The sequence below is a fragment of the Coptis chinensis genome, chromosome 7 (genome assembly GCF_015680905.1).
Source record: "Coptis chinensis isolate HL-2020 chromosome 7, ASM1568090v1, whole genome shotgun sequence".
Lineage (NCBI taxonomy): Eukaryota > Viridiplantae > Streptophyta > Magnoliopsida > Ranunculales > Ranunculaceae > Coptis > Coptis chinensis.
This window is the reverse complement of record NC_141462.1, coordinates 79,269,258-79,413,436: the sequence shown is the minus strand read 5'-3', so window position 1 is coordinate 79,413,436 and position 144,179 is coordinate 79,269,258. Positions and strand designations below refer to the sequence as shown.

Here is a 144,179-nt window from a genome sequence, read left to right as displayed (position 1 = left end):
CTAAGTAATTAACTAATCTAGATCTATCTTTTTCTAACCCTAAACTCCATTAACATTAGCTTCCTAACCTAACTATCTACAACAAAGAGTCAAGATTTTGTTTTTATACTTTCAGATCCAAAAATCGTGCATGGGCTTGGAGCCATGTTTTGGGCCGGAAAATCGGGCCCAAAACCCAATTTCTTTAGTCCAAAATGGGCTCTTCAGCTGCAGTTGGCTTCAATAGATGTTTTGTCTACTTCTGCTTCTCTGATTGGTTCAAGGCTTGGACCATTGGAAAGCTCTTTCCGAGCTGGTCGTTTTGACATAAGATACTCCCAATTCCGAGGTCTGAGTCCAAAGATACGGCCTTCAGAAGTTCTGTTGACTTGTCTTGTTAATTTACGCCCGTGTTGACTTTTCAGCTTTTGACCGGGCTTTACAAAGGCTTTGTCTCCTTGAATCTTGGCCTTTATTCACAGAACTCCTTAGCAACTGACCTTTGCTCCTTTATCTCGCTAAAGTGGCATATTTATGCACATAATGGAGTTTGAAGCCTGAAATGCATAAAAACACGTAATCAGTATTAACTCTTAATTATTACTCACATAATTGGTCTAAAAGTATGATGGTTAAGGGGTTAAAACTACAGTTTTGAGCTCTTATCAGTTGTGGGGAAAAAGATGGTTGTTTGTTTGTTTGATCTAAAAGAAAGGAGAGTAAAACGAAATATATAAGGTAAGGTCACATGTGATAAGGTCACGTGTGATAGTTAGATTTTAGTACACTCTCCAATTGACGACACATTTTATCAGATTTTTGTTCACTCTCCAAGTGACAACACATTCTATCCAAATGTACCATTGTGATCAACACGTACCCTCAATAATGTGTATGTATGGTCCACCATCAATAATTTCAATGTATGGAATGAAGGAAAGGTGCAGAGGCATGGATTTTTGTTACAGACGGGATGTTACATTCTATCTCGGTTTAAATTGCCAGACGGGATGTTACATTCTGTCTCGGTCTACACCATATAATATTCCTGTCAAAACCAAACCTGAAAAAATGAGTGAAATTCCTGAAAAAAATCCTGTCATAACCAAGACATAGGAAATGAGTGAAATGCAACTTATAATTCCTGAAATAATTTCTGTCATAACCAAGCCTAAAAAATGAGTGAAATGCAACTTATAATTCCTGAAAAAAAATTATACATTATACTTTGGAAACCTACTAACTTATAATTCATGATTTTTTTTTGCCATAACCTCATTTGTTTTATTGACATATTCATATCCAAAACCTGCGAATATACTTTGGAAATAATAAATAAGACAAACAACAATCCTGAAAAACACCCAAGTCTAACACAGAAACTCTGTAAAAAAACTAACTTATTATTCCTGAATTTTTTTTGCCATAACCTCATTTGTTTTATTGACATATTTATATCCAAAATTCATTAATATAAACCTGCTAATAAAGAAGTCGTTATAAACAATAATCCCAAATGCCATATTACAAGTACTGGCGCACAATTATTACAAACTAGAAGAAAATATCTACTGAGACCTCTTCCCCCTACGAGAAGGCTCAGTCGAAGATCTCTCCCTCTTACGTCATTGTCGCCTCTCTGGTTGAGGTTGAGCTTGAGGTGTGGCACTTCCACCATTTTCCAACTCTTGCACACGTCTCTGAAGCTGCAAAGTTCGATTTTGCTCTTGTTGTAAGTGCTCAAAACTTTGACGAGAGGACTCCATGAACGACGCACGCATGGCATAACTGAGAGAGCTATAGTTAAGGAGCTTCGACCTTACTTCCTCCTGTTTAACAAAACAAATGCATGTTACATGATAAGAGCCCAAAACTGTAGTTTTAACCCCTTAACCATCATACTTTTAGACCAATTATGTGAGTAATAATTAAGAGTTAATACTGATTACGTGTTTTTATGCATTTCAGGCTTCAAAGTCCATTATGTGCAGAAATGTGCCACTTTAGCGAGATAAAGGAGCAAAGGTCGGTTGCTAAGGAGTTCTGTGAATAAAGGCCAAGATTCAAGGAGACAAAGCCTTTGTAAAGCCCTGGCCAAAAAAGCTGAAAAGTCAACATGGGCGTAAAACAAATGACTTAAGTCATTGAAAACTTCCGAAGGCCGTATCTTTGAACTCAGACCTCGGAATTGGGTCTACCTTATGTCAAAACGACCGGATCGGAAAGAGCTTTCCAATGGTCTAAGCCTTGGCCTAATCAGAGGAGCAGAAATTGACAAAAAGTCTGTCGAAGCCAACTGCAGCTGAAGAGGCCTTTCTGGACTGAAAGAATTGGGTTTTGGGCCTGATTCTCTGGCCCAAAACATGGCTCCAATCCCATGCACGATTTTTGGATTTGAAAGTATAAAAACAAAAGCTTGACTCTTTGTTAATGGTAGATAGTTAGGTTAGAAAATAAATTAGGTTAGGATAAGAAAAGTAGCCATTAAACCTTAGATCCAGATCTAGTTTTACATTATTTAGTTTTATATTAATTAATTAGTTTATTTCTTGAGTATTGAATCATTGTTCTTATTGTTCTATTAGATTTATAAAGTTAATTACTTATTCCATAATGACATGTTCTTATTATTGTTCTTGTGTTGGGAATGGTAGTATAGAAATTTCACATCAAATCATTACTCTCACCATTGTTCCTTTTAGGTTTGATTAGTTGAATTCAATTTAAGTCTAGACAGTTAAGAGTGGAACGAATCCTTACTCATTATATTGCATGATTATGTTTTGAGAGTAAGAAGAATTGATTTAAACGTAAGAACTGTAGGATTACGTATTAGTGTTGTTAACATTAATATTTAGGATTCTATTATTCTTACGGTTATCAAATGGCGCCGCTGCCATCTTAATCTCGTTCAAGACAAGAATTCAATTGCTTGAATCCAAGGGGCAATCCCCCATTCTCTACCCACCCACCCTTTTAATTTTTCATTCTTATTTCTTGAATTTTCGAACTGTTTCAATCGCTTTTTAGGCATAGGGGCTGCGGATTCACACTGCGGTGAAGGTATTTCTAAATTTTCGAAAATTCTGAAAATTTTCAGACATAATATTTAATGTGTTGTTGATTTACTGGAATATTTTCAGATTTTTAAAAGTTGATTTACCTTATGAAAAAAATACGATCTTTACAGTGCTGCATTTCAGTTTTCACACCGTATGTTCTTGAAAAGCAGACGAGTAAGGTTACTTAGGGAGTTCTAAAAATTCTATAATTTTTACAGGAGTATCTATCCTAAGTCAGGAGTTTGTAGTAAACATTTTATGAGTTTTTGATTTGTTTTGGCCTCCTAAATAGTAGAGTGTTTCCAGTGTGTTTCTGCAGTGTTGCAAACACTTAATATCTAGAACACCAGCCAATAAGGAGAGGTTGTAGAACTCCAATTGCTCTAAAGTTTTTACAGGAACAAGTAGGATCTGTCAGGAGTCTCCAGTAAAAATTTGGAAATTTTTGGCTTTGTTTTGATGGGTTAACCATTCAGTTGTTTGTATTGTGTCCGAAAACTGTTTTGCAAACTTTGCAGGGCAGTAGAGGGACTTTCATAGCTCCAATTGATCTGAAATTTTACAGGCTATTTGATAGACGTCTTAGTAAATTACTCTAAAAATATCAAATTGTTTGGAGTATGATAAAAGGCCTAAAACTCGAAAACCCTGAGGCGCGACCAGCAAAAAACCGAGCGACCGGCTCAAACAACTGGACATCATCGAAAACTCGAGCCGACCCGCGCCCAAACCGAGCGCGACCCGTGCTCAAACACTGGACATCTGAAAAACCTGAGGCGCACCCGCTCCAAACCGAAAGTCGCGACCAGCTCCAACACGGACATCCGAAAACCCCGAGGGCGACAAGCGCTTCAGAGAGAGCGCGAGCTGCCGAAATTTGATTTTTGCGATTTCCACATTTTGTTTTTTTCATTTTTCAAGTTTTTCAATGTTCTAACTTGTTATATACACTGAACACGCGTGAACAAGACGCTATTTATAAGCGAAGCAAGGATGCAATCAGGTATTCCCTTCTTCCACTCCTCGTTTCTTTTTGTCGGAGGAGTTTTAATTCTAGTATAATCGAGGGCTTGTTTTTCGTGAGACAATAATACCACATGCCTATCTAAGAATTTCACACGCACCACCTGATATAATGGCTGAAGAAAGAGAGACTCCTCTCTCTGACTTCTACAATGCCTTGAGCGATAGCCCCAAATCTTGCATCGTTCTAGACCGATTGGGGATTTCGAATCCCCCCAAATATTTTTAATTTGTTACCCGTTTTTCATGGTTTAGACCATGAAAAACCTTATCAGGACATGCGTAAGATTGAACAAGTCCTAACAATATTCCACCATCCCACGGTTGGTGCGGAACAAATTAAACCGAGGGTATTCCCTTTCACCTTAGCCGATAAAGGCGTCTTGGTTAAGCGCCCAAACGCCAAACTCGTGGACTCATGGGCTCAACTTGTTCAAGTGTTCATGGAACAATTTTACCCACCACTAAAGACGGATGAAATGCTTCAAAAGATTCATTTCTTCCACCGAATCCTCATGAATCCTTTTCGGAGGCACGGAATCGTTTCTTTCGATCTTCTCATTGAATGCCCGTGATCATAATCTTGAAAAGACACTTCTTCGCGTGCCTTCTTCAATGGGCTTTTACATCGTCATAAGGAGGTTCTAGAAATCATGGTGGGGTAGTTTTCTTAGTAAAGGAGCCTTGGAGGCTTATAAATTCTTAGAAGATCAATCTAAGAAGAACAACAATTAGGGGGAGGTAACGATTCCTCCCGGCTCCTCTCTTTCTTCTCTTGAGGTTAAATATGATCCCGAAGCTTAAAACTCTTATCGATGCCCTCACTAAAAGGTAGATGCCATCTCGTTCAACAACAACCCACTCCGGTCATGAACATTAACTCTACACGTTGTAATGTCGGTTGTAGTCTTGAGCATTCCGACTTCTATTGTCCCCTTGTCTATGCACAACCACCACCACAACCACCACACTTTAAACCAGTTAACTAAACATCAAGGACAAGGAAACTTAGGTGACCGGAATAGAGGTTTAGTACCCATAACCCTTAACTATCAATATCAAGACATGAACGCCAACAAGCTTTTAATTCCAATACAATCATCTATGACAAAGTAGTAGTGACCTTGTTGGAGAAACAAAATCAAATTATGCAACAAAACTCCAACTTGATGAAAGATCAAAGATGATCAAAACTCTAATATGATGAAACAAACGATGCAAATGATGCGGATCTTTTGTGCCAAAAGGTTATTGACATGTCTTCTAACCAAAATAATAACCAAACCGGCGTGTTTCCAAGTCAAGCAGTGCCTAATCCTAAGTCAACAAACACCCTCTTTGAAATAAACAGTATTTACTGTCACACCCCAAATTTCCAGAAATTAAAAATAGGGAATTATCCACACCCTATTCCATCTTCTGAAAATCCAGAATGAAACAAAACCCTAATAACCCATTATCAACCACGATATTAAAATATGAGATCAAATTAAAACCAAACGAACAACTCTTAATGTACAAATTCAAGAATTTACTAAACCACTCTATTACATCTGTTTCAAATCAAGACTTTATACTTCATAAAACTTATACCAAGTAAGACTCCAAGAGTTTAATCCCAATCAAGCGTCTTCATCCACAGATTCCACCATCTATGTTCTCAAGAACACACCCACGTTGCAAAACAAAGCAAACATGGGTTGACAAATTGAATTTCTTTGGTATGAGTAGACTAACAACAAAATATATATAATAATCTTTCAAATTAATAAATATAACATTACCAACCATTTCAACTTGGAAGACAATATAGTTCCGTTTTCCAAAATGGCATGTAGTTTCTTCCCAAGTAAGATTTCAATCCCAACATACATTTCCAAGATAACTCACAACAGAAATACCACTTATTAAATATTGGTTTGATACACATTACCTTTAAGCCAGCACGTCGTCTCAGGGTAGGATATTTACGTCCCTGCATAAAAGATTAACAGATCCTACCCTCCTGCAAAAACAGAGTTAGACAGCACTATAAAAAGATTTATCTCAGCCAGTCAAATTTTCATTCATAATCAAATCTCATTTAAGACATTGAAGTCTAATTAATACAACATAGTTCATCCCGCATATTAAGAGAATACTACTTATCATACCACCTATATCAAGGGTAGTTATTCACATGACATCATTACATCATAAAGTTTCCAAGTGCATAACTATATATCTCAGACTATTACAAGTCATTAATGATTTCATAATAACATATCATTTTACAGTCATTCCACAATCACATAAAAAATCACAAGCATTCAATAATATTATTCTCAATCACACTTCACATCCATAACCTTACACAAACTACCTATATATTTCTTTGTAAGAAAGCATATACATAAATAGTCATAGGCAATAACTCATTCATTCGTAAAATCAATATTTCACTTTGCTTATTAATTATCTTGTTGACTCATTTGTAAACAGACTCAACCCAACCTTTAGTTCCTACTCCACGATTTGCACTCCACACATTTGCCAAATCACACATACACGTGTGTCTCTCTCCCACCGAGTATCACTATATCACAACCATCTCTGGGCTTTCCATACACATAATCACAGCCTCTTTGGCCATAAAATCTCAGGTCATTCATGGCACATTCAATGAATACCTTGGGTCATTCCCGCCACATTCAAGAAATACCCATCATAACACTAACGGGCCATTCATGGCACATTCAATGAATGCCCTGAGTCATTCCCGCCACATTCAAGGAATACCCAAACCTACATTCCTGTACATTCAAGGAATACAACCAACTCGCAAGGCGAATACCTTAGTTCCTCTCTAGGGCAGTCCAAACTATTGGGTCATTCATGGCACATTCAATGAATACCCGGGTCATTCATGGCACATTCAATGAATACTCATCTATCACATGACATCACAAGTCATAATATCTCATTACCAAATCCTGAGGCATGGAGAGTTCTAAAGATGTGGGCGACACATTAAAACATTATTATCACTTATAATTATACTAGCATTACTCATGTCAAAACATACCACACATGCAGAGAGTCATTTTCGTGCGTCAAGGCAAATCAAGCACTTAAATATCATTGAATGTAAACAAACTTATAATCAAACAAATACAATTTACATAACTACACTCATATACATAATATCGTAAACAAATAGTTTATTAGCCCAACTTCAAGCCCACACACACTAATGTCCAAAACAGATCCACATATACTAAAGTCTATATTCATATATAACTTCTATCTCACACATATATATTTATGTAGTCTCAAAACAACAGTAATTTCTAACACAATCACACAAACTAATATATATATTATAGATATAGTGTAGTGTAGTGTAGTGTAGTGGCTGCACTTTTGCTCAAAGCTGCCTACGTATCCAAATCTTTCAAGATTGGAATCAAGCCTTCGTAGTTCTTACCAGCCACATAGTCAATGCTATAATTTTCCTACATTCGTCCAAATGACATGTAACTTAATTATTTAGAAACTAGGGTATGTAGACATACTTTTTCATGTAGAACTCAAAGTCCCAACCTCAGCCCATCTAGAAGAAAACTTAAGTTGAAAACGGTAAAAATCCTAATTTTTCAGCAAACTAGATTTCTGACGGACTATCTTCCGAATGACACAACACTTTCCACAGGTGTCCAAATGTATCGAGGCTTTTTGCGTTGAAAAGCTAACACACAGAAATTACTTTCTTATATTTTACAAAAATACTCAATTTCATTCTAAATGTTCGATAACTAAGCTCGAACACAGTGCGCAGAAACTGATTTCTGACGCACTATTTTCTGCCAGTCAAACTTCCAAACACCATAATTAATTCCACGGGTCTCGGAATGCGATGAGGCCAATTGGAATAGAAATCAGACTTCCAAATCTTACTTTTTTATGTTTTATAAAAATTATAACTCTCACCCTAACTATTTTAAAACTGGACTTGAACACAGTGCGCAGAAACTGATTTCTGACGCACTGTTTTCTGTCAACCAAACTTCCAGACCTTATATCTATTACCACAGACCTCGGAATGCGATGAGGCCAATTGGGTTGGAAAGCAGACACATAAAACTTATTTTTTTATGTTTTGGCGAGAGTTTGAATCTGAACCTAACTATGTGAAAACGTGGTTCGAAAACAGGCATAGATCCGGATTTCTGCAGTCAGAAAATTCTAACGTGCTAACTTCCGAACACCGTAACCATATCCACAAACCTCGGAATGCAACGAGGTCGATTGGGTTGGAAAGCAGACTTCCAAACCTTATATTTTAATGTTTTCCTAAAATTCTATTTCAAACTATAACTAAATCAAAATTTAGTTCGAAATCAGACCAGCGACAACACTCGGTATTTAATCATGGAATAGAGAAAAATATATTCATGTATCTCAGTCAAACATTTCTACTTTTGAGCACATCTCATTCAATTGAATAGTAATTTATTTCACCTGTAGCTGTATCATGTGTAGAATTAAATAGTACCAAGTAGCCACATATCTAATATAATAAAAGAAAAAGTACATGAAGCTAATATCATATATATAAACAGTACCCACATGACTACATGACCACATAAAAACGGCAAAGGTCGCAACAATTTTTTGGTAGTGGCTGAATCGTTGTTTAGTGTTGGTTGTACAACTCTTTTATTTATAGTCTCGAACTCTCGGTTATTAACTTATTATCAGCGGATTTGTAATATCAGGAGAGGGTTTGAAAGTTCGCTTTGCTATAAAAAGTTATGATAGTACACCTCTAAGATTCTAATATTCTAAGTCAATGAATGACCAATAGTCCAACAGTTAGCATCTACACATGCATATACCCCACGAAACACATATTGTATGTAAAGAGAAACGAAACGCGATAGAAGTTCAGTAACACGGTATGATCGATCAAATTAACAATATTTGGTTTCATCTTAAGGTTCCAATAAATCAACGAACTAATTTACTAATAGAAAAATATATATTAATCAGTATCAAGGTTTTAAAGAAATACGGCTTAGAGTTTAGGCTACTCACCCGAGATTGCAAAAACATTAGTTAGAGTCTGGTAAAGAAAACCGGAAAGTGTTGACACACTGAAGCCGCCAATACCTCTTCTTTTTCCATTTTCTTTTCTCTTTGTTTTTAAACCTAGAACTCTCTCTCCCTTTTTTTTTTTAGCACGTCCCTTCTCTTTTTTTTTTTGCTTTTTCTTAAAAAAAAAAAACTCTCTCCAAAAACAAGAACGAGTGTTTGGTAAAACCAAAACACCCCCACCCCTTATTTCCAACAACTACTAATCCCACTTCCCACGTTTTTATGATTCTATCCTTATCTCTATCTCTATCTTTTCTTTTTATTATTATTTAATTTTATATATATTTAATAAAAATTGGGAATGAAAAATAGGGTTGTTATATTTACTGTAATGGTAATATAAACCAATGGGACCTACAGGCAGTCACTACCCTTCGTTTAGGGCGAGTAGTTGATAACCAAGTGACTATGCCTAAAGATTACCCAAAGTAAAACTAAAAATGATATCATACCAAATACTATAATAAACTGAAGACCCTACAACTGGTTTGTAGGGTTACCAGCTTAAACCACAACCAAAAGGGAAAACATTACAAGACCCAATAATAGAAAGTGAAGACCCTACACTGTAGAGGTTCCAATATGGACACCTAGATGGAAAACGGCTAGAGATAAAGCAAAGACTAATAATACTTTTATCCCTCTCGCTAAAAATAGCGATAAAACACAATATCCCCAAAAAACTAGTTGTGTTTAAAAAGGACGAGAATTTTGATGAGATTAGGGAAGTGTTTAAAAATTTGACTATAAACCTACCTTTTCTAGAAGCTATAAAAAGTCTACTCGACACGCTTAAGTTTCTAAAAGAGTTGTGCACCAAGAAGAGGAAAATCAACATACCCCACTAAGTATTCTTAACTTAACAATATCCTCTTTTATCGAACATAACGGAATTGTTAAGTACAAGGACCCCGGGTCGCCCCTATCAGTATAATGCACCTTAGGTGATACCTTCATAACAACCGCTTTTATTAGACACGGGGCTAGTGTTAACTTACTCCCTTTTTATTTATATAAACAACTAGGTCTAACAAAACTTCAACCAACCAAAATGACTTTGCAGGTTAATAGATCGTTCTATTAAGTATCCCAAGGGTGTAGTTGAAAATATTCTCGTTAAAGTTCGGGATTTTTACTATCCGGCCGACTTTGTTATTCTTGACACAGAAGTTGCTCATGATTCCATTCCCATCATCTTAGGGTGTCCTTTCTTGGCAACCACCAATGCCCAAATCAATTGTCGGGATGGCTCAATGACTCTTTCTTTTGGAAATCTTTCGTCAGAAATTAACATGTTTAGACAAAACAGGGACAACTAGGTTTGCTGTAGAAAGGGAAGTGAAGTCTATTGAGAGTTTTGTACCTCACATTAGTGGCGGCTAACACTTTAGTCCCCACACTAGTAGATACCCTCTTATGGAAGAAGACAAGGATCACAATTTCTACTCCCTAGACGTAGATAACATCAAGGAGGATTTCCTTCGACTCTTTTTGCAACCCTTCTTTTGTCCTCATGAAGTTCTCTCCTATTGACATCCATTTATCTCTTGACGCCATGACGGAAGAAGAATTTTTCGCCCTCTATCATCCCGATTGATTCTTCTTACCCACCTATTGAAGAATGTCTTGCATATCTCAAGGCCTCGATGATATAGACCTAAGAACACTAGTTGAACACCATTCACCCACCTCACATCCTCATGTCACTCATTCACCTTCCATCACTTAATGTTCCTCGCCCTCTACCTTTTCAAAGAACCATTGAGTTTGTACTTGACCTTGGCATTTCTCCCATGCTTCATAACTATCTAAAACTAACTGGTGGTGAAGAAGTAACACCCAAGGACCAAGACTGACACTTTTTCATTTTTTCCATTTTTTTCCTTCTCAAAATTATCCACATCCTACGTATCTTCCATAACCATCAATTTTCTCACGTTCCTTTACTTGGCATCCCCTTCGTAGGAGGACAAAGAAGAAACTGTATGCTCGATTAGGTTTTAGATCTATAAGGCTTTGCTCTCATTCCACTAAGCTACATTATAGGAAATCTTGGTGCTTAATTCTGTTTGATGGTGCATTCCATGTTAATTATTTGTGGAAATACCCACAACTTTTTCGATTGTTGATATATGGTAAACAACATTTTAATACATATATATTATATAATAAAGTCTCGAGTATCTGACTATAAAAGACTCATTTTATTCTTCGGTGTACTCCATTCCAATTTTATGTTATGGGAGTGCACCATTAAGGCAACCGGACCCTCCTTTTGGAGTGAGTGGTTGTAAGTGTCAGATTCTTAGTCTACGTTTCATGTGACTCACGATTTATCTCTTGCACTTTTTTCGTGGATTGAGTAGTGCTTCTCATGGAGTGAGTTTCATTTTTATTTCTTTTATCGTAATTTTGTTTTGTTTTTCTAAAAATCAAACATATAAAAACTAAATAAAATAAAAACATAAACATATATTAGTAAGTCTAGGGAATCGACTTTTAAAAGACCCAAGTTTTCGACACAATACCAACTTTCTGAGATAGGCCAAACAAAATTTTCAAACTAAAAAGAGTTTTCCAATTTTGTTTGGGGGTGGCGATTTTGGTATTCATTTCAAATCATGTTGCCACCCTAAGCCCTTTGTCATGTTTACTCCAAAGAGAGTTTGTGTTAGTTAGCACGCATACCGGTTTAATTGTGCTTCATATTATCATATCATCTTTACAATATTTACATTGTGTAATCATCATTTTTGCCACGTTTCTATGGTAAATTCTTTTCTTATCTCTTTACACTTTGAGGACAAAGCGTTCGATTGTTTGGGGTGGGATAGAAACATTTGCAAAAATTAGACACTTTTAGGATGTAAATTATGCAATTTTATTTATAAAATGTTAAAAATTATAAAAATTAGTTAGTTACATAATTTAATTGTGCTATTGAATTGTTTCATGAACCCCTTCTCCCAAATTGTTTGGGGGTGGTATAAAACATGATGTAAATGTTAAGCACATATTAGGTTGTATATTACGTATTATTTGTCTAAAAAAAATAATAAAAATAAAAATAAAAATAAAAAGTTTATGCTATACACTTAGGAATATTGGTATTGTTTCTTTTCTATATCTTAATAATCTAGAAGTCTCAATGCAGCTTTTGCATTAGAATAGTTTTTAGAAACTTAGGTTAATATGTAGGTAATAATCTTTGCATCTATCTATAAATATATTACATGAGTATCTATGATTGTTTGGCAAGAAATTTCGGAAATCTAGGCTAGAGTACTTATTCTACAAATCCTGTGAGAATATAGCCTAAAGCCTTATATGAGTGAAACATTTGAGAAATGACACAAGGGAGAAGTATATTCCGAATAGAAAAATCACACGTCCACTTGCTTCACCACTATACCATGTCCTAAGAGAGAATTTAGGCCCTTTTTGGATCGATATAGCTAGAAATTCTGACCTAAGTATATTTTCCGCTAAGTAGCCTAATCGAGCCTTTCATTAGCCCTTCCATAAACCACAATTCCTTTACCCTGTTACAAAAGCAAAACAAAATATTAAAAAAAAAAAAAAATCAACCTACCCATTTTAGAATAAGTCTGAGAATAGGATGAGTGAAGAAAAGAGAAGAGAAAAACCTGTGTAAACAGAAATTAGTTAGTTGCTTCAGAAAAGAAAAAGAAAAGAAGTTTCCATCCAAAGAAAAGAAAAGAAAAAGAAAAATAGAAATAAAATAAAAACTCCAAAAATAGAATAAAATGAGTCGAAAAGCCAAAAGAAAAAGGCTAAGGATGGAAACAAAGTGTAGAAGCAAAAGAACAAGGTTTTCTCTAGTTACGTAATATGAAGACCCTATTATCTCAGACTTGTCTTTTTGAATATCCGTTTCCTTCATTCTTAAACCATCTCCTAATCCCCGCAACACCTAATAAAGACCCCTAGCTCAATTAGGAATAGGTTAGTGGGATAGTAAGTGGCAGATGTGTTTGATCAACTTCGGCTTCCTTGTGTGTCATTGAGATTGTAAGGTAAAGTATGCCCACCGCATACTGCTTGGAGTAGCAAAATTTGAGTGGAAAAATCGAGTGATTTTTGTCTTGACTTTTATGTGAGAACCTACTTAAGGACCATTTATTCCAAATTTTGAAACGGACCATTCATGCATTTCATAGCATTACTCATTGTATATATATGTTTATTAGTAGATGATTGATTATTATGCATATATTAGCTTAGGTTTCGACATGATTATTCTCAGTATTCATTGCTAGTGAGATGTATAGATAATTGAGACATAAATAAGGAAACAATAGTTTTATTTCTTAGTCATTGTAGTATAGATGAAATTTGTGAGTACCTTCATGGAAAACTCTCACGAGGCTATAACTTCGTCCACTAGGGAATTCCTAGTAGTTTAAGGCCTTGTTGCATATGGTCAATGCAAATGACTCAAATAAACGAGTAGAGTAGATAGAACTCCATTTTGGTCACTTATTCTAATTTCTCATCTTTGCTTTGAAGACAAGCAAAATGCTGTTTGGGGGGTGGTTTGATAAGAGCCCAAAAACTGTAGTTTTAACCCTTTAACTATCATACTTTTAGACCAATTATGTGAGTAATAATTAAGAGTTAATCTCGACACGTGTTTTTATGCATTTCGGGCTTCAAAGTCTATTATGTGCAGAAATGTGCCACTTTAGCGAGATAAAGGAGCAAAGGTTGGTTGCTAAGGAGTTCTATGAATAAAGGCCAAGATTCAAGAGACAAAGCCTTTGTAAAGCCCGGTCAAAAGCTGAAAAGTCAACACGGGCAGAAATAGTGCACAAGTCAGCAAAACTTCTGAAGGCCGTATCTTTGGACTCAGACCTCGGAATTGGGAGTATCTTAGAATAGTTTTAGAAACTTAGGTTAATATGTAGGTAATAATCTTTGCATCTATCTATAAATATATTACATGAGTATCTATGATTGTTTGGCAGTAAGTTTCTAAAATCTAGGCTAGAGTACTTATTCTACAAATCCTGTGAGAATATAGCATAAAGCCTTATATGAGTGAAACATTTGAGAAATGACACAAGGGAGAAGTATATTCCGAATAGAGAAATCACACGTCCACTTGCTTGACCACTATACCATGTCCTAAGAGAGAATTTAGGCCCTTTTTGGATCAATATAGCTAGAAATTTTGACCTAAGTATATTTTTCCGCTAGTCGCCCCACTGAGCCTTTCATTAGCCCTTCCATAAGCCACAATTCCTTTACCCTGTTACAAAAACAAAACAAAATAAAAAAAATAAAAATAAAAATCAACCTACCCATTTTAGAATAAGTCTGAGAATAGGATGAGTGAAGAAAAGAGAAGAGAAAAACCTGTGTAAACAGAAATTAGTTAGTTGCTTCATAAAAGAAAAAGAAAAGAAGTTTCCATCCAAAGAAAAGAAAAATAGAAATAAAATAAAAACTCCAAAAAAAATAGAATAAAAGGAGTCAAAAGCCAAAGAAAAAGAAAAAATATATATATGGCTAAGGATGGAAACAAAGTGTAGAAGCAAAAGTAAATAACAAGGTTTTCTCTAGTTACATAATATGAAGACTCTATTATCTCAGACTTGTCCTTTTTGAATATTTATTTCCTTCTTTCTTAAACCATCTCCTAGTCCCCGCAACACCTAATAAAGACCTCTAGCTCAATTAGGAATAGGTTAGTGTGATAGTAAGTGGCAGATGTGTTTGATCGACTCCGACTTCTTTGTTGTCATTGAGATTGTAAGGTAAAGTGTGCCCACTGCACACTGGAGTAGCGAAACTTGAGTGGAAAAATCAAAGTGTTGTATCTTGACTATTATTGTGAGAACCTACTTAAGGACGCTATTCCGAGTTTTCAGAAACAGACCTGTTACTGCATTTCATAGCATTACTCATTGTATATATGTTTATTTGTAGATGATTGATTATTATGCATATATTAGCTTAGGTTTCGACATGATTATTCTGTATTCATTGCTAGTGAGATGTATAGATAATTGAGACATAAATAAGGAAACAATAGTTTTATTTCTTAGTCGTTGTAGTATAGATGAAATTTGTGAGTACCTTCACTGGAAAACTCTCACGAGGCTATAACTCGTCCACTAGGGAATTCCTAGTAGTTTAAAGCCTTGTTGCATATGGTCAATGCAATCGCACTCAGCGAAACGAGAGTAGATAGAACTCCATTTTTTGTCACTTATTCTAATTTCTCATCTTTGCTTTAGGACAAGCAAAATGTTGTTTGGGGGTGGTTTGATAAGAGCCCAAAACTGTAGTTTTAACCCCTTAACTATCATACTTTTAGACCAATTATGTGAGTAATAATTAAGAGTTAATACTGATTACGTGTTTTTATGCATTTCAGGCTTCAAAGTCCATTATGTGCAGAAATGTGCCACTTTAGCGAGATAAAGGAGCAAAGGTTAGTTGCTAAGGAGTTCTGTGAATAAAGGTCAAGATTCAAGGAGACAAAGCCTTTGTAAAGCCCAGTTAAAAGCTGAAAAGTCAACACGGGCAAAAACAGTGCACAAGTCAGCAGAACTTTCGAAGGCCGTATCTTTGGACTCAGACCTCGGAATTGGGTCTACCTTATGTCAAAACGACCGGCTCGGAAAGAGCTTTCCAATGGTCTAAGCCTTGGCCCAATTAGAGGAGCAAAAGTTGACGAAAAATCTGTCGAAGCCAACTGCAGCAGAAGAGGCCTTTCTGGACTGAAAGAATTGGGTTTTGGGCCTGATTCTCTGGCCCAAAACATGGCTCCAAGCCCATGCACGATTTTTGGATCTGAAAGTATAAAAACAAAAGCTTGACTCTTTGTTAATGGTAGATAGTTAGGTTAGAAAATAAATTAGGTTAGGATAAGAAAAGTAGCCATTAAACCTTAGATCCAGATCTAGTTTTACATTAATTAATTAGTTTATTTCTTGAGTATTGAATCATTGTTCTTATTGTTCTATTAGATTTATAAAGTTAATTACTTATTCCATAATGACATGTTCTTATTATTGTTCTTGTGTTGGTAATGGTAGTATAGAAATTTCACATCAAATCATTACTCACCATTGTTCCTTTTGGGTTTGATTAGATGAATTCAATTTAAGTCTAGACAGTTAAAAGTGGAACGAATCCTTACTTATTATATTGCATGATTATGTTTTGAGAGTAAAAAGAATTGATTTAAACGTAAGAACAGTAGGATTACGTATTAGTGTTGTTAACATTAATATTTAGGATTCTATTATTTTTACGGGTTATCATTACATGTTATAGTGAATAATAATAACAAATCATGAATAAATTTAAATCATACTAACCACGGCTAACTGCTCAAACTGTTCTGACAAATTTGTGACCAATGCGGCATTTGCTGGTGGAATATGTATGCTCATCTCTTGCCACTGAGAATTAATCATGCTCAAGTGCCAAAGGTTAGACTCATCAAATATCTGTGGAGTTCTTTGCGGCATCTCAATATCATGAAACACCCTGGGCTGTGACTATGGCAACTCCACTCTTTATAGGAAATGAATGTCAGGCTTCAATGCTTCGGAAGTAACCCCTTCAAAATTGGTGCCCCGGTATAACGCACCTAGCAAGAGACCTCGACCAACCCTCTTTCAATACAAGTCATAGTCTGCCGTAAAAATGAAAGATGCTGCGTCTGGCCAACCATTTGGGTTTGCTCTACAGTGTGCAAGAGTTGCAGAAAGAATATCAGAGGCTGTCATATCTATGGGTGGTGGGTAAGGTATAACAATCTCTCCAGATACTTGACGCCAACATATGTCCCCAAGGTACCATGCAGTTAATGACCCTACAAGTATCACTCGCCGCTGAGAAATAAACCTTGCTCTATGACACATATAGGATAGTCTACTGTACTCAGTGTTATCTGGAATATCTGGAATATCCACATAAGGGGTCTGAAATATGAAGGAAGAGGCCCAGGGTTGCCACTCAACTCGGGTAGCTCCTAAAAGCTCAATCTGTTGATGAGTGTTATGAATATTATGCAATAGATCCCCATACCCCCTCTGCCTACGATGAAACCCCCATGCTTGAATACGTGGAATCAAGTCATGAGTCTCAGTCTCTTCCAACCTCTTTAACACAGAATGCATTACACGAAAATATTCGTACCACCAATATTAAATCAATAGATAAAACACATGTTATATATATATATATAACATGTGTTTTATCGGTTTGTCTAGAGTGCCACTCTTATAGTGACACTCTTATCTCACTCTTCATTTGAGCCGTCGGATCTTGCCCTCAAGATCTGAAGATCTCATTTACTGATAAAACCGATATTTCAAAATTTCAGTGTATTTCAAAATAAAAAAAAACGAAAATAACAAAATAAACCGAAATTGGGTTCTCTCTCTCTACGGCTCTCTAGGCTTCTTCTTCTCATCATTTGGCAATTCGGTTTCTTCATTTGGCTTCTTCTTCTCGCCGATGTATCATTTGGCAATTCAACTATAGTGCACTTTTGGTTATGGTGCTTGCCTATTGGAACGTTTTAATTGACACTTGGATCGTCATTATACCATAAAAACTTGAATTTTGATTTAATTTAGGTTGCTATGATTATAATTATGATTGATACCCTCGTTTAAAGATGGCGACAATTTCGGTGAACTCTGTCAGAGTTCTGTGAACTCTGTCATATTCTTCATTCCGTATTCTGTCAGAGTTTTGAACTCTGTCAGAGTTCGGTGAACTATATCAGAGTTTTGAACTCTTTCAGAGTTCGGTGAACTCGTCGTATTCTTCATGCCGTGATTCTCGTCAGAGTTTTGAACTCTCGGCCGAGTTCGGTGAACTCTATCAGAGTTTTGAACTCTTTCAGAGTTCGATGAACTCTGTCATATTCTTCATGCCGTATTCTGTCGAGTTTTGAACTCTTTCAGAGTTCGGTGAACTCTGTCGTATTCTTCATGCCGTATTCTGTCAGAGTTCTTGAACTCTGTCAGAGTTTTGAACTCTTTCAGAGTTCGGTGAACTCTGTCGTATTCTTCATGCCGTGATTCGCCGGAGTTAGTTGAAGTAGCATATTCGGTGAACTCGCCGAAGTTTTGAACTCTTTCGAGTTCGGGTGAACTCGTCGTATTCTTCATGCCATATTCTCGCCGAAGTTTTGAACTCGCCGGAACTCTGTCGAGTTGATTGTGAAGTAGCATATTCGGTGAACTCGTCGAAGTTCATCGAGCATATTCGGTGAACTCGCCGAAGTTTTGAACTCGTGTCGTATTCTTCATGCCGATTCTACGTCATAGTTAGGTGAACTCTATCGAGTTTTGAACTCTTTCGAGTTATGAACTCGTTAGAGTTCGTGAACTCTGTCGAGTTCGTGAAGTAGCATATTCGTGAACTCGCCGAAGTTTTGAACTCGTTAGAGTTCGTGAACTCTATCGAAGTTTTGAACTCTGTCGAAGTTCGGTGAACTAGCATATTCGGTGAACTTTGTCAGAGTTTTGAACTCTGTCAGAGTTCGGTGAACTGACAGAGTTCGGTGAACTAGCATATTCAGTGAACTCTGTCAGAGTTTTGAACTCTGATAGAGTTCGGTGAAGTAGCATATTTGGTTAACTCTGTCAGAGTTTTGAACTCTGTCAGAGTTCGGTAAACTCTATCAGAGTTTTGAACTCTGTCAGAGTTCGGTGAACTCTGTCAGAGTTTTGATGTTTAAGTTATTTACATTGTTTATGTACATTGGGATTTTTGACTGTTTAAGTTATTTATATTTTTAATTTTTTGATTTATAGAAATGGAGCAGACATCAATCAATATCGAAGAAGACGTAGTTGGGTCTTCGCCTACTAAAGCCCCCGCTCAAGGCACGCAAAACATTAGGTGCTCCTTATATAGGAATGACTTTTACAAGTGTTGTTGAGGAGGCAAAGACTTATTACAAAGAGTATGGTCAACAAGAGGGATTTTGAAACTTGTGTTCGGACGACTTCCAAGCAACAAAATCAAGTGGATTTGGTTAGTGGTTGTTTTGGGTTTGCTCACGGAAGGGGTTAACAAGAGAGATGAAGTCCGATCAAGAAATACATCAACTATCCGTGTGGTTGCCAAGCTAGAATTCGTATTATTAAAAAAGAATGCATGAAGAGATATATGAGGTCGGCGTTGTTCATAATGACCATAGTCACGGTCCGGTGACCCCATCGAAGAGAATTTGCATGAAAACTAACAAACATATGCCCGGGGCGGGCGTGCTTGACCGAGATATTTAGTGATAACAGTTTTTTCCGTTGGGAAAGTGGCATCTGTTTTCCATGGAGAGGAAGTTGGGTTTACACAGAAAGATTGTTGGAACCATTATTATGGTTTGACCGGAAAAGATGCCTAAAGAAGGTGATGCAACCGCCGCGGTCGCAATATTTTATGCGTAAGAGAGTCGAGGATCCCGGTTCTACCACGCTATTGATTTAGATGAAAATGGGACTGCGGTGAACTTTTTTCGGGTTCATGGGAGGTCTCGATGCCGCGATGAATATTTCGGGATGTTGTGTCTTTTGATACCACATATCGCACCAATGCATATTCCATGCCTTTTGCCCCTTTTATCGGAGTCAACCATCATTATCGGTCGATTCAGTTTGGTTAGCGCATTGTTGCTTGATGAGACGTAAGATACATTCATATGGCTATTTAAGGCCCGGCTTGCAGCCATGGGTGGTCGTGGCGCCAACCGCAATCATCATCGACCGTGATAGAGCGATGATGAAAGAGCCATTGCCAAAGTGTTTCCTAATACTCGTCATCGTTAATCGTCTTTGGCATATTGCAGAAAATCGAAGAGAAGATGTCATTTACCAAATTTGAGACATTGGTAACCGAGTTGAAGAACACTATTTCTTTTCATATAGGATTGTTGATTTTGAGAGAGAAGATGGTGTACAATCATTGAGAAGTATGAGTTGTCTGAAAATCCTTGGTTGACAGAGATATATTCAATGCGGGAGAAATGGGTTCCTTGTTATCTCAGTGGCACCTTTTTTGCTGGTATGCACACGACTGGTCGAAGTGAATCGATGAATGCTCATTATGACCAGTTTGTCAATTCGGCGACACGCTTTATGCGGTTTGTACATGGTAATGAGAAGTCTTTGGCTTTGCTTGCTAGGAAAGAAAGAGATTCTGATTACCGCACCGAGCATAGTTCACGGATTGTGCCTAACGATGCTTTCATCCTTATGCATGCCGCGAAGGTCTATACGATCTCAATATTCAATAAATTTAAAGAGCAACTAGAAAAGGCAAAGATGGAGTACAAAATTGATGGGGAACAGATTGACAGGTATGGAACCGGAAGCTACATGGTGAAATGGAGAGACCCGCTGAAGAATTCTGTTTGGAGAGTGAGTTTCGATAGAGGAACCTTAGAGGGAGACTGCGAATGCAAGTACTTTCAGTTTATGGGTTTGCTTTGTGGTCATATCTTAAAGGTTTTTATGCGCTACGAGATTGAAGAGATTCCAAACCATTTTAGATTGACGCGGTGGATGCAAAAGTCTAACACTTATAGAGCGGAGTTTGATACTGGATTTGTGGTCGGGAATGTCTCAAATGAACCTTTGAGAGTGGCTCATTCTATCAAGGTTGCTTCTCAAGTGGAAACTTACGACGCGCCGATACTTTTGAGGGTTATTCATATTTTATTGAAAAGATTGGTGAAATGGTTATTGAAATTTCAAAGTTTAATGAGACTTCCTACAAAGGAGACGCAGAAGTTGCAGAGCCTCTAGTTGCAAAGCCTTCGATACCTTCGGTTAATACATAACAGGTTTTTTTTATTTGAATGTTTAATTTGATATAAATTTAGTGTTTAATTCGGTGTTTAATTTGATATAAATATTTATTTTAATTCGGTCTTTATTTCAGCTATTGATTTTGAATCCCAACATTTCTCAAACAAAAGGGAGGGGGAAGAAGAAAGCGGATAGATGGAAATCCCCCAAAGAGATAGCCCTAAACAATTCAGGAAGAAAGTGTCACAGATGTGGACAAATTGCTAACCATGACTCGAGAAATTGTCCGGAGAAAAATAATACGTAATCTGTCGATTGTAAGTATAGCTTTATTCAAAACTCTTTGATTCTAAATGTTCACTAGTTCTAATGATATTTTATCTGCGCGTCATGGACTTCATTGATGTCTGGACTTGTTAAGAGTGGTTTAGATATGGCAGCCTTGTTAGAGTTTTATCAAGTGTTGTTAAGTTGAACTGTGTCGAGGGTTGTGTTCTATTGCATCATTATGTCCATTGGATAGTATCTAATGTTGTCTGCTAGCTAGGCTCTAGATAGGAACCATCATAATGATAGACCGGTGCTTTTTTTGATAACTTCTTTCTCCCTTTTATTTTCAAAGTTCAATATTCTTTGGTTTAGGTTACATTTGGGGAGTTTAATTAGACCGAAGTTCTAATCTCATTGATGTTGTAGAAAAGAGAAGTATGGCTCAAGGAGAAATGGAGAATCGGAGGCAAAGCTTTGCTTTAGGTAAAAATATCGCCTACTCATCATTCGTTTCCAGCCCCTCGACTTTGCATCGGTCGATCTTGATCTTTTCATCATTCTCTACGGTTATGTTTCGATCGCTACAGTTCCACAAGATGCCACAAGATCATCGCCACCTTGACTATGCACCATTCAAGAAAAAGGCCAAAATTGAGTTATTAGCTATAACGGAGAAATTGTAGTGGAAAGAGCGAGAGAAGAAGCGAAGTGTTGAAAGAAGGTGGAGAAGTTGAAGAGAGCTGAAACTTGGAGTGAAAGGCTTGAACAAGCCAAAGCTAGGTGCAAAAGGCAGCTATACTTGTTGCTAATTCATTTCGATGTGCTTAAATGTTGTAATCTGAGAACAATAATATTTGGGATTGCATAAAGCATTTTGATGTGCTTATTATAAATGTTATTGTTGTTACACAAGCGTGCCCACTTGTAATTTTGTTAAAGTAAGTTGATATGATGTATTGATGCGGATACTATACCACCAAGATAATGCCAACGTTTGTCAACAACAAATTTACCTCAACTCATATGATCATCAATCAACATCAACACAAACAAACTAAAACCGATAAATTGCCAAAACATCAACATCAACGATATGGACTTAGTAATACGGCCATATCGTTTGGATTTGAACTTGGATAAAAAAAATGGCGGTAAGTCCTGTTTGGACTTAGTCCCCAAACGGTAAAACACCGTTTGGACTTAGTCCAAACGGCATGGCCACACCGTTTGGTACTAAGGCCAAACGGTATGGCCATGCCGCTTTGGGACTAAGTCCAAACAGAAACACCATTTTTTTCAAGTTCAAAGTCCAACGATATGGCCACACCATTTGGCCTTAGTCCCAACGGTGTGGCCATGCCGTTTGGGACAAAGTCCAAACAGAACCGCCATATTTTTGCAAGTTCAAAGTCAAAGCGGCATGGCCACACCGTTTGAGACTAAGGCCAACGGTGTGGCCATGCCGTTTGGACTTTGAACTGCAAAAAATTTTTGTCTATTTTGACTTTGTCCCAAAGATATATTAATATCACCGTTTGACTTAGTCCCAAACGGCATGGCCACACCGTTTGGGACTAAGTCCAAACGGTGTGGCCATGCCGTTTGGGACAAAGTCCAAACAGACCGCGTACCCATTTTTTTTTTGCAAGTTCAAAGTCCAAAGCATGACCACACCGTTTGGCCTTAGTCTCAAACGGTGTGGCCATGCCGCGTTTGGAACTAAGTCCAAACGGTGTGGCCATGCCGTTTGGAACTAAGTCCCAAACGGTATGCCGTTTGGGACAAAGTCCAAACAGACACGCCATTTTTTTTGCAAGTTCAAATCCAAACGATATGGCCACACCGTTTGGACTTAGTCCCAAACGGTGTGACCACACCGTTCAAGAGGCAAAAAAACAGATCTTTTGTGTTTTGGCAAAAACATTGCGTACTACATTAGATTTTTGTGTTTTGGTAAATAACATTGGGATTTTTGTTGATAACATTGGGATTTTTGTGTTCTGCATTAGAGATACTAATAGAGATAACATTGGGACATTAGAGATAACATTGGGATAATGTTCTGCATTAGATTATTAATAGAGATACTTCGATGTGACAAATTAAAATGCGCAAATTGTCGGAGAGCACAAGAAGAGCCATTAAATGGATATAAACTGAGATCTAAGCAAAGCACATACGCACAGCCCTGGTAAGTAGTATAACTGTTTACTCCACTGACAGCAGACGTCCTATTAAAATTAATGCTTGCTAATAGCAGAAACATAACCAAAGGCAATGTGACATGAAATACATGAAACCCTAGGATCTTAGGTGAACATGAAAAGAATGACAAGTCCAAAGCAAGATCACTATCATTTCATATTTCAACAATGTGACACCATGTGAAATACATTGTCCGAATTATCTTAACATAAAGCTAAGTTGCTACATATCAACAACTTGCACTTACAAAAGAGTCCTAACATAACATTTTTTGACTACAAAGAGATTTCCAATCTAACTTTCCGACTTTAGTTGTATATCTAACTCTTTGTTCTTTATCTCCTTCCTGCAAAACAAAAAAATTGAATAAACAGATCAATCAAGCAAAGTTAAATCAAACTGCTTTATTAAGGTCTGACAGAAAAACTAACCTCTCCACTTGCTTCCTCATGTTCACCATCTTCCGCCACCACCATTTGCCTAATGACCTCCCAATAAAAACACATGAATCAGTATAAATACTACCATATATGTCAAATCCAACACCAAATCTAGAAACCTCATTGATTGGAAAACTCTTGAACTTAAGTCATGATCAACTCTCAAAAGAACAAAGAAAGACAAATGCCAATAAACACTCCCCGCATCATCTCAACTAACACAAACTGAAAAGTAAAGGAAAACCCGCATCATCTCAACTAACACAAACTGAAAAGTAAAGCAAAACCCGCATCATCTCAAATGCCAATAAACACTCCCCCGCGATCATCTCAACTAACACAAACCTGAAAAGTAAAGCAAAACCAAAGATCATCTCAAATGCCAATAAACACTCCCCGCATCATCTCAACTAACACAAACAAACCATTTCCATTTCCAACACTCGTCCCCAACACCGGATAAAAGGAGGTAAACTAACCAAACTAACCACTAAACCCTAAACTAACCAAACTCAACATACCTAAATCCTATGCTCCTTTCACGATATCTTCCGCCAATGAACTTGCACCGGGTCAAATTGTATGCCTCCATGAACTTCGTTATGTGCATAAATGCGGAATCATGATCCCACCTAATTGCAGGCCTTGATTGAGCAAGCGAGAAATTTCATCGACGACGGGGTGCTGTCAAAATTAAAACAAAAAACTACATTAGTATATACATTTACATTTATAAAATACCAAAACAAAAATTAACGTTGTAAGATATTAACTCACCAGATTATGATATGGAAGACTCTGTAGGGAGTAGTGACTAAGATGATCAGGGTTTATCATTCGAATATGACTATTGTTTTCGTACCAACTAATGTATCTACTAACACACTCCCATGGATAAGACGGAATGGGTCCTCGTTGTTCAAGTTGAATCAAGTGATTCTGCCAATTACTCCAGTAGGAAGACGCAATATTAAATTTCACATCATACCCGCGTCCGGAAGTAGTTCGCGTCGAGGTCTTTGGTTTTGGGGGATCTGAGGGTACAAACTACATATGACCCAACTGACGCACAACCCTCGCAACATTTCAGATCGCTTTCGACATTATCAAGAAAGCATATAAATCCCTCGAAAAATGCTATTTCATCCACCGGCCGTGTAGCTCGGACTTCAACATAGGGATACCATTCAACTTGTCAAATAGCATATGATCGAGGAAATTAATCATTAACCACATACTAATAATATCAATTAATAAATAAAACTATTTACATACAAAAATGCTTACATCGGTACAAGTCATATTATCAATGGTGGCTCGGGTATACTTCAATGCAAATTTGTTGTGCTAGCATAAAAAGATCGAAAGTAATCGAGTACCTATTAGCACGGGACATGCTCAAATGATAGTCCTCATTTGGGTATGGCTCTAACACTAGGAAGTACTCATAAATCCATGCCTACATTAATATAGACACCGAGTTAATATTGTAATAGATAGATAAAATTGACATTGAAAAGAAAAACAAAAAAACTAATACCTGTAGGAGAGTGAAATAGCCTGAAACACCTTTCACCTTGGCACTTGTGGCAGTCCCAAGACCCCTGTACAAGTAAGCTAGTAAGGCTGCACCCCACACGTAGTCTCTGATCTCGGCAAATTTCGAAAGCAGTCTCAGATAACAAACGGAACTGCAGTTCGGGCGATGTCGGTGAAGGCGGTACATCCAAAGAAAAATAATGATAAGCTCTCACAAAGAAACTGCACCTCTTTTTGGGTTGACGCCTTCTTCACAACAACCCCATTTTCATGACGTAAATCTTCATCTCGTTATACCTTCCCAAAGAAAGCGCTTCATCAAGAAATCCATCCTAACTTTGGAAGTGAACTTATTGGATTTCATCTCCAAGATCTATCTTATCCATGGGTATGCCAAGATTTTTGTGGAGGAGTCTTTTTGTTCTGTTCCAAGGTCAAATCGGTGTCCCGGCCACTGTTTTTGCCTCCGATCGAACTCCTAAGAGTTGGGAAACATCATCCCAACGTGATTGTCATCTCGCCCCACGGCATATGAAACATGTTGGTCTCGGATGCCACCCTCCACAAACGCAGAGAGACCAACACGGGATCCCGATGCTGTATACACCTAAGACCGTGAGCACATAAGCCGGTCCTTTGAAGCTCCACGTGAAAAGTAGAACATCCAACACTCTCCTCGATATCCCATTGTACTCAACTTGTTTAGGTGCCCATGTCACTTCAACACCCTCTCCGCCTAAAACAACAAAAACTTAGTATTAATGTATGCACAAGTTTCAGTAATACAAAATTTAAATACTAATAGACACTATATGATAATATTACCGCCTCTCCCAAACATCGCGAGCCGCGTGCCTTTGCATGATAGTCATACAACGGATGTGACACACAAGGGCCACCTTCATAAACACCTCTCTTGAACTCCAAGTCATTGTTAGACTTTCTCACAATATTCCTTTGGAGGTACAGTTTACATGGACTTCCTTGTCATCCTCGCCATCCTCCTCCTCCTCCTCCGTGTCCCTCTTCCTCCCTCGTCGGTCTCCTCTTACGCATCATCAACACCCTCTTCTTCACTATCAAAGATGACTTAGAACTACACTCTTCCCACGATCCATATTTACATCATCGTCATCTATATCTACATCTACATCTACATCTACATCTACATCTAAATCTAAATCTACATCTATATCTACATCTACATCTACATCACTTAAACTGTCCCTTTCTTTCTCTTTTGATTTCCTAACTCTACACCACTTACAATATTCTTTGGGATCATCCGCTTTCCGATCCCTCTACTTAACCGATGCGAAGTGGTTGTTCTCCTTCCTCTCTTTTCTCGGGCTCCTCATCCCCGACCGAACTACTACTCCCCCCACCTAACAACTTCTTAGCACCCGTGAAAACACTTTTTGCTGCATTCTTCACATTCACATTCTTTGTTCGAGGCATTGCTACAAAATAAATAGGAGTTAAAAATAAGACATTCAACTAATTCAAATTGTTGCAATACCAACGTGAAAAAACAAAGAACGAAATAAGGCGGCGTGCATGCCAATCTATATCTAAGGTGTGCATGTATCTAGGCAAACTATACTCCTCTATTAAATCCCCCCTCCACACACTAACAAAAAAAACCCAATCTAATTCACGCATGCGAAATCGACTAGGAAAACTTTGCAAGAACGACTCATGTAAAACTTTAAAGCCGCCATGGAGATAATGAACATCGAAAAAGAAGCACATTTGTAAAGCGAAAAAATAGTCGACGGCATAAGAGAAAGAGACAATATAAGACATGCGTGATTCGGAAAACTAGCAAGTCAGGTAACCTCTTTTAGTTTGTACGCGTGTGAGTTGAAGTTTTACAACATCTAAACTTAAAAGAATTTCTTAGGCCATAAGCTTTTATTAAGGGGTGGGACTTTTTCAAAGCCTTTAAAGCTTTGTGGAATACTGCTGCTAGCAATCAAGGTATGTCATCAAGCATCAATAAACCAACTTTGAAAGCCTGCGGCGAGTTCAGTTATTTCTTTGAAAGCCTGCCTAATCACTTGAGATGCTGGGGGTGCCCTTAGAATAGAATTCTAAACCAGCGTGGCGCTTTTGATCAATAGGAAGAGGATCACTCCGCCATGGTGAACGTAACTCTTGGCAACTTCCATCTGCCGTAGCAAAATGACCTTCCAAGACAAGATAAGAAATAGGGTCCGCTAACATCGTCATTCCTCTTAATTCGAATGGGACTATACTTGGTCATTGCCGCATACAAAATCCAGATGGATGGAACATTTGTCTACCCGACTTCGTGGTTTAAAGTGATAAATGTTAAAGCGGAATCTCAGATTCCTAGATAACATAGGCGCACGCGATAAATAAAGCGTTGACTCGATCTAAGAAGCATGGCGACGGTCGAGCTCTCTCCAACACGAACAACCGGCCTCCCCGAAGGACTTAAGGACAAATGCCCGTGCCTAGGTCGGAGAGGCATAGGTTTATCTAGTCCAAGTAGGCTATATGAAAGAAGGGGAGAATGCCACTTGCGTTTACTAAGTAATATACCTTTAACGCGCTGGCCGCCGCTAAAACCCAACCAATTCTACAAGGACCTGCGCCCTATCTCAATCAAGACTTATCTCTCCAAGGAGGAGCCTACTAGGCCCTTCACTCCGAATGGGTATAGAGATGTCTTCAACAAAGCATGTCCCCGAAAAGGCGACTTTCTGCACACCTACCCCCCCCTGCCTAAATTAGATATAAGTTCGGTATGGGTTGGGGGTAAGGCTAAAGCCAAACTACCACCTACCCCAAGCTTGAGGGATGTTGTGAGGTAGTACCCTTCTTGGCGAGAGCGTACATAAATGATGTGGTCCCCGGATTCTTAATATTAGTAACAAGAGATTGGTCTTTTGTAGTGTGATGAGTAACTATAGAGATCGAGGTTGAGATCAAATCACATACTTGTTTTACTAAGGCTTTACGCCTCGATCGAGTAAGACAACTCTTTCCCTCTTTTTTTTCATCCCCATCGCGATGCCGGTATGTCCGCAAGACCCACTAAAAGCTTAATATAATCCTCATCAAGTTCCCCGGGACTCTCTCTTTACTTGTAGTTAAGTAACTTTAAGGCAACGACAACCGCCGGTGTAAGCACCGGTTCTAACCGTGACTTAGAATCGGACCTTGGTTACGTTTTTGGAATTTTTGTACTTAAATCATACAAAAATGGGGTTTATTCAACAATTTTGAGTATATATGCCATCAAGCTTCCAGATGCAAGCTCATGACTCACTACGTTTCTCGAGCTCGAAAGCGGTCGAGCTCGAGCTAATTATAATTCAAATCGAGTCGAAGTTTGAGCACAAAGTGGAGCTTCGATATTGAGTTTGACCTCGCTCGAACTTCGACTCGAAAAAACTCACGAGCGAATCGAGCATGCCAATACTTCGGCTCACTCGACTTCGATGACCACCCCTAATCAAGGGGAACAACTGTCGATACTCGATCTTAAGTCTCTAACTCAAAAACTAAATTGATTTATCAAGATATATTATTTTTATTTTATTATTTTTGGGTAAATTTTATCATAATTCAAGGTATACATGAGTATGTACTTGTTTTGCTATTGATGTTGTTCCAAAGGATGTGTAAGCTAATAAATCAAATGAACACTTATATGAAGCTCAACAAAGATAGAGTTACTCATGACTTTTGGCGAGGATGATCTACACATCGTGGTCTCGTGGAGATCGTCAGAAAGCAAAACTTATTACTTACCTTGTTTTGACTCGAAAGGTGTCAATTACTATTAACATGAATTCTATAAGAATTATTTGTACTTATATTATATATTTTTTCTTGTAATAAAAGAACAGATTGGATGACATGGATTCTATAATAAAAGATACCATCTTGGCATCTTCCATATTCCAATCATTAACGACTTTCATAGAGTTCAACCACCAATAACATAACTAGTTCGGAACTTTCGATAAGTGAGAGCAAAAGTAAGAGTCAATTGAAGCTCGCGATATCATTGTTTATTATATTTTTCTTAATAATCAGAAATTAGATGTTACTTGGGCTGTGACAAATCGGCCTCCGTCCACATTACATCCTTTCTTGTGAAGTGTGACTGGAACACTACTAACAAAGTTCCCCAGGGAAAGTGCAACATGAAAGCCCTATAACTTAATGGAGACTATGAGCACCCTGTAAAGGGATTATGGGGATGGATGTGGATCTTACAGAACGTATCTATATATATCCGCTATACTTGCGAAAATATAAATTTTGTTATACTCGAAATCTTGTGAAACTTGTGTTAGATGGATGACCACTAGCTAGGTTCAGCTTTATTTTGGTTTTCATGCATTCTTAACTTCATTTTAAGAATGGGTGATATCAACAGGGAAAGTACAAAATGGGTGTCTAGAATTCAAAAGAATTGAATCAAACATAACATTATATATATATAATGTTACCTGAAACAGTTACCTATATATATATATATATATATAAAGATAGAAAGATAGAACAGTTACCTGAAACAGAGCTATATATTTATTTTGAATCAAGCAAGCAGTACTCCAGTCGATATGGCCTCAAATAAAAATCTAGTGATATCAACGGGAGAGAGACAAAAGTTCATAACTTCATTGTTTGATTTAATGATTTATTTATTTTGAACTTGGATAAACATAACATTGATGTCTGTCTCCATTTCTATAAATAAAAAAATTAAAAATATAAATAACTTAAACGGTCAAAAATCCCAATGTACATAAGCGATGTAAATAACTTAAACATCAAAACTCGACGAGAGTTCACGAATATGCTACTTTCCCGAACTCGATAGAGTTCACGAACTCTAACGAGTTCACCGAATATGTTTGTCACCGAACTTCGACGAGTTCAAAACTCTGAAAAGAGTTCAAAACTCGACGAGTTCACGAACTTTGATAGAGTTCAAAACTCGATAGAATTCAAAACTCGGCGAGTTCACCCGAATATGCTAGTTCACCCGAACTCGGCAGAGTTCACCGAATATTCTAGTTCACGAACTCGGACAGAGTTCAAAACTCGATAGAATTCAAAACTCGACGAGTTCACCGAATATGCTAGTTCACCGACTTCACGGCAGAGTTCAAAACTCGATAGAGTTCACCGAACTCGACAGAGTTCAAAACTCGATAGAATTCAAAACTCTCGGCCGAGTTCACGAATATGCTAGTTCACGAACTCGGACAGAGTTCAAAACTCGATAGAATTCAAAACTCTCATGAGTTCACCGAATATGCTAGTTCACGAACTCGACGAGTTCAAAACTCGAAAAGAGTTCAAAACTCGATAGAGTTCACCGAACTCGACAGAGTTCAAAACTCGACGAGTTCACCGAATATACTACTTCACGAACTCGACATAGTTCAAAACTCTCGGTATCACGGCATGAAGAATATTTTTTTCGGCAATTTAGGATTTTGATTGCATAGCGAGGAAAAGGTTTTCCAAAGATAGATATATGATGAACGAAAGTTATCATGCTTATGTTGGTTGTCGTTCTATTAACTTTGGTGGTTGCCCAAAGCAAGTATGTCTCTCTTGAACATAGTGGATCCAATGGTCCGACACTCCGACTCTGAATTACATATATGGTTCTACTTCTTTAGAACCCCAGTTTGCATACACGAGAACTGTCTAGAAGAGGAATCAACTCCAAGGGTACCTCTACCATGTTGTATGCTTACTGCTTAGGCACCAATCAAATGTGCCACATTTGCTACCATATAAGCATATAGGTAGATTGGCTGCAGTTTCTTTTCCTCATCGGTTGCTAATGTTCCTCAAAATCTTAGTTATTACTTACTACTACGGATTTTCACTATTGCGGTTTGATGGACAAATACTCGTCAAAATCATCTATCCGCTTTTAGTATACTCAACAAAAAAAAAAAAATGGTTACTCCAGCTCCTCAAAAACAGACAAGTCCGAGTCGTACTTACAAGTTTACAAGGACTAAAATACTACAAGATACAACGACTTTTTTGAACCAATTGATACAATGTACATCAAGTAACTAACCAATTTATACAAATACGATTTCAGGCCAAAGTAGAGAATAAAATGTGTTAATGGAAGTATACCTTAATTGGAACTTCGAGAGAGTGAAGTTTAGAGAGCTCGGTGGTGGATTAATGGCGATGGAAATATGTAATTACTATAGTCGATCCCTTTTTTTTTTGCTAGATTTGTTTTTTTTAGGTGGTTGTTAATGGCGATGGAATTGGGTTACGATAAAGTCGATCCCTCTTTTTTTTTTTTTGTTAGATTTTTTTTTTTTTTTTTTGAGAAGATGATGAGGAAAATACGTTTTTTACCCTCATTGAGATCTTCAGATCTTGAGGGCGAGATCCGGCGGCTCAAATGAAGAGTGAGATAAGAGTGTCACTCTAGACAAACCGTATATATATATATATATATATATATATATATATATATATATATATATATATATATATATATATATATAAACATGTCAACATTAATAACTAGATAAATAAATGAGATGAAACAATAACTTAATAAATAAGACTTACCGGTATAATCCAAACAAAGCCGCACAAATTGCCTTTAGCGGCTTTTGTCTTAACTGCGAGGTCTAGCCAACGGTAAAAGTACGCCAAGATGGATTGACCCCAGTCATAATCCAACATCCTCTCTACGTTTGAGACAGCGGCCATCCACCCGATACATAAGAAACTATCAGAGTATCCGAATAATACCGCAACAACAAAGTAGAAGAAGAAGGCATACATATTCTTAGATCGACTCCTCACCAATATGATAGTCTTTCAGCTTCTCCTTTAGCCTATTCAAGTATCTCGAAGTAAACCAACTCATATTTATAGCTTCTCTTTTAAACTGCTCAACCGATAATCTCAAGAACCCGTCTTCCTCATCATCTTCTACCAAATCAAAACTTTCAAATAAACTCATTGCCGTAGTAAAAACCTCCAAATTTTCATCAAAAGGAACAACATCTCCATAACCAATTGGGATACCCGTGAGCATTGTGAAATCAAGAGGGGTAATCCCAAGCTCACCCCATGGGAAATGGAATGTGTGGGTAGATTTCCACCACTGCTAAACTATTCCAAACAACAATGCTTGATCATTTTGTCCCAAATTTGAATTTAAAAAGTTCCTAAATGGTGTGGCGACTATAATGTTAGTAACCGTGATAAAATTAGGACCCGTTTTTTATTTCAAACAATGGCACCATGATACAGCATTTGAAAGTGCACAATGCACTTTTCATTGGTGTACTTCCTACATTCATATTACACGTAATACAACAAACTATTCAATACGATATAATTTCAACTTAAATTTTTTTAACACAATGCAACAAATTCAAACTAATTACACAACAACAAACTTGATATAAACTAACATAAATAATAATAATTAACATAAAATAAAATCTAAAACTTACTTGAGACTCCGCCACTCTATTTGCTACGTATTGGACCGATGTTGACGCTAATGGTGGGTGTTCATCAATTTCACAACACGGTGGAAAGTTAAATCCAAGTTCAATTTTGTCATTCTCGCCCACATTTTGAGTTCTTGACGACAATTTTTTTTTTTTTTTTTTTTTTTTTTTTTTTTGTAACTTCCAAAACATTTACTACGCTCTTCATGTGGTGAGGTTGGTGGGGAATCATTGGGAGGGGTGGGGGGTGGGGGGTGGAGAAGTCATTAGGAATTGAAGAAATTGAAAATTTTTTGGCAATAGCGGCAAGAAAATCACAATGGAGGCACTGGAAGAAAGTGAAAATGGGTTGTTTCGTGTATGTTATATTTGACTCACCTTTCATCCCGTCTCATTAAATGCCTACAGATGGAATCCAACATCCCGTCCGAGATTATTTTTCACATTTGCATTGGGCAGTCTCACCTTGCTTTTCGCCAAAACGGTGGAAAAGAGAGGAAATATTGCCTATGTGGAGGTGAATAATAGTCGACTGCATTGGTGTGTATGTAGAGGTTTTTTGATCGAGACGGAATGTAATATCCCGTATGTTATTTTATAACGAGACGGAATGAAACATCCCGTCTAGTGAGTCTCATATCAACAGATGTGAAATAGCCCACTTTCACCTTCTTCTAGCCGGACGAGATGTTTGATTCTGTCTGATGAGTTTTGTAATCCAGACGGAATCCAACATCCCGTCCGAAGTTCACAACTCAGTCACTATCTCGGTTGAAGTTTTCACCCTCGTTTTGACTTGGAAAAATAATCATCACTATATTCACCTTTGTATTGGGCAAAAGTTTTAAACTATAAAGAGGTAAATATTGTTACATTCCTACCATATCCACCTGCATTGGGAATCTAACAGCATCTCCAATCTAGACACCAACTCAAACCTCAACACCAAATCCTTAAAAATGTGATGAAACCATCTTTAGTCCATCACCAATTATTTGTCAACATCAAAATATCACCAATTATTTGTCAACAAATGTACGGAACCTAAGGATGTTGTTTTCAGCAAATGTACGGAAGCAGTTTTATAAATGACCTGTGGGCTTTGTCGTTAGGCCCACGTGGTTTTTAAAGTGGGGCAGTGAGTTTACAGCGTCAAGTGTCGCGCGCGGTTAATAAAAGAGTAACGTGCCTGCAGTGTGGGCTTGCCCCCATGTGGTTAGTGCTGTGCTGTTTATTTTGATTCAAGATTTGAAAATATTTGGCTCTTGAATGATTTGGTGTTTGAGTTGATGAAAATGTTACTGATTTTCACCTCTCGCCATTAAATATGCTCTATCACATTTAGTCAAGTGATTGGTGAGTAGGTTACTTAATATGTAAATAAATAATGTCAGTAGGTCAGCGCAACCTTTTCCCTCCAAACATTTCAAAACGTACACACCATTTTCTTATTTTCAAGGCAACAACCAGACTACCAGAGAAAGAAGGTGTAGTGTTTGGGGCACTTTGGGCACACCACCTTGGGCGAATATGTTTGGTACATTCCACTAGTAGTAGTAGCTTAGTAGTGTTGAGGAATCATTCGGCGGCGTCACAGATTCAAACGTGCACAAGTACAAAGCCACTTTAACCTTAACTTTCTAGAAAAATGAAAAGACCACTTTCTAGTTCCACCCTGAAAAGCCACACCAAATCCAACACACCAAAAGTCAGGGCCATAATAGAGATTTCACAAAGTAACACAAACGTGTCAAACTATAATTAGTCAAAGAATAGAACCAAAGTTTCAAACGAGGTGGCAGCTGTTTTCTTGTGTGTATAAATAAGGACGCCACTGTGTTAGGTGTGTGCGTGAGCAAGCCCCACAACTTTTAACTCTCTCTCTCTCTGCAATGGCGATATCTAACGTTGTTGAAGAAGATGGAAGAGTGGTTGAGAAATCTAACAACAAACTTGAAAAAGTTATCATTGATACTGACCCTGGAATTGGTGATCATCTAAATTTTTACTATGTTTTTAGCTTTAGAATATTCTTCTGCATTATGGATAGAATCTTTGAAGATTCATGCTATATTGATTCAGTTTTTTGTTTTTGTTTATTGGATTGCATGTTGAATCAGAATTTGAATCTATGATTTCTTGATTTTTTTTTTTTTTTATTTGAAGCTTTGTTTGCATCTTCGTTGTTATGTTGTTTAGTGAAGTTTGTGAAAAATAGATTTGATGAGTTTTTTTGTGATTGTTGAAGCTTTGTTTGCATGCTGATGGTTTGTTGATTTAAATTTCTAATTTGGAAAGTAATTAGGATAGATTGCTAGGAATCATGCAAATTATAGCTTTTTCTTTAATCTGGTTTTTGCTAGTACAGAAAGTTATGATTTGTACTTTTTGGTGAACATTATTGTGATTACTTTACAAATAGATACGTTGCAATTCTATTTGGAATTGTTACCACTGAAAAACATTCTACTTTGTGCGACCGTTAGTTGTTTTGACTGGGAATTACGTCATAAACAGTGGAATTGCAGAGTTAGTTGATTCATACTGCGTGTAAGTCTTTACAAGTGTTAAAATAATTTGCATGGGCGACTTTGGATTCATTTGGAGATTCTCTTGATTTTGTCGCACCTTTAATTGTTTTGACTAATCAAATCATGAATGCTGTAGTTTTTGGTTAAGATTCATACCACGTGTTGTGTGTTGAGCATCAGTATTAGAGCATTTTATTTGCACCATTGGATTCGTCATAAAAGATTTGCTTGATTTTGTCCGAATATCAGTTGTTTTGACTAGGAATCAAATCATGAAGGCTGTAAGGTAGGTGGATAGTACCATGAGTTATGAGAATTGGAGAGATTGGAGAGAATTATTTGCTCTATTGGAACTTTTGAGAACATTCTTTCATAATGAGATGTGTGGCATCATAGTTACTGAAAAAGGTTCACTTGATTTTGCTCTCGCATCTTGGATGCTGTAACAGCGGAGGTAGTAGACTCTTGCCACTAGTGTTTAGTTTAAACAGCATGACTAGATAATATTTTGCCCTATTAAAACTATTCAGAACATTTTCTTCCTGAGGCAGGCATTGGATTTATTGAAAGAGATTCGCTTGATTTGTTCAACCGTTAGTTGTTTTGACTAGGATCCACTTTTAATTGTGGAGAAAATAGGCTCGATCCCTTGTGTTATTGTGTGAGTGTTAAAATGCACAACATCAAAACTATTCTGAACATCTTCATGACTGAGGCTGTATTTGGTATAAAAGAGAACAAAAGTGGTATGTGAGTTTGGTTCTGTTTTATTAGGCGGTCTCACTACTAAATTCTCATTCAAAGATGAAACAGACCTGCTCCTGCCTGCCAGACTACAAGACTTTGTTAAGATTTGTCTCCATCTATGCCATGACTTTGGTATGAAATTTATACCAGACATGCCTAAACCCCTCAATGCGTTGCACAGAATTAGCCAAAATGTGCAATACGGTCTGTTTAACAAGAAAAGACATTCCTTTCCGTATGACGATTTTTCTTTAGATCTATTCCCACAGGGTGGCTTTCAGTATGAACACTATGGCTTTCCTTTTCTTTCATCGTAATTATACATTTAAGGTAGCTTTCGATGTGGCCACTTTGTTTTCCTTTTCCTTTTATATTAATTGTAGGTTGCCGTTCGGCGCTTCTGTGTCCTAAATCTTGGGATAAGATGATTCTGGCACTAGGTGTTAAGGTCCTAATTTGTCGTTAGGCTGTACTTTAGTATGTTTTTAAATAGCTTAATTGTGATTTGGCATTCCTAACGAAAATGTCCGACTTTCTTTATTGGTAGTTTCGGTAGGCTTGTCCCCGAGTTTTGAGTTGATCTAAATTCATCAATTATCTGTTATGTCAGTTATGTTTGTTATTTGTAGGTCCATCAGAACCCTTATCTATTTGTGATAAAGATAGTTATTAGAAATCTAAAACTTCAACATGTGTGCGGCTTTATCAAGCATTTGTCTCTGCTTTGTACCTACCAGCTTCATCGCCAAACTAACCTCATTTCATTTTCCAACCTAAAGTTTTACTTCATGGGACCATGGTTCTCTTTACAAAGCAAGGAACAATTAAAGTCATTTCCTTGGAGCGCTACCTGCACCTGCACCTGCACCTGCGCTGTAGCTTCAGATTCTTATTTAGTACACTCATTTATGCCAGTGATCCTGTGGCAGCCAGAAGAATCCGTGTTTCAATCATCAATGTTTTGTGAATCTGTACTTTGATGGTATCTTGTGTTCATAAATTCATACCAGCATTCTTTCTGGTTTGAGCATACCTCGAAAATGACATTTTTGTTTCAATCTTGGATTGGTTTTTGAGAAAGATTTGTACCTTTTAGAGTTTATCATTTTTCTGTCTTTTGGTTAAATGGTCTTGATCATCTCAGATTTTCATGGTTAACTAGTTGTAAATCTCTTTTTCCATTTAAAGAAGATGCTTGTGATAATAGAAAGATACTATAGTTATTTCCAGGCTAAATTGAATGTCTGATCAATTGTGATAGTTTCTCAAGCTATAACATATATTATCTCCTCTTCTTTCAAGCTGGCCTGTACGTTTGAAAATATGGGTGAGTGAGGAAAGATTTGCGTTTAGTTAATGATAACTATAGGAATTTAGTTATACAAATTATAGTAGTCCTAAAATCCTTGCATGCATGTCATTCACACAGTTTGTATTTTTCAGTGTTACTATAGATGTATGTAAAGTGATTTTCGAGGTTTGATGTGACCAACTGTTTTGTGGTGTGGTACTAGATGTATTTTTAAGAAGCTTTAACAAATTTTATTTTCACATTTCTCTATGGAATCTCTTCTTAATGTAGTTGTATACATATTGAAGTAGCACTATTTTGATATGCAGATGATAGCATGGCTATACTGATGGCATTTCAGACACCAGAATTGGAGGTTTTGGGTTTGACGACGATATTTGGGAATTGCACTACCAAAGATGCTACACGCAATGCCTTGCTTTTGGTGTGTATAGTTTACTGTATCTTACATATATTCGTAATTTTAGTTTTGCACTTAAGTTGTTTCGGATAATGCTGCCTTATGGTTTTGAAGTTGTTCATCATTAATTACAGTTTTTAATGTGTAAAAGGATAGTGTGAGATCGCAGGGCGGGCTGATGTTCCTGTGGCAGAGGGCAGCAGCGAACCGCTGAAGGTACTAATGTTGGAATAACTTTTGATGTATATCTTTGAGTAGTTGATGAGTGCATGTGTTGTTTGTTTTACATTGGGTATACAATGACTTCTTGTACTTTTTCGTTGTTTCTCCACCTATTCAATAAAGTTTCTTGAAATTTTTAGTTACTTGTAATTCGGGCTTATATATTTGTCATAATTGTGAGCTTCTTAAGTGTTTTTTTTTTTTGTTTTGAATAAGAATCATTTGCAAATGTTAACCTTGTTTGCATGCTTATTTCACCATGGAATACAGATGACACGCCTTCATTCATGTTAGCTTTCTCTACCTATTCATTTCATTTTTATTTTGTATTCTATGTGATTGTCAAACACCCTCCTATTCAACAATGAAGAAGGAAAACTATGAGATACCTTTATTAAAAATTTGTCCACTATTAAATACCCAATTCTTGATCTTACTTCTTAAAATTTTCGTAATACCTACTATGATGTAATTTATTTTTATTTGCCAGTCATTTGAATGTGTCTTTCTGAACTCCTGTTAAATTTCAAGTTATTCTTACCTTGTCCTAGTTATATATTGCTTTCAACTCAGTATTGTAAATTGACTGCCTGCATGTGACAGGGAGGAGAGCCCCGAGTTGCGGACTTTGTTCATGGTTCTGATGGGTTAGGGAATATATCTGTACCTTCCCCAAAGGGAAAGAAAAATGAGAAGAGTGCAGTAGAATTTTTGATTGACAAAATTTCTGAATTTCCTGGTGAAGTATCTGTACTCGCTCTGGGACCACTGACGAATTTGGCTTTGGTATGTAGTGAGTTTTAACTACTGAATATCGTTGCTTCTTTCTCATCAATTTGTATTTGCTTGACGAAGTAGTGGACGGTGCTAGAAGATAATAAGTGTGTTTTTTGTTCAAATCAGGCAATCAAAAGTGATTCATCCTTTGCAAGTAAGGTGAAGAGAATAGTCGTACTCGGTGGTTCTTTTTTTGCATTGGGGAATGTCAATCCTGCTGCAGAAGCAAATGTAAATATTTGCAATCCTTTTCTACTTTTCCAATCTCTCTTCTTTTTTTTTGTTTTTTATTTCTTGATTAGTTTATTATTGCCGGTGTTTGGAAATTTGTACCCTTCAACTTTTGGCTGCGTTTTTTTAGCTTGGAAATTCTTTCCACATAGCAGTAGTAATTTCAATACTTTCATTTTTCGTCAATTGGTTGGTTAAGGAAACCTATCTACAATACTTGTACATGGGTGGATAAGCTGTAATGTTCAAAACAAACCATGGTAGTTGGGATTCAAGTGGATGCCACTTGGAGCTACTATGATTCGAGTGGAAAAGAACTTGGTGAAACAGAACTGAAAGTTGACTCGTAAAAGTTGCTCAAGCAGATGCATCTGTTTTAATGCCACTTGTGATGGTTTTCTAGCCCACGCAGCATCTGGTTAAGCCTCCAAAATTTGACTGAAATAGGTAACTTAGACTTCAGAAAATTGACAAGGAATAGCTGGTTTGGTCCTCCTTACTGCCGTGTTTTCTCATGCAAAACCTTTGCTTATATACATCCTGATACCTCCAAGGCTTGTCTTGCCGATTCCTTGGTGTCAAGAGGTCAGAAGTGCTGTTCATAGCCTTCAAACTCATGTCAGCAGCTTGTAATGGCATTGCCTAGCTTGTTGGTAGCCTCTAGCGTCTTTGGTTTGGCTAATGTCAGCATCATTTTAGTCAGCTAGAACTTGTGAATCTCGGTTTGTGGTCACAAAGGAGGAAAACCACTATTGATTGCTTCTAGTTTGTTTTCCAGTCATTTCTTTTATAAAATGTATGTTAAGGTTGGCTGATCCATTTGGTAAACTTCACAACTTGCTATTCATGTGGAAACATTATCTTGTTATAATTTCTTTTTCAAGCAGGTTATTTTGGCAGACTGACTTTACTGTTTATTGTTACAGATCTATGGGGACCCAGAAGCAGCTGATGTTGTGTTTACTTGTGGGGCTAATATTGATATTGTTGGGATAAACATTACCACGCAAGTCAAACTGACAGGTGCAAGGGAGTTTCACTATTTTCAATTTTATGTTGCCTAATACTTAGAACTTCACTAGCCCAATCATGATACTGTGCATTGATAGAATAGAAAATTCATGTTATGGTGCGCCTTTGTTTCAGATGAGGACCTGTCTGAGTTAAGGGAATCAAAAGGAAGGCATGCACAGTTTATAAGTGATATCTGTAAATTCTACAGGGATTGGCATGTGCAATCTGATGGTGTTTATGGTAATTTTCTTGTTTACATGCTTAAAGGTTGTGCTGAGTAGAAAAGTTTGTAACAGAATCAATGACCCTTTCAGTGGAATATCTCATTAAAAAATGCCTTATTCAGGGATATTCCTCCATGACCCAGTCAGCTTTGTAGCACTTGTACAGCCTGATCTTTTCACATACAAGAAAGGTGTTGTGAGGGTTGAGACACAAGGCATCTGCGAGGGGCATACACTAATGGACCAAGGATTGAAAAGGTAGGCTATTGGTAATAAAACTTGCAGCATAAATCACATGCTTTTATCTGTTCATCAATTGGACGATGTTAGTTTAACTCTCCATCTGACTAATTCCGTTTAAACATGGTGCAGATGGAATGCAGACAACCCTTGGTTAGGCTATTCACCAGTCTCAGTTGCGTGGACAGTTGACGTGGAAAACGTTCTTACATATATTAAGAAGATGTTAATGAAACCATGAAAGCGCAATATATGATCACACCACCTCTGTAAAACCAAAGATGATGAAATGTGAAGGTCTGGTTGTTCTCATGAGCTGGTTCAGATCCCCCTCTCTTTTTTTGTCTTTCTTAGAAGTCACTAGACCATCTGTTAGGACATCAAGGGGCTGATATCTAGGACTCGACAACTCACTTGTAGCTCAAGGATCTCATAAGTTACACAACATTGAACCATTTGAAAAGTTATTTTATACTTCCTTCTTTGTTTTTTTTTTTTGTTTTTTGTTATTATTATTTTGTTCCATCATACCGAGGCCCATATGGAACCGGCTCTGTTCCAAAATTTAAACTACTTAACTATAAACAGGCCTAAATAGGAGTCCACCTTTGGTGGCTAAGAGAATTTTCATCATGTCTTTTCAATTGAGATGTGGGATCTTCACGAGGCTCATGGAGTCATTGGCGATAAATTGTCTTATACCTTCTTTTTCGCAACTTATATCGCTGTACCATACGGCTGTACATGACAAACGAACGAACTATATAATTTGAAGTGAAAAGAGTTATTATTCTTTTGCTGCAACGATAACTGAATTTACATTTTGGTCAGTAGATTAATTGTCAGTTGCAAGTTTCCTGCTGAAACAGGGACTGAGACAGGCTTTTTCAACTGCTTTTTGGATAGTCCCCAACCTGCATAATCCTAATCCCAAATTGTTATCCTGGACTAAAACTTTGAAATCTTAGAGCATCTCTAGGTGGTGGTAGCATACTCTTCATATTTGAAGAATGCGAATGAAGAAGTTGGTCGCAAATTTCGACCAACTCTAGGTAGTCGCAAATTCAATTACCAAAAAACAACCCACGCAACATTAGCACCGTCGAGCGACAGTTGTAATATCGCCCATGTATAATTTGAAAACAACCCACACGACATTAGGAGTGGCGCGCAAGTGAAAAAAAAACCCCTACGCGACATTAGGAGTGGCACGCAACGGTGCAATTGGCGCGTGTGGTGCTGGTCAAAGTCAAAAAAAGTTGTGGGGCGACATTTGCAATGGTGCGCGCCGCATCCACATCCAAATTGCCAAATTTAGCGAATAAGAATGCGAACAAACAGGTGATGCGACCACGAATGCGTCCACCTAGAGTTGGAATTCCGGAAAATTCTGACGCATTTCTTTAAATTTGAAGAATGCGACCATGAATGCGTCCACATAGAGAAGCTCTTAGTTGCATATTTCAACTATAACCAGCAGAGGTACAAGTACATAAGCTACACAAGCTACATGACATCTTTGGCTCCAGATGTTAAATGCTCCCGTTTGACTTACAATCTGAATGCCCTAAAGAATAGACCTCAGATTCCCGCCAACCATACTGTATAGACGCTCCTCAGTTCACTGCCTTTTGCACTTCAGAATATTTAACTTGCCTGCTGCAAGGCTTTCTAGTGCCGCATGATGTTGATTGTTCCGGTTCAACCTGAACAATGAGTTGGTAGTGAACTCCGCCTGCAGCATGGCATCCTCTCCCCTCATTATGGTAAATGCTCCTGTTTAACCTGAACAATGGCTTGGAAGCGTCAAAGGTAGTTGCAATTGCTGCACACCATTCTTTTCATCCTGATGGTAGACGCTCCTGAGTTGGGACTTAAAAAATGTCTGAGCACGTCAAACAAATTAGCTTCAGCTTCCACTTTTATCCGTCACCAGTAATCCCCACAACTGCAAGATCCATTCTTGAAGTGATGAAAACGGTTTGAATCCCTCACAACAATGTCTCTCTTTTCCGCCATTGAAAGGAACTTGATAACTGTGTGGCAATCCCCACACACTCTAAGGTTCTTCACTATCTGGAGTGGAGTCCCAGGAGGTGTGCTTATCAGACCAAAAGCAATGGCTAACCTTTCACTGTGTTGAGAAAGACTGGCTTCCTTGTGATCCTCTTCTATGTCCTGAAGCACGAAACTTCTGTCTGGGCAATAACCAGCATCCTTTAATCGTATTCTGAACTCTTCAAGTTTTGCATATATACGATCAGTTAAGGGATGTGACCGGTCACCGGCCCTGAAAGAATGAGTCTTGTTTTTCATCTCAATCCAGCTGTACCCAGCTTCTTTTTTCACATTCCTCTCATCCATCAATTTCCTCACTTTGGCCCTCTCTTGCCATTCCCCAGCTGCAGCGTAGATGTTTGATAGCAGAACATAAGCAGCCGAGTCATGTGGATTGAGAGAAATGAGATTTTCTCCTGCCCATTTCCCTAGTTCTAGATTGCGGTGGACGTGGCAAGCCCCCAAGAGAGTTCGCCACACATTAGCACCAGCTGGAAAATGCATATCAGTTATCAGATCCATGGCTTCTTTGAGTCTGCCTGCACGGCCGTAGAGATCTACCATGCATGCATAGTGTTCCATTGTTGGTTTAATGCGATAATTGTAGACCATTAATTCAAAGCACCTTCGACCATCCTCTGTTAGTCCTGCATGTGTACAGGCACATATCACATTGATGAAGGTAACACTATCCACTAAGGATAGGGCCTCCATTTCTTTGAAGATTTCAAGAGCCTTCCTCCCGTAACCATGTTGCCCAAAGCAAGAAATCATTGAATTCATGGAGATTGTGTCCCTGTCAGTTTGCCTCTTGAAAACTTCTTGAGCACTTTCTACATTTCCTCTCTTAGCATACATGGTTGCTAGCGCACTGCTCACACACAGAGTATTGTAAAATCCAGTCTTTATGGAGATCCCATGACATTGTTTGCCTTGCTCTACTGAAGCCATAGGGCCTGTGCATGCACTGATGACACTTGTGAGCACAAACGCATTTGGTTTAATCCCTTCCTTGAGCATCTCAGTAAAAAGCTTAACTGCACCCTCAGGATTCTGTACTTGAGCATATCCAGAAAGCATTGCAGACCATGCCACACTATCCTTCTCATCAATGAGTTCGAAAACTGTTACTGCATCCTTTGTCATTTTAAGCTTAATGTACGTATCTAGTAGCGAAGTTCCAATTGAAGGATCTTTATCATAGTTAGTTTTAATGACTTGGGCGTGTATTTGAAGCGGAGATACTGCAGGGAAAGCTTTAAGAATGGCTGAATAAGTGAAGTGGTTCGGCTTAACCCCTTCCCTCCTCATTTGACAAAAGACATTAGCTGCTTGCTCTTTTTCACCATTCTTCAAGTATCCAGTAACCATGGATGTCCAGGACACCACATTTCTAAATCGATACATTGTAGAAAACAAACAGTAGGCATCATCCATTTCATTGCATTTAGTGTATGCGGAAATGAGTGATGTTTTTATATGTGCTTCAAAATAATATGTGTTCTTCATCACAAAACCATGTAGCTGCCTCGCAAAACTAAGTTCTCTATGGTTAGCACATAACTTAATAACTTTACCAAAACTGAATTGGCTCACTTCGATTCCCACAATTCTCATCCGATAAAAAACTTCCAAAGCTTCCAAATCAAACCCATTCTCTACAAAACCAGCAATCATCCCATTCCAAGAATCTGCATCTTTGTTCTCCATACTCTCAAAAACTCTTGTAGCATCATTAACAAGACCCGACTTAAAATACATACTGACTAAAGAATTCCCAACAATGGTCATCTCCTCAAAACCAAGTTTAATAACTTGAGTATGTGCTTGCATTCCCATTTCAACCATATTTTCAGCTGAAGCCGCAAGAACACTCTCAAACGTAAATGGGTTGGGCGTAACTCTTTCCATTTGCATCTCAACAAAAAGTTCCAATGCCTGACGCGCTAATCCATCTCGCATACACCCATCAATCAACAACATCCAAGAATACCTATTCCTCTCTACCATCTCATCAAAAACTTTCTCCCCCTCTTCAATATTATTAGTTTTAAAGTAAACATCAACAAGAGAATTCCCAACACTAACATCAGCTTCATGTCTAGATTTCAAACAAAGACAATGTACTTGTTTAACAAAACTGTGGTTAAAATGGTTAAAAGCCCAATCACATGCCTTGAGAACACAAGTAAGACCAGACCCATCAATGAATCCGTCTGACTGATGGATTTTCGAGAAGACGTCTAGAACTTTATGATGGAGATTGTTTCGAGAATGCTCCAAGAGCAAACTGTAATAACACATGGGTAAGTTTCCTTGAGGAATTTCGTCAAACGGTTGTGGTGCATTTGATGGTTCATCGACATTTAAGAAGTCTAAGAGTACTGTTGTTATTATATCCGGGTTGATGGGATCGGGTTTTTTTTCGTCTTGTTGTTCAGTGTGTAATGATTGGTTGTGTTGTAGAAGACGGTGGTGGTGTTTTAGAGTTATTTGATGATGTGTGTCATTTATTAGTTTCAAAACGAGTCTTCGTCTCATTTTTCAATATTTCCTCTCCACACTCTAGGCGCCAAACTCTCTCTCTCTATAGTACCTCTGATTTCACGACCTAATAATAATTTTTTTTTTTTCTTTCGCTTGACTTATATTTTACTACAGTAAATAAATTGTTTTAACTTTCAACCGAAATTGAGTTTGTTAATATTTTTTTTGGGTTTATGCCTTTATGGATGTGTTCTTATTACTTATTTTAGTTTCTGGTATTGATGTGATGTCTTTCAAACAAGAAAATGGAAAATTCTAAACCTGAAATACAATTTAAAAAACTATACTCTATATCATAGTACAAAATATCATAATATGGATATTTATCGATATTCAATTATTAAATATGTATCGTGAATATATCTCTTTTTTTTTTTTAGAAATATTTGACATTGTTTCACATGTAAATATCGTAAATATATTCAAAATATCGACAAATATCGTAGATATTTTTTGATATATTATAATATATTATTTATATTTATTTGAAATATAATAATAAATATTAAATAAAATTGTTATATACACAAAATATCACAAATCATCACAAAATATTGTCAAAATATCACCAATATTTGCAGTCATACGTATATATATCTAAACATATCGTGATATTTATATATCTTTTTTTGAAATCTAGATAAATATCCCCAAATATCGCGATATATCATAATATTTTGTACTATGGTCTGTATCACTAGTCCACTACCACTGATAGCGTGTTACAGGTTAACAGGAGGGAGTGTAGTACATGAACAAAAAGTGCATAAGTGAGAGTGTTTAACAAAGCGCCCACCTTATGCAATGAAACTTACCAGAGCATTACATTTATATGAAATGGTAAGAAAACTAACTGACTGAATTAGCTGGATGATACAAATATGGTCAGTAACTTTAAGATACAATATTTCCCACTGACAAGCGACAATCTGTTGGATCTGTCCCTGATGGTGTGGCATCCTTTTGATTCACCACTGGAGGGGCTGGATTCACTTGATCTGATGACGGTCTGGGAATGGGATACACTTCATCGTTTGCAGGTTGAGGCGAATCTAATTTGACTTTATCGGTAGGGATGGAATTCACTTGGTCTACACTATCTTGATGGCTTTCATACTCTGAGAGGAGATCCATGAACTCATTTAGCACCCGTTGCACTTTTCTATTTGATGCTATGGCAGGAAGGATATCTTCCCTCAAGAGTTTGTGCTTTTTCATTCCCTGCAGAGGAACATATGATCTTGCTGAATTAGGCAAATAGCTAGAAACCAGTAACTTAACAAGTGAAAAGAATTCCACACTTCAATAGATTTAGCTATGACAAAAGGTTATGGTTGGAGCATGTTAGTAAAGAGAGTATAAACTGTATAACAATGCAATAAAAGTATAATTAGTGACATTAATAGTAAAAGTAATATGCGTACTACTATAATAATTTTAACAACTTGGAAGAAGACCAACAGGAAGGCTTAACAGTCTGGTGTTATAAGACTCGTGAGTGGGAGCTGATCAGCTGAATCTTCTGCAGAAAAACATGTAGAGAGAAACGTGAAACAAGACTTACAAGCACATATGGATCCCATTCAGGGTTCTTGGGGTCTGAAGTCATTGAACCAGCAATCCCTGTTGGAGGCCCCAGAAAGCTCTCACAGACTTCTCGTAAACGAAACTCATCAGCTTCTCTGCCAGACATAATAGAACACTCGTTAGTGTAGGCGTGTAGCTAATCATAATACGAGAAAGTAAGCAACATTTTTTCCTTTTCCTTTCACTGACCAGTAGAGTAAAACCATCCAGCAAGAAACATTTCATTGCTAAAGTGGAGTACACGGAACAGGCATATGTGAAGACACACATCATACTACATGAATTGAACAATAAATTCACAATGACTCACAGCAGCTACGAAAACCTTCTTAATCAAGGAAACGAAGAGGATTGACTAAAACCATCCTAACATTGGGACCCTTTGAGAGTTTGAGGAGATGAGAAGTGAACAGATAAAGATACGAGAATTGTTAGCGTCCTGCCCCTTTAAGGTGTAGGACCATTCTTCCCCACTAAGTGACAAACTAAATTGACCATATACCCATTCTTTATGTCTTTCTTATTTACCCCTGTAAAATTAGTTTTTTCTCAAAAAACGCCTTCTTTTTCCTCAAGATCCGAATCACCTTTTTTCAACCCATTTTCTTCAACTTTAAAAGAGCAACCTCAACACATCTTTTCAAGGAAATTATGGTATTATTTAGATCGGCTTCTTACATTAGATACCTCCCAAAAACTCAATTCAATGAATAATTGGTATTAACCTATAATTTGAATTGATGACTTTCTCCATCAATTTTGGTTTACAAAGAACCTATGGGTTTGTAATTTCAAAGGGAAGATGGTGGTGTGGGGTTGTTCTTACACTTTGAACGCCCATAATGAAAATTTGAGGAAGAATAATTTGCCAAGAACTTAATAACTTGATAAAAATTTCTATACTATAAATCTTTTGAGTTTGGCATTAGATTTTTCTTCCCCAAATTGTTCAATTCTAGATTTTGGTTCTGTTTTTGCTCTTTAGTATTCAAAATGAGAGATAGAGAGAGAGGTCACTGCTGGTGGTTGGAGCCGTACTCAGTTAGGGCGGTTGTTGGTGGAAGGAGAAAGAAGAAGACAAGACAAGGTTCAAATGTCTTGTTCCTTATTTTTTTTTCTTTCAAAATTGGGAACTCTTTGAAAAGATAAAGAGGTATTTTTTTCTGTCTTCATCCAGGTGAGAATGGTCCTACCCCTTTAAAGGGGCAGGACGCTAGCAATTCTCAAAAGATACAATATCAATATTGTTACTGAGGTATACATTTTCCCCCTCATTTTCTCTCTTTCCCTCAGTGTACAACAGAAGGTTTAAGAGTAGAACACACATTGCTTGAGATATCAGCGTAAAGTTAATCCTACCATAAAAAAGATAAGTGATAATTTGAGATACCCCCTTGTTTTGCATTTTTTTTTGAGATACCCCCCTGTTTTCAAATTCATTTGATATACCCCCCTACTGACACAGGAAAGTGACGTGGTGGATGATACATGTCATATATCATGATGACACATGTCTTGTATCATGTATCATCATGACATATGACATGTATCATCCTGATACAAGACGTGTAGCACGATGATACAAGACATGTATCATCTGCCACGTCACTGTGTCAGATAAATGTGTCATCAGTAGGGGGGTATATCAAATGAATTTGAAAACAGGGGGGTATCTCAAAAAAAAATGCAAAACAGGGGGGTATCTCAAATTATCCCAAAAGATAACTGTGCTAATGAGAACATAGCAACAACTACTTGATAGGGATACAAAAAAATTAAAAAGGAGCCAAAATAAGGCTGATTTGTGTACAACCAATCAACAAAATCTATGATGACTAGGGAAACATACAACTGAAAAAAAGAAACACAAAAGAAGATCAACAATACTTCCAATTATAAAATCAAACATAGTATACAATCCCCAAACAATTGAACAAAAACCTTACTAACTATGTAAACACTAAGAAGGTTGAAGGTTGTTGAACATTATTCCTTTTGCAATCAGGAAGGGACTTTGGTTGGAGATGAACAGTAAAAAGTTTGACGATAGAGCAGTGACCGTGGAGGTGATTATCTCTATCATAGGTTTCATTTTTCATTGGTCGGAGACCTGGGAGGATCTCAGAGATGTTGTCATTTGAGAGTTTCATTTTCAGAGTGGATTCTTTTTTGGGTGTCATGTACTGTTTGTCACGGATAATATTTTAGATGCTCTTGTAGCTCTCATTTGATCTCTCTAATCTACTCGTACTGCACATTTGTAGGATATCACATCCACTCTACTGATTAAAATAAATGAACTAAAAAGAGAGAGAGGACAACGAAAAGAGGTCATCTGGCAGGACTGTTTGCGATTCCGGGATTCATGGGAAAAAAAGCTAGGTTACATTGACACTCCGTATCGGACACGGATAAGAATTGTCGGACATGGCAAAATATCAAAATTTGAGATAAATTACATGCAATATGTGTCCGACACGGACACGTGGATACGTATCCGACACGGATTTTTTTCAAAATATGGCGTGTCCATGTAACCTAGGAAAAAAGGCACATCAACAAAGCAACAATGGAGCGCACTTGCACAGTAACACCAACAAAACAAATTAACCATATACAAATAAAACTGAAAAATTGAACAGCTATTCTATATGAAGAAAACGAACTAAACAAGATATAAGAACCTCTTCAGCAGTATTAATCATGGAATACACTTATATCAAAGGAAGACTCAAATAATATAAAAATAATTGGTGCAAGAAAAGGAAGTAGTTCACTTGCCTTGCCAAGAACCGGACATAAGACAGGAGACACTGATAGTATTCATTAGAGGATTTCAATGCCAGTGAAGATGCCAACTGGGTCTCCAAATGAGCACGTGTCTGCACATGGTCATCGGTCACTCTGACACCACACATTATAAGAATTTAAATTTCCAATACAATCAGTAAAAACATCAAGATTTTGTAAGTGCTTAAAGTGATACCTGCTCCAATTTGGCTTTCTGGCCAAGTATTTCCCAACATCCACCTGCAAAGAAGCAAGTTCACAACTTCGCACAGAACCCAAATTCCAGGAACTAGCAAAACTTGATGCAGGGAAGCAAGAATCTGCTATTCTCAGCCAACACATTAAGCTCATATCATAAATGAATGCGTGGCGGTCTGCTAGAATGATAAGAGGCGAACCAAAGTTTGAGAACCTTGCAGCTATAACTTTAATTTTGCCTGTAAATTCAGCAAGTACAGACAACATAACCAGCTGATCCAAGGGTGAAGCATCTAAAGAATACGTACTCAACCAGCTATGATGTAAGAACAACCCTATTCATTCCATTAACCTCCATATTGGTCATACCTGCATCTTTGGTAGAAGAATCTTGTCGAGAAGGAATAAGAGGAGCCAAAGAGTCCTGCAGAAGACAGGTCCTGTTGAGCAGGTCCCATACATATATAGACCCCTTCTTTGTAACAAGTAGCAACTTTGAACACTTGTCGCAATCAATGAATATTGCAGCAGATCCCATCATCATTGTTGGCATCGCACGTCTTCCGCACTTTGTGTAAATCTAACCAAGAAAAAGAAGAGCAACAATGTGTTATCTGTCATCTTAACTCCTCCAGTATCTAATCTAAGCAAGTAAACACGTTTCAAGTGTGTCAATGTCAAAATCTCTGACTTAATATTATCGACTTATCGTCATAAAGTTTAATAATCGTTTGTCTTATTAAAAGACAAACCCACCCACCCCCAGCCCCCAATCATATTTTTTCAGTATGTCAAGCTTTATATCATACTGCTAAGATTCAGCTGATCAGTAAGCACTCACATTCCTTAACACTGCAATCTTCATATAAAACAGTCATTACAATTTGGAAAATGTACAAATCAAAGAGAAGTTTAAAGGAAGAACAAAGAGTAGAACTGCTAGTAGGGAAGATCTTTAGAGATACCTGTAGGCAGCCGTCTTCACACCCAACAGCCCAGAAATTGGCATTTCCAGCCAGGACAGTAACCTCTCCAGACATTCTATCAGACCAAAGTGTCTGAGCCCCTCTTGAGCATGTAATTTCAGTTTCCTTTGTTGTAAATGCATTGCCTAAACCAACCACATCATTCACAGAGTGCTCAACTGGGTAAGCTTGCAAGCAAACAGGTATACTATCTTCCCCTTCTTTCTCATCAAATACCCTAATCAAAAGAGCAGAGCAGTCAGCAGCCTGACCACCTGAAGTTCTCACAACTTCTGAATGCTCAATGCTTATGCTTCCTTCTTTATTTGCAGAGGCAGGAACCTTCTCGATGACCAAGCTTTCACTTACAGCAGCTCTTGCAGTAACCCCTGAACGTTCCTTAACTCCACCCTTGCTGCTTTTACCCTCAGCCATATTCGCTTTGGATTTTTCAGTAAATTGTCTTTCGAAAGAATCTTCCTTGGTGCTACCGTCATTGGCAACCACCCCATTATTATCCTCTCCTTGATCCAAGGCATTGGTGTGGAAGTCAAGTGCTTGATATTGGATGCCACCAGAGTCATTTTCCTGATGAACAGGCACCCCAACTGCTTCAGGGATGATCCTCTTTCGGCCATCAGACCGCCTATATTCTCTTTGCTTCACAGGACTAGAAATCCTAGTAGAAGCCATCACTCTATTCAACGCATCACCACTGGTCCTTTCCTTCTTCCCTTCAATTTGAGGGGCAGGAGCCTTCACAAGTGACTGACAAGCGTTAAGGACCCCTGAACCGCCAGAAGATTTTCCTGGAGCCAGGTTCTGCTGGACACCAGAGGATACTTTTTTATTAGTAGATTGTTTGGCAGATGCCGCCTCCAGTAACAGTTGTGCTGGGCTTTCAGCTAAGTTTGCTTGGCGTCCTCTGACATCACCATATCGGTTTTTCTTCAACTCGTCCAATTCAGCATCAGTTAACTTGTGGCCAAGCTCCTTTACCTCAAAATGGAACGTTGCCACTGTCCCATCAAGGGAGCAAGCAAAAAGTGAATAACCATCAGGACTCCTGTTTCAGAACAAGGTGGGAAATAAGCTCTCGTCCTCAAATTACAATTTCTTTCAGTGCAGTAGCAGTACCAATAAGTTTCATAATATGATCAATGTGCCACTTACCATGATAGATCGACGACACTTTGAGTAAAGAAATGCTTGGCTACAAAGAGAGGACGGGCACTACCAGTTGTCCACACAGTTATTGTTCTGTCCTGACTCCCAATCGCAATAACATTGTAAGGCAGTGATTCTTTTGCTGCAGTCTTGGAAGAACCATTAGACCATCCAACAGAGACGCCTTTTACATCCTGACCATTGGATAAATTTTTTCTGAACATTGAATGGTTGAACTTAACTACTATAACAGGTGCATTGTGGCCCAAGAAATCAAAAGTGGAAGACCATTCCCCTCTTTCCAAGACAGGTGCAGAATGCCTAGGTTTCTGAAAACCATGAGTGGTGGTGATAAAGTGGCCACAAGGAGACCACCCAAGGCGTCTAAAAAAGGTTGATCCAAGCTGAAAAGACAATTCTAATAAAGATACAATGTAAATGACAAGAACTAAACGAAAATAGAACGAACAAACATACAGATTTTGCCCAGTGCCCATCAGTCCGGTGTACGAGACTCCAATCACTTGTTCTCCAAATAATCACAGTCTTGTCATCTGACTGGCTTGCTATGAAGGAGCCAATGGGATCCCATGTGACCCCTTTAACCAGGCTAGAGTGACCCCTGAGAACAGCTGTACAGATGCCATTGCTCATGTTCCAAATGTGAATCGTGTTGTCCAGACTACCACTAGCTAAAACCGAATCATCTGGAGACCAATTAAGATCCACCTACTTCAGCATTTAAAAACAAATCTTCAGTTAGAAAGTGGTATAATATAAGATTGCATCAGAAAATTAGATAGTGAGCATTTTGATTACCACATCAGCAGTGTGTCCTCGTAGCGACATTACAACTTTCCAATTCTCAACATCTGGGGGCTCTCCACTACCAAATTCAGTGGTGCCCGAACCTGGTTTCCTCTCGTGAATAAGAATGACTTGATCATCGGAGCCAGATGCCAAATGTCTACCATGTCTAGCCCATCTAATACAGTTAACTGACCCAAAGTGATCACGTAGGGTTGCCAACAGTTTCTGAGTTGACGGGCCATGTTCTGGCTCCACATCCATACATTTCATGTTCCATATACGCACCTATAATACACAGCCATAATATTACTACGAAACAAGTAAGTTAAAATAAAGGAGGAAAAAAAAAAAAAAAAAAATACCTTGTGATCACCACCACCAGTTGCAAACCTAAGTCCACCTGGTTGAATATCAATGGAGAATATTTGCATGCTTCCATGTCTAATCCAACTTGGTTTCTCTGCAATCATCTCTCTAAACAATTCACAATAACAAACAAAATGAGACTAGTTTATAACAACATTCTTCATACTTGTATGACCCAAAAACAGAACCACTTGTAATTTTCAAGGGTCAACTTAGTCAGTGTGTTGTTTTCAAAAGATTTTCTAAATAATAAAAGAAAAGAGAGAGAGGAATTGTGTAATAATAAGAGAAGTTAAACCAGATTTTTGGTGAACTCTTGTTGACAAGAACAGAATAAGTGTTTTCAAAATGTCGACAAGTTAAAAACCCAAAATTCCTTGAGAGATTTCGGTAACCTTATATACCCTGGCATTCGCGGAAGACACTAGACGCCCTAAGCACAATTTGAGTCGGACCAGACCAAGCCCATTTATTTGGTTTGACACCCTAGTCAACTTCAACACTCATTGTGGGTTTTGAACATAGTTCAAGAGAGAACAGATAATAGCCCTAATACACCGATATTGAATAGTTACTACCGGGAAAAACTTTTCCCCACATAAGGACATATTTTTTAATGACTCATAAGGACGGGGTAGATGAAAGGTCAAATATACCTTTGACATGAAATTAAAAACGATTCGGGTAGATGAAATATCAAGTATACACTTAATGCGAAATAATAAACGGCCCGGCCCAACCGAAACGACCCAGTATATATAGTATGGAACAATCATTGTGTAACCGAAATGACGTGACCCAATGTATATAGTATGAACAATCATTGCTCGGACCTCATCATGAGCTATGAACAATCATTATTCGTATAAACATTCATTGTTCGTACCTATTTGGGGTATGAACAATCACTATTCATATATCAAGATAATATATGATCAGTAAAAACACCTATTAGAGTATGATTGATTGTTCATTCCTATTGTTCGTATATACTTTAACATAAGCTATAAATACTCATTGTTCATGTGAATATGAACAATCATTGTTCATACCTATTTGGGGTATGAACAATCAATATTCATACCTCAATATAATGTATGATCACTAAGAACACCTATTGGAGTATGAACAATCAGTAAAAATATTTATTGGAGTATGAACAATCACTTTTCATATTTCAATATGAGCTATGAACACTCATTGTTCATATCTATTTGGGGTATGAACAATCAATGTTCATACCTCAATATAATATATGATCAGTAAGAACACTTATTGAAGTATGAACAATCATTGTTCATATCTATTTAGGGTATGAACAATCAATGCTCATACCTCAATATAATGTACGGTCAGTAAGAATACCTATTGGAGTATGAACAATCATTATTCATACTGTGTTCATATCTCAATATAATATATGATCAGTAAAAACACTTATTGGAGTATGAACAATCATTAGTCATATATATTTGGAGTATGAACAATCATTAGTCATATATATTTGGAGTATGAACAATCATTGTTCATATCCCAACATGAGCTATTAGCACTCATTGTTCATATGAACAATTATTGTTCTTATTGATCATACATTATGTGATGTATGAACAGTATGAACATTTATTGCAGTAATGAGTGTTCATACCTATTTGGGGTTCATACTTCAACATGAGTTATAAACAATCATTGTTCATACCTATTTGGGGTATGAACAATTAATATTCATACTTCAACATAATGTATGATCAGTAAGAACATCTATTAGAGTATGAACAATAATTGTTCATACCTATTTGGGGTATGAATAATCATTGATCATACATCAACATGAGCTATGAACATTCATTGTTCATACTATTCATACATCAACGTAATGTATGATCAGTAAGAATACTTATTAGAGTATGAGCAATTAATGTTCATATATCTATTTGGGGTATGAACAATCACTGTTCACACCTCAACGTAATGTATGATCAAGAACACCTATATATTGGAGTATGGACAATCAATGTTCATACTTATTTGGGGTATGAACAATCACTGTTCATACTAACATGAGCTATGAACAATCATTGTTCATACCTATTTGGAGTATGAACAATCAATGTTTATACTTCAACATAATGTATCATCAGTAATAACACATATTGGAGTATGAACAATCATTGTTTATACCTCAACATGAGTTATAAACAATTATTGTTCATACCTCAACATATTGCATGAGGTACATTAACCTATTTGGGTATGAACAATCACTATTCATACATCAACAGAAGGTATGAACATGTATTGTTCATAGAAACAACTGAAAGGGTAAAATTGGAAAATATTTATTTCAAATCCGGACTATTTGTCCTTATGAGTTATTTTCACTTGAAAATTGGTTTTCAGGGTTATTTATACCCGAAAATTGTCCTTAAGAGTGATTTAAAAAAAACATTAGTTCTATGAGTGATTTTCACGCAAAATGGGCCTTGGGAGTTGGGACCAATTTCTTATAGTTACTAATCTCATTTAAAACAGTTTTGTTAAATAAATAAATATACTACTTTAAAAAGAATGACTCCGTGAACTGTGTTGTTTTCCGATTATACCCCTAAATGGGTTCCATTATTACGATCCCGTTCAAAAATGTATTATGTAATAACATAGGTGAGAGAGGGGTAAAACTGTCAATTTCTACAGTGAAATTTAGACGTTTCTCTCTCATTTTAGAACATTGCTTTCAATTTTGTAAATTACCACTGACCGAAATTTAACTTTTTCTTCTGCCCTTCCCAAACTAGCTGACCGAAATTAAGATACTGCCCTCGGTTTTACAATAATTTGCGATAATGCCACTGGCTGAATTTTAACATTTTGTTCTCCTCCCCGGCTGACCGCACACATGGCTATGCCACGTGACAGGAAGTTAGTAAATAAATAAAAAAACAAAAAAGAATAAGAAAATTTAACCGATATAACCATATGGAGGTTGAGGTCTGGACTAGGGGTGGGAATTTGGCCCTAACGACCCTAACCCGGCCCTGACCGACCCGACCCTAAGCCCTATAAAGCCCTCACAACTAAAGCCTTCACAGAGTTTAGGGGGGGCCGTCCCTAATGCCTTCTAGGCAAGGCTAGGCTAAGATTCTAAAACATAGGTCCTAACCCTAATTGACCCTCATTAGCTCGACCCTAACCCGAACCCTAACCAAGCTCCTAACCAAGCCCTAACCGCCCCGCTTTTCACACTTTCACTATAAATACACATACCATAATTGTCCAACTCTTTGTTAAATATTTTCAATTAAAATAACATTGTTCTTTCAGAATTTATCACTTACACCCAAGGGTACTTCCAATAACTTGTCTTATATAACAAAAACTTGTCAACTTAAGCAGCCTATGAAGAACAATGAGCACTAGCCTAATAAAAATAAGACTTTATTCCTTTGATCATCAAGTCAAAGTCCATAACTTATTATTCTCAATTTCTTTTCTCACTTATTTCTTATAAATTATATTTTTATTCTCATCCAAGCCAAGTCTAAAACTAAAAAAGTTTCCTTTCACACCATTTAAAAGCAAAATAAAGCGGACATTTGTAACATAAAACCAAAACAACATTTGTCGGAAAAATGACATTTGTAATCTCAAACCTTTCTCCATCACTTGTTCAAAAGCCAATATTTTCATTTCCATATACAAAGCTTGAATCACTTTTAAATTAAAAGAAATGTAATATTATATTTGTTTGAATCTATTATAGAAATAATTTATGATATTACAAATAGTTTAACAACTTCCATTTGACCAGTAACCAAAACTATTATGTTTATTCTTTTATATCTATTACTTTTCCTTTAAAATGATAATATAATTATTTGTCTACATGTATTTCAATGTTAAATGTAATTTTAGTGAGGTTTGAGTCAAGGAAGAACAAATTAGAACTTCGATGTACTTTGGTTTCATTAGATTGTGGATGTGCATTTTAAATTTTTGGACTTATACTGATTATTACTAGATTGGTTGGACTTTGAGTTTGTAGATTATCAGACATTTTTGTAATATAAATGAGTTTTAAACGATGTAGTAAAAAAAAAATATATATAGCCCTACCTAAAGCCTTTAAAGAGGGCTTAGGGTAGGGTAAAGGATCGAGGGTTTAGGTTTAGACTCTATCTTACGACTTTAGGGCGACCCGACCTTTAATATTTGAAGGGCTTTAAATGTTTAGGGCCGGGCTAACCCGACCCGGCCCATTGCCCACCCCTAGTCTGGACCATTGAAAATTTCAAAGTTTGGCAATCAACAATTTGAAATTTTTTATGCAGCAAAAAAAAACACAATTCAATTTTCTGAAGGGCTGAAGTTTTTCTGGTGGCCCAATGCCCCATAAGTTGTTAGTCTCATTGACTTATTGGATGCGAATTGCGATTGCCCCGACTCAAAACCTTTTCACGATTTGGAATGTTCTGCTCCAAATGCTTTATTTAATTCAATTTTAGTCCAAAACAAATTACATAACCGCCTCTATATTTAATTCATTTTATCCACTATTTTCAAACCTCGTTGATTTCTTAAATGAATATATATGGTAAGCGATATGAACTGAATTTACGCACATATACACACTTTGTTGCTACCGACCAGTCGACCACAGTACTACACACTAGCAAATCAGTCAGACTATTGAAAAAAAAAAAACTAGCAAATCAGTGGCATTGTTTAAAATTACATATAACCTCTGAAAAAACGAAAAATAGTGCAAGTAACATCAATTGGTCAGAATAAATAAGTATTTAGTTATAACTTATAAACATCAATTGGTCAGAAACTCGTTGTATGACCCGTTTGCTATAAGTTAATAATAAGTATTTAGTTAAATAAAAAAAAAAAAAATAAACATCAATTGGTCAGAAATATGGTCTTCTAATCCATTTAGTTATAAAGCAGGTAAAACTGCTACGCTCAAGAGAGTGCCATTTCAACTCACCCTCAAATCTTCCACCAACTCCAAGTCTCCAACCACTAAGAAACCTCTTGCATATATATACACTCAAATGTACGTACTACTCAATGTATCATAATATTCTCTTCCAAGTTCCACCAACCTTAGAAAACCTCAAGCTACCTATATATAATCATACCTTTGAAGAAACTTAACACAACACCATCTAGGAATGAAAGTCTTATATATCATGGCAAGAGTTTTTTCATCATCAACAACCAAAGCAACAATGGCAGACAAAATTTCATGGCATTGTATTTTATTCTTGGCACTAGTACTCTTGTTGAGTTGTTGTGATTCAAGTGAGACCAAGTCATCCTTAATGATGAATCAGGGAATGGCCAACAACAGGCCTTGTGATGAAATTTATGTAGTTGCAGATGGTGAAACTCTTCATACTATAAGCGAGAAATGCAGCGACCCCTACATTGTTGAAGAGAATCCACATATCCATGATCCAGACGATGTTTTCCCAGGGCTTGTGATCAAAATCACTCCGTTCATTGTTAGGTAGTTTCTTGGTAAATGTTCCTTCCATGTATATGTGAAGAAGAGAGCTTGTGATTAAGCTCCTACTATATACCGTATGAATGAAAGCCACTATTTAATGTGTTAAAATATGAAGATTTTGAATGTTGTATAGTATGTATAATATAGTTTAGATTGGAAGGCTCATCAGTGTTTGTTCATGCTTCATCTTTTTAAATTAATTGAATTTGAGCTGTAGCATGATGATCGTTTCATCCGGCTTCTTCTATAGACAGTAGTAGTGTTCAGCCATCGAACATTTATTTTATTACCAAATCTTCGACCAAAAGGGTTTCGTGGTGTAGTTGGTTATCACGTCAGTCTAACACACTGAAGGTCTCCGGTTCAAGTCCGGGCGAAGCCATATATTTATTTAAATTTTTTTGGTACCAATTTAATTTAAGGACCTCAGAATGCTCCCAGTGACCCACATCAGTTCCCTTTTTTTCTCTGAGACTGACACATCAGATTTTTCTTAAAAAAACCCATTCTTAAATCTTATCTCCAATCTTAAATCTTATATCCATTCTTAAACAAAAAGAAACCTTAAACACGACATGTGTGCTTCCTGGAAAAATAATCCAAACCCCTCTTAAGAATGAAAGCCTAGCAGTAATTAAGGGAGAAGCCACCCACTCTCGGTGAGATGACTCTCGAAGATTTCCTGGTCAGGGGTCTTCCGGCGATAAAGCTGCAGCACCTGTTAGCAAATCATAAATGCTTTTTCAGCAAAACTATTTAAGCTGTTTCATTATATTACCATGTTGGGTCCTTCTTGAATTATTGCATTTTGAGGATAGTCCTGATCACGCAATTTAAGAAGCGCAACTTGAAAGAGTATTTGGTATTTCCAGTGTATGTTCGTTGTAATATATTGGTGTAAATCAGATTGTTTGTTTCATTCAGGTGGTTGGTTCTTTTGGAATTGTTGTATTGTTGTAAGAACTGGTTTTGAAGAAAAATGTCGTAGTAATTTAGCTGAGTTTGCTGTAGAAGGGTTGGTTCTGTGGGAAAGATGAGGATAAGAACACAGGCCCTATGTTTCCTAGGCTTCATGTTAATGATACAGAGAAAGGAGGACCAAGGGCACCTCCAAGGAACAAAATGGCTCTATATGAACAGCTTAGTATCCCCTCTCAGAGGTCAGCCTCGACATTGCCTACAGGACGCAACACTGCCCCCGACCCTATACCTCCTGTGGCATCGTTGAGCCAGGTGAGTTTTTGAGAAGCTAAATGGTTTATTTGTCTGAAAGCCATCATGTCATTTGGTTTGTCATTTTATTGTTTGCTGGTGGGTTTACTTATGAAGTTTAGTTTGAATTAACATTCTCTTTTACAAAAGAAATCAGTAGCTTTGTTTTTTTTGTTGGTTCTTTATGAATTAATTTTTCCGTATGACGTGTTATGCCTTGATTGGATCTTATTGTGGTTCTTTTAGTCAGAAAGTAAAAAAGATAAAATATGAACACTGATATAACATTCATAAATTACCCTTTCAAATAGTGAAACACTTCACCGTGATCAGTTCCTTGGTCATCCTAATCATGGCACAAAAGGCTATAACCAGTAATTCAAATAGTTTTGTATATGGAAACAACCACGGAGTCATTGCTTGAACAGCAAATACAACTTAATATGAAAACATCACAACATTTACCAAATGAATGCACACATGATACCGTATTTTTGTGTTTGCTAGAATTTGATTTGTCATCGAGTGCAATTTAAACAGATGTAAAGTAGAAACTGTATGAAAGTAGGTACAGGAACTGTGATCAGGAGGTGTTTTTATGGGTTTAGAAATTATAGAGCATAGTACAAATAGTTTATGTGCTGCATTGTGATAGTAAGTAGTAACCCATGTGTTTTTACAAAAAAAAAAAAAAAAAAAAAAAAAAAAAAAAAATCTCTTTTATTCTATGCTAGCACTGTTTCTTCTAAAGCAGAACTCTCTCAACATCAAAGTTGTCCATGAAGTTCTCTTTCATTTTAGTACTGTGTTTCAGATCAAAGGCTTAACGTGAATCTTGAAGCAATCTTACACGAATTGTCCATATTGATCTCATTTCCAGGTACGTTGACATATTGTATTGATGCTTGAAATTCTTAATTTGAAATGAATCTAAACTTAGTTTCAAGTTGTACATTGTAGCTATACATTTTGAAATGTAATCAGAATCATCCAAGATAAAATTCAACCTTGAATATCTGACACAAGCACTTGCAAAGATGCCCCAATGCATATGCATATTTTTCCAGAATATTAGAATTTCCAAGTTTAAGGGAAAAACCAAGTTGAATGGTGGTTTTCATGCCACTTTTTTTCTTTTTCTTTTTTCCCTTTTATGTCACAATTTCTTAAAATCATAATTTCAGTGTGACAGGGTAATTTTGAGCATAAGAGGACAACCAAGTTGATAAAACTATTAGTTTCTTCTGTTTCTGTAAATTCAGTCTTTGTTAGTGGTGTTACCATCTTTGAGTTGGTTCTCCATAACCTGTCTTTGCATTTGTTTGGGCTAAATTTTCCTCTCAGAATTGCATTCGGGGGACTCCTCATGAATAGAGCTTCTTCTAGGCCAATATCTTCCTATCTCTTGACCGTTCACCAAGCTAGGCCTTTTCCCATGTCTATCATGTCCGGACCAATCGGTTCATCTCCGGATGGGAGATCTACAATGGCCCGCAATATCAACCGGTTTGTTTTCTTAAAGAACCGAATAATCAATTTCTTAAATAGGCTAGAGAGGATTACTGCATCATTAATTTCTTTACTATTCCATATACACGTGGTAGAGTCCCTCATTGTGTTATACACTGCATTATTGCCTTATTGTTCAATATCCTTAACACCATAATACTGCACTCACCTTATACCATGTGAGAGGCTAATCTTTAGGTGGCTCTGAACTTGATTACCTTGACACTATTTAGGCCAATTTCATGGTAAATTTTAAGGTGCTCTCCCTCCAATCCAATCTGAAAAGAAAGAAAGCATTGGATTGCCTTATGTGGGTTGGGAAATGATGGACTAGCATTTTAACTTGCGTTTTTTTGCCTTCTTCGGGTGCGTGCAGATAATGATATTGGTGGATGATTGGGGGGCGTGGCACGATTGATCATTCACCATGGAATGGTTGCACATTTGGCTGATTTCATCATGCCGTTTTTTCTCTTTATTGTGGGTGTTGCAATTGCTCTTGCACTTAAGTTACGTGCTAAATATAGTGACGATATGTTCAAACCTCAAAATATACAAATAAGCTGATAGGAAGTCGTAAACACACTTCACCTCAGCTTCAAATCTGATAAATAAAGTGTCAAACTTTAAAATGAAAGGGATGAGTTCGAATTTCATAAAGGATGTCAACAGGATTTAGATGGTGACATTTTCGATGATGATGGCCGCGTTAAACGAACTGGTATTTTTATAATTAATTTTTCATTATGTTTTTTAAGTAGTTGTTTCATTCTTTGTTTTACCTGTATCTTGATTTCTTATGGTGATTGCGTTTGCATGTTTTTGGTGAAGGGACATTGTTGACTGCAAGTGCACATATAATAACTGCAGTTATCGGTTCTGAGGTGCTCTCATTAGCATGGGCTATATAGCTCAGTTGGGTTGGATAGCTGGCCCAATAGCCCTCATGACGTTCGCACTCATTACTTTGTTCACTTCTACGTTACTGGCCGATTGTTACCGATCACCTGATCCACTTACAGGGAAGAGAAACTATACCTACAGTGATGCTGTGGGAGCTAGCTTAGGTAATTCTAATGGGCTTTGTCATCCTATAAATCCCTGGCTAGCATATTTCATAGTAGTGTATCCATGTGTCTACATTACTGCGCAAGATTAATTTTTGAAACCGAATGAAGATGATCTCATATTTAGCTGTTCTAATATTAATTTGCAGAGAATCCAAAAAGTGGGAGATACGGTTAAGAAAATTATCATTAGAACGATAAAGCTTCTCTTATGGGGAATTATTTTGCAAGGTAATCTATGGAAGAAATTTAGAAATAAAAGTTCTGCACAAAATATTTCTTATTGTTAACTTTTCTGGCTTTTTTCTAACACAACTTTCTATATGATTGAAGGTGGCTACTCTCATGCTCCTGACGACCTCTCTTATGGAATTGACATGAAGCAAATCCATTGGTGTGGCATTCTTCAGGTTTGCTAACCCTTTTTTTTTTGTTCATATTTTAGAAAAACAAAACTGTGAAAGCCCAGGGAACTAAGGGTAAATTTCAACTTGGGCTGTACTAGACCCATAACATGCAACAACACAAGTTTGGGTTGAGTTAGCAATCCTACTCCATCCTACGATTCTAAATGCATGATTTGATCCAGAGACTGGTAACTAGGCTTGGGCCTTTCTACGCCAATTGATCATAGCAAGAGCTATCTAATTTCTTAGCCGATTGCCCGATTCAAATAATTTCTCAAGAATTCGTTATTTTACTTGCAGAGAATTTCTTTGGTATACTTGATTGTCGCTCTAATAGAGACTTTCACTACAAAGGTCAGACCTACAGTACTTAAATCAGGACATTTCTCCATTTTCAGTGCATATCGTTGGCAATGGTGAGCAATATAAGATGCAAAAGATAAAATATAAGAAATCTTCATCGTAAGAATGCAAAACTTTAATGGATTATTATCAATGTTCCAGGCTTGCAGGGTTTATCTCCTTTCTCATTTACATGATCACAACATTCTCATTGTATGTTCCTGATTGGAGTTACGAGTTTGATGAGGATCATCAGATCAAGAAGTATATCGTACGTGTATATTCCTGTCTCTCCTATGTGTTACATAATTTGTTATCATTATAAAAAAAAAAACATAATTTGTTACCATTGTTGACATTATCGCAATCGAGATGCCATAATACATATTTGTAAGTAAATTTTGTTTCGTTGAAATGGTATTGTATATGTCTTGATTTGGAGTTTTGGGGAGCTTCAACTTCTGATTTAGCGTCCTTTGCTTCTGTTATGTTTTGCATGCTTGTGTAATGACTAATGAGAGTAAATGAGTAGTGGTACACTACTTAGTAGTTTGAAACAAGATTCAAATGATATTGCGTAGGAATTTCAAACTAGCAGGATTTAAGTCAATTAATAACTATTTATGGTATTTGTGTTAATGGACAAATGTGTTTTTTTTGTTTGATGATTAGTATTTTCATTTTTATCAGGTATTTAATGATTTTGAAAAACCAATAATTCTCAAGTTTGGCGAGAATGCTCCCAAGAAGCCACATCACCCCGTTCTATCAACTTGTACGTGCTTTAGTTTAGATTACCTATTTACCTTGTATAGCATATGAGTCCAAATATTTCATAATCCAAAGTTATATCATTTATTTGACTTTGGAAGCTAATATCTACCAACCCCCCACCCCCCCCCCCCCCCCAAAAAAAAAACCTAATCTGTGAGGGCCCCAACTATCTTTTTAAAATCTGATTAAATTGATTTAAGTATGCATTATTTGAATTTCGAATATTCCCGGACAACAGATTCTAGCTTTGAATTGATAATAAATAATTGATCCCAGGTCAATCAGGCCTAAAACATACAAGCAATCTGAACCTCTGACAAATATGATAAGTTGAAACAAGAAGCAATATATATATGCTTCACTTCAAAGTTCAAACAGGCATATCCACAATGATTAGACTGATTTTGTGATAATTGGAATGCGAGCATGAAATATATTATGAAGTTTTATAGTGACTACTTAACGAAACAAGGTTCCATGTAACAGGCGATATATTAGGTGGATCGGAAATATAACCGGAAATAACACGGATTTATATTAAAAAATGCAAACGTAAGCTAAGATATAAGTATATACAACGGTGGATAACGGAAATTCAATAATTTCGATATAATCCCATGTCTTAACAGGCTTATTAGGTGGAGTATATTGCAAATCACAACCAAAATTTGATTCGCTTAATCACAACCAAAATTTATTCAACTGCGTACATACATTGTTGAGGACGTGCTATGGGCCTTCTAGCAAGTTTGGGAGTAAGTTTGGTGTCAAAAACTTCCACCACCATTTGCGCACGACAAATAACTACTTTTAATCTAAACAACTCAAATAACACACATAACGCACGTTACGCACACACATATTACGCACGTACACCATAAGCTCGACCGTGTAAAACAAACAAACTCACGTGATGTCAACAACAAACAAAGTCGCGCGTTTCAAACAAAGATATAAAATCATAATAATAATTGAAACTGAGATCACTTCACACTTGCACATTTATTTCTCTATCCTTGAGAGAGAGAGAGAATGGACGTGAAGAAGAACTTGAGTGAGCTAAGACCGTTGATTCATCTTCTAATTCCTCTTTTTGTTCATTGGATCGCAGAAGAAATGACAGTTTCAGTACTTGTAGATGTCACTACGAATGCTCTTTGTCCTGGTAAAACTACTTGTAGTGAAGCTATTTACCTCACTGGTCTTCAACAAACGGTAAATTCATCAATCTTGTTGCTCAAGTTTTAGAATTATTTGATCTTCAATTGTAGTGTGCATGTTTGATTTAAGTTTTGGCGAGCTACATAGCTCATGTTCTTATTATTTTCATATTTTGTCTTTGACCCGTATTAAAACCTTCAATGATCTAACTTGGTCGTTGTGTTTGCTTTATTTCACCGGTTTTCAATATTCAATATTCAATACCAAAAGCGTAAACTGCTGGCTAGACATTTTACTATATACTTTGTAGCATGATCCTCGTGACTCTGTAAGGATTGAGGCGAGCCTCAGAGTCGCTTGAGGCTTAAGCCTTAATGATAAAAAAAACTGACTATTTTTTTTTTCTTTTCGAAATTGAACAATTTTCCATATGAACCAACGTTATTTTGTCTCTTAAAGGAAGATTAAGGGTGGTTGTGAGAAGGAAAGGTAAAATAAATAAAATATTAAAAAATGAAAAATGAAAGAAAATAAGTTTAAGGAACTTGGGATACTCTCCCATTCGGCATTCGTAGTCACAAATTCGGAATTCGGCAAGGATGAAACCGTTAATTCGTACAAATTTGTTAACCAAAATCGGAAAAAATTGGGAAACCCTATAAATAAATAAAACATAAAATAGTATGCAGTGCGTGATTGTGCATCATGTCAAGGTTACTTCAAGCATATATCAAATTCAAAATTTGCAAATATATATGTAAAGTCTTGTTATATCTTATGATATCCTACAAATAATTACAGTTTAGAAAATAAAATATTAAAATAAAAGAATAGAAAGTTATCCATCATCAAAACAATCGCTAAAAATCGGAAAACATCGAGAATTAGGAGACTTTTACCGTTATTATTGTTTATTCGATTTTTGAAATTCGGTAACTTTTTGTCAATTTGGAGACTTTTTACGCTTTTGTGAAAAAAATTAGAGATTTTTGTGATTATGCTCCCATTGAGGCTTAGCTAATCTCCCAAGAGGCCTAAGGCTAGCCTCAAGGCAATATCTCCATCCATTTTTTAGTAACACCGCCTTGCGATGCCCCATCCATATTGAGCTTGATTATGTCAATTGTCGGGGAGGATACCATCTACAAGTCTTGATCCTTGGAGCTCTTCTAAGCTTGTCCGGTATCCCCACGTTTTCATTATCGAGAGTCATAACCCCTTCATTCTTTATGTTACGAATACATCTAATTATCTCGTATACTTGTTTTCATGGTTGACATAATTTCATGACGAACAAAGCTATGTTGGTTTTCATAACTTCTTATTTTCAACTCGAGTATGGTTTATGGACTTTGTATTTCAGATCGTTTTTTCGAGGAAAACATTACTATACACAATTTTACTATGTAACATGGACACACCATATTTCAAAAATAATCCGCGGTCGGATATCGTGATCCATGTGTCCGCATAGATCGGACGAACACGCATACATATTGTATATAATATACCTCAAGTTTTGATATTTCGTCGTGTCGACACTTCATATCCGTGGTCGATAACGGACACACGTATCCGATGTCAATGTAACTTAGAAATTTTACAATGTCGATGGTGTACAATGTGTATCTTCTCTTTTGCCTCTTTCGCTTTTTTTCTTGTTACGTTAAGTAAGAAAAGCAATGACATATTATTTCACTTGTAGATTGTTGGTATTTTCAAGATGGTGGTTCTTCCGCTCTTGGGACAGCTTGCAGATGATTACGGTCGTAAGCCAATGCTTCTTCTTACTATATCAACGACTATAATCCCTTTTGGTAATTAATTTCTTTGAATAATTGAAATTTGTAGATTATTTCATGAGAAATCACAAACATATTATGGCTCTCATGCTAGGTAAGTTACTAGCAACAGAAACTGAAAAGGTATAGGACATTTTAACAAGCAAATGTTGCCAACATAAAAATAATCTATATAATATGGCACAATTGTTTTGACCTAAAAAAGATACTTATTGGTTGAGATTAAGTCATACTTTCTAGACTTGGGGATCAATTCAGTCTTACATCTTATCTTTCAGTTAACATACTTGTAATAAATTAATGGAAACAAGATTGCAGAAAGAGTGTTTTGTATGTGTAGCCGTGTAGGACAGAGAAACTACACTTTTTCTTTTTTGCATATCTCAAACTTCTGTATGGGATCATCTATGATCCACAAGTTTTAATTCCATAAAACTGTATTTTTGTGGAAAGCTTCCAAAAATATGTTGGAAAGGTGATTAATGCAGAATCTTTTACCGGAGCATGAAAATAGTGATTTGTATATCAAAATGCTGGTGGATTGTGGTCTTGAAGGTACAAGATGTAGAGGCAAACAATGGACGTCTTGGAGGCACCAGTGTGATTGTGGGGATGTGTTATGATGAAGAAGTTTGTAGTATCAAGGACATGCAGTGATTTAGAGTGGAGGTTGGATGTTGAACTGAAGGAGGGCAAAGTGATTTTGGGAATTTGTTTGTACCGTCCTACTTTGATGATATTGCCAATAGACGCATGAGTTAGAGCATAATGAACTCGAGATTCGAAGCATCTCTCCTTGTGTGGGATGAGCACTATAGTCAAATGATCTATATAAAGTCCAAAAGTCACTCCTCCTCTCATCTTCATTCAACCCAGTGTGCATGTGATATTGTGAAACTTTTCATTTGGTGGGAACAAATAAAAGGGGCTAAATCATCAGAATCAGAATAGTGGGCAGTAAATTTCAATTGCCGGAGAAGATATTTTGCGGTAATCACTGCTTTATGTAGATTGAAAAAGATCAAACTTGGATATTTGTATGTGAATGCAAAAGGACTTTATATGATTGGGAAAACATAAAGGGGATATGGACAAGAAAGTGGCTTTTAGCTGAGGAAAAAGACACCTGAAATGAGAACTGCCATGAAAGGAGGACAGAAGCAGTAGGGAGAATGAATGGGACCAAAAAATTCCTCAAACTTTATGGATGACGACTATTATACAGTGAAGAAATGAGGGTGTCATAATGTATGATATCTCACAATTTGTACCTTATGAATGCATCAAAGGCAATGATACTTTCATGCTTTCCTCTTATCACCTTTACCACATACTGAAATATGTACTTCAGGTCTCTCAGTATGTTTGTAATGCTTAAAGCCTTCAACTATGTTCTTGTTAGAACCAACTTGCCTGAATGAGTTGGCAGCTTCCTTACAGGCGTACTATCACTTTTTTGTTTGTACTGCTCACTATGTGTTCTTGTTTCAGCTTTACTGGCCTGGGATAACTCAAAGGGATTTGTATATGCTTACTACGTACTTCGTACAGTTTCTTTTATCATAAGTCAAGGCAGCATATTCTGCATCGCTGTTGCTTACGTGGTAAATTATTATAGGAATTTCTTCTGGGTTCGTGAGGCTTGACAGTAGTTATGGTAGAATTAACATTTTTCTCTTGCCTTTATTAGGCAGATATTGTGGAGGAAAATAAGAGACCAGCGACCTTTGGATGGATTACTGGTCTTTTTTCTACTGCACATGTTGTGGGAAACATTTTGGCACGTTTTCTTCCAGGAGAATATATTTTCGAGGCATGATTTTTCAAACTTAAGCACCATATCTTATCTAGTGTCTAAGTCGTGCAATATTTTATCTTACTGACTAAGCTGTATGTTCAGGTGTCATTAGGCCTGCTGATATTTTGTCCAGTTTATATGAAAGTGTTTCTGTTTGAGGCAGTTAGATCAGATCCAAGGCAGGATCGACGATCATCTTGTTGGACTGCAATCTTCAAGGTCCTACAGGAACGATATAACTCAATGAGAAATGCTGTCACTGTTGTCGTTAGCAGGTTTGCTTCCACGTGAATATAAATTTTCCTGGTGAAAAATTCAGTCTCCAGTGCTATAAATCCTGTTTGCTTTATTTTCTACGTTCTATGTATTGACAATTCTTATCTCATAACTTATTTTGATACAAACTTTTGGTAACCCTTTTTTTCCATTCCACAGTACTACAATGAAGCGCATCGCTTATGTTTCCTTCTTCTATGAACTGGGAATGTCTGGAATCACCAGTGTATTATTAGTATGGTCCTTTTCTTCTTTTTTGCATATATATTTGCAGCAACTTGTTCTCATGTGCAAACTTCCAATCTATTTGATTAACCCGTCTCGTTGTTTTTCGGTATACTTAAATGTGTTACAAGAGACTGTTTCTTGCAAAAACATTTTTCTTCTTCTCATCTTCTGTTGTTCTCATAAACCTGCACAAAAGGAGGCATTTAACATCAAGAGATCATTTCCATGTAATGTTGTGTTCTAAAACTTTGCCCAGTTTTTGTTTTAGGATATCATTTCATTCTCAATAACATATTTTCCTGTTTTCCGTATTTCCCTTACGAGTGTTTGCCTGATGTCTAGTGATTATTGTTCTTTCTATCTTGAAGTTTGACTTGATATCAGCCAAAATGAGTTTACCCTATACATGCAACTTATCCAACTTAGCTATTAACAGATCATTAAGATTACAGTACATTACTGTAATTTATTCAACTTGCTTGATGTTTTGTCATGTTCAAAATTTATGTTGCAGTACTATCTGAAGTCAGCTTTTGGTTTCAACAAGAACCAATTTTCAGAAATATTAATGATGGTGGGAATAGGTTCTATTTTTTCTCAGGTATAAGGCTTATTTCACTGAGCTTATTTTGGTTGGCTTACACCTGATTTTGGGATTCCTCCATATTAACCTCATTTTGGTCGTCTCCCCACTTTGTGTTTTCTACTTTTCTACTTTTCTATTTTCTATTTTCTATTTTCTATTACAACTTACCGAGTGCAGACATATAGGGTTTTAGGATAAAAGTGATAAATCAGTACTTCAAATGCTCTAAAGCAATTTCTTGATGAATGTATCATTCTTTATGATGTTGGACAAAAGGGAGAAAAGTTGCTAGTTAGTATGTGTGAACCATATTTTGATTATTTTCACTGGAAATGGTTGTAATGTTTTTATTGTTTGTTGTGAAAACGTGATTTTGACAGAAAAGTAGTAACTTTTCCCCTTTCTTCCCTAAGCCAATGGAGTAGGTCACAGATTTGCATGTGCAAGATCTCCGAATTAAAATAGGACTAGCATATTGTTTTTAATTGAATGTAACACAGAATTGCACAGAATTTTACGAAATTACTTAAGCACGTGCCAAAGTAATTAGGACTTGAATAAGAGTACTGGCAGATGGTACATGCACTGGTTCTACTAATATTTCTAACCACACTGCTTTGATGGCCCTTATATTAGCAAAATGAGGATCCGAAGACCTCCTTACGGTGGTCATATACGATTTATGGATATTGCATTTATTGCAAACTTATGCTTAGATCAATTAAATAATTAGATTATTTTATTATGGTAATCTGACATAAAAGGAAGTTTTCAGGAATTGTATGCCTTGAGATCTGGAATTAAGTTTGGGAACTGGCAGTGTTTATGGAGTTAGTTTGTTCTGTATGTTCCATAGCAGGATATCAACTTTACCACAAAGCTCCTTTAATAGGCTCGCAGGTTCTAGTCATTGAAAATGCAAACAAATGAAACAATATGCTATAAGAATTAAGCGGCATGCCTATGTCCAATGCATTAACAAACAATTCTTGCTTTGGTGTGTGAAATAGTTATTCTGATGAAATATTGGTATTCCTTTAGGAACCTGAGTACCCGGTTGAAATGTTTAGAACATTTTGCTGGACGCTAGAGGTTTGAGGCATTATGGTTCATAATCTTTCACAGACAATCTGAACAGTTGAGAATGGTATCAAAGATTCAGAGTATAGCTTTTGTTGTAGAATTGGTATAGCAGTAGAGTGATGGTTTAAGCATCTGATCTAGGGATGAGTTTTTTGCTCTTTAGAATTTGTTGCAAATGTAAGTATTGAACAGAGGCAGTCACGTTGACAAAACATTCTTGATTTTTCCAATTTGGCACCCTAAGTATACAGATTTCCTGGAGAGAAATTTCTCTAGTGGTTTTGATATTCAGTCTCGTGTTTAGTGTGCTTGTAGATGCTTGGGATCTTCATGCAGTTAAACAAGGGTCTTGCTAGAGTAAAACAGTCTTTGGATCCTTGCATTATTCTTTTTTTCTTTGTGTGTCTGTGTGCTAATGATGAGTTTAGATGACCAGTAAATATTGAACTGAAGATGACTACAATGTACAATGATACGTGTGCTAGTGAACATTGTTGGAGTTTCATTGTGGTATCATGCCCCTAATGATGAGTTTAGATGACCAGTAAATATTTGAAGAAACATTTAAACCTAGTTTTGTTGGAGTTTCTAATAATACCAGAATCATTTAAATAACCAGAATCATAAGATTAAATCTTAAGGAGGAGGTGATCAGATAGGGATTGATTGTATAACTCTGTTTTATGCTTTTGCACTGATCTAGATGTCATTGGTCTGCTACTAGATTTTGGTGCTTCCACTTGTCCATCCTTTGCTTGGAGACAAATTGATACTGTGCATCGCATTACTTGCGTCAATCATTTATGTAAGTATTTTGTAATGTCGCTTATTCAGATACCTTCCGTTTTATATTATCAGTGGCAGACAAGTTGAATGTCATATATATTTTGGTCTTCTGCAGGCGCTTCTTTACGGTTTGGCTTGGGCACCTTGGGTATGTATTGTCAAGCTTATCAGGTTTTTATCTTGTTACTCCTTAGTATGACATGTTATAGGAGTCCACAATTAATTTGCTACTGATGCAGGTGCCATACCTCAGTGCGTCTTTTGGAGTCATTTATGTTCTCGTGAAACCATCTGTATGTACCTCATCTATAGCATATATTCTTCCACCTCTCTTCCAATGATGTCTTAGTGTATCACCTCTGCAAATATAGGTTTTCTCTTCAGATTTCATCTATTGACTATTGATATCTCATTTCGGTGCAGACTTATGCTGTTATCTCTAAAGCATCGACCTCGGCGCATCAGGTTCTTGAAGATCCCTGTATTATTGTTTCTTTTTATTATTTTTTTGCTAGGTAAGCATTATATATATTACTAGCTTGTAGGCCCGTGCATATGCACCGGCTCTTTTGAAAGCATTTAGATTTTTTTTAGAAAATTGGGACTACCGTTTTAGTTGCTAACCCATTTTAATTTTCTAACAAATTATTTTTAATGAAGTTTTAATCAAGTTTTAAAAACCCGTTTTTTCAATTGGGAGAGACATTCTGTTTTAATAGGAGAAGGATTCCCGCTTTAATTAAAAGTGCTAGAATTTGTTTCAATAGGAGAATAATTCCCATTATAATAGGAGAGGAATTCCCATTGTAAAAAAGGATTTCCGTTTTCAAATAGGAGAGAAATTTATGTTTTAATAGGAGATGACGTGGAATTTTAATAGAGCTCGAAAAATACCCTTTTTGGGAGGTTTAATATTAAGATATAGATAGTTGGAAGTGTACAAAGGGAGTGTGCTGTGAGTCTGTCGCCTCATTCAATTTGGAACTTGTCCATCTACTAATCAGTGCACAAATACAAACCAAATTAACTAAACCTATAGTACTGTAAATCTGGATGCTTCTTCCATCTTCAATTCTACTCTGGTTGTCAATGAGCCTAGATCCATGCTTTGCAGCTGTGTCTGCAGAACAATTAGCTTCTCCCCATATTGGAGTGATAGTTTAAGCTATTATTTTTTATTATTATTTTTAGTTAGCCCATATCTCAAACTGGTTGGGCCGAGTCATGCATATATTTCATAATTAGCAATTTATGTTAATTTTTAAATGTGATTAGTTCTAGTTGTCAGTTTGTCACTGCATTACCAGTACCTTATGGGCCTCAATAGTTGGGAACAAACAATCAGAAGTACTCTTTTAATCTTTGGGATTTTACAGAAGGTAACAAGTATGAAGTATGCACATCTAGCATTTCAGGTTTTCCCTGAAATCCTTCTTGTGTTTCATTCTTAATATTTCACTGTCTTAGACAAAACATTACTCTCCACGTATCTCATTTGATTTGGTTCCCCTAAAGTCCTAAACTAATGTACATTTACTTTCCTGTAAAGGGTATCATATAATCTTATATCTTGTTGTTCTGCGGACCTCAACCTGCATCAATTTTACAGGGAAAAGCACAAGGATTGATTGCTGGGGTGCAATCCGTTGCAAGTTTTATAGCACCACTCGCAATGAGTCCATTGACTTGTGAGTTGATCAATTTCCTTATTTTTAGTTAATGCAACGGGTTAATCTAGGAATCTAAGATGCCTTCCGAGGCTAAGAAAAGTCCCAAAAAGATTATTTCTTTTCTTACATATTAAAAACTGCCAGCGCTGTTCCTGTCAAGCAAGGCACCGTTCAATTGCAAAGGTTTCAGCCTATTGTGTGCATCAATTTCCTTGGTAATTTTTTCCTCCCTTAATCATGTACAGTAATATTAATATGAGGAAACACTAACCGCAAATTTCCTAATGCTTCAGATTATCTCATTATGTCATGCTTGGCTGCTGAAAGTTGATGATTCCCCCACAAATCATACAGATGATAATAGTGAACAAATTGAAGCGCCCCTGCTCTCATAACATTTGCGAAGTACAGCAATTGTGATGGTTTAGATAGTTTTTGAGTGTCTTTGCCTGTACATGTATATAACTTACAGATTAGCTTGTGCATATGTGGCCATAGTACAAAATATCCTGATATATTGCGATATTTGGGGATATCTATCCAGATTTTAGAAAAAAAATATATTAATATCACGATATGCTAAGAGATATATACGACTGCAAATATTGGTGATATTTCGATGATATTTGCAATATTTGTGATATTTGGAGATATTTGGCGATATTTTGTGTATATAACAATTTTATTTAATATTTACCATTATATTTCAAATAAATATAAATAATGTATCATGATATATCAAGAAATATCTACAATATCTACGATATTTGTTGATATTTTGGATATATTCACGATGTTTGTATGTGAAACAATGTCAAATATCTCCAAAGAAGGGAATATATTTACGATATATATTCAGAAATTGAATATCGATAAATACCCATATTCTGATATTTTGCACTATGTATGTGGCTATGAATCAACAATTTCCCTACATGAATGTTGCTAGTATTCTAGCTTTTCAAACAAAATGCTCAATGGTTATGACAATTTTCAAAATGAAAAGCTAGTCATCTGACCTATTGGCTGTAGCATCAATTCTAGTAGTTCAACCATCATCCACAAGATCTTCATGCTTTGTAATTCTCTTATAGAACAATCCAAATTACTGTTGTGGCAATTGTTGCATTTAATATTCCATAAAATTACAAGTTGCTCCAGGTAAATAAACCAATCCTGTGAATGGCAACTATCTTGAAACATATCGAAGAAAAACGAAAGTCTTTTAAAAGTAGTTATTGTTTCAGCAAGATTTGTCAAAACACACACCAGTTTGGTCGGAAGTGATCTTGTTCGGATGAGATTGTGAAGGAGATGTTTGATGGGGAGAGTTGAGACTGAAATTCGGTTTTGAAGTTGCCTACGTACCCAAATATATTGCTTGGGATCAAGTTTTGATGCGTAGTTCTGGAAAATGACGAAGGTTGGATTTTATAGGTAGGATTGGTGATAGTTACTTCCTCGTTCTCCAATATTCTAATCGTGGGATGAAGTTGGAGAACTGGCACACGATATGAAGTTGATGAAAATTAATCTTGAATGTGGACGAAGTTGTAGAAGTTGTTTGACTCACAAAACATGAGAGAACTGTCACACGATATGAAGTTGATGGAAGTGAATATTGAATGTGGACAAAGTTGTGGAAGTTGTTTGACTCGCCAAAACATGTGTGCAATTGATATTGATTTTACGTGTAGGTATGTAGGCTTTGAACATGGGCTCTGAGTGTGAGCATTATTCTAGATAAGCTTTGAGCATAGGCTCTGAGCGTGGGCTTTTTGGGCTCTGAGTATGGGCTTTATTATAGATAAGCTTTGAGCGCGGGCTTTTTGGGCTCTGAGCATGGGCTTTATTATAGATAAGTCTGAGCATGGGCTCTGAGCGTGGGCTTTTTGGGCTCTGAGCATGGGTTTTATTAAAGATACGTTCTGAGCATGGGCTTTGAGCGTGGGGTTTTTTGTAGATAAGCTCTGAGCGTGGGCTTGTATTGAATTGGGCTTTTATTGGGCCACATTTGTGGGGGCCAGAACATCGCCCTCTCTTTGTTACATGGGCAAAGCCTATGTGGCAACGAAGTTATTTTATTTTATTTTATTATTTTTTTTTTTGTAAAAGTGATTGTATACAAATCTATATGGTGCAAGAGGCAACAAGTTAATAGGAGGGTAAAAGCAACATACAGCTTCAGTGGCATCCTCGAGTGAAAAGAATAATAGCAAAACCATACCATCGCGCTCGCCTCGAGAATCAAGCGACCTTTACTGAGGATTTGATAGCTCACCAGCAAGAGCCGAACCAGCTACTATACTAGACAGAAGCCTTGCATTGGGTCCTGGTGCCTCTTTGTTTGCACCCTTAACACCAAGAAGGTTAAGGCATGCAGATTCAGGATGCAAGCCGAAGTCCCACCACCAACCGTGTATTCCACCTCAATGGAAGGCATAGTTACAGATATATGAAGGTCTTTTCCTTCATTTACAGCTTCCATCATGGTGATACAGTGAGAACTTTCTATATTTTGTGCTAGGTCTTGACCAGTAGCTATAAATACAATAGAAACAATATTGCTAGCATGAGCATTAAAGCCACCAAGAGCACCGACAACCGCTGAGCTAGTGAGATTCTTGAGCATGTTAAGCTCAACCAATGCAGGAACTGTGGTTTTGAGGACCTTTCTCATCGCTTCTTCCTTAATGATAGCTTCACAAACAACATATTTTCCTCTTCCTTCAATCCAATTCACAACAGATGGTTTCTTGTCTGAACAAAAGTTCCCAGAAATGCTAATGACATCCATGTCAGGGAAATCATTCTGAAGGAAATCAAGTACATTCTGAACACCTTTCGACACCATATTCATCCCCATTGCATCACCAGTGCTACAAGTAAACCTCATATACAGATTCTTCCCTGCCATGGCACATTGTATAGATTGAAGCCTTGCAAATCTACTAGATCTGTTAAAAATAACCGATAAGGTATCGAAATTAGTTGGATTCTCCACAAAGAATTTAAGCTCAGCAGCTTTTTAGCAGTTCCAAATCTAACAATAGGTGCTCTACTCATTCCATCTTTCAATAAAACATTACTAGCCCCACCCGATGCATAGACTTTACAGAAAGTGCATGAAACTCCAGCGAGAAAAGCTGATGAAGAAAGAAGCAAACGACAGTCTATGAAGCTTAAGAGAACACTGTCGACAAAAACTGCTGGAATTTCCATTAGAGCATTTAGTGTAGCTGTGAAGTATAAGTTGAAGTCCAAGAGTTCAACATTCAACTGAAATCCGTAATAAACAAACAATTCAATCAATTCCAGCACGGCAATTCAACTTCATATGTTAGAAAACATAATGACAATTCAATTTTACTATAACCAACGACAAATCAAGTAGCGGCAATTCAATTTTACTACAGCCAGTGGCAAAATTTCTTCCTAAATATTGATCAGCAACGTGTCTAGAAAGCACACAGCCAGCGACAATTCAATTTGAAGGGATCGGCAGTAACAACGACAATTCAATTTGAAAGGATCGACAGTAACAGCGGAAATTCATTCAAAGGGATCGGTAGCGGAAATTCAAAGTGATCAGCAAATCATATTTGATCATATTTGACAGCAATCATATTTGATCATTGATAAGAGCCAAAAACTGTAGTTTTAACCCATTTAACAATATTGCTTTAGACCAATTATGTGATTAATAAGTAAGAGTTAGTACTGTTATCGTTCTTTTGTGTATTTCAGGCTTCAGAATTGAATAAATGTCAATTCGTTACTAAGTAGATGCTAAAAGGAGCTAAAGTGATTGCTATGAAAGTTCTATGAAGAAAACCCAAGTCAAAGCTGTTAAGTGAAAGTCAAACCGGATTAGAAAGCTGAAGAAAAGTCAACAGAACTTCAAAAGGCCATATCTTTGGACTCAGGCCTCGGAATTAGGACCATTTTATATCAAAATGACCGACTCAGAAAGCTCGTTCCAATGGTCCAGACCTTGACTCGATCAGAGTAATATAAGTTGGTGAAATCGCGTGCTATAGTAACACGACCAGAATTGAAAGTCTTGGATTTACCCAATTGGGTTATGGACTTGATTTATGGGTCCATAACCTAGCCTAAAATCCCATGCACGAAATTGTAATCTAACCCTCTCCTATATAAAGAGGGTTAAGGCTAAAACAAAAAAAGGAGGTTTAATATAGTTTAGTTTAATATAGTTTAGATTCTCTCTCTCTGTAGTTTAGTTTAGGTTAGAATAATTTAGTTTGTAGCCTCCATTAAATCCTTCAATAAAAACCCTTATTTTAATATTCAATTCTTGTCTCTTTAATTTAATGTCTTCATCTTATTGTTTTGATATTGTTCATCCAATAAAGCAAGGCTAAAACCTCCATTAGAGGAGGTTAAAGAAGCCATATGAGGATGATTGCTTGTTAGAATAGTTGTTATTTAGAATAGAATTTCAAGTTCATTATTATGAGTGTTTAGAGATAAACCTCATAATGATGAACTAGAGTTTATGGCCACCATCAAAGAGATTTGTGGTGGAGCTAAACTTTCATGCTAGTGGAACCTTGATTCGAGAGGACTTGGTATTCACTAGGGATCAATATTCGATTCGATGACTAACTAATAGCCAATCGAATTGCATGGTGGAATTTTCCCTCTCTAATTATTCTTTTCATCATTATAAACACTATTTTAGCTTCTTAAAATTACTGTTTTCATATTATTATAATTACTCTCACCATTATTCCTTTTGTTTGATTAGTTGAATTCTATTTATGTCTTGATAGTTTAAGAGTGGAACGAATCCATACTCTTTATATATTGCATAATGAATTGAGAGTAGGAATATTGATCTAAGTACTTGTTTATATAATTGATTATTTGTGTTTACGCACGCATAGTTAGTTTACGTAAATTTTGTCTTTATCAAATGGCGCCGTTGCCGTCTTAGTCTCATTCAAGACAAGAATTCAATTGCTTGAATTCAAGGGGCAATCCCCCATTCTCTATCCACCCACCCTTTTTATTTTTCTTTCTTTTTTCTCATATTTTCGTTACTGTTCACTGTTTTAAGCACAGAGCGCGCTCGCCCTCCCTTGTGTCTGCGGAATCACAGCGAAGAATACTGCGGTAAAGTGTTGCATTTTAGTTTTCAAACCGTAAGTTCTTGAAAAATAGACTAGTAAGGTTACTTAGGCAGTTCCAAAAATTCTAAACTTTTTACAGGAGTATCTATCCTAAGTCAATAGTTTGCAGTAAAAATTTGACGAGTTTTTGATTTGTTTTGACCTCCTAACTAGTGGAGTGTTTTTAGTATGTTTCTGCAGTTTTGCAAACACTTAATTTCTGGAACAACAGCCGATAAAGAGGGTTTGTAGAACTCCAATTGCTCTAAAATTTTTACAGGAATACCCATGATCTGTCAAGAGTCTCCAGTAAACTTTTGGCGATTTTTGTCTCTGTTTTGATTGGTTAACCATTCAGTTGTTTATATTGTGTCCAAAAACTATTTCACAAACTTTGAAGGGCAGTAGAAGGACTTTCATAGCTCCGATTTATCTGAAATTTTACAGGCTACTTGATAGATGTCTTAGTAAACTACTATAAAAATTTCAATTTTTTTGGAGTGTGCCCGCGCCCTTGGTACCCTAACTTGGAGCGCCACCCGCACCCAAATCACTAGACATCAGTGAAGTACGGAGCGCGCCTGCGCCTCAGTGGAGCGCCACCCGCGCCCAAATCACTGGACATCAGTGAAGTACAAAGCGGGCCTGCACCTCAGTGGAGCGCCATCCGCGCCCAATTCACTGTACCTTGAAAGCTGGACTCGAAGCGACGACCGCATGTCCTGTTGTTGAACCAAAGCGACCGCGCTTTTTATGGAGCGACCCGATTTTCTGTGTGTCAAAATTTTCATTTCTTCAAGTTATTCAGTGTTTCTAACATCATACAAATACTGAGATCGTGCATACAAGACGCTATTCAAACGCGTAACAAGGAGGCATTCAGGTATTCCTTCTTCCACTCCTCGCCTCTTCTATCAGAGGAGTTTTAATTCTAGTATAATCAAGCTTGTTTTTCGTAGACATAAATACCACACGCCTATCTAGAATTTCACACACTACACCTGCATCAATGGCAAAAGAACAAGAGACTCCTCTCTCTAATTTTTATAAAGCCCTAAACGATGTCCCTAAGTCGTGCATCGTTCTTGCAGACCTAGTGGGGGATTTTCGAATTCCCCCTAATATATTTAACTTGTTACCGATTTTTCATGGTTTAGACCACGAGAAGCCTTACCAACATATGCGTAGGATAGAGCAAGTTCTCACTACATTTCATCATCCTAGCATAAGTCCGGATCAAGTTAAACTTAGGGTGTTTCCTTTCACCCTAGCCGACAAGGCGACGTCTTGGTTAACTACCCAAATGCCAAACTCTGTGGACTCATGGGCTAATCTTGTTCAATTGTTCATGGAACAGTTTTACCCACCACTGAAGATAGATGAAATGCTTCAAAAGATTCGTTTCTTCTGCCAAAATCATAATGAATCATTTTCAGAGGCCTGGAATCGTTTCACTGATCTTCTCATTGAATGCTCGCATCATAATCTTGCGAAGGACACGCTTGTTCGTGCCTTCTTCAAGGGGCTTTTACATTGTCATAAGGAGGTTCTAGATATCATGACTGGGGGTAGTTTTCTTAGTAAAGGAGCCTTTGAGGCTTATACATTCTTAGAAGATCAATTTAAGAAGAACAACAATTGGGGAGGTAACGACTCTTCCCGCTCCACTCCTTCTTCTTTTGAGGTTAAACCTGATTCCGAGCTTAAAACTCTTATCGATGCCCTCACTAAAAAGGTAGATGCCATCTCTGTTCAACAACAACCCACTCCAGTCATGAACATTAAATCTACTCGTTATAATGTCTGTTTTAGTCTTGAGCATTCCGACTTCTATTGTCCTCTTGTCTATGCACAACCACCACCACAACCATCATACTTCAACTAGTTAGCGCATTTTGATGAATTTAGACGCATTTGAATATGCACCAGCCGATCAAAGAATTTTTGCAAGTGAAGAAGGTGTGAAGACTCTTCATGTAACTTGATGACCATATCGTCAATATAAGCTTCCATAAACTTGCCTAAGAAGTCTGAAAATGAAGTATTTATGAATTTCTGATATGTTGTCGGTGCATTTTTTAGACCGAAAGGCATTACCTTATAGCAAAATAAGCCTTGGTCTGTTATGAAAGTTGTAAGTTCTTGTTCATCTTTGGCTAATGCAATTTGATAAAATCCCATTGAGACATCTATAAAAAATATTCGTTTAAACACTGAAGTGGCATCAACCATTTCAGAAATACGAGGCAAGGGATATAGGTGAACAGGACATTTTTTATTGACATCAGTAAAATCAACACAGATTCTAAGTTTCCCATTTTTCTTAGGGACTGCTACTACATTGGATATCCATTTCGGATATAGTCCATGCCTAATAAAATTAACACTTAGAAGTTTGTCGATCTCTTCTTTCACTTTGAGCTTTCGATCGAGAGCCATTCAGCGAGGCTTCTGACGCACTGGCTTTTGTGTTTTGTCAATATCTAGCCTTTGACATGCAAGTGAATGATCAATTCCAGGTATTTGTTCAACCGTCCACGCAAACACTGTGCAATTTTTCTTCAAAAGCTCAATGAGTTCATCCTGTTCCTTCTTGGAAATTTTCGTAGAAATAAAAGTGGTTTCTTCTTCCTTATTCCTGATCTATACTTCGAGGAGCTTGTCGATGGTTGGGGGGCCACCTAAACGCTGCTCCATAGCGTTTACCCGACCAATGGAATTCTATAATTGCTATTTTACCCCATCGACATTTAGGATGGTGTTGCCCTTGACTTCCGAATCTTTATAATCTTCAAGTACAGACTTATGGCACTTCAAAGCTGCTATCTGATCACTTTGAACTTTGCATATCATACCATCACACCATAACTTGATAGCCTGATGGAAAGTAGAAACAACAGCTCCCATTGAGTGGATCCAATCTCTTCCCAGAATGACATTGTAGGAGGAGTTACAATCCAAGAGAAGAAAATAAATTGTAACTTCCTTGTTCATTAATGTCACCGGAAGAGAGCATCTACCAATTGATTTTGCTGCTGTCCCATCGAAGCCAATGATAGGATTTGGATCGGGAACTATCATTTTCTCGGGGAGATTTAGTCCTTTGTAACAACGCTTGTAGATCACACTTGCCGAACTACCTGTATCGATCATGATTTTCTGCACACGATGAATTCCAACAAAAGCTTGTATTACAATAACATCATAATAAGGATGGTGCACTCATATCAGATCATTGTCAGTCTAACAGAGAGGTCCTTCCTCATAAGTCCTAGTACCCATACCGTGGAGAAAATCATATCCACTATAAACATAGTGGTGGCTGAGATTAGTGATCTTGGAGTGATTGAAATTCTTTCGCTGGATGTTAGACATTGAATCAACTCTGGCATGACCGACTTTGCTTACATTGTGTGCGGTCACGACTAAAGCTTGTTTCGTTTTACCCAGCACGTAATCCTGGAGCATACTCTTCTCGATCAAACCTTGGATTCTACCCCTTAGAGATCGGCATTGTTCAGTTTCATGACCAAAATCATCGTGGAATTTGCACCACAGTGATTTGTCACGTGTAGCCTTGGTATCTTCGAAGAGAGGAAAAGGTGGAGATAAGATATTCTTTCCCTTAATCTGCTCATAGATAACAGGATACTTCTCATTGAGGGTGGTAAGCTTTAACTCGGGAAGTTTCTTTTGTTCTTTGTCGTTCCATTGTTGTGGCCTACCATCACTCTTGGACTTTTGATTGGCTGTTTGTTGAAATTTTGGTTTTTGACTTTGTTCTTGCAACTTGCTTATTCATCTCTGTGAACTCATGTCGATACATCATCTTCAACTCGAATAAACTATTGAGTTTGAGCAAAAAGTTCATAACGAGTTGTTGGGACGTCTTTTGCTATAGAGTTGTAAACGTCGTCCCTATCATAATTAATGCCTTCCTTGAAAGCATAAATGACAAGAATATCAGATGCATCTGGAATTTCAATAGCCGCTTTCCGAAATCTTGCAACAAACTTACTGAGCTTTTTGTCCTTTTGTTGTTTAATACTGAATAGAGAATCAATATTTTTCGGTTCTTTCCAGTTGTGACGAAAATGTTCGGCAAACTTGTAAGCAAGATTAGTAAAATTGTGGATGGATCTTTCTGGTAGCATGTTAAACCATCTCATCGACTCAATTCCAATGAGTGTGGACGGGAATAACTTGCAAAGAAGAGCATCGTTGAAAGTCCATAAGATCATCTTGTTTATGTAATTAATAAGATGCATAAAAGGATTTCCATCAATCTCATCATACTTTTCGAATTCTGGCTGCTTAAAGTCCTTGTGATGAACGGTTTTGTTTGGATTCGGAGAGAGAAGGGAGAATCGATACCACTCTCTATAGTGAGATTTCGTATTTTGTTTTCTTATGACTCCTTATCATTAACAACCTTCAGTATCATCTCATGGAGATGTTCAGAAAATAGAACATTCTCTCGATGATGGTCACGATTGAACTGTGGATGTTTTGGCTAAGATTTCTTCGGAGGAGGTGGAGTGAGTTCTCGTCGACCCATCCATGAAGGTGAAGGTGACCGAGCCAGTAGTGGAAATCGATTCCTTCGTCTCCTATAGTGAATATCGGGAGAATACGGACGGAGTGCTGGACTATCACAACTATTTTCTTGACCTATTGCAAGTGAGTCTCCATCTCCATGACTACCATTGTCAACATACTTTGGTCGACAGTGAGCTCTTGGATTGGGACTACAACTTGAGCGATTAGGTTGTGAACTGGAACTGCTTGGTGAATAGTGCTGTTGTCGAGATTAGCGTATACTGCTGTTGCGACAAGGACTTGCACTGGCTTGCCTACCCCTCATAGAGCTTGGGGTAGGAACTTCATTAGTTTTTCATTGGTTGGGTAGTCTACCTTGCCGACCTATATGGATATTTTGCTGATCTCCATTAGTACGGTTCGAATTGGCTAAACCGGTTTTCGTCATAAGATCTTTTGTGAGTTGGTGATCCCTCACAGGGTGGTCCGCATCAAGGTCGGTAGAGGCGTTTGTGGATTTGCTTATGATTACACTGGAAAGTGTGGGCTTTTGGCGTTGCACATTCTGTTTACGCGAAGCCTTTCGTAGGCGACTCTCACGATTTCTTTTGGTGCGGGAGTTTGTACTTGGAGTCTTTGACAGAGATGCTTCAGTGTTCAAACGATCCCAAACACTTTTTGTCGTGGACCCTGAATCATCTTCGAGAAGTTGACGCAACTGTTTCTTCATATTGTTATTCTTGCTCTCCAATTGTCGAAGATGACGGTCGACCTGAGTTGATGGATCGGATACATGAATACCCACTCTCTTAGTCGCAGATGGCCGAGGACCATCGGACTTGGAAAGTGAATTCCCAACAGAAGGGGAGTGCTGAACTTGTGTGGTAAAAGGGAAAATTTCACCGTTGTTTGTTTTTCGAGAAGCCATTGACGTAACTTTTGTTTTGTGGTTGACGCTAGGAGCCAGACGGCGCCAAATATGTTTCAGCAAGATTTACCAAAACACACCAGTTGGGTCGGAAGTGATCTTGTTCGGATGAGATTGCGAAGGAGATGTTTGTTGGGGAGAGTTGAGACTGGACTTCGGTTTTGAAGTTGCCTACGTGCCCAAAGATATTGCTTGGGATCAAGTCTCGATGCATAGTTCTAAAAAATGACGACAGTTGGATTTTATAGGTAGGATTGGTGATAGTTACTTCCTTGTTCTCCAATATTCCAATTGTGGGATGAAGTTGGAGAACTGGCAGGAGAACTATCATACGATATGAAGTTGATGGAAGTTAATCTTGAATGTGGACGAAGTTGTGGATGAAGTTGTGGAAGTTGTTTGACTCGCAAAATATGGGAGAATTGTCACACGATATGAAGTTGATGGAAGTGAATCTTGAATATGGATGAAGTTGTGGAAGTTGTGGAAGCTGTTTGACTCGCCAAAACATGTGCGCAATTGATATTGATTTTACGTGTAGGTATGTAGGTGATAAACACCCAAAACTGTAATGCTAAATCCCGAGAGACACAGCATTTTGGTTAATTATTTGTTTAATAATCATGAAATAATTATATTTTCGTACTTTTGCAGATTTTTGTAGTTAACATGAATATGATAATAAAACATACATCAAAGTACGGGAATATTGGCATACTTGAAGTCTTTCCACTCAGCCCCAGTGAAGCCCAACAAAGCCTGACTAGAGCCGAAGTTTCCAAAGGGACAAAACCAGTGCAGAACGGGTTCACGTGTAAAAAAGTAGTAAACTTCCGAAGCTCACATCTTTCAAACCTAGACGCCGATTTCGGCAATTGAATTGCCAGAGCAACCAGGGCGGCGAGCTCTACGTAAAGACAGAAAGTTGTAAAAATACAAAAATCCGAGCCGCCACTGAACACAATGCATGGACCTACTCTGCAGGCCCACAAGAAATGATGAGTCACCATGGACAGGTGGCAAGTTAAGAGCACACCTTGGTGGCGCCTTGCTTATATGAACAAACAAAACATTAAAAGCAAGTTTTGTTTTGTATACAAAACTTTGGAAGTTTATACAAAGTAAGAAAAAAATAAAGTAAAGAAAAGGACAAAATGGAATTAAAGAAGGCTTCACGTGAAGGGGCTATATATATGAGAAGGGGACTTTAGTTTTTATGGAGTTTTAGTTTTAGACTTTAGTTGTTAGCTTTATATTCTTGTATTACTTTCATTTCCAGTACGTAGCTTTCTCCTTCCAGTAGCTTTCCAAGCTTCAAGTATTGTAAGTCCTTTACTTAATAAAAGTCAGTTCTTTTCAAGTTAAATTCCTGTTATTTATTTACTTGTTTAGTATATACAATAAGATTAATCTATCCATCATGGCCATGAGCTAAAATCCTCCCTAGGGGGAGGGTTAATGACGGTCATGTTCCGATTCGGATTGACACTTTAATGTTCTAGAATCACTACTTATGAATTAGGTGTAGATTATGCATCCAGTCCCAAAATGATTGAGACTGTCCAAGTTTGGAGTGTTGATGCTCCAGAACAGTCTAGCGAGAGACCCAAAATGTCTCGCGCGAGCCTATATGGTGTTAGATAGCTCTCTGATGCCACATAGCTGACAGAAGGTTTAGCTGTAATACAAATAAACAAACATGTCATATTCTTGAAGATAATAATGTAATAGACCCACTTGCTTGAATTCAACCATATGCACTTATGTAGCAGACAAATTAGAACTGTTGGACCTGAATTCATGCAATTTTTCCTATATTCACTAAAAATTTGGTAAGAATAAAAGAGATATGTTCTTCTGGTTCTGATAAAAAATAAATGTTCTTTCGGTCAAGTAGTGATAAACTTAACCATAATAAGATCAAAGATAGACTATCAGTTGTGGATATGTTTATGATATGATGACAAGATGTCAAAACATGGCTAGCAATCATAGAATTTTTGAATCTACATAAGGGAACTAATTGGAAAGACATATACCACAATCATCAGTTATAACCAAATCAGAAGCTAAAAACCAAAAGAAGTAAATAAACCTCTAGGTTTAACTTTTGCATGGCATCAAAGCTTAGTCGGAGGATTTATAGCAAAAATACAAGATAAGAATAAACATCTTTCTCGTAATTTGGCAAAGTGGTGAAATAACACAACACCATTTGAAAGGGGCTGAAATTGGTGTCCCACAGACATGGGTAATTACATTACTGTGTTTACATTCAGTTTCTTCAAAAGAACGTTTCAATCAAATTTTTGGTGTGAATTGTTAAGCTTGTTGCAAAACAAAAATTACACAACAATGTGAAATGCACAAACTGTTTACCTCATTTTCGAATTCACGAGTTCCCTGAGTTGATGTTGCTGACCGAACCTTCACAGCCACTTCGTGACCATCAGGTAGTGTGCCACGGTAAACAGGCCCAAAGCCCCCCTCACCTACCAAGGTTTTATATTTCTTGGTGGCACTTTCAATGCATTCCAAAGTAAAAGCCTGTATGGATATTGACTTGAAACCAAAGTCATCCTTGCTGGCTATAGAGAAAACTGCGTCTGCATTTTTTCACGTGGATTGGTTGGGAGAAGAAAGAAAATACAAGTCGTAGAATAGATGGGAACACGAAACAAAAATCCCATAAAAGTGACAAATCTTTGTTATAAAAGAACTTTACTGATCACAAAATGTTAAAAGAAGCAAGTGAAGTGAAGAAGACATGTTAAAATCGGCAAAAAAAAACATAATTTATTATGAGAATGGTTACCTCGAGTGATTGAATAGTGATGACAATGACGAGTTGAGTTGGTTTTATAGGCACGTAACAACCCCACAACTAACTTTGAGAGAATTCCCCCAAAATCTTATTCCCGTTTCTCACACAAATGGGTGTGACTTCGAGTACCGCCGAAAGTGGTAGTCCTATTCTCACGGAATTCTAATTCACCGCCGTTGTTTTTACCAAACAGCCCATGAGAATGGTAATACCCACGAAAATCAGTTAACGTGAGAATTCCCAGGGTTACCAAATAGCCTTTTAGTGTCAAGCACATAAATTCGCAATTCCCATAGGCTCTGGTACTAAATTCGTTTCTCAATGATTTGTACTGTTCATTGCTTTTCAATTTTCTTTTTTTAATTGGAAAAAAAAAATGCTCTATCTATTGTAAGTATAACGCTGTTTTCTCCTAATGAGCAATCAGTCAAAGGAATGATGACTAATCAACTTAGGATTCTGTTGTAACTAATTATGTTAGAATAATCCTAGTCAACAATAGTTTGTTACGGTAGTGAAAGGTTAACTGAGTTCATATAAATAGATATAAATAGATGATTGTAATATGTGAATAAACCTTCATTTTCTCAATTATTTCTTTGTTTCTTCTTCATTGAGTCTTTATTATTATGGTATCAGCCGCCATTAACGCTCAGCTCAAAAGCGATAACAACATCCTATCACCATTAAAGCTTAAGATTTCACATGCTACTTATTTATATTGAAAAAATGATTGATATGAGTACTGAACTATAGTGGATTTAACATTATGGGTATTGTATTATTTTTTTTGTAAAATAGGGTACTATAGATTTTAAATATTGCTAATATGGGTACCATATATGTATACTGTGAAATATGTATACGAATTTGATGATTTGACATACTCAATACAATCCGGGCCATTGATTGCACCCAAAAGTCACCAGCCCAGGTTTTTACGTTTTTTCAGCTTAAAACATTAAATATTCGGCCCAGTCAGTAAAGCCAAACTAACTAAAGCCCGAAACATAAACAAAAACCACTCGTCTTCTTCAATTCTTTTTCCGAATATTTTCGGGGTGTCTCAAACAAAACATCATCTAGAACAACAGCTCGAGAAAACCAGCGTGTGAGATCGAAAAGGGGGTGATTGTCTGAAACTCGTTTCCACGATTCGGTCGTCACAGGAAAAGTGAACAAGCCCACACCTTGGACCCCCAAAAGAATCTTTTTCCCATCATCAACAACTGCCGTGAAAGGCAAATGGAATGTTCCCACCAATTCAGAAGGAAGCGGGATAAAAAAACTCAGCCCATGGCTTTGGAGTCGGACGGCCTTTGGCAGATCCAAATACATATATTTTTCCTCCTGTAGCTACGACGGTACTAAAAGACCTCTTGCCGAGCATACTAGATCCTTCTTTTTGCCAAACACCGTCGGTAATTGTTGTATCAAGGGAAAAAAGATGGGAACTTGCCTCGGTTATATTCTTATGTTTTGTTATGTTTGAAGATGATGAACGGGAAGATTATTATTATGTTTGGTTAAACCTGTTGCTGCCATTAACTATATGTATAACACTCCGTCTTTTAATTGTTTTTCCTATAATAATAATAATAATAATAATAATAATAATAATGTAATAGATAAAATAGAGATAGGATATCCAGTAGTTACGGATAAAAGCCCGTAAATAACTAGATAATAGTTATCTTTATTTTTTTGAGAAGTTAAATAAAAACTAGAAAAATAGGGGTTTCTCACGTAGAGTTTTTAGGGAAAAACAAAACGAGAGTTTGAGAAAAAAAAAGGAGAGTTTTACTGAGAAAAAAAAAAGGGGTTTGAACAAGAAAGATCGTCCAGTTTCGCACGACGGTCGACTTCAGTCTTTGGGGGTTTTCTGCTTAAGGAAAGCTGTTCGGTTTATAACGGTGAGTAGTCTGAAGTTTTTTTTTGTTATATGTGTTTATGCTATTCATCCCAGTAATACTATTTTCCAGAATTGAGATAGTGTAAACCTCTTTAATGGTGTCGACTGATATATACAAATGTCGCAGTACCACAGTATGTAAAACTCTGTTAATGGTGCCGACTCTATTAGATACCATTACCATTATTTTTAAGTACTACAGTAAATCAATTGGAGAGTTTAACTGTCAAAGACTTGACGAGGGTTGTTAATGGCGTCACCGCTATAACCAAATCGTCCAAAGTTTTGTTGTGTCAGTATGGGTTGTCTTGTTTTTATGAATGTTAGACTGTTGGGATGGATGAACTGTGGAGTTGTGGACTGGGCGTGGTGAAGTAGAGGTGGTTGTTTCAGATGAGGGGAAGTGCTGTGAAAGTTGAACAACCATTAATGGCGTTCAAGCAAGAACCTAACCGTTTCGTGTTTGTTGTTGCTTAACTGTTGTCGGGTTTGATTGTTTTGTTGTGAGGTTTTGTTAATGGTTGTTTGGGTGCTGGAGAGGGGACGATTGGAGCTCTGTAGAGCATCAATGGTGTCGATTTGGATTTTTGCAGTATGATGAAATCGTGTTTTGTTAGTATAGATAGGTAGGGGTTTGACAAAGGATGCAAACCCATTTGGGTTCCTTTGTTTAGAAGTGGCGGTGGTGGCTGTTATGGTGGTCGGTGGTGGTGGAGAAAAGGAGTGAAGAAGATGAAACGACATCACGATTTGGGCTTGGGCCAAATCGTGATGGGCTTATATGTTTTGTTTGGTTTTAAATTTTTTGGACTTCACTTTAGACTATGGGCCTTAGGATTTGGGCTTTTGGGTTTTTGGAGTTTAGGCTAGGTTGACCAATATTGACTGTTGACTGTGAGTGGACTCTGACTTTGACTGTTGACCAGAGTGGACTTTGACTTTGACTTTGACCAGGGTTGACTTTGACCAGTTGACCCGAAAATTTGACTTTTTCCTAAAATTATGATTCGGTCTATTAGGATAAGTCTAGGACTATTAGCATGTTTGACTTAGGCTAGGACCTTTATAAATATACTTGTGTACGTGTATTTACTGCTTTGTGATTTTTTTAATCTTTTACGATACACAACGTTATGACACTTATACATCCATGAAATTAATAACGCGTAAACCAAAAATATTTGAATCAAGATATTCCTTCGTTCTCTGAAATAATATATACAATAAAGTTCAATAATGCGTAAACAAAATATACCGCACCCTTTTAGAACTCTCCACGCCTCAAGTTTTGGAATTTAGTTTATGACTGATGAAGTCATATGTTAGGTGGGCATTTATTGAATGTGCCATAAATGGCCCGTTAACGTTATATAAGGGTATTCATTGAATGTGCCATGAATGACCCGGGTATTCATTGAATGTGCCATGAATGACCAGATGGTTTGGACTGCCCTAAAGAGGAACTAAGGTATTCGCCTTGCGGGTTATTTGAGTTCCTTGAGTGTACGGGAATATAGGATTGGGTATTCTTTGAATGTGGTAGGAATGACCCAGGGCATTCATTGAATGTGCCATGAATGACCCGTTAGTGATATGATATGTATTCCTTGAATGTGGCGGGAATGACCTAAGGTATTCATTGAATGTGCCATGAATGACCTGAGTTTTTGTGACCAAAGAGGTCGTGAAATATGTGTATGAAAGCCCGGAGATGGCTATGATATTGTGGTATTTGGGGGAGAGGCACACTTGAGGGAATGTGTGATTTGGCAAATGTGTGGAGTGCAAATCGTGGAGTAGGTACTAAAAGGGTGGGTGTATAAGAAAAGTAATTGATTAATTGATAAGAGAACGCGGATTTGTTTATAATGAGCATGCTTGGGTTTACCTTTGAATACATATAGAATATCTACATATGTTATATATACAAGTTCTAACTTTCTTTTAGGAGGGTAGGACTTAATAATATTTTGTTGAGGACGCGGGTCCTACCCTTATCTGTGCCGGATATCGGTAAGTGTAATTCAATTATTTATATATTAAAAGGAGTTATTAGTTAATAAAATGAGTTAATAAAATGGAAGTTTTGCTTGGAAAGAAACTATGCCGGTTGAGATGACGGAACTAAGCTGTCTTCCAAATTTGAGAAAGATTAGGTTATGATAGATTTAAAGTGTTAGTTGGATAAGTAGAGTTTGAAATGTTTATATGTAGTTAGTCTACTCATACCAGCAAATTCCAATTTTGCTGACCCATGTTTGCTTTGATTTGGCAACGTGGGTGTGTTCTTGGGAACATAGGTACGTGGAAGGCAGTGGAACCACGGCGTGTGATTAGGATTCGTGGCCCGGAGCGGTCCGTTAGTTTTCTTTTAGGTCTGATTCTTTATTGGAAGAATGTAATAACGTAGTTTACCTTTTTCATGGCATGAGAACATGGTAGTGAGGAATTTTATTTATGAGAGTTTGGTTGATATTTTATTTGGATGGATGATATCTTAATAAAGCAATGATGAGATAATTATTGGGATTATTTTAATTTAAGTTGTTTCTTTTTATGACATGGCTATTAGGGTTTGTATGTGTAGTATCCTCCGTCATAGTCCGGTTTTAAACAAGTGAACCTAGTGATGTTTGAGATATTTATATTTCAAATATTCACTTTGTTATTGTTTAGAAATTCGGCCGCGACATTTGGTATCGAGCCTAGGTTAACTTAGTGTTGGAAAGTCTAAGTGATCCCCGGATGTGGAATATGGGTTATAGTATTGAGAGTTTTGGATATATGTGAATATTAATGGGAGTTTTGTTTGAACCGTAGATCATGGTCGGAGACACGAATGGTAATACTACTTTGGACCTGCAGTGAACACTCCCAATTGGATGTCGGAGGACAGTTGAATCGGGCTTGTTATTCGTGCTATGCGAGAATAACCATCTGTTGGGGAGATCCTTTGCTAAGTTTAATAAGGAGTTTGGTACTCTTGGTGGGCAGCCGATTTATCGTGGTGGGAATGCGATTAGCGGCCAGAGTCTTGGATTCAAAGTTGTGAAAATGTATTTGAGTGCATGCAGCTTTTTCATCGAGATCCGTAGCGAGTCAAGTTGGCCACCAACTTGATGACGCTTGCTAGGTTTTGGTGGCGAAGCTCACCCCCTAGTCCGACACTAGAACTTTGACTGGGAAGACTTCAAGATTAGATTTGAGAGTAAGTTCATTCCCGAGGGCAAGAAAAAAAGCAAATTGGCTCAGTTCTCTGGAGTTGACTCAAGACGGAAGTCCGTGGACTGGGTATGTGACCAACTTTAATGAGTTATCGAGGTTTGCTCCCTATCTTGTGGATACCGACAAGAAGAAAACCAAAAGTTCATACGTGGGTTAGAGAGTCACTTGTCCGGCAAGTTGATTCCTTTTGATGGGGACACTTTTGATCGTGTGTTGGACTTGGCCTTGAGATATGAGGAGCAGAATGCAGCCCTAAGAGAGTCGAGGGGGAAGAGGAAGTTTGGTGAGATACCAGTTGTTGGTCCTAGGCCTTTTGAGAACAGGCAGCCAAATAGGTTTAGGCCTTATGATGTACCTCAGAGGGTTCCATTTCAGAGACCACCATCCCAGGGGTTTCAGGGAGGATTTCATCAGCAGGGTGTATATCGACCCCAGGGAGGATTTCATCGCCAGGTGGTTATAGGCCACGGGCGACCGGAGGCTATAGACCCGGGGGGAATCGATGGCAGAGGCGGGGTCCCCACCGTGGTCGAGCCCCGCTCTTCTCAGATCGACCAACATCATTACTTTTACCGCACCCGCAGACCAATGCTCGAGGCATAGTTCCCGTTGAAAGGGGCTTGCTAGGAGTGTAAGCAGGTGGGGCATTTATCTCGTTATTGCCTTTACCAAGCGGGGTAATCAGAGCGAGCACCAAAGACTAGTCACTCGTCTTTAGAGCCTATGCGCTATGCCGGGACTTGGGAATGTTGAAGGTACCTTTAGTTCATCGGTTTACATTCAGAGTTTTGTTTGATTAGTGCTTCTACATTCCTTTATATCTCGTCAAGTATGTTGAGAAAGAAAGTTTTAAAACTACCCTTTATCTAAGCCCTTGTGTGTTGAGACACCGTTAGGAGGTTCTGTTACCTTATATGACGAGTGCAAAGGTTTTAAGTCAAGGTTTCTTAGACCGTGTCTTTATGGTAGACTTGATCGTGGTTGGGGTTTGAGGGTTTCCATTTCATACTTGGTATGGATTGGTTGACAGCGTTATCATGTTACCTTTGATCGCATGCGAGGAGGAGGTTATAGTGAATACACCGCATGCCAAGGTTGATTCACACCGTGTTAGTAAGGAGGACTTCGGTGATGTCTAGTTTCGTGTCTTCTATAGAGATACCCATGAGGGATATCGGTGATGGAAGTAGAGAGACTTCGAAGATGTTTTCAGGAGATTCCGGGGTTGCCACCCAAGAGGGAGGTGGAGTTTCGTTATAGACTTGTTACAGGGACTCGCACCGAGTTTCAAAGTCGGCTTCTGAGGTTGGCACCTAAGCTATTGGGCGAAATGAAAGTGCAAGTCGAGGAATTACTCAAGAAGGGGTAAAAGAGTTTAATGTTTAGTGTTTTTGTTTTGGCATAACCATACCTTTTTGATTATATGGGTTTGAATCTTTTTAAGGTGTGTATGACCAGGTTCATTAATCGACCGAGCAACTCACCATGGGGTACCGCTATATTTTGTTTCCAAGAAGGATGGTACTTTAAGGATGTGTATTGACTTGTGGATTTGAACCAGGTAACTATAAAAAATAAGTATCCGCTTCCTAGGATTGATGATTTGTTGGACCAGTTGAAAGGGGCTAAGATATTTTCAAAGTTTGATTTAAGGATTGGTTATTATCAGATGGGAGTTGAAGAGAAGAGTATTCCTTTGACTGCATTTAGAACTCGGTATGGGTTGTATGAGTTTTCTGTGATGAATCGTATTTTCAGGCCCTTTTTGGATAAATTTGTGATTGTTTTCATTGATGACATTTTAGTGTATTCACAAAACACAGAAGAACATAAGATGCATTTGAAGATAGTGATGCAAACGTTCCGGGAACAAAAGTTGTATGCTAAGTTTAGCAAGTGCCATTTTTGGGAAGAAGAAATTCATTTCTTGGGACGCGTGGTATCTAGTGAAGGGATTGTGTAGACGACTCCGAGAAGGTTCTGCAGGTGAAAGAATGGAAACAACCAAACCATCGCTGAGATTAGAAGTTTCTTGGGGTTAATTTGGATATTATCGGAGATTTATTGAGAAGTTCTAAACATTGCAGCTAGAAGCTCCACGGGTTAACTAGGAAAGATGTGAAGTTTATGTGGACTAATGATTGTGAGAAAGCTTTCCTAGAATTGAAATAGGGGTTGACTCTGACTCAATTCTAGTAATCCCGACTAGAGACGGAAAGCTAGTGGTTTTCTGGATGCTAGTGGAACTGGTTTTGGGTTGTGTGCTAATGCAAGACTGAAGGTGGTGTCGTATGCTTCCGACAATTGAAGATACCGAGAGACGTTATCCTACTCATGACACGGAGTTAGCGGCAGTGGTTTTTGCTTTGAAGGTGTGGAGACATTATTTATATGGTGAGAAGTTCGAGGCTTTACATAGATCACAAGAGTTTGAAGTATATTTATTCACAAAGGAGTTGAATATGAAACAACAGAGATGGATGGAGTTCAGGGCTAAGATATTTTCAAAGTTTGATTTAAGGATTGGTTATTATCGGATGGGAGTTGAAGAGAAGAGTATTCCTTTGCGATTTAGAACTTCGGTATGGGTTGTATGAGTTTTTACGTGATGAATCAGATTTTCGGGCCTTTTTTGGATAAATTTGTGATTGTTTTCATTGATGACATTTTAGTGTATTCACAAAACACGAGGAAGAACATAAGATGCATTTGAAGATAGTGATGCAAACGTTAAAGAACAAAAGTTGTATGCTAAGTTTAGCAAGTGCCATTTTGGGTTAAGAAATTCATTTCTTGGGACACGTGGTATCTAGTGAAGGGATTGTCAGTAGACCGGTAGGTTTGCGCGGTGAAAGAATGGAAACAACCAACCACCATTCTGAGATTAGAAGTTTCTTGGGGTGGATATTGGATATGAGATTTATTGAGAAGTTCTCGCTTTATCAAGCTCGGCCTCTGACGGTTAACTAGGAAAGATGTGGAAGTTTATGTGACTAATGATTGCGGAGAAAGCTTTCCTAGAATTGAAATAGGTTGACTCTGACCCAATTCTAGTAATCCGGACCAGAGACTAAAGCTAGTGGTTTTCACAGATGCTAGTGGAACTGGTTTTGGGTTGTGTGCTAATGCAAGACCGTAAGGTGGTGTCGTATGCTTCACGCGACAATTGAAGATACACGAGAGGCGTTATCCTACTCATGACACGGAGTTAGCGGTGGTTTTGCTTTGAAGGTGTGGAGACATTATTTATATGGTGAGAAGTTCGAGCTTTACATAGATCACAAGAGTTTGAAGTATATTTATTCACAAAAGGAGTTGAATATGAAACAACAGAGATGGATGGAGTTCATAAGTAGTTATGACTTCGAGATTGAGATCACCGAGTGCAAAAGGCAATGTAGTTGCGGATGCACTTAGTCGATTGCCTGGTGTTTTGACCACTTTTATGGTGCAAGAGTGGAAGAGTTTAGAGACTATAGCAGCTTATGACGTCTGGACTACACCAGATACAGATGAGGGGTATATATGCAGTTTGGAGGTTAGGCGGTTGATTTTCAGTAGAGTGATTGCCATGCAACACGTAGACCGATTTCTTTTGAGTCGGTTGGATGATCCGGGTCATTGATATTTTAGATGATTGTCCGTCTGATTGGGCGTAGATTTTGATGGAGGATTGAGATTTCATGAGATTATGTGTACGATGATGCGAGTTAAAGAAGGAAATATTATATGAAGCTCATCGTTCTCGGTTTACAATTCATCCGGAGGAGCGAAGATGTACCAAGACTTGAAGAGGACCTTTTGGTGGGAAGGAATGAAAAGAGATGTTGGAGAATATATTTCTCGGTGTTTAACTTGTCGTGAGGTTAAGGCGAGAGCATCGAGGCCTACGGATTATTATGACCATTAGAGATACCGATGTGGAAATGGGAGCACATTTCTATGGATTTCATTGATGGTTTGCCTAAGTCTCGGAGAGGTAATGAATCTATTTGGGTTATTGTTGATCGCCTAACTTAAATGTGCTCATTTCATTCCTATTGACGACGAGAAATACGATAAGTTGGTTTCCTTTGTACATCGGGAAGTGGTGGGGTTACATGGGATTCCAGTGAGTATTGTTTCAGATCGAGATCCTTTGTTCACTTCCGAGTTTTGGAAGAGTTTTCAACGTGCTATGGGCACTAGTTTGGCGATGAGTACTACTTATCATTCTCAGACAGATGGACAGACAGAGAGGGTGAATAAGATATTAGAAGATATGTTACGGTCGTGTGTAATGGATTTTGGTGGAGGATGGGAGGAACATTTACCTTTGGTGTAGTTTGCATATAATAACAGTTTCCAGTCGAGCATTGGTATGGCACCCTTTGAGGCTTTGTATGGGCGTCCATGTCGATCACACCGCTTGTCAAAGGATGTGGGAGACATCGGTATTGCTTGGGCCCGAGATAGTGAGAGAGACATCTGAACAGATTAAAGTCATTAGAGAAAGGATTAAGACAGCACAAAGTAGGCAGAAAAGTTATGCAGATTTGAAGAGGACACGAGTAGAGTTTTCTCAGAGCTGATTTTGTGTTTTGAAGGTTTCCCCTATGAGAGGAGTTATGAGGTTTGGCATGAAAGGAAAGTTGAGTTTACTTATATATTGGACCATATGAGATAGTAGCCTCCGTTGGTAGTTTGGCGCATATCGTCTTGCTTTGCAAACCCTAACTTAGCGATGATTCATGATGTCTTCCACGGTGTCTATGCTACGTAAATGTGTGAAAGATCCCATCGAGGTTGTTCGGCCAAAGAGCTAGAGTTGAACGATGATGTAACTTTTACGGTGAGGCCTATCCGCGATAGTAGATAGGATGTGAAACACCTTAGGAGGAGGATTGTAAACTTGGTAAAAGTGCAGTGGAGTGAAAGGGAAAATGACGTGACCTGGGAACTTGAAGATAAGATAAGGCAGATGCACCCTGAGCTCTTCTCTGACACTCTACCTTGAATCTCGGGACGAGATCCTTTTAAGGTGTGTATATTATAACACCCCGTCTTTTAATTGCTTTTCCTATAATAAATATTAATAATAATAATAATAATAATAATAATGTAATAGATAAAATAGAGATAGGATATCCAGTAGTTACGGATAAAAGCCCGTAAATAACTAGATAAGAGTTATCCTTATTTTTTTGAGAAGTTAAATAAAAACTAGAAAAATAGGGGTTTCTCACGTAGAGTTTTTAAGAAAAAACAAAACGAGAGTTTGAGAAAAAAAAAAGGAGAGTTTTACTGAGAAAAAAAAAAAGGGGGTTTGAACAAGAAAGATCGCCCGGGCCCGCGACGACGGCCCGGTCGACTTGATCTTTGGGGTTTTCTACTTAAGGAAAGCCGCTCGGGTTTATAACGGTGAGTAGTCCAAGTTTTTTGTTATATGTGTTTATGCTATTCATCCCAAGAATACTATTTCTAGAATTGAGATAGTGTAAACCTCTTTAATGGTGTCTAATCGATATATACAAAATGTCGCAGCATTCACAAGATGTAAAACTCGTTAATGGTGCCGACTCTATTAGATACCATTACCATTATTTTTAAGTACTACAAGAAATCAATTGGAGAGTTTAATCGCCAAAGACTTGACGAGGGTTGTTAATGGCGTCACCGCTATAACCAAATCGTCCAAAGTTTTGTTGTGTCAGTATGGGTTGTCTTGTTTTTATGAATGTTAGACTGTTGGGATGGATGAACTGTGGAGTTGTGGACTGGGCGTGGTGAAGTAGAGGTGGTTGTTTCAGATGAGGGGAAGTGCTGTGAAGCTTGAACAGCCATTAATGGCGTTCAAGGAAGAACCTAACCGTTTCGTGTTTGTTGTTGCTTAACTGTTGTCGGGTTTGATTGTTTTGTTGTGAGGTTTTGTTAATGGTTGTTTGGGTGCTGGAGAGGGGACGATTGGAGCTCTGTAGAGCATCAATGGTGTCGATTTGGATTTTTGCAGTATGATGAAATCGTGTTTTGTTAGTATAGATAGGTAGGGGTTTGACAAAGGATGCAAACCGCTGGGTTCCTTTTGTTTAGAAGTGGCCGGTGGTGGCTGTTATGGTGGTCGGTGGTGGCTGGAGAAAAGGAGTGAAGAAGATGAACAGTACATCACGATTTGGGCTTGGGCCAAATCGTGATGGGCTTATATGTTTTGTTTGGTTTTAAATTTTTTGGACTTCACTTTAGACTATGGGCCTTAGGATTTGGGCTTTGGTTTTGGGTTTTGGAGTTTAGGCTAGGTTGACCAATATTGATCATTGACCGGAGTGGACTTTGACTTTGACTTTGAGTGGACTTTGACTTTGACCGGTTGTCCCAAAAATTTGACTTTTTCCTAAAATTATGATTCGGGTATATTAGGATAAGTCTAGGACTATTAGCATGTTTGACTTAGGCTAGGACCTTTATAAATATACTTGTGTAATGCGGTATTTATCGCTTTGTGATTTTTTAGTCTTTTACGATACACAACGTTATGACACTTTATACATCCATGAAATTAATAACGCCGTAAAACCAAAAATATTTGAATCAAGATATTCCTTCCGTTCTATGAAATAATATATACAATAAAGTTCAATAACGCGTAAACAAAATTTACCGCGACCCTTTTAGAACTCTCCACCTCAAGTTTTGAATTTAGTTTATGGTGGATGAAGTCATATGTTAGGTGGGCATTTATTGAATGTGCCATAAATGGCCCGTTAACGTTATATAAGGGTATTCATTGAATGTGCCATGAATGACCGGGTATTCATTGAATGTGCCATGAATGACCGATGGTTTGATCAGCCCTAAAGAGGAACTAAGGTATTCGGCCATGGGTTATTTGAATTCCTTGAGTGTGGGAATATAGGATTGGGTATTCTTTGAATGTGGTAGGAATGACCAGGGCATTCATTGAATGTGCCATGAATGACCCGTTAGTGATATGATAGGTATTCCTTGAATGTGGGGAATGACCTAAGGTATTCATTGAATGTGCCATGAATGACCTGGAGTTTTTGTGCCCAAAGAGGTTGTGAAATATGTGTATGAAAGCCCAGAGATGGCTATGATATTGTGGTATTCGGTGGGAGAGAGGCACACAAGAATGTGTGATTTGGCAAATGTGTGGAGTGCAAATCGTGGAGTAGGTACTAAAGGGTGGGTGTATAAGAAAAGTAATTGATTAATTGATAAGAGAACGTGATTTGTTTATACGAGCATGCTTGGGTTTACCTTTGAATACATATAGAATATCTACATATGTTATATATACAAGTTCTAACTTTCTTTTACAGGAGGGTAGGACTTAATAATATTTTGTGCAGGGACGCGGTCCTACCCTTATACAGCGGCGGATATCGGTAAGTGTAATTCAATTATTTATATATTAAAATGAGTTATTAGAATGAGTTAATAAAATGGAAGTTAATAAAAAGGAAGTTTTGCTTGGAAAGAAACTATGCCGGTTGAGATGACGGAACTAACTGTCTTCCAAGCTGAGAAAGATTAGGTTATGATAGATTTAAGGTGTTAGTTGGATAAGTAGAGTTTGAAATGTTTATATGTAGTTAGTCTACTCATACCAGCAAATTCCAATTTTGCTGACCCATGTTTGCTTTGATTTGGCAACGTGGGTGTGTTCTTGGGAACATAGGTACGTGGAAGGCAGTGGAACCACGGCGTGTGATTGGGATTCGTGCCTGGAGCAGTCCGTTAGTTTTCTTTTAGGTCTGATTCTTTATTGGAAGAATGTAATAACGTAGTTTACCTTTTTCATGGCATGAGAACATGGTAGTGAGGAATTTTATTTATGAGAGTTTGGTTGATATTTTATTTGGATGGATGATATCTTAATAAAGCAATGACAGATAATTATTGGGATTATTTTAATTTAAGTTGTTTCTTTTATGACATGGCTATTAGGGTTTATATGTGTAGTATCCTCCGTCATAGTCTGGGTTTTTAAACAAGTGAACCTAGTGATGTTTGAGATATTTATATTTCAAATATTCACTTTGTTATTGTTTAGAAATTCGGGCTGTGACAATATGTTTTCTTATGTTTTCTCTCTCTTCTGAAATGTAGTATTTGTTGCTGCCATGTGTATGCATTATGTTTGCCAAATCATGAAATATATATACATACTTCACAATATACATATATATGGTACCCATTTTAACAATATTTGAAATCTACGGTATTCTATTTTGCAAAAAAAAATATACAGTACCCATAATGTAAAATCCACTATAGTTCAGTACCCATATCAATAATTTTTTCTATTTATATTCAATTGATTTCATATATCTTTTGTTAATTCGTTAACTTTATTTTCAAGATTCATTAACGAGTTTATTGAGTTCATTATCGAGTTCATTAACAGTTCTTCGAGTTCATCAACAGTTCTTCATTGAGTTCATAGTTTCAAATCAACATAGCGCGAAATAATCAAATTCAAAGTCATAATCAGAATTAATAGAAACCCTAGATTTGTGAATGAAAATTAATTCTTATTTCTTAGTTTGAGATGATTACAGAGAAGTATTTATATACATGATTACATTGCAGGTCCGTAACTGATTCTGTTACATACAACTGTCATACAGTTGTCAGTTAGTTACAACAATTGTCAGTTAGTTACAATGGAAGCTTCTAATACTTTGTCTTGACTTCCTTCTATGACTTTTGATGGAGAATCACTGATACCCCCCTTCAAGCTGAAGGGAGAGGATTGGACTCATAGCTTGGAGATGAGCAGCTGGAATCTTGGAGCAGATATTCTTTTGTTAGAACATCAGCAAGTTGATCTTTTGTACAAAGATATTGAACATCTAAAAGATGATTTGTAACTAACTCTCTAACATAATGGTAGTCAATTTCCACATGCTTTGTCCTTGCATGAAAAACAAGATTATTGGCTAGAGAGATCGCACTGATATTGTCACAGTGAATCATAAGACACCTTGAAAGAGGAATCTGCATATCTTTAAATAACACACATAACCAGTAAATTTCTGAAGTAGTATGAGCCTCCAAAACCCTGTATTCAGCTTCTGTGGAACTTCTAGCTACAGTATGTTGTTTCTTAGTCGACCAAGAGATAGGATTGGATCCTAAGAAAATGCAATAACCTGTAATGGATCTTCTATCCATAGGGCACCTTGCCCAATCAGCATCAGTAAAGGCATTTAAATGTAAAGAACCTTTAGTAAACCATAATCCATGAGTAATAGTACCTTTTAGATATCTTAAGATTCTTTTAACTATACTCATATGACGTTCTCTTGGGTTGTGCATAAATTGGCAAACTAGGTTTACTGCAAAGGATATGTCTAGCCTTGTTCAAGTTAGATATTGTAGACTGTCTACAACTGACCTGTATTCAGTAGGATCAACAAGCTGTTCACCAGTGTGATTATCAAGTCTGCAGCTAGTAGAAACTGGAGTAGTGCAGGGTTTAGCTTCTAACATCTTTGCTCTTGTAAGTAGATCATGAATGTACTTTGTTTGAGACAAAAACAAACCTCTGGAACTTCTTTTAACTTCAAGACCCAAGAAAAAATGTACAAAACCAAGATCCTTGATGGGAAAAGCTAAACTTACTTGATGTATAACTTTTTGATATTTGACAGAATCATTTCCAGTAATCAAAATATCATCCACATAAACTAATACATAGATCACTAACTTGACTTCCTTCTTAATGAAAAGAGAGTGATCTGCGTCAGAAGTGACAAATCCGAGAGAGAGGAGAACTTGATAGAGTTCTTCATACCACACACGAGGTGCTTGTTTAAGCCCATAAAGAGATTTTAGTAGCTTACACACATAAGTTGGCTTGAGAGGGTCAACAAAACCTTGAGGTTGAGACATAAAAACTTTTTCTTTCAGATGCCCATGAAGAAAAGCATTTGACACATCTAGTTGTCTAATATCTCAATCAAAGTGCACTGCTAAAGAGAGAATAACTTTGATTATAGCAGGCTTAACAACAGGACTGAATGTTTCCTGATAGTCAAAACCACTTTTCTGATGAAAACCTTTTGCAACAAGTCTGGCTTTAAGTTTGTCAAATGAGCCATCTGACTTATGTTTAATCCTAAACACCCATTTGTGGCCCAATACATTTTGTCTTGAATCAGGTGGAACAAGAATTCAAGTTTTGTTTTTCATAAGAGCATTGTACTCAGTAACCATTGTTGATCTCCAGTTAGGATCTTTATAGGCTTGGGAAAAACATGTAGGTGTGGTAGGTAGAGATGACAAGGAGGAATGTAAGGCATATGAGATTGGATGTTTGGTAGTTACAAGAACTTTAGGTTTGAAGATTCCATGTTTGGATCTTGTAGTCATAGAATGAGTAGGAATTTAGTCAGTGTGGCGTGAAGAAGTAGGAGAAATGAGAGGAGAAATGGATGTATCAATAGTAGATGAAGCAGAAATAGAAAGAGGCATAGATTGGGTGTCTGTGGAAATGGATTGGTCTGAAGTGTCAGAATAAGTACAAAAAGTTGAAATCAGAAAAGAAGTGATAGAGTTTGAAATAGTCGGAGTTTTAAAGGGAAACTCTAGCTCATTGAAAATGACATGTCTGGAGATATAAATTCTGCCAGTAGAACTATCAAGACACTTGTAACCTTTGTGTTGGAGACTGTAACCAATAAAAATGCACGGTTTGGACCTTATTTCAAGTTTGTGAATGGTATATGGTTTCAGTCAGGGAAAACATCTACAACCAAAAGCTTTGAGAGTTGAGTAGTTTGGTGATGTATGAAATAGTTTTTGCCATGGAGATATATGATTCAAAGAAAGAGATGGCAATCTGTTTATTAAGTAAATTGAAGTAGAGAAAATATCTACCCAGAATTGAGGAGGGACATGAGATTGGGAAATTAAGGTTCTGTCCATATCTAGGATGTGGCGATGTTTCCTCTCCACTACACCATTTTGTTCTGGTGTATGTGGACAAGAAAACTGATGTTTAATGCCATGAGATGCTAGAAAATCTTCAAAGTTGGTACTGGTAAATTCACCACCAGCATCAGTTCGAATACATTTTATAGTAGAGTTTAAGAAGTTTTCAATGAATGCTTTGAACAACTTAAATTGAGAAGCAAATTTAGATTTCAAAGACAGTGGAAAAATCCAGCAATATCTGGAAAAATCATCTACTATACTGGCATAGAATCTCATACCATTTATTGAAAGAATAGGAGAAGGACCCCATAGGTCAATATGCAACAATTGCAAAGGAGAAATAGATTTACATGTAGAAAGTTTGAAAGATAGTTTCCTACTTTTGCCCAAAGCACAATCAGTACAAAAAGGTAAATTTGAAGATCTTTGAACAACAAAACTTTTATCTCTGATGAGGTTGGTAAGAACAACAGAAGCGGGATGTCCTAATCTCAAATGCCAAATAGAAGCTGGAGCTTTGGTAGAAACAAATGCAGTAGGATGTTAGGTTGATTGTAATGCCCGTATTTAAAATATGTATTTATTTATTAATTAATTAATTAATTTAAAATTTATTGGACTGGATTTGGGATATGTGGGTCTGATTTCTGGGCCCGAGTCTGTGTTGGGCTTAGGTTTCAAACCCAGGTATATATTCATATTTTTCCAGAGAATAGGGGTTTCAGAAAAAAAAAAAAAAAAATAAAATGGAGGCGGAGATAAGGAAACTCGATTGCTAGAGAGTGGAGCGCAATGATTCGGACTATGATGGATTCGTGGAGTTTTTAATACAAGTGAGTAGTTTAGTTTTCATTTCACGTCAGTACACAGAGATAACTTTAACTTTACTGTAGTACAATGTTTCCCTTCAGTTTATGCTCATTTCTCTTCAGTCATTATTCGTCTCGTTATTGTTTAAAACTGGTTAGATGGTAGGACTGTCGAAACTAGGAAGGGGTTGTTAATGGAGGCGCGAGCCCTAAACCTCCTTCTCTATCCTATACTGTCGAACTGCGATACTGTGGGGGTGTTGATATTTTACTTTTACTGTTATTTTGTGTTATTTTTTGGTGGTTGATATCGGGGGTTAAGTATTTGATGTTGGTTTGGGTGATCGAGTGTTGGAGATGGGTGCTGTCGAAGCTTGGAGGTCGTTAATGGCGGACGACCTAGTGTGGAGGAAGGGTTATCGCTATTATTTATGTTGTAGTTGTTTTGGTTGGTTGGTTGAGTGTAGGGGGTGTGTTTGAGTGTGGTAGAGTGTGGTAGAGTGGGGGAGGGAGCTGTCGAAGCTTGTAGAAGCCGTTAATGGCGGCGAGAAATTTCTAGATCTAGTTTTGGTTGAAGAAGTTTGAATTCAAGAATTGAGGTTTTACTTTTGTTAAAGTTGTAGGGATTTTGTTTTGGGTAATTTTCGGTTGGTTTTTGTATGGGGGTGTGTGGAGGTTTGTGGTGGCCAGACGCGAGCTGGTGCGGTGGTGGTAGCTGGTGAGGAAGATGACCGGTTGGGCTTGGGGCTTGGGCTTTAGATGGTTTAGTTGCTGGGCCGAAATCTAATTTTAGTTGTTGGGCCGGATTCATCTATTTGTTTTGTTTTGGGGCTAGTTCTAATTTTTGTATACATGGGCCGGTTTTCTTTTATTTTGTGGGCTGGGTCATTATTGTTATGTGGATCCAGCTAACATTATTTGAATATTTGGTTGAGTCATGGGCTTGGCTAGTTAGGTCCGAACTATGACCTTAGGCATGAGCCCATGAGCCATGTGAAAATGCACGCAACACGTAATTATTTGTGTCGTTGTTTGTGTTATGTATCTTTTGCAAATCTTATTTAGCCTAATATATATTGATTAGTATAATGGCTAACAAGGTATCAATCCTACTATAAATAACTAAGTGATGATAATAGAAATTCTTAATCTAAGTTACTCTAATGGATGCAAGTAAGTGTAGGCTATATTTATCAGCGGAAAATAGATTAGGATCACCGAAGATATTGGTAGAGATCCACATCAAAGCTAAGGCACGGTTTCGAGCAAAAGTGCTTATAGGGATGCGCTTGGGATCTATTACTTTCAAACCTGGTCCTAGTTGCTTCTCGTAGGTGAGAGCCCCATTCTTTGGTTCTTGGTTTAGAAAGTTCCTATTGATTCCTCGACTCATATCCTCCACCAATCCTGCTAGTTCACGCCTAATCTCTTCATCTTCTACTCCAAACATCCTTGCAATCACTTCGGGGCTTATGCGCGCATGCATGGTTTTAAGAGATCCTACTAGGTTTCCCCATAGTAATTGAAGGTTTGAAGACAAGAATAGAATTCACGAACTATCGAGGAGAGTAGGTGTCTTCGTGTATAAATCAAACCAGCCCAGTTTCTAATTTCTAATTGATTTACGAAGTAATGTCCTAAAGGGTCATTAAACAAATCTTGATAACACTTCTCGGTATGATCTTGGCATCCGGAGAGAGATTGATTTGGGTGAATTCAATGATCTGGAATGTACCTAAGTTCATGTAATTCATTGTAGCACATGGTCGGGTTTATGATTTGAGAGGTATTTGCGGTGAAAGCGGTGAAATATGGAGAGTATGGGTCGATTTCTTCTGACATGTTTTGGCGATGAGATACAGAATGAAAGAGATGTAGAACGTATTGAAATAGTGAACTCAGGAGACACTACAAAGTATGGCTTTATAGGAGAAGTTTGAAGTGCTCCACTTCTCTCCTAGTCACATAAAACGAAAGCTAAAGCTTCGACGCTGAAATGGGTAGATTTCTACTCCTTTTTGAACTCGAATTCTATAGATTACCTGACTCTCTCTTCTTTCTTTGTACGAAAATATTTAGTCTTTTGGGTTATGTTGGACTATCCTAAGTCCTCTGATCCTAGTTAAAATGGAATTAGTATAAAACTAATGAGAGCTAAAGTGGAAGTCCATCTTTTTATAGTTGAAGCAATGTGAGTTCAGTGAGGTTTTTGCTGTGAATTTTCAGCACAGGCTCAGGTACACCCTCTCTCTCTCTCTCTCTCTCTCTCTTTAAAAAAAGAATAATTTACTATCTATTTAAACTACTTGGGTTGCCTCCCATAAGCGCTAAGTTTAATGTCGCTAGCCGACACAGAGGGGGAAAACTTAAGTTTACCCCCCTAACTAAATTAGGCTCATCTTCTAATGTGGTCTGATTTGTTCTATCCTTCATTTTCTAGCGGCAGAAAATAAGAAATGAATGGAGCTTATTGTAACTGGTTCTGCTAGTACAAGGATATAATCTTGCAACACCGTGGGTAGTTTATCCCATAAATTGTTTTCCGGATCAGGTATGTCTTTGTATATTGGTTCTATAAGTAAAGTTTCCTCTATATCTCGTGTAGGTAGCTCTAAAAATGGTTTTAAACGGTGTGCATTTACTTTAAAACTAGTACCTCGTTTTGGATCCTCTAACTCTATTGCACCATGGTGTGTAACGTTTCTTACAAAGTAAGGACAGGACGCCATCTAGACCCATGAACTTCCCTAGAAATAATTCTAATCTAGAGTCATAGAGTAAAACTTTCTCGACCTGAGTAGAAATCTTTCCTTAAAATTTGTTTATCATGGGCTAGCTTTGTTCTTTTCTAATAGTTCTTTGAACTTTCATAAATCCTCCGTATTTCTTTTAACCCGCGTTTAGTCTGTAGCTTTCTTTTTGTTCTCGGCCTTATCTAATTCGAAGTTCATGGCTCTAATGACCCTAATAGGCTCGGTGTTCTAGTTCGACAGGTAGGTGACAAGTCTTGCCATAGACAATACGATAAGGGGACATAGCTATAGGAGTTTTGAACGCAGTACGATAAGCCCATAAAGCATCATTAAGTCTAAAATACCAATCTTTCTTCGAAGGGTTAATTGTTTTCTCTAGAATATTTTTTATCTCCCTATTCGAAACTTCGGCTTGCCCATTTGTTTGTGGATGGTATGGAAGAGCAACTTTATGTGTTATTCCGTACTTGGACATTAGATTTCCAAATACCCGATTGCAAAAATGCGAGCCATTATCACTAATTATAGCTTTAGGAGTTCCGAACCTAGGTAAAATATACGCTTTAAGAAATTCTACGACCACTTTATGATCAGCGGTCCTTGTTGCCACGGCTTCTACCCATTTGGACACATAATCAACTGCCACTAGGATGTATAGAAAACCATTAGATTGAGGAAAAGGTCCCATGAAGTCTATACCCTATACGTCAAAAATTTCACATATGAGAATGGATTGTTGGGGCCATTCATTTTGTTTGGTTATTTTTCCTAAATGTTGGCATCTAGAACAAGCTTTACAATAGGTTATAGCATCTCTAAACGTGGTGGGCCAATAAAATCCACACTGCAAAATCGTAGTAGCGGTCTTTCTTGAACCGAAATGCCCACCACAAGCTTGGTCATGGCAAAAAGATAGAATAGATTGTTGCTCAAATTCCGGGATGCATCTACGGATTATCTGATCTGGGCAATACTTAAATAGGTAGGGTCATCCCAAAATAATCTTTTACTTTGTGAAAAAATATCCTTCTCTGGTTTGGTCCAATGAGATGGGATTTGATTTGTCACTAAATAATTCACGATGTCAGCATACCATGGTACTCGTGAAATATTATAGAGGTGTTCGTTAGGAAAGTTTTCTCGAATAGGTGGGGATTCTATGAGAGACTCACACACTAGACTAGATAAATGGTAAGCGACTACATTTTCCTTTCCTTGTTTGTCGTGGATTTCTAAGTCAAATTCTTGTAAAAGAAGGATCCAACGAATTAAACGTGGCTTAGCATCTTGTTTAACTAATAAGTGGCGTAGCACCGCATGATCAGTATAAACTATAACTTTAGATCCAATAAGGTACGAACGAAATTTGTCAAGGGAAAAGACGATAGCTAACAACTCTTTTTCAGTTGTGGAATAGTTTCTTTGAGCATCATTAAGTGTTTTACTCGCGTAGGATATTACATAAGGTACTTTGTCCACTTTTTGGCCTAGAACAGCTCCTACAGCATAATCGGATGCATCACACATAATTTCAAAAGGTAATCTCCAATCAGGAGGTTTGATAATTGGTGCGGTTGTGAGTGCATGCTTAAGTTGTTCAAATGCGGTAAGGCAGTCTTCCCCAAATTCAAAATCACTATCTTTGACTAAGAGATTTGTTAAAGGTCGTGTAATTTTGCTAAAATCCTTAATGAACCTACGGTAGAAACCGGCGTGTCCTAAGAAGGCTCGAATATCTTTTACACATTTTGGGACAGGGAGTTTAGCTATTAACTCAACTTTTGCTCTATCCACTTCAATACCCACATCAGACACGGAATGACCTAAAACAATCCCTTGTTTTACCATAAAATGACATTTCTCCCAGTTAAGTACTAGGTTGGTGTCACGACATCTTTTTAAGACTAAAGATAAATGGTGTAGACAATCGTCAAATGTAGGTCCAAAAACAGAGAAGTCATCCATAAAGATTTCTATGAATTTTTCTACCATGTCACTAAAAATACTCATCATACACCGCTGGAAGGTAGCAGGTGCGTTACATAAGCCAAAAGGCATACACCTATAAGCAAATGTTCCAAAGGGACATGTAAATGTAGTCTTCTCTTGATCGTTAGGATGAATAGGAATTTGGTTATATCCAGAGTATCCATCTAAGAAACAGTAAAATGCTTGGCCGGCTAATCTTTCTAGCATTTGGTCTATGAATGGTAAAGGAAAGTGATCCTTTCTAGTAACACTATTTAGCTTTCTATAGTCAATACATACTCTCCATCCGGTTTGCACTCTAGTAGCACTAACTCATTGTGATCGTTGGCTACAACCGTTATACCTGATTTCTTTGGTATTACTTGTACTGGACTAACCCACTTACTATCTGATATTGGGTATATAATATCAGCATCTAGAAGTTTGATTATTTCTGCAAGTACCACTTCTTTCATGTTAGGATTTAGACGTCGTTGTGGTTGGCGAGAAGTTTTGGCATTTTCTTCTAGGTGAATTCTATGTTGGACAACTGAAGGACTTATCCCTTTTATGTCACCTATGGACCATCCTATAGCTTCTTTGTTTTCTCTTAGGATTTCTATTAGTTTAGTTTCTTGTTTACTAGTTAAGTTTGAAGCTATCACAACGGGTAATTCCTTTGCCTCATCTAAGAACACATATTTTAAGTTTGCAGGTAAAGGTTTTAACTCACGCCTAGGTGGTTCCGTTAATATAGGTGGTTCAATTATATCCTGTGTCTTTTCTTTAAATTTATTAGATGCACCTGGAATGTTTTCATCTAGCAACGCATTAACCTGACATCTAACACTATCCTTTTCATAATCAGTAACTAATTGTGTTAGGCACATTAACAGTGGATCTTCTGGATAGGTTTGTTCAAATGTTTCGGATGCTAATTCCTCAATCATACACATATCATCTACCCCTTCGATATCATCAGGATGTTTCATAAGCTTAAAAACATTTACTTCCACTTTTAGATTCCCAAATGTTATTGTCATGCTCCCATTCCTACAATTTATTAGAGCTTCTGCTGTTGCTAAGAATGGTCTACCCAAAATGATAGGAATTTGGTTTCCATTTGTAGGTAAAGTGTCAAGAACTATAAAATCAACGGGGTAATAAAAATCAGAGACCTTGATAATTACATCCTCGATTACCCCTCGTGGAATCTTAACAGATCTATCAGCTAACTGTAGTCTAACATTTGTTGGTTTCAAGTCTTTTAACCCTAGTTGTTTATAAACTGAGTATGGTAATAAATTCACACTAGCACCTAAATCCAATAATGCTTGATCAGTGTAGTCCGCTCCTATTCTACACATAACTGTAGGACTACCGGGGTCCTTATGTTTTACTACGGCTTGGTTCTGTAGAAAGGATGAACACCCTTGTGCAAGGAAAACTTCTTTTGGGATATTTGTTTTCTTTTTTACTAGGTCTTTTATGAATTTGGCATAGGAAGGCATTTGTTTAATTGCACTTAGAAAAGGAATATTGATATGTAGATTTTTAAAAATATTCATGATCTCATTATATTGTGCTTCCTTTTGTTATCTTTTTTAACCTAGAGGGGAATGGTGCGGTGGAATTTTTCGTTACACCGCTCTTTGGTTTTCTCGGTTTCAATTTGGTTTTTCCTTATCTTTTGTTATAACAACTTCATCGTAATCAGGTATGTCAAATTTGTTATCTACTTTCTTTCCTGACCTAAGGGTAGATATCGAGTTAACTCCCTCTGTGGGTGCGGATGAAGGGGTGGTTTCAACTTGATAAACATTTCTACCTTTTGGGTTTTGTTCAGGTTGGCTTGGTAAGGTTCCTTTGGGTCTCTCGGCTAGACTAGCTAGTATTTGATTGAATTGTTGGCTTATCTGTTGAGTCATAACATCAAATTTTTGGTCAATCCTTTTGAATTCATTCTCGGTCTTGGTGGCTAAAGCTTTCATGGTTTCATCTATGGTGTTGGGTTGGGTTTGGTAATTAGCCATAGGATCAATGGTTAATTCTCTGTTCAAGTTTGTTTGTTGTTGTTGTTGTTGTTGTTGTTGTTGTTGTTGTTGTGGGTAATACTGTGGAGAAGGTGCTACCGCGCCTCTATTATTCATGTATTGTTGCCTATTGTTCCCTTGATTACCTTGAAAACCATATTGGTTTTGCTGTGGAGACATGTTTTGTCTCCATGAATTGTTTGAGTTATTCCTAAGATCTGGGTTATAGTTGTTGTTGTTGTTAAAATTATTTTGATAACCCTGTCTTTTGAATGTATTAAAAGCACAAACATCATCGATTACCTTGAAGCAACAAACATAGAGCAAACCGAGGTGTCATGATCTGTAGTAAGGCAATTTTCACAAAATTGATTGACACTCATTGCTTGTTAAGGTTGATTATTCTTTGGAGGGTTTAAAGTGAATGAATCAAATTTCTTGTTTAAGTTTTCGATTCCTGTGGTTAAACTAACAATGACACCTTCAAGTTTCTCATTGAGTTCGTTTTTAACCTCATACATACCTGGTTTACTAAAACTTATCCCCCCATCTACCCGTGCCATGTCCTCATGGTCACTACTATTGACCCAATCCTTAGAACTCTCACAAAAGTTTTGCAAAAAAATGTAGGCTTCATCAGGAGTAAGACTAGTAAATCTTCCTCCATTCATTGATTCAATTAACTGACGGTTCATAGGTGAAAGACCTTTTATAAAGTAATGTACTATATTAAGTATGTCAAAACCATGATGTGGGCAACGGACAAGTAAATCATTAAATCTATCCCATGTTGTATGAAACTCTTCATTAGGTTTTCCTTTGAACGTTGAAATAGCCAATTGTATGGCCTTAGTTTTACGTAAAGGGTAATATTGTTTCATAAACTTTTTTGATAGTTGCTCCCAAGTAGTTATAGAATTAGAGGGTAGGGATCTATACCAACGTAGTGCGGCATCCTCAAAAGTCAAGGGGAACAACCTTAATCTAGTTTCTTCAGGGGAAAGATGAGGTGCTTTAAAAGTACTTAATATGCTCAAGAACTTACTCAGATGATTATATGGTTCTTCATTTGTTTTGCCATAATATCTTGGCAACATATTAAGAATAGTGGGCTTAATCTCATAGTTATTGTTATTGTTGGGCATCACTATGCAGTTCGGTGGTTGAACTGCGATAGGTTGAAACAAGGTGCTAAGAGTTCTTTGATCAGCCATGGCGGCTAATGGTACTCTCTTTGGAGTATCTTCTAAGTCTACTAGTGGTGTGTGTATTTCAGATTCAGAATCAGATCTTGAGTTTGATGGTGTGGTCTCCTCGAAAACCAGAATTGGAAGATTGTTACAAGAATTAGCTCTTCTGATTAAACGTTTACGAGGTGAATCACGAAACCAAGTTTTCATGCACTAGATAATAAAGCTATGTAAAATAATCTAATATGCACTTAATTAACTAAATTATATTATCAAACTATATGATGCTAACTATTAATGCTAATTATGAAACCGCTAACAAGGGATTCACGGTGGAAGAGAAGCACTTACTGTTACAGCAAGCAAAACAAGTCCAAAAATTTTGAAATTTTTATAGCAGCTAGCCTATAAAATTTCAGAGAAATCAGAGCTTGCTAAGTTCCTCTTCTGTATTGTTAAATCCTGCAGAGTCCAGTGAAGAAGTTTTCTGCACACACTGTAAACAATCGATTAAATAAATACGTAAAAGAACACTAAAAATCACGAAATTTTTACTGGAGTCTCCTGACGTGTCAGGGATGATCCTGTAAAAAGTTTGGATTATTTGGAATTTTACAGATCTTTCTTCTCGACTATTCTTCCAGAGACCTTGGTCCTGAAAAGCTGCAGAAACACACTGAAAACAAGAAACTAGTTAAGTGGTCAAAACAGGTCAAACAATACTCAAATTTTTACTGGAAGCTCCTGACGTATTGAGGTTCCTCCTGTAAAAAATTTAGAATTTTTTTATAATGTACAAATAACTCTGCTTGACTGTTTTTACAGATGCTTGCGTCCTGAAAACTGAAAAACGGTTACTGCAAAGACGATATTAGTTACCCAGGTAAGATAAGTACTAAAAATTCGAAAAAATTTGAATAAATTACTGATACTGTACAGATCTACTCTGTAAAATTTTAGAATTTTTTGAAATTTATAAATACGTTTTTTGTACTGTTCTTTTCTGTTAAACAAACACTAAACTTTATGGAAATACTTTTTACTATGCAAATCTAATTGAATTATGCTAAATTAATCTAATTATGCTAAATATGCAATTTATACTATATGAATTCCTAAATTAAGTATTCTATCACCTAATCAATTTAAAGCGGGCAGCGGCGCCATTGAAAATGCACGCAACACGTAATTATTTGTGTCGTTGTTTGTGTTACATATCTTTTGCAAATCTTACTTAGCCTAATATATAGTGATTAGTATAGTGGCTAACAAGGTATCAATCCTACTATAAATAACTAAGTGATGATAATAGAAATTCTTAATCTAAGTTACTCTAATGGATGCAAGTAAAAGATGTGGCTAAGTAATGACGAATATATAGTTGATTTGTTTTGAGATGTAAACTAAGCATAAACTAAACTAAATTAAATATATTAATATGAATCAAGAGAGAGAATATCTTGGGAGAGATGAATCCACCAAAATCATAGAATTAGTCTAATAGATCTATCTATCATGCTTAATATAAATCACCAATAGAAACTCACCATACCTACAAACTTTATGCTCATAACCATGATGATAATATGTGGCTTTCAACGTGCTTTCTATCTTTCCATCAAATACTTCTTCAATCTCCAATGATATCTTCTATTTAACCAAATTGTGCTTTAAGTGGCATTCAATATACAAATCTAGGTGCCATGGAAAATCCACATGTGACATTAACCATACAACTAATTGAGGTGTCATAAAGAATCCAATCATCACACTAGAACACTAAAAACTAGAAGAAAAGAATCTAGGGTTTGTGGTATTTGGCTCTACACAATCTTGAATTACCCTAAGACCTCTTAACCTCCACAGGAGCGTTAGATCAATGGACGAATAAGAAGAAACTCAATGAGGGATTTAAATTAAAACATGATAGAAGAAGAACTAAACTAAAACATACGAAAAATGCTTCATCTCCCCTCCCAAGAGAAGGGAGATTAGCCCCTCATACTATGCTATGAACACAATATGAAAAGGAATAATCTTTATAGCTATTAATTGTGAAAAGGTCTGAACTTTCTTCTCTCTTAATTCTAGATCTAAGATGCAAAACACTAAATTTCCTAAATAATGTAAACTGAGGTTTTTGTGCCTTATATATTGGCTTACATGCTCGTCTAGATAGAGATCCGAATCCTATGTTTATTTGGTGTCAAACTCTCTGTAATCTTTCTAGAAGTAATCTTGGAAAAGTTAAATTTGGTTGGACCAAAGTTGGACATGGCCCACTTTTCCTTGCAGGCTATTTCCAAAGCTGCAGCTTTTGACAGCTTTCAGTTTTCTAATTCTTGTGAAACTCTGACTTCTTTTCCATGTTGATCTCATCTTCCTATGAAGTCAAAATTAAGGCTTTGAGATCAGATTGAAGACTCTTCTAACTCAATTATTATCCTCTTTTAGAGTCCCATTAGGCTTGGCACTTATGGAGACAAATATGACATTTTTGCCCTAGGCCTTTAGCTGTAATTCCCAGTGACTCCTTTTTGACTTGTTTGACTTCTTTTCCCTCCATATTTCACATTTAGGTTCTTTGACCTGCAAAAACTCAAATTGCATCATATTAGAATATTTAAATATAAAATGGAGACTAACATACACATAATTGGGGTTATAAATCATTACTTTTGAGCACTTATCACCATGCACCTTTACCTTAGCCGTGACATGAACTATGACCTTAGCCATGAACCATGGCTATGACCCTGAACCTATTGAACATGGAAAATTGTATAGACCCCCACTTTGTGGCTCATTAAGCCCAGGGATCCAGCCCAAATCAATTAAGCCCAAGGGCTTAATCCTAGCTACACCTAATAACTGGTCTATGTAAGAATATGTCCAGGTTCATTATTGTAGAATATAAGGATAGAGGTTCAAAGGGATAATAATTCTTTTGACAAAAACAAACACAGTCCTCGTAGGACTTAATCTCTTCATTCATATAAAACTTACTTATTCTCATAATGTGAACTACGTTGAAACTTGATCCCTAGAGAATAGATCTTGGGTACGTAGGCAACCTTTATTTGGTTCAGTTTTATCTCCCCCAACATCAAATTCCTCTGTTTCTTAGTGCGTTCTTTACCATTGCTCTCGTTGTGTTGAAGCAGGTTACTGCCGAAACAGAAATGACATGCTGACTTTGACCATTGACCATGGAATGTTGACTTTTTCCAGATTTTCACATATTTAATTTTATGGACAATTGTAATAATAAAATGTTGTCGAAAATGGTATAACCTTATTTGTCATTATCTAATTAAGATTTGACGTGAGTAGTGTGTAAAGAATATAAATATTGACACATAATAAAAGGGGAATTCTTATAAGACTTAGATATATACGTTTCTATGAGAATTACACTACATACGGACTTAGATTCATGGACTTTAGTATTGGGCTGTTGACGGTTGATTAGTTTGACTTGACTTGTGATTTGGACTCGAATAATTATGCGTGATATTTGGACTTGAGTTATTCTTTCTTTTTAAAGTCGTTTCATTTTGACATTGGTAGAATGGGCATATATTTTGGTTATTTATATACTATTTATATTGTGCACAAATGAAAATATTGCGTGCTTTTGATGGTAAATTGAGTTCACATAAATATATTGAACGAATACATTACATGATTTATTATGAGTTGCTACTTAAATGAATTGTAGTATTTATGAAAGCTTGAGATATTCCATATGGTGTAGTGTAATATATCATTGGCACGTGAAATAATAAGTTTTGGGATTTGAAATAGAGATGCTTGGATATCATGCAATAAATAGTATTGGCACGTGATAATGTGAATTTTATTATAACGAGAAACGTTGAGCTGCAGTACAATTAAGTATACTGGCATGAGATAGAACAAGAATTATTATGAGACATGAAGGTATGACACCTGAATAAATTACGTAACGAAAATCCTAGAACCTAGCTACCACAACTCATGTGATTTGGTCCTTGTGATGGGCGTATGTGATATGATTGGCCCTTCTAGCATTTTAGTGAATCTGAATTGCCCTTCGGGCGTAAGTGATTTGATTGGCCCTTCTGGCGGAGCCAAATAGTGGCTTGAGTATTCCGTTCGCAAAATTAGAACGAAATGCGCGATATTTTATGCCGAATAGTGGCAGTACTCACATAATGGCTTTCGTGTGAGGGTTACCTGGTATACGATATCTCGCTTAGGGTAGCTACGCACGGAGTGGTTCATTATGTGAGGGAAGGCATGCGGATGTACATGTTCGGCGTTGGGTAGCGATTGTGGTAGCGAGGGAAACTAGGTAAGACATAGATACGATGTGATTTTAGGGACACACAAAGAAAGCCTTAAATAATATAATTATGGTAATATGTTGGTTAATGATATATCTTTAAATATATGATTGTATATGGCTTTGCAAAAGGGTGGGTCAAACTAATTACTTGTGTAGAGACGACTCACTCTGTAATTGAGCATGAAATGCGGTAAGTATAGAATATGCTTGGCTGGTTAGTAGTTTAGTTAGAACCTAAGGCGCCTCGGTGGAGGAATTAAATGCATTTGTATTATTGTTGGGAAGCTAAGGCGCCTCAGTGGAGGAACTACTTGCCTTAATTATTGTAATTATGGATGTTGTATTATTCGTGGATGTTAAGGCACCTTGGTAGAGGAACTAACTGCCTTATTTAGTGTGTAAATATATGTATAAGTATATATTGTATTTTAGGGCTACTCACACCAGCATTGTTTATAATACTGACCCGATTTGCATGTTTGCTTATCGGGTGTGTTCATTAAATGAACATAGTTGATAAGTCTTGACAGGATTAGTGTGGAAGAAGGTTAGTTGCTGCTTGTGGTTTGCGTTAGCGTCGCATTCCGGATATGTTTTGTTTTTCCTTAAGGTGTAATAGATTTTAGTTGAGACAAATGTTGTTTTGTATTTTCAGTTGTAATTATAATTAAAGAGGGTTGAAAGGAGATTTGTAATTTAATCTTATTTGTGAGTTTTTGGTTATGAAGAAGACTTTTGTTTATTTGAAAATTTTATTAGTTTTGAATTATCCGCGTAATTAAATAGATGATGAGTTTTTGGAAGTGGAGAGTGCATCACACCTCGAAAATTGAAGAGTCGGGAACAAATATTGTTTTTTTCGAATTCTGTCGAAATTCGGGGTGTGACATTAATGGTGGAGATGCATAGGATATAAGCCATTATCAGTTTGGCCTTGAAAAAGAGTCCTCCCCGATGCAATGTCTTTGACATAGAGTGCATTAGGGGTAAAAATTAGCTCACAATGATTGTCAGTAACAAATTTGTTAACACTTAACAAATTATGGGTGATATGTGGCACATGTAGAATGTCATGCATTTTAGACTGATGACTTGATGACTGGAATTCAAAGGAGTTAAAAATGAAGAACCAGTGTGTTTAATAGACAAACCTTGACCATTGCCAACAAGGATTTTGCCTGTGCCTTTGTAGTCAGAATGAAGAGATAGATTGGAAAGGTCTGAAGTAAGGTGGTTGGTTGCGCCTGTATCAGCATACCACATTGAATCCTTTGTATTATAGGGAGGAACTTGAAGCATGTTGAGAAGGATTTGCTTCAGTTAAGATTGGCAAGCATTGCAAGTTTAGTTGGAGGAATTCGACTAACATAAGAGTGGTTCATCCTATTGTGACAGTCAATAGCCAAATGACCAAACTTATTACATATATGACATTGTGGTCTAGTGGTCTGAGAGCTTGAGGAACTTGACCCATTGCTTGAATTGTAGTAACTATGATTAGTACTGCCATTATTACCATTGTAGTTTCCTCTGCCTCTATAGTTTCCTCTGTTTGATCCTCTAAAATTATTTCTGCCATTGCCACGATTTCCATTACCATGCCATTATAACCCCCTCTATATTGGTTTCCGGAAGAATTCCCAGCATAAAAGGCTTGATGATTATTATCAAAATGAACAGATGTACCATATGAACCTTTTAAGATGAGTTCTTCACTAAGAACAAGGCTATGAAGCTCTTCAGCTGAAATATAGTCATGCCTAGACCGAACTCTTATAGAAGTACAGAAGGCAGCATACTCACTAGGTAAACCTTTTAGTGTATGAAAAATTATATCTCCTTCATCAAGTGGACACCTTGAAGCAGCAAGAGCATCTGTAATGTGTTTAATCTGGTTGAGATAAGTGGACATAGTGGAACCTCCTTTCTTGATATCATGAAGCTTACCCTTGAGCTGTATAACATGAGCTCTAGAAAGGGTTGAGAATCTGGCTTCCAGTGTTAACCACAATTCTCTTGATGATTTAATACCAACCACATAAGGAAGAATATATCTCTACACTTAGAGTGGCATTTAACCAAATGAGCAGCATTTGATCTCGTTTCATCCAACTAACATAATTCAGATTAACTTGAGAAGTAATATTTCCAGAACTATCTAATAGAAACTTTGATGGACTAGAATCAGTACCTTCAATGAGTCCATTAAGATCATAAGTGTTGAATATAGGTAAAAAGAATTGCTTCCAGATCAAGTAATTTTCTCTCGTAAGCTTTATTGGAACCATGTTAGAAATATTATGGAACCCATATGAGGTATTTTGCGGTGGTGCTGCCATTGGCATCATGCTTATAGAAGGATTCTGTTGTAGATTAGATGATGGATTACTAAAAATAGGAATAGACTGAGGAGACATAGTAAAACCTTGATTGAAACTTTGTTGTTGATGAGTGAAATCACCATAGACAGAATTGATTCCATGATGATTAGAACTTTGATCTTGATTGATTCCATAAGCTTGATGATTGAAAGCATAAGTTTGTCGAGTTACTCCTTGAACTGGATTTCTTCCAAGAAACTGATTCATTTCTTGATTTGAAGTGATTGACGAAGTTAATGGAATCGAAGCATTGTTTTGCTGAATCACAACTGGAATTTGAGCAACAGCTGAAATGTGATCTTTAGAATTTGTTGAATTGACATGATTTACTGGATTTGGATCTGCAGTAATCAGATTTGGGTTTGAAGGTTGAAAATTTTGATTTGTTCTCGCCGTTGATGACGATTACAAGTTTGTATCGTTTGATTTAAAGAAAAACAGGGGTGAGCTCAAATGAGCTTTAATGGCTTTGATACCATAATAGAAACCCTAGATTTGTGAATGAAAATTATTTCTTATTTCTTTGTTTGAGATGATTATAGAGAAGTATTTATATACATGGTTACATTGCAGGTCCGTAATTGATTCTGTTACATACAACTGTCATACAGTTGTCAGTTAGTTACAATGGAAGCTTCTAATACTTTGTCTTGACTTCCTTCTTTGACTTCTGATGGAGAATCATTGATAAGAATTAGAATCATCAAATTCATCAATCTCAAACTCTAAATCAAGAAACAAGTACTCAATTACCTTCAATACCTTAAGGTGTTCAAAGTTCATTAATAGCAATTCCTCCAAGTTCTCAAGGTGTTCAACGACCATCGCTGGGGATTCCTCCAAGTTCTTATGGTGTTCAAAGGCCAACTTCATTTCAAGATACTTCATCTTTAGTGAGTTCTTTCAAGAATTTATCTTTTCAAAATATCTCTAATCTTGTTACTGTTAAATTGGATAGAGAAAATTATCTGTTGTGGAAATCGTGTTTTAAACCGATTCTTAGAAATTTCAATCTTACCAATTTGGTTAGTGGGGTAGAATAATGCCCTGAAGAATATATAACTGATGAAATGGGAAATATTGTGTTGAAGCCTGCATATTGTGATTGGATTAGAAGAGATTAGACGTTGTTGATTTGGTTAAATGCCACTTTATCAAGTGAATTGTTGCCTATGTAGTGGGAATGTCTACTTCATTTGAACTATGGAGAACTTTAGAAAATCGTTTTGCTACAGTTTCTACTGCTCATGTTATGCAATTGAAGTCTAAACCTTTCTTAGCAATTCGGGATACGCCAAAAATTCGGTACGATTTGGTGACTAAAAAAAAACGGTATAGTAAAAAATTCACAATACTGCAATTATGTGGTGTTTAATTAATACGCGTTTTAAATATTTGGTTGTAAAAATTCGGAAGTTAAAAATTCGTGATATTATGTTAGTAAATATTAATAATAGTTGTCATTCTTTACAACATAATAAACATATCCAAACAATTTAGCTACGAAAATATTGAAACTGATTGAACGGTCCACATAGCCACATAGGTACATTTATTTATTTGTTCTTGGATTGAAATGACAGTTCAAATTTCAAAATACACACACCATATATGACATGACAACTTAAATATTGCTCAAAAAATATAAAAACAAAGTTTTTGGATTAATTTATCACTAAGAATGTAAGAGTGGGGGAAAAGTAAGAGTGAGGACATAAAGTACATAAAAAATAACAAAAGCGCAACCAAATTTTCATTTATTTTGTATTTTTGTATTTTTTAGCCGATTTTTTGAAAAATTCACCAAAAACCGTATTATACTGTTTTAAAGTAAAAAAAAATCACGAATTATTCCGAATCTTTCAAACCTAAGGTAATAATTCGGCAAATTGCTAACAAGGGTCTAATCTACATAGTCGGAAGAAAGGAAATTTAACCATCAGTCAATTATGAATATCTTCATAATATCAAAAGGATTGCTGATCGATCAATTAGCTGCTGTTGGTACTCCAATTCAAGAACAAGATCTTGTTTATCAGATTTTAACTGGTCTTTCTAGTGATTATAAGGCATTTGCTACATCTATATCAGAACTAGGAAAGATGTAGTTGCATTAGAAGAATTGCATGCTTTATTGTTAAGTGAAGAACTTTCAATGGATGCACAAATTGGACATATGAATGAAATCAGCTCTCATGCTTTTGCAACTACAAGGGATTATCAAAATAATGGAGGATATTACAATAATAATAGAGGGAATTTTCAGTCTAATAGAGGAAATTGGCAGAACAACAAAGGTGGTGGAAATTATATTTCCAGAGGAAATTATAACAATGGTGGAAATTTCAATTACAGAGGAGGTGACAATTACTACAAGGGACAAGGAAGGAATAACAACTCAAGGGGTCAATTTCAACAGAATTCATATAATCATCAGGGTAACAGGCCTATTTGTCAAGTGTGTGGTAAGACAGGACATCTTGCTATAGATTGCCAATTCCTCCAGCAAAGCTTGCAATATTGTTAGCAAGCATAGCTGATGAGGAAGCTTCATCAAGTTATCAGGATTCTTCATCTGTTGGTTATAATCCTTTTGTTGATGGTTCCAATTCATTTCCTAAAAACTACGGTAGTTTTTCTTATGGTGCATCAAGTTCGAATCATGTGGACTATGATGATTTCTCATATGGAGGCTCAGGGTTTAATCCACAAAGTTTTGCTTCAGACTTTCATAATGCTCCAACAGCTCACTATGCATCTCAGGCTTCTAGCTCAGGTTATACACCTACTTGGTAAGCAGATGCTAGTGCCTCTCATCACATTACATCTGATATATCAAATATCTCAGCTCCTACATCTTATAAAGGAAAGGACAAAGTGCTGGTTGGCAGTTGTCAAGGTTTGAATATTCAAAACTCAGGATCTTCTTATGTTTATCCTAGAAATTCAAAATCATGTTTTACTATGCATAATATCTTACATGTTCCACGTACAAATCACACACAATCTTCTATCTGTTCATAAGTTTGTCACAGACAACAATTGTTCTCTTACTTTTTACTCTCATGGCTTTATTGTCAAGGACAACACAACACAGAGAATCCTTTTCAGAGGCAAAAAGGACTCTATCCATTCACTTTCATTTCACAACCTTCTACAACTCCATCAGCTTTTCTCAGTCATAAAGCTTCAAAAACTTCTTACTCTCTATGGCATCAAAGGCTAGGACATCCTTCACCTCAAGTTCTACATCAAGCTTTATGCCAAAATAAATTGATTGTGGAAAAATCATCTACATCATCATCTTTTTGTAATGACTGTCAGTTGGGAAAGAGTCGTAAATTGTCTTTTCATTCATCCGTGTACAAAAAAAGCTCCATTGGAAATGTTACATATAGATTTGTGGGGACCTTCACCTTTATGTTCAGTTAGTGGTTGTAAATATTTTGCAACTATTGTTGATGAATTTTCCAGATTTTGTTGGATTATTCCTCTTACAGCTAAATCTGATTTTTACAAGTTATTTAGCTAAATCAGCTAAATCTGATTTTCAAAACACACATTGAAAAGCAACTAAACTTCAAATTGAAATGTGTGATAACTAACTGTGGAGGAGAGTTTATTAGTCATGATTTTCAATCTTTTCTTACTCTTGGAGGTGTTAAACATCAATTTTCTTGTGCCTACACCCCAGAACAAATAGGGTAGTTGAAAGAAAACACAAACATTTACTTGAAATGACCATAACTCTTTTTGCTCAATCCAATCTTCCTATACAGTTTTGGTTAGAAATTGTTCGTACTGCTGATTATCTCATAAACAGACTTCTAACACCTTCTCTTCATAACACATCACCATTACAAAACATTTTTCATCTCTTACATGATTATTCTCTTCTCAAAGCTTTTGGATGTAGTTGTTTTCCATGGCTTAGGCTTTATACTCAAAATAAGTTTGAAATGAGAAGCAAGCATTGTGTGCTCTTAGGATATAGTCTTGAGCATAAAGGATATAGATGTCTAGAACTCTAGATCCATATACTTTTCACTTCTTTCACAAATCTTTTCATTATCATCTGTCAAAATCTTCATACTCACCTTCTATATCTTCATCTTCTTTTGTATCACAAAATCCTTCTTCAATATCTTCAGTCAATGTTTCTTCTGACATATCTTCATCTTCTATTCATCAAGTTCCTGAGTCAAACAACACACATTTCATGATCATAGATCTAAGACTGGAACATTCAAACCAAATTAAATCTCTTATTTCAACCAAGCATCCATTACATTAGCATTATCAGTACTGTTCAAAATCTACCTCCTACACCTCGTACATTCAAACAAGCAGTGAAAGATCCTTAATGGAGACAAGCCATGGATACAGAATTTAATGTTTTATTAAAGACAATCAAATACATGGATATTGGTTCCATATGATCCTAGTCAAAATTTAGTGGATTCAAAGTGGGTTTTTAGATTGAAACAGAAGCCAGATGGGAGTATTGATAAACACAAGGCTAGACTTGTTGCTAGAGGGTTTAGTCAACAACCAGGAGTTGATTTTACAGAGATTTTCAGTCCTGTTGCAAAACCAGCAACAATCAGGATGATTTTGTCTTTGGCAGTACAGCATGAGTGGGATGTTAGACAATTAGAGGTTCAAAATGCTTTCTTGCATGGTCATCTCAAAGAAGTAGTATATATGCAGCAGCCTCAAGGTTTTGTAGATGCAGACAAACCAACTCGTGTGTAAACTTGAAAGGTTTCTTTATGGACTTAAACAAGCCCCTCGTGCCTGGTATGAAGAATTGGTTAAAGCTCTTCTTTCTCATGGTTTTGTTACATCTAAGGCTGATCCATCTCTATTCATCAGAAAAGTAACTAATATTATCACTTACATTTTGGTGTATGTAGATGATATATTAATTACTGGAAACTCTTCTGCATACTATACATCTTTTGATTCAGCGGCTAAGTGACACTTTTCCCATGAAAGACCTTGGCTCTATTTACTTCTTTCTGGGAGTGGAGGCTTAAAGAGATTCTAAGGGTCTGTTTCTTTCTCAGACCAAGTATATATATGATTTGCTTGAGAAGGCTAGGATGAGTGGAGCTAAATTAAACCTTGTTCAACTCCTTGTTCTACATCAGTTAATTATAACCTTGATCCCTATAGTGGAGATCCACTTTCAGATCCTACAGAGTACAAATCAATTGTTGGAGGTCTTCAATATCTTACGACCAGGCCTGACATCTCTTTTTCAGTTAATCAAATCTGCCAATATATGCATAATCCAACTACAAATCATTTTGCTGCAGTAAAGAGATTGTTATGGTATCTAAATGGATCAATCACCAAAGGTTTATACTTTCAGTAAGGTTCTACTCAAGTCACTGCATACTCTGATGCTGACTGGGCTGGTAATCCTACTGATAGAAGATCAACCACTGGTTTCTGTGTATACTATGGGTCAAATCTGATCTCATGGTGTGCCAAGAAACAAACAACAGTTTCAAGATCCAGTACTGAGTCAGAATACAGAAGCTTGGCTTATACTGCTGCAGAGATTTATTGGATTTATATTTTGTTGAAAGATCTTCAAGGTCCTCTTCCTACTCCTCCTTTACTCTGGTGTGATAATATTAGTGCGATATCTCTCTCAAGCAACCCAATTTTTCATGTCAGAACCAAACATATTGAGGTTGATTACCATTATGTCAGAGAACTTGTTACTAACAAGCTTCTTGATATCAAATACATATGTACAGCTGATCAGATTGTTGATGTGTTCACAAAAGCTCTTTCTACTGCAAGATTTCTTCAGTTAATATCCAAACTTACAGTTCGAGTATCTCCATTCAGCTTGAGGGAGGGTAATGAGCAATCAGTCAAAGTCACTGAGTCGAAGGAATGAAGACTAATCAACTTAGGATTCTAGCTGCTGTAACGAATTCTGTTAGAATAATCCTAGTCAGCAATAGTTTGTTACGGTAGTGAAAGGTTAACTAAGTTCATATAAATAGATGATTGTAATATGTGAATCATTATGTGAATAAACCTTCATTTTCTCAATCAGAGGTTAATCCTCATTTCTTTGTTTCTTCTTCATTGAATGGATAATAAACCTCCTACTCATGCCAAGCAAAAAAAAGTCTTTATTATTATCTCCAAGGTCCATCTAAATTGATAGTATAGGATGGCATTGCCCTTTGGTAGTCAGTTGTGGTCGTGGGTTTGTACTGCTTTCAGAGTATCGCAATGCGCAACCTCTTACTTCACTCAAGGATAGCTTTAGATTGTCGAGAACTTGGAACCCACTCATCAAGCACATTTGGAACTCAGCTACCATTGCAGGGATGGTGGGCATTTGGAAACAAAGAAATAGAGCTCATTTTGGTGACAAACTTCCTAACCTGGATCAATGCAAGCGTATGGTGAAGTTTCAAATGGAACGTAATGCAAGACTAAGTAATATTCTAACACAAACAGTCATGATAAGCATATTGGAGTTTTTGAATTTAACCGTGAGGTCATGCCAAGCACGTAGATCAAGTCCTGTACCTGGGTTCCACCAATGAACAACACCATCAAGGTTAACAGTTAACACTGATGGTGCTTATTGTCGTAATCCGGGGCCATCAAGTATTAATTAATTGGAGTTACATTTAGAAACTTTGAAGGTGAATTCTTTTTAGTTCCCTGCAAAAACATTGGTATTGGCACAAATTACAAGGTAGAATGTTGTGGCATACCATTCTTCAAGTCCGCACAAAAAGGCCCAAAAATTTACCGGCAGCCAAAGGCAGTACATCATTATATGCCTATAGGTAAGCTCTTCTGTCCTCCAAGTTGTGACCGTATCTCCCATGAAGCCGTATATATATTCTATCTCATTTGGAAGGAGAAATGGCAAAGAGATCTCTCGTATCATGAGGTCACCGCAAAATGGGCATTCGCTTGCTATAGCATCATCTAGCAGTGAGCGTAGCTTATGTGCTGCGGTTATTTTTACAGCTTCTTCCTCAGTGATGGTGCCCTTAGAATCTCTCATCACTTCATTACCCAGTAGAGTAAGCTGCTTCTGTAGATCCAACATATATTCTGCTTGAGCTCTGTTGCTACAACGTACAATGTGAGCCACCAGACATTGTGCATGAAAGGCATGACTACAAGGAAAGACATAAAAAGGAGCCATGTGTCCAACTGTCGTATAATCCCTTGCCGTCAGACTTGCTCCTGCGGTTAATATCTCCCTTTTACAAATGCCACATTCCTCGCCGGGATATCTTTGAGCAAGGGAACTGATATCATGAGTAATACTCGTCACACCCCGATTGTATCTCTCCACACCCCGTGCATGAAACTGTCTCCACACCTCGTTTTAAGTTGGTCACACACAAGTTTTCGGTTTCTCACTGGATTACTTTTTGTCGAAGAAGAAGAAAGGGGTTGAGCTGGAAGAATAAGAAGAAGGGGCTTGATGCAATTCTAAGGTGCTTCCTCTATTTTATTTACATTGATTAGCTTCATTTTGCTTGAATCTTTTTTATTTTATTTATTTTTTTCAAACAATATCTTAGAATGAAATTTTGTATGTACGAGTGAAATCAAGTTTTGGGTTGAGGAATATAGTATTTGAATGGTGATCTTTTAGTGTATATATAGCTCAGTTGAAGCCATTGACTTTCCCCTTTCAATTTTGGGTAAGTTTTTAGAGGGGAAAAATGAGCTACCACAAGTAGTTTTGAAAATTTGAGCCAAGTTTTATAAACATGTGCTAAGTTGTTGCATTGATTTCCATAGTGTTTATTTTGTAGGTTGAATGTCTGAGTAGAAAATGAGATTGAGGTAGGCAAGAAAAGGTTTAAAGAGCGAGAAACCAATTGCAGATTGACAAGTGATGGTTTCCCCAGGTGAAAACGAAAAAGGAAGGTCATTTAGATTTTGTAACTTACTGAATTTTCATTTGCAGAGGAAGGGAAGAAGAGTGAAAGTTTGCAAAGGGTTATTCAAAGTGAAGCCAATGGTGCAGCGAAAGGTGCTTCCATATCCCGTGACAAAATAAAAAAGGAGGATGGAATCAGCACATTTTTGTAGGAGTTTCGGAAAATGGAAGGCAATACCTGAAATTCAAATTTGAGGGGCGACATGCTCTCTTCCTGCGAAGACGATCCCTTGCTCTGTCTAAAAGTTGGTTTGTACTCACTGTCGGTAACATGCGCTGGGTTGGACAAGAAACTGGAGCTATATAGAAGAGTTGAAAGCACCATTGTCGAACTAGGCCGCTTAATTGACAGTGTGTGGGCAATGAAACCGCTAGTTGGTGGAAAGGAAATTATGAAAGTTTTGCAGCTTAAAGATGGGAATGATCAAGTCGGAAAATGGGTAAATAGATTGGTTAAGTGGGAGCTTTCGTATCCCTCTGGAACTAAGCAGGAATATCTCTAGTTTCGACTGGATGAAGCAAGAATTAGTTAGTACAAGATCCATATGCTGATCAAGACAAAATTGTAAATTTGCCATTGAAAAGAAATCAGATCATCTGTGCGTGACGATGGAGATTCAACTTTTATTCCAGTAGCATTGCCAGGGGTTTCCGTGTGGCGTGTCTCTGTGTCTGAGTGTCCTTTTGTCGGGTGAGCATTTTCGCATGAAAATCTCAGTTTTAAAGCTAAAGTTGTATGTTATGAATGAGTGCCAAAGTGTATGTAGTTGTTGTTTATAATCCAAAGCTTTTGTGAATAAATAGATGGTGAATTGGTGCCTGGTAGTCAGGACAGCGGACAATTTTATGAAATTTATTATATTTATTCCTATATGCAGATTATTGGACTCACCATAAATCAACAGGCCGTGGCTTCACATATATTGTTAGAAGTCAAACGACAGAATCATGCAACATATCAAGCTCGTTATGTTAGACCCTTTTGCATATTGTCCTACAGTAAGGAAGTGCAGTAACATAGACTAAGTTAGGAATAAGTTTACTTAGACTAAAAGTTAACATGAAACTGATCGAAGTCCACATGAAGCAATCTCCTAACAGTTTTCTGACAGATTATAATTTCTGACATATTAGTAGATTATTACACATTCTGACATATTCTACCACTTAACATTCTAACATATTAATATAATGTACAGAGTACTTAACATATTCTGACATATTAATACTATTTACAGAACACTTAACAAAAACTAGTTAATACCATTTATGATATATTCTAATACATTATGCAATTTATGACAGTATATATACATACACAAAATAGATATTAAAGCCAAAAAATCTTATCAGTACAAGGATAGTTACGAAAGGTCTAAATCTATAACATTTTTTGGAACCCTTTTATACTACTTTGCGATCCTTGGTCCCATTATAGTTGCCCAATCCCAAGCTTCTGTCCATGCAAATGACTCCCACCCTGGAGCAAGTGGCAGAATATGACTATCATCTTCAAGCACGAGTTTCATTCACAAAATGTGTGCCTCCTCCAATGTGGCCTATTGCCGTTATCTGGACACGAGTTGGATCAGGTGCAATCCACAAAAGAAAGTATGACATACATTCTTTCTCTCCAATGACAACAAAGACACACTGAAAAATATTAGCAGATAAAAATCCCATTGAAGGAAGTTCAAACCATTCATTGGGGTTCATTGTATATGGAACTATACATCGTAGATTTGTCTTGATTGCTTCTTTTCATTATTCTCCACCCATCATTAAAGTATAATCTGTCTCATGGGAAATCAACTCTGTCAACGTAAGAGCCCTCACAGTAATCCATGCATCATCTCCATTAGATCCTAAGCATCGTGCAATCGCGCCAAATCCACAATGTCCATTCGGTTCAACATCTTGCCAATCCACAGTGAAGTCTCGTATCAATGGATTTAAGTCACGTAACCCATCATCCCAATTAGACCCAATTTCAGGTAAATCTACAAACACTTGAATATGAGTTCCTCTTGGTTTTCTTTTGCATGGTACCAACTTCTTGGCTTTACTATTCTTGCTTTCTTGACTTACAATTTGTTCCTCAACTGTTTGTGCATACATCGAAGTGAAGGCTCTCTTTGTGTCACTTTTACCTTTACAAGTCTTCACACCAATTTTTATTCCAGGTGGCCTACCCCTCACATTGGTGTTAACCTGAGGCTATCGCATGAAAGTTGCCTTTAGATCACCTAGTTTTACACACTTTTTCAGCATCAAAACCTTTTGTTCATCTGAGAGCGACTGAAACTTCTTCTGAATCTGTGCAAGTTCGGGCTGAATATCAAAGAACCCATTCGGAGTGCTACTAAGTTGTCTCCACCTAGGGTGTATCAAAGATAAGGGGATGCTTCCCCTACCAATTAGAACAATTTCACATAACTCATGCGCACAAGGAAGCCCATACATACTCTTGTAAACACAACGACAACGAATTTCATCTGTCCCAACTCTAACAGACCTTATTAGCTCTTTTGCTATCAAATCCAATGCATCTCTAGAAATGTACCCTCTAAGTTGCACATATGTGTTTTGTTTGTAACGATGATCCCAGAGATTCAAGCTTCTATTAAAAGAACTTTCAATTTCTGTCACTTGGTTTGTCAGGAGATTATTAATCAAACTAAAGTTTCGGCAGAAGTTACCATACTTTCAACTCGGTTACTGCTCGAAGTACCAAAATGCATATGGAGATCTATCCAAGCCGAGACAAACCTTTCTTTGTACTTCGAAAGCCACTGGTCTTAGAACACCATCGGATCAACGAGTGACGATCTTTGAAGACCCGCGTAAACCCTTGATCTTAGATACTATTGACGAAAATTTATTTTTTGCTAAGTTATTGATAAAATAAATAAACAAATAAAAAATACAAGCTTTCAAATTATTATCTCAATTGTTGTAAATGATTCGGTCATATCGGGATAGCTAATTTCAACATTGTTGTAAAGTTTATTATTGGAACAATAATTTGATTGCAGTAGTGTTAAAGCTAATTCCATGTCACTTGGAGAACTTTGAAAGTTATTATTTTGATTTTGGCGGGAGAATTTATCTTGAATGTTGCTTCCACCACTTGAGTCCATTCTCAAAATGAAAATTTGGTGGGAATAACACAATTTTGTGGGAGACTCAAGACTAACCTAAGAGAACAAGAGAGGGAGGGGGAGAAACTTCAAAGAGCATGAGTGGTAGGAGTGTTGGTGGAGTTGTAAGTACGGTGAAAAGCTGGACGTCTGAATTATAATGGTGTCTGAATTATAATAGGGTGTGGAGAGAGTTATTTAAAGGTATAATGGTCATATTAACAAAGAATGGGGTGTGGAGTGAGCACTAGGTTTTTTTTGGAAAAAACTTGCCATGTGTAGAGAGACAATCGGGGTGTGACGAGTATTACTCAATATCATTCCTTATGTTGTCAGCGCCACTTGTTGCATCATTCATCTCATGCTTTAATTGTTCAATTCGTTTGTTGCAATATTCCTCTAAAGAAGAACAAATTGCCTCTTTGAAGCCATCAATCAGGACAAAGTCTGGAAAAAAGGGTAGTATGTCCTCAATCTTTAACAATCTATTTGTCTTTTGAGATACGCTATTGCCTTCCTTAAATTCTCCCTTTTATTCCCCTTTTCCTGTTCAATGACATGCTTTACTACCATAATCCAAAGCTTCTTTCTCAACTCTTCATCATCTTCAACATTATCAACTTCTGCCATAGCAAGATCAGGGTCTACCTGGAGAGCTAATGCAATAGCTTCTTCATGCATGGACATCATGCTGTATATGTGGACACAAGCATAGTACAAAATATCGGGATATGACAAAATATCAACCTCTGATTTATGGATATGTATCGGGGATATATTATATTGGGGCATCTGCAAATATCGTGGATATATCGACAAATATCTATAAATATCCACAAACTATATGTGGGTATTTCTGACTGCAAATATTGTGGATATATCGCAATATATCGACAAATATCGACAATATCGATAAATATCCACAAATCAACTATATTTTCTTTGAATGTGGTCATTGTAAAGGTTGAATTTGATCAGTCCTTACAAGTGTGAATAATGGGGAAGATTATGATGAGTTTTGACTGAGCTCACTTTGGGACGAGCTGCCTACGTATCAAGTTTTTATGACGAACTTGAATCAAGTCAAACGTAGTTCCTCTCCTCTGTTTTATAGGTAAGTACCCAATGCTTCCCCCCTTTCCTTCGTCAGCTCAGGTCCCTGTCTTGATGAGAATAAATGAGCTTTTAGACAGTGTATTCATGAGCACGACTGATGCTACGACTTTAACTAACACAACTACGTTGAGCGTTACTGCCCATTGCGTGCATGTGCCAGGTTGTCACCTCATTCTGGACGAGGTGTTATGTTGTAATGATCTGTCATGAGTCCTAGAGGTTGTCACCTCGTTCTGGACGAGGTGTTATGTTGTAACGATCTTCCATGAGTTTTCCTGATTCGTGTTGGACACGTGCATAATATATATAAATATATTATTCCCTCACAGTCGTACTTTTAATATAAATTACTCTCTAATGCTAAAAGATACACCTCATAATTCCTACATATTACATTAACTTTTCATTCTTTAACAATGAATCTTGATTTTTTTTTTCTACATATTACAATACTTGTTGCACTTGCACTAAACGTTTAATCATAGAGCGCATCTATTAGATCTTATGTTGTGACTGAATCCATGATGAGAGCGTGAAGGCCTGCAACCCTGACGTCCTGACGTGTTCAATTACATCACTTGCCAAAACTATGCTCCCACTAGTATCCTCCCCATCACTGCCATAAACCGCATCCATCATCTTGATCAGGCAATCTACAACATATTGCAGCCCTTTGGTTGAAGCCAGGATTTTATATCCTTCAATGGCGGTTGTTATTTGGGACAATAGGGGAAGCATAAATAAAACATAATAGAATGGTCTTGGTTCATCCTCACCCTTGATGGAAAGAAGGTACTCGAGAAGATCCAGAGCCTTTAGCATGCAGGCAAAGGGTGATTCCAACATGTACTTCCCAACAAACAACACTAAATCAAGAAGATCCTCTCCTTTTCTATGATCATGATCCTTTGCCTCTTGCAAGAACTCTAGAACCTTACCCATCATCTCGTTCGGACCATTGACCATCATTATTCCCATGCTTTTATCAATATAACTCTCATTGATTTCAGAGACGTTTTCTGCTGAGACCAATTTCATCATCTTTTCTTATGATGATTCCTTCACGTATGAATCTTCAGCATAGATGCGCGCACACAAGAACAACTAGCCCTAGCATTTCTAGAGAGATAAGAGATAAGAGAACGAAGATATATAACAATAAAACAGTCACTGAATACCAAAGACATGTGGCATCTATAATTATTACAAAAGTCAGGACGTGATATAGACCAACTAAGCAAAACCTAAACTATACAGAGACAGAAAAATCCTACAAAAATTTCGGCAGAGTTTCCTCTGTATTTTTGACATTTCATAAATTTAAATCCTGTCATAACTTTGAAATCCAATAAAACTACACCCAACTACTAAAAGAAATACTGATTCGCAGAACCGGCTACTTAACCATCTCGACTAGTGCTAGTTAAGTCAAGTAACCAATCCTCGAATCAAAAAAATCCTACAAAAATTTCGGCAGAATTTCCTCTGTATTTTCAACATTTCATAAACTTAAATCTTGTCATAACTTGGAAATCCAATAAAACTACACCTAACTACTAAAAGATATACTGATTCGTAGAACCGGCTACTTAACCATCTCGACTAGTGCCAGTTAAGTCAAGTAACCAACCCTCGAATAAAAAAAAACAATTTATATACAAACAAATCCCAGAAACCCTAATATAGGTCTTATACAATACAAACTAACATACATACATCTCCACGTTATCATAACAACCTTAACAATATACATCACGTCCTCCACACTACTTATACATCAAAAACGATCTTCCAAAACAAAAGAGCTCAAATATGATACAACTTCATCATAAAACAAATAAAATTGATCAAATACAATACCTTCTAGCCGCGATTAGGTCTCCCACTGCTGCTCTCCATCTGCGTTCCAACACAGAACGCACCCCCATGCAAAAAACATATTACGAGGGGGTAAGCATAAAGCTGGTGTGAGTGATTTAGGGATAAGGCAGGTAGTTCCTCCCTTAGAGGCATTGTAGTTCTTTATTCCCCTTAACAAAATAATCGAAGTATCATATATGCGATTATACAAAATAACTATATTTAACTTTTCTTTTACCTTTACCCGAGTTAGTTTTTCATAGGGTAGACACGCGCCCTGCACAAAGAGTTAGTAGGGTGTACCCTCTTGCAAATCACAATTCAGTCAAGCGAATATAACTAACACTTAAGACATTCGTAACTTAACTATGTCATCATATTTTATTTATAACATTGCAGACAAATATCCTTAGCCACGACCACGATAGTCACTTCTACACACTACTATGACTGATACATATATCCGGGGAGCGACAATCTTTGGTGGGCCGGAACATCACCAAAGATTCCTAGGTACTTCCTCCTCTGGTGTACCTAGGGCGCCCCGTTCTCGATTCCACTTCAATAGAAGGTAGGTCGTTTCTAGGTCCCCATACTATTTGCTGAGCGCGTTGTATGCATCCTGTGCTTCCTTGGCAACGACCTTGCATTTCTTGGCATACTCAGTTATAGTAGCCAGCTCCTCCTTTAACTTGGCGTTTGCACTGGCCAATGTCATCCTCTCCAACGCCTCGTCATTACTCTTCTTCTGACGTTCCTCCGCCTCCCTCTTCTCCATCTCCTGGACAGCCCGGAGATTCGCCAACTCGTTCTTCACCTTCTCCAACTCAGCGATCTGTGCTATCTGCTTCAACTTTTGATATCCTGTCAACAGCTGTATAATAACACATAACATGTAAGTTCAGATCGCTCATCAAAAAATAAATCAACACCTCACGAACATCAAAGCTTACCAAGCATTGAGCCAGATCCATCGCTCTCAGATTCTGCCTTTAAGCTCTTGGTGTCCATCTCCTCCCCGTCCCCATTCAAGACTGAAACGCCCGAGGGACACGACTTGCGATTGGGGCCACCTTGAAGCTGCAGTCCGTTTTCTTCACAAAGCACTCGTCCCCGGACCGCTCATCAACGTAGACCAGGCGGCGATCTAGTTCGTCACCAGAGACTGTGGTGTTCTGCTTCCTTCCGCCCCCCTTGGTAATAACAGCAGCCTTCCCCTTTCCAGCAGTGTCCATTCCAAAACCGATGCCTGCATCCACTCCTTCCAAGACGGGAATCCTCAAGTTTAGTCCCGGCCTGGCGTTTCTCCCACTTTTTTTCCCCCGGGCCTCGGCTAAAGTTTGCAAAGACAAGATGTCATACGACCTTGGGCCGCCTCTCTCCCAGAGGCACCCGCTACGCCCGCTGAACTTCTAGGAACAAACTCCACCTCCTCCAGCTCAAGCTGAGACCCCTCCTTCACATTCCCCTGAGGAGCAGGCCCAGGAGTACCAGCCCCTCCTTTCGCGGCAGTTCGTCGAGCAGAAATCATAATCCCCGACAACTCCGTGTCCCCTCCAGGCCGCTTTGACGACCTCACAAATTCCACTTCACTTGCAGGACGCTTTCCTGAACTAGATGCCCCCGCATCACTACGTTCTTTCACCATCCTTTTCCTCTCTTCCCTGGTCACCAGTTCGCCACCTCTCCTCACGGCTGAGACTCGCAAACTTTTCGATCTCTCGATTAAAATGTCAACCATCAAGACAACCACTTCACTTGCAGGACACTTTCCTAAACTAGATGCCTAAAATACTCATATAGTAAAATAAGGAAAAAACCGACTCAAGATAATCAAAGCCCAACTCCACTACTACAAATCAAACTCCACTACTGCAAATCAAACTCCACTGCTGCACCAACAATGAACAGGTTATTTGAATTATTCTTACTAATAAATTAATAAAATAAACTTTTAAATGAGTGCTAAAACAAATAACAGTATTTAGAGTTGGAAAGTTAGACACGAAGCAAATAATCATGGATGGGAGGGGACAAGAAAGCTTACCTTATTGAGCTCTGCAATTAAATTTTCAAAAGTGTTAAAATATCTAATCAAGGGATGAAACGTCACAACACTTCTTCGGAGAAACCTGAAGAGCATTCCCTACTGAAAAATATCAAATCGTTTTGATCATTTCAATCATCAGTTGGGACTAGATAGCATAGTCACTAGAAAAAATAAATATGAGACTGAACTAGAAGGACATACACAAGTGAATGGAACTCACTGGAAGGACATGGAAAACTTGGCAGGACCAATACAAGTAAATGGTTCAATCGGGATTCAAACCGAATGAAAATAATTAAGTTCTAATTATTCATGAAGTGAAACACAAGGTCTCCGGTGATCCTAAATTCCCAGTATATTTTCGTAATACAGACAACCCCAAATGGAAGAGAGTAACTTTGAACCAACAAAAAGAGAGAATGAGGAGATCAAAAGGATCAGGTGCTGATAAACACCCAAAACTGTAATATGAAACCCCATTGAGACATATAAATTTGGTTAATTATGTGTTTAATAATCATGAAATAAATATATTTTCGTACTTTTGCAGGTATTCACAGTAAATATGAAAATATTGGTTAAACCTGCGTTAAAGCACGGGGAACGACGTATATATGAATTCTTCCAAATCAGCCATGTAAAGCCCAACAAATTCGCACAGAAGCATCAAACTTCCGAAGCTCTTACCTCTTGAACCAGGATTCCGAATGCGACAAGTGAGCTTCTCAAACAATCAGGGCGATGAACTCTACGCATAGGTGGGAAGTTGTAAAATTACCAAAAGACCGGACCGCCACTGGTGCACGTGGACCCACTATACGGGCCCACAAGATTTGATGAGTCATCAATCATGGAGCATGTCAAGACAAAAATGCCAAATTATTGGTGCAAAGTTGACACCTTGCATGTAATTAATTAGATTAGGTGTTAATAGTGAAAAAAAAGGCAAGGTGTCACTTTGTTTTAATGTGGTGGATAAAAATGAAGTAAATGTGGTTTGGTGTTTCACGTGGGAGGAAATGAGATTTCTTTCAAATGGAGAAGAAAACAAAACAAGGGGGACAATCCATTTACTCCCTTGACTTCTTTTCCTTTACCATGTATTAATTTAGTTCCTTAGCTTTAGTATTTTTTTAGTTTTTGGTTTTGGAAAAAAAAAACTTGTAATAGTTTTAATGGAGGAAACCTTGTGTTCCTCTTGAAAAATTCTCACTTCTTCAGCAAGTGAGTTTATAAATAGATAGTTTCTTATTTTTGTTCTCTCTCTCTCTTTTTACATTCCACACTTGTTTTAGTTTTAGCCCAAGGATCATGAGCTAAACCTTCCCCTTGTGGGGAGTTAATAACACTCATGTGAGGGTAAAGTCTTGTTATTTGGTTAAGTAAGTGTTAGGAAGAACAACTAAGCCTACACCCTATCCCAAAATGATAGTTGGTGTAGAGTCTAGTTAGGGATCAAGTGATGAGCTTAGAGATAAGTCATTGCTTGGTTCCACATGCTAGCATGTATGAGCTTAAAGATGAGTCATATTTGTTAGGGATCAAGTTTTCTTTTAGTAGAACTTGTCTATGAGTTCTAGGAAGATTTTAATGCACTTATAAAAATCAAATAACAAAAGTAATCTTCACATGAGGAGAATTAACTCTCCACTTTTGTTTTAGTAAAATTTTATTGTGTCTTAGTTGCATGATTTCGTAACTTAATATTTTTAATTTTTGTGTAGTAAAGAAACCAAATATTTAGTATTAATATAATCATATTTAAACTTACTTACTAGTTCCCTAAAAGAGTAAAAACCAAGTTGTAAGTGGTCCTAGAATTTAGGTTGGTTCGAATCCTTATTCCAAACTATATGAACACGAAGATCGTGAGTAAGGAAAATCTTTGAATTCGCACTTTCGCCAAAGAAGAGATTCAAATCTCTAACAAAGAAAAAGGCAAAAAGATGAATATCAGGTGCCATCAACACTGTATTTCATATAAAATGCCAACTGATACAACTACAGGTTAAAATGGCCATTTTCAACATAAAAAGAACCACCAAAATAGTGTTGCATAATCAATTAACCTGATGTGTAATGTACTTATGCATATTTCAACATATCAATACAATTTGCTCACTTAGCCAAAAAAAAAGCCAAAACAGTGTTGCATAGCAACAACAATGAAGATCTAACTCTAAACCCATAAATAGCTAAAAATAGAGAACATGTTCAATTCCATTATATAAAGAACTAGGGGTGTCCACGGTTCGGTTCGGTCCAGTTTTAGGTAAAATCTTAAGCCGAACCGGTAGTACTCGGTTCCTAAAAAATAGAACCGGTAGCAAACCGATGGATCACAAAAACCGGGTATAGACCGAACCGTAAATTCGGTTCGGTTCGGTTTAAAACCGGTGCTTAAGCCCCTTTTCTAAAAATTCTTATTTAAGCCTGATTTGCACCAAGCCCATACACTGAAAGCCTTCGTACAAATTGAAAAGCCCAAGTACATGGTCCAATATTTTTTAGTTAAGTCCAACCTCTTTAAAGACTTCTCCCAACAGTTTTCTTGTAATTTTAGGTGATGTGGGACTAAAAGAAAATGAAGTTACGGTGGACCCAGTAGAGTACTTGCTGAGACAAATTTAGTCCCACATGGGCAAGAGAACACCATATATAGACAAAACTCTTAATAAATAGAGTAACCCTTTTACCACATTTCATGAGCTGTTGGGCTGGACTTTTCATAAGTGCGGTCAAACTTCAATACAAACTCTTGGGGTGTGCTGTATATAGCCGGTTTGGTTCGGTTTAAACGGTTGACCGAGAGCATAAACCGAAGACCGGACAGAAATGATTCGGTTTACAAAATAAAAACCGTTAACCGAACCGAACTGTGAATAAACCATTAGAACCGGCCGGTTTAGAGTGGTTCGGTTCGGTTTTTCGGCTTTCCGGTTTTAGTGAACAACCCTATAAAGAACTAGTACTGGAAAAAAAAAATACAATACGAATATGCATTGTTTTACCAGATATGAGTGCCAAAATTCCAGAAAGTGGGAAAGAAAAGTTTTGTGCCCAAGAACAAACAAACATGACAGAGCATAAAAAACAATACAATTAAATGTGAAAGTATTTGTGGAGGAAAAAACTCACTTGTTAAGTTTGAGAGGTGTGCGAGAGACCGAGAGTGGAGAAGAATGAGCTTTTATAGCCATGTTCATTTCACGTGGGAGAGGGTAGAGTCGCTCGTGTGGGAGAGGGTAGGACTGTAGGAGTAGCCTTTTTTTATTTTCCTTCGTCGGTTTGCAATCACCAGCACCAATTATCTCTGACAATATTGTGTACAAAACATATCGTCAAAATATAGCGATATATCAACAAATATCATCGATATTTGCATTGGTATGTATCCAAATTAGTATCGCGATATTTCGATGCCCTTATCTGAAATCTCGATATATATCGCGATATATCATGATATTTTGTACTATGGACACAAGCACGCATTCTCTTTTCCTTGAGGCACAACTGTAAAGCATATTTCGGATCATAGAAAAACTCTGGGCCCTTAGCTTGACTTTTTCCAAATTAGCACTGTATGAAACACATAAGAGCATTATCATCATCCTGCTTTGCGTACAATGAGAGCAGTAAGTTGTGCAATCCTCGTTACACAAGTGATGAACACAAAATTCTAGAAACTTACTAACCTCGTTTATCTCATTCTTTGCATGAGGTTCACTTGAATAATGCATCATTGCAGGAATTAAACTCCCTGGATTTAAGTTGTCAATAGCCATCCATGACTTAACAGTCTCATACGGGTCCAACATGATTAGTTCTGAAGCAAATTTATACTGCTAATCTATAGTAACAACAGATATGTGGAGCACTTCCAATGCTTTTTTTGCTTCTCCTTTCTGAATGTAGTGGCGAACTACAATTTCGTATTGTTAGAAAAATGGTTTGTAATTAATAGTTCAAAGTGTAGTGAACACATGGAACTTGGAATTACACAAATCTATTGAGAAATGAATGAGTAATTTGTCTCCCGAGATACCCCACTTGAGATGAAATCATTGAGAAATGTATGTGGAAAAGTGTGAAAAACACTTAGTCCCACATGGTAATAAGACCAAAGAGTTGGGCCCTAAGGGGTACCACTAATTTTCCGTGGAGACAGAACGTAGTCAAGGTCAACTCACACACGCCGCCCGTCCGTTTGACTGATGGGCTGGGCTCGGTTTTGGGCTTGGGCTTGGACTTTGTTGCTGTGTATATTCTTTTTGGACTACTGACTTCTTATTTCTTAACAAAGCCCAATCCGAATTGGGTCTAATAGGCTAATTAGTTTCTCTTGAAACAGTAAAGTGAGAGACACCTTTTTGAGGTGCACCAGTTTGAAACAGTGCATCATGCCGAAAAGGTGTGAACTTTCAAAATAGTCACTGGTTCGAAACAGTGTTTTATGCCGAAATGGTACATCTTTTCGAAATATGTGACTTTTCAAAGAGTTGTTTATTTTTTCCCAAGAGTCACTGTGTTGTTTCGAAGAGGCACCACTCACCTATAAATAGTGGACGAATTTGAAAAGAAAGACACACCAGATCACATAGAGTTATGATCTTTCTCTTCTCCCTTTGTTCTTAGTCAAGTACTATGTTCTGTTCGCTGATTTTATAAAATTGAAGTGCTAGCTTTCTATAGAAGAAAATCTGTTCTATCTTTGGAGACAATTTCCCATCAACCTTCAAGCACCGTGAGGGAGAAAATCTGTCTTAAGGACATAGTGTATCTACACTAGTCTCGGATTTAACTAAGAAGTACAAGACACTTACAAGACAAAAGGTTTGTATGATTTGGTAATTGGTAAAGAGTAAGTACAATTAAATTGTATATTCCTAACAACTTAAGACATATTTTTTCCTCTTTTGGTTATACTTATTTGTTAATTTGGATACTAACATTCTCAAAGCGGATCTCGTTCGAGTTTTGGTTGAAGATAAGATAAGTATCACATCTGCCTTACACATACGGTTTGGTTTAAAACTCTAACTAACATGTTCCAAGGTAATTGTTCTTGTTGGCGTATGGCGGAAGGTTGGATTGGCACAGGTTCTCAAAAGAAGTGTATGCATGTCCACGAGACATTGTTGGCCATTGAAATAAAGTATTAGGTAGCAAAAGTTGCACGAAGGCGGAAGGCATCAACACACTTCGACAAAGTTATGAATAGTAATAGCAATTTTTCATTGGTTGGCAGTAAGGTTATAAAGAACCTTTAACAAACCTTAAATTCTTTAGTAGTGAACAAATGCTAAGGTGACCTTTGAAAAACTTTCAATTCGTTTGAAGAGGTGTGTGTGCATGTTGAATTGACAAAAGGTTGTCACATTGGTGCTTAATCTGAGCGAGTCAATAGGAAAAATGCCATATGGTTTGGGTTTAGATAATATATTATTGAATGTATTATTTAAACACAGATGGTTGATTTAACATATATGGATGGAATTAAAGTGAACTTGACACCTGGTCATTTGAGAAATGTCTGAATCGGTGCATGGAGTATATGGTTGTTATATCTCCTACAAGGCATCAATTCACTTATCTGTTGAAAAGGTGTGACCCTTAAAAAAGGTGCAAATATTTGAAAAGGCATAACACTTCAAGCGGTACCACCTGTTGGCAAGAGACGATTGAAACCTTTACACAAGGCAACTTGTTGGTGCCTTGGTGTCTTGAAGTTCCAACATTTTTAAGCAAATAAGTGGCGGTTTTTCATGATTTTGGTTTGAACAGGTGGTTAAAATCGACTTTGTGTTGTTTTAATACTTGACGCAAACAATCACTTGGTCTATATACAGAGGGACGTCTAAGCCTCTTGAGAACAATGAACTACAAATAACTCTCTTTCTGTCTATCTTCCCATAACATTCAAGTCTTTTGGAAGTTCTTGCCATTGTTAGTTTTCTTGATTTGTGATCGAGTCTTGCACTCTCACACCGCAATAAGAAAACGTCATGACGATTCTTGGACTTCAAAACCCGGTTGTTTGTTTGCGGAAATAAGAAGACAATCATGTGTCGGACGAGAAAGAGAAATTTGTTGAGGATATTTCTCTTGCTAGACCCATTAGTTCGTTGAATACTATGATCACTTCGGTACCCGATAAAGACTTTATGTTCATAGAAGTGAAACTCAACAACTACGGGTGTATACTAGCAATGGTAGATGCTGGTTCTACGCATTCGTTAATCTCAGAGTATGTATCCGAGCATATTGGATTGAAACTCGTAAAATGTAATCGATATATGAAAGGCTTGAATCAAGAAGCTGAATCGGTGAAAGGACTCGCTCTGGAAGTTGACATTAAGATGAACAACTGGCGATGAATGGTGAACCTTTAAGTAGCTCGCTTGGACAAGTTTCAAGTCATTCTTGGAATGGACTTCTTGACTGCAAACAAAGTGGTGGTATTACCCCACTTGTGGGGAATTATGATTCAAGATTCCCAAAATCCTTGCTTCATTCCAGCAGTTAGGAATGGCTGGTGCTAAAATGAGTCTAAAGTATTATATTGTTTGTACGATGTATGTATTTAGTTTTGCACCATAAGAGTGTGTCAATAAAGAAATGAGGTCTTAGAAGTGTTTACACAATATATGAATGATATGTACATTCTTTAACAAGACGCCTCACTTGCAAAACATACATCTAAATTGTTTTCCAATTTATTGACTTTGTCATGAGAAATTGGAAAATGTGGGGGATTATGTATCTCCTTGAATTAATCAATTCAAAATTGGAAATTTATTGAAGCATTACTCAAAAGACATCAAATGTGGTGTTTTACTCTAAGAGAGATGCATAAATTTCAAGGAAATCCTCAAAGCAAATGTGCATAGGAAGGTCCACTATGGAATTAGAATTCATAGCATTGGATAAGGCTGGAGAAGAATCAGAGTGGCTTCGAAATTTCTTAGAGGATATTCCAAACTGGGCTAAACCTGTGCCAGCAGTGTGTATACACTGTGACAGCCAATCTCCTATTGGTAGAGCACAAAGTAGCATGTATAACGGGAAGTCTGGACACATACGTCGTAGACATAACACCGTTAGACAATTGTTCTCAAATGGAGTTATCTCAATTGACTATGTATGGTTAAAAGATAACATTGCAGATCCGCTTACAAAAGGTTTAACAAGAGAGCAAGTGGAAAGATTATCAAGGGGAATGGGCTTAAAGCTTTTGAGATAATCAACCAAGAGTCCTTGTAATGGAAAAACCAACCTAGTTGACTGGAGATCCCAAGATCTAGGTTCCTATACTCTAACCAATTCAAAGGGCCAATTGAATTATGTTTGTGACTCAGTGAGCACTGGAGAGTAGTACTATACTCTAACCAATTCCTATGATATGACAATGCATATCTGTCGCGAGACCCAGGATAAGTTAAGCTTTTAATGATTTACTATATCTTGGAAAGTTATGTTATCCGAGTGGAGTATTGTAGGATACTCTTTATATAAATCACCAATGTTAGTGCGAAGTTGGGCCACTTCTATGAGAATTTTTAAAGGCAAATGTCTCAAAAGCACTATCTGAAACCAAGAAATGTTCAAGGCCAAAATGAACAAAAATGTGAGAACCAACAGTATTTGAGAAGATACTGGGTGAAGATGATTGTCTAGTTTTATACAAACGGTTGACATTTAAAAAATATTAATTGAAGTTTATTGATCATCCAATTAAATCCGATCGTCTTTCATTAAGGCAAGTTCAATTACAAACCATGCTACTTGACCTGATGCGGTATCTTTTCATATATAAAAGAACAGAAATCCATTGTTTATGAGTGCAAAGCCAAATTTTCATTCATGTGGGGGATTGTTAGAAAAATGGTTTGTAATTAATAGTTCAAAGTGTAGTGAACACATGGAGCTTGGAATTACACAAATCCATTGAGAAATGAATGAGTAATTTATCTCCCAAGATATCCCACTTGAGATGAAATGATTGAGAAATGTATGTGGAAAAGTGTGAAAAACACTTAGTCTCACATGGTAAGAAGACCAAAGAGTTGTTGAGTTGTGGACCCTTGGGTTGGGCCCTAAGGGGTACCACTAATTTTTTGTGGAGACAGAATGTAGTCAAGGTCAATAACACACACACACACACACACACACACACACACACACACACACACACACACACACACACACACACACACACAAACACGTGTGCGCGCCGCCGCCGTAGCCCGCCCGTCCGTCTAATTGACTCAACTCGGCTCGGCTTCGGTTTCGGTTTCGGGCTTGGGCTTGGCTGATGTGTATATTCTTTTTGGACTACAAACTTCTTATTTCTTAACAAAGCCCAATCCAAATTGGGTCCAATAGGCTAATTAGTTTATCTTAAATAGTTAAGTGAGAGACACCTTTTCAAAAGGGTGCACTGGTTCGAAACAGTGCATCAAGCCGAAAAGGTGCGACCTTTCGAAATAGACACTAGTTCAAAATAGTGCTTTATGTCGAAATGGTGCGTCCTTTTTAAATATGTGACTTTTCAAAAAGTTGCTTACTTTTTCCCAAGAGTCACTGTGTTGTTTCGAAGAGGCACCACTCACCTATAAATAATGGATGAATTTGGAGAGAAAGTCCCTGAATTCAAGCCAGGCTGAGTCCTCAAAGGCACTCATATCTGGAGGAGCCTTCAATGTTCCTCTTATTTCAACATTTGGGGACTTATTGCAAGGCCCACAAAAAGACACCGGGCCTAGTAAGAATTCTCCTCTAGGAACAATGAAGGTTGAATCCCCAGTGTGCTTGCATGCATCAGTCCAGGCAGCTTGAAATGCCTACAAAGAAATTGAAAAAGCTTGTGTTTAATTTTAGTGGTGAAGTATTGAACTATATTTATTTTTGTTAAATGTGCTCACTATTAAGTTAGATTAATTTTAATTTGGTATTTGGCTTTTTAAGCACATGCACAATTGTAAAGTTCGGTAATATATATGTGAATGCAGTTTGAGGATCAACCTTGTTAGAGAATGCACTATTATCCCACGTAGATATAGTTCTACAAAAAAAGACCCTGATAAATTCTCTCTTATTATTCAGATATTATAAAACTCACTGATTTACTATCGGTCTTGGCATCTGCCAAAGCTCCATACTTTGTAACGTCAAAAGCTCGTAGCAAACCATCTCCGGTAGGAGTTGGATTTGCGGTTGGTGAATCAACTTTTGGGGCTGGAGCCGTAGTTGGTGAATAAACTTCCGGGGCAGGAGATGGATTATGTCTTGCATTTGCCAAAGTGAATGCTAGTGAGTAAGCAAGCAAACATGTTAAGCATATTACATATACACAATTGTTGCTCAAGGCCATTTTTCTTCAAATTGAGTTTGGAGGGAATATATGAAATGGTACAATCATGAAGTCACGACAATTTATATTGATCCTCAGTACTCAACTTAGAACACGCTGTTTTAAAATTTGCTAAATTTAGGAAGGAGTTATTCAAGTTATAACTATTTTTACCTGACCAACTGTTTTTGTTTGCCTTTTGTTGGTAGGCAGGCTAGTATCTAGTTGTTAACTTTTACAGATTAATACATATTTTTCTGTTACAGATTGATTTTAACTATTTTTTCCCTGCTTGTTTTAAGTACTTCATACCCATAATGATCGAGTATACTCCAAAAACTAATTAGTACCATACATCAGATGGAAAAAGAAATATTGACAACTAA

The 144,179-nt window shown here is 37.2% G+C and overlaps 6 protein-coding genes, 2 non-coding genes and 2 pseudogenes across 14 annotated transcripts; 6 read left to right on the top strand and 4 right to left on the bottom strand.

The window, feature by feature from the left end:
- The first annotated feature begins 34,753 nt into the window (after nucleotides 1-34,753).
- Nucleotides 34,754-41,136, top strand: URH1 (uridine-ribohydrolase 1). The gene is made up of 9 exons (XM_086571722.1): nucleotides 34,754-34,949; nucleotides 37,859-37,974; nucleotides 38,107-38,166; nucleotides 38,776-38,958; nucleotides 39,076-39,180; nucleotides 40,107-40,203; nucleotides 40,327-40,434; nucleotides 40,541-40,676; nucleotides 40,791-41,136. The coding sequence occupies exons 1-9, from the start codon at nucleotides 34,853-34,855 to the stop codon at nucleotides 40,897-40,899; spliced, it is 1,011 nt and encodes a 336-aa protein (XP_086427848.1). The 5' UTR covers nucleotides 34,754-34,852; the 3' UTR covers nucleotides 40,900-41,136.
- Nucleotides 41,137-41,724: 588 nt separating this feature from the next.
- On the bottom strand, nucleotides 41,725-45,367 carry LOC147489147 (Tetratricopeptide repeat (TPR)-like superfamily protein). The gene has a single exon (XM_086573962.1). It carries the CDS (start codon nucleotides 45,255-45,257, stop codon nucleotides 42,588-42,590), a length of 2,670 nt encoding a protein of 889 aa, XP_086430088.1. The 5' UTR covers nucleotides 45,258-45,367; the 3' UTR covers nucleotides 41,725-42,587.
- Nucleotides 45,368-45,857: 490 nt separating this feature from the next.
- LOC147489146 (protein HIRA-like) lies at nucleotides 45,858-53,578 on the bottom strand. 4 transcript variants are annotated; one of them, XM_086571877.1, is made up of 11 exons: nucleotides 53,551-53,578; nucleotides 53,143-53,254; nucleotides 52,790-53,065; nucleotides 52,448-52,699; nucleotides 51,977-52,374; nucleotides 50,804-51,869; nucleotides 50,208-50,418; nucleotides 49,837-50,077; nucleotides 49,632-49,754; nucleotides 46,828-46,945; nucleotides 45,858-46,484 (listed from the first exon to the last, which is right to left on the bottom strand). In XM_086571877.1, exons 1-11 carry the CDS (start codon nucleotides 53,556-53,558, stop codon nucleotides 46,158-46,160), a joined length of 3,132 nt encoding a protein of 1,043 aa, XP_086428003.1. In that variant the 5' UTR covers nucleotides 53,559-53,578; the 3' UTR covers nucleotides 45,858-46,157. The 4 variants fall into 4 exon arrangements, with proteins under 4 accessions (XP_086428003.1, XP_086428002.1, XP_086428004.1 ...); XM_086571876.1 differs by having other exon boundaries at nucleotides 53,542-53,560; XM_086571878.1 differs by lacking the exon at nucleotides 53,551-53,578 and adding an exon at nucleotides 53,445-53,476.
- A 4,643-nt stretch (nucleotides 53,579-58,221) lies between these two features.
- LOC147489144 (uncharacterized) lies at nucleotides 58,222-60,754 on the top strand. Of its 3 annotated transcripts, none has more exons than XM_086569916.1 (3): nucleotides 58,222-58,661; nucleotides 59,586-59,894; nucleotides 60,688-60,754. In XM_086569916.1, exons 1-2 carry the CDS (start codon nucleotides 58,324-58,326, stop codon nucleotides 59,632-59,634), a joined length of 387 nt encoding a protein of 128 aa, XP_086426042.1. In that variant the 5' UTR covers nucleotides 58,222-58,323; the 3' UTR covers nucleotides 59,635-59,894; nucleotides 60,688-60,754. The 3 variants fall into 3 exon arrangements, with proteins under 3 accessions (XP_086426042.1, XP_086426043.1, XP_086426044.1); XM_086569917.1 differs by having other exon boundaries at nucleotides 60,628-60,750; XM_086569918.1 differs by having other exon boundaries at nucleotides 60,675-60,692.
- TRNAV-AAC (transfer RNA valine (anticodon AAC)) lies at nucleotides 58,970-59,043 on the top strand. The gene has a single exon. It is a non-coding gene; the product is annotated as a tRNA-Val (tRNA).
- A 1,870-nt stretch (nucleotides 60,755-62,624) lies between the features above and the next one.
- LOC147489143 (uncharacterized) lies at nucleotides 62,625-64,059 on the top strand. The gene is made up of 5 exons (XM_086569915.1): nucleotides 62,625-62,680; nucleotides 62,783-62,859; nucleotides 63,157-63,272; nucleotides 63,361-63,469; nucleotides 63,889-64,059. Exons 2-5 carry the CDS (start codon nucleotides 62,827-62,829, stop codon nucleotides 64,018-64,020), a joined length of 390 nt encoding a protein of 129 aa, XP_086426041.1. The 5' UTR covers nucleotides 62,625-62,680; nucleotides 62,783-62,826; the 3' UTR covers nucleotides 64,021-64,059.
- Nucleotides 64,060-64,956: 897 nt separating this feature from the next.
- Nucleotides 64,957-73,976, top strand: LOC147489142 (uncharacterized). Its single transcript, XM_086569914.1, has 14 exons — nucleotides 64,957-65,187; nucleotides 66,839-66,950; nucleotides 68,427-68,539; nucleotides 68,626-68,748; nucleotides 68,836-69,008; nucleotides 69,169-69,244; nucleotides 69,752-69,838; nucleotides 71,631-71,711; nucleotides 71,808-71,840; nucleotides 71,932-71,985; nucleotides 72,116-72,157; nucleotides 73,302-73,380; nucleotides 73,507-73,577; nucleotides 73,656-73,976. The coding sequence occupies exons 1-14, from the start codon at nucleotides 65,005-65,007 to the stop codon at nucleotides 73,755-73,757; spliced, it is 1,329 nt and encodes a 442-aa protein (XP_086426040.1). The 5' UTR covers nucleotides 64,957-65,004; the 3' UTR covers nucleotides 73,758-73,976.
- A 1,644-nt stretch (nucleotides 73,977-75,620) lies between these two features.
- On the bottom strand, nucleotides 75,621-81,578 carry LOC147489141 (3-hydroxy-3-methylglutaryl coenzyme A reductase 2-B-like; annotated as a pseudogene).
- Nucleotides 81,579-111,167: 29,589 nt separating this feature from the next.
- On the top strand, nucleotides 111,168-111,276 carry LOC147489140 (small nucleolar RNA R71). The gene has a single exon (XR_015203404.1). It is a non-coding gene; the product is annotated as a small nucleolar RNA R71 (small nucleolar RNA).
- Nucleotides 111,277-119,013: 7,737 nt separating this feature from the next.
- On the bottom strand, nucleotides 119,014-143,814 carry LOC147489139 (vacuolar sorting protein 18-like; annotated as a pseudogene). Its single transcript, XR_015202848.1, has 4 exons — nucleotides 143,563-143,814; nucleotides 137,929-138,376; nucleotides 129,727-130,127; nucleotides 119,014-125,631 (listed from the first exon to the last, which is right to left on the bottom strand). The product of XR_015202848.1 is annotated as a vacuolar sorting protein 18-like (transcript).
- Nucleotides 143,815-144,179: the final 365 nt, after the last annotated feature.

Bases quoted from the DNA above. Each gene is read 5' to 3' on its own strand.
- LOC147489142 (XM_086569914.1), top strand. From the start codon at position 65,005: ATGGACGTGAAGAAGAACTTGAGTGAGCTAAGACCGTTGATTCATCTT. The intron at 68,540-68,625 runs GTAAATTATTAT...TGCCTTTATTAG, and splicing joins GCATCGCTGTTGCTTACGTG to GCAGATATTGTGGAGGAAAA. The intron at 69,009-69,168 runs GTTTGCTTCCAC...TCCATTCCACAG, and splicing joins GTCACTGTTGTCGTTAGCAG to TACTACAATGAAGCGCATCG.
- URH1 (XM_086571722.1), top strand. From the start codon at position 34,853: ATGGCGATATCTAACGTTGTTGAAGAAGATGGAAGAGTGGTTGAGAAA. The intron at 37,975-38,106 runs GTGTGTATAGTT...GTAAAAGGATAG, and splicing joins CACGCAATGCCTTGCTTTTG to TGTGAGATCGCAGGGCGGGC. The intron at 40,677-40,790 runs GTAGGCTATTGG...AACATGGTGCAG, and splicing joins ATGGACCAAGGATTGAAAAG to ATGGAATGCAGACAACCCTT.
- LOC147489144 (XM_086569916.1), top strand. From the start codon at position 58,324: ATGAAAGTCTTATATATCATGGCAAGAGTTTTTTCATCATCAACAACC. The intron at 58,662-59,585 runs GTAGTTTCTTGG...TGTTTCATTCAG, and splicing joins ATCACTCCGTTCATTGTTAG to GTGGTTGGTTCTTTTGGAAT.
- LOC147489146 (XM_086571876.1), bottom strand. The intron at 52,375-52,447 runs GTATGTTTGTTC...TTGTCTTTTCAG, and splicing joins ATGGGCACTGGGCAAAATCT to CTTGGATCAACCTTTTTTAG. The intron at 50,078-50,207 runs GTATGACCAATA...CTGAATTTACAG, and splicing joins TTCTTCTACCAAAGATGCAG to GCAAAATTAAAGTTATAGCT.
- LOC147489147 (XM_086573962.1), bottom strand. From the start codon at position 45,257: ATGAGACGAAGACTCGTTTTGAAACTAATAAATGACACACATCATCAA.
- LOC147489143 (XM_086569915.1), top strand. From the start codon at position 62,827: ATGAAGCAAATCCATTGGTGTGGCATTCTTCAG. The intron at 63,273-63,360 runs GTGAGCAATATA...TCAATGTTCCAG, and splicing joins AGTGCATATCGTTGGCAATG to GCTTGCAGGGTTTATCTCCT. The intron at 63,470-63,888 runs GTACGTGTATAT...CATTTTTATCAG, and splicing joins ATCAGATCAAGAAGTATATC to GTATTTAATGATTTTGAAAA.